Source organism: Astatotilapia calliptera, chromosome 1 (genome assembly GCF_964374335.1).
Source record: "Astatotilapia calliptera chromosome 1, fAstCal68.1, whole genome shotgun sequence".
NCBI classification, from domain to species: domain Eukaryota; kingdom Metazoa; phylum Chordata; class Actinopteri; order Cichliformes; family Cichlidae; genus Astatotilapia; species Astatotilapia calliptera.
This window is the reverse complement of record NC_137422.1, coordinates 36,722,447-36,866,625: the sequence shown is the minus strand read 5'-3', so window position 1 is coordinate 36,866,625 and position 144,179 is coordinate 36,722,447. Positions and strand designations below refer to the sequence as shown.

Genomic DNA, 144,179 nt, shown 5'->3' with positions numbered 1-144,179 from the left:
CTTGCCCTAATCTTAATTGATGGCACTGTGGCTCATCTGCTAAAAGCAGCCTATATTTATCTGCTCGGACTATATATGCGCACTAATAGCAATTGCTTTCTGCCGCCTGTCCTTGGGAAGCTGCCAGGAAGACTGTGAGAGGGCAAGGAGTATCATCCTAATGTCTCAGCGCTGTAGTGCACTCAATCATCCTGTTACTAATAAAGACACAAAAAGGCCACACGGGTACAAGCGCACATTCACAAGAGGTTAAAAAATGTATCGTTCAGTTAAGAACCACAGACAGAGATGATGGGAATGAGTGAAAGACCTCGGCTCCACCTGAGACTCAAAGCATCTCTCTGCTTGCAGAAGCATTTTCACCAAATATGACCAATTGCTTTTCATACTACAGGCATGGAATTGTTAGAAGAAGTAATGCAAACATTCTTGTGTCTGTAAATAGAGCCATCAGCTTTGTTTAAAATAATAACTGACGTGGTGTGTTGGTAAATTACAGACCCACAGACCAGACTGCTACCTTGTTTGGCTCATCATAGGATATAAAAACAGTTAAGAGTTTTAAATGCTGTAATTACCAAGCACATCTGAGGCAACCAAATAAAGACACATCAATCTTTCCTGTCATGCATTTTATAAGACTAAACTCTGGCCTGTCTAGCAAGCAGCAAACTGTTGAATAGTCTACCTCAGAATTTTATTTTATTTTTTTTGCGTAAAAAAATTTAAAATATTTAAGTGTGATAAAAAACAACAACTGATAAATCAATTATGCTACTTAAATAAAAGACGTAACAATAGAAACAGCAATAAAATTAGCAACAAAATGCTAACTCGTTAGCGAAAAAAACAAAAAAATGTATCTCTGTTCAGGTCAAAGAATATTTTTACTTTGTCCAAACAATGATCCATAGTCAAGTCTTTTCATCTTTTCAGCCCTTGTGGAGCATCAGTGGAGTGGTCAAGGTAAGGTGAATTTAATGCATAATAAGCTTTCATCTGCACCAAAGTGGGAACTATGAGTACAGAGTATTTGCTGATAGGACTTGTAGCTTTGATGCACAAACATTCAAGTTAAACTAGAAGTTAATCTTTTTTTTATCATTTGGGGGCTCGAATGTATTCAGCAGAGACAGGTTTAGCAAACAAAAGAAAACTTTGATAAAATATGTAGAGTAGATGGCATAACTGAAAGGGTTGGATAGTTTAGCCTGAGCATTTAACAGATGTCCAGTTTTTTTTGTAACCAAAAGGAAAAAAAAAAGAGCAACACACAAGGAAGAAAACAGGTGGAGGGTAAACAGACAGACTGGGAGAGACAGGAGAGCGTAAAAACGAATGTGCTAATGTGCTAATGTGCTACCAGAACACTGATGAAACTAACTGTAGCAGGGAAAGCAATTATGAAGGCTAAAAAATAAAGACAAAAAACAACCAAAAAAAGAAAAGGTTATAAAATAGAACAGGAAGGAACACAAAAAGCACAACCAGGTGACATACACAAGGAAACACAATAAACAAACAACTATGAAAAAATCCGATGCAGGAAGCAGGAAAGTGGCATGAATACAATATCATCTTTCAATTTGGCAAAATTGTTAAAAAAAATGTTAGAAAAATTTACAAAATAAAACAGTGAACTAAAACTTGAAATTAAACTCTTAATAAAGCCGAGGAAACTTTCACATTGTTTCTGAATTTCCATTTGTCTGTTTTTGTTTAACGATTAAAAGGTAAGAAAGTTAAAAAAAACACACCTGGCAATACCGCAGACCTTCCCAACACATTTTCCCTTCACTATTAAGTTATTTATTATCTTCAATAAATTGTCACTTCAAATCTGCAACAATTTGGTATTTGTTTAAAGGCTCACATTACTGTGTTACACTAAAACCGCTCAAATGGGACCTGATGTGCCCAATGGCAGAGATCTGACAGGCTGCGGGTGCCACAGCAGGTTTACAAAGACCTCCAATGAGAAATTGATCTGACAACCATTCAAGGGTAAATCATTTCCACAAGTTAATTACTTTGGAAGAGAAAAAAAAAAATACCACGGCTGAAAGTCTGAGGCATCTGTGCAGAGTGCAAGAGCCAGGTCTGTACCGAGGGAACACCACTACTTACCAACTGATGGATCACACAAACTGCTCAGTGTCTGCTGCTGTTTATTGATTAATCTAACTTTGCATAAGAACCCCAAAATCTGGAGGATACAACATTCATGGCCATTTCGTATTCATATAAAGAAATGATGAAAGTCAAAACTCATTTTTCTTTTTTGAATTTTTCCCATCTGTGTATTAAGCTGCATGATGTTTATTAATAAACTACTTGTTATTGATAGAAGACTAAACAAAATCATTATTATTTTTTTCCGCCCTATTCGATGTCTTTGCTTTTTAGTCGGCCAATTTACACATCGTCTCTGATTAGATTTGTGCATTTTATTAAAACCATGGGTGAACTCCAATCTCCTCTAAGTGACTTTAATCTGCTCATATTAGTCGATTTGTGCCATGTGTGAGTATAATGCTGCGAGAAGGGATGCATTTTTATGGATAAGTAGTCAATAACATCACCATATTACTGCCATAGTGCTCCTTGGCTGGGGTCCAACCTGTTAATACTATTACAACAATACTGGTAAAAGGCCTGTTGGCTTCACAAATTGAGCCACTGTAGGCTCGCTGGGATCTGATTGGATTTCCTCCAGTCCTGCGGCTGGGAACATGTGTTTCTGCGATCCCCAGAGCAGCTGTCAGTTTTCTGACGGCGATGTTTCTTTCCACCGGGGGAAAGAAAGAACAGAGAGAGAGAGAGACAGAGACAGAGAGAAGCACCCGTGGCTATTTACAAAACATTCATTGTTTTATCTGCACGAGGCAGTCAGAGGCCTTCCCAGTCCTCAACACCTCTCATTAATCAGTGACAAAGCCTTATTTAAGTGCTTGTTGTTTTGACCTATTCATGACTGACGTTGACATTTAAGAAATACCAGCAAAGAGCGCCGCGGTATCGGCAGGGTGGATGTGAAGGGAGGGTCTGCACGTAGCATTTTAGTGGGAAGCATAGCCATTAATATGTTTCTGCTCAGAAGAAGTTGTCAGCATGGCGACAGCCCCCTTCTCAGACTCATCAGTCAGCGGGTGAAGGGAGTTCACTCCGGGTTGATGAGCTCAATGGGTGATCACCTTTTGTAATGAGAACGACAGAGAGATAGCAAGGAGAGCAAAGCAGAGACAGCCAGACAGGGTGAATCACCTGTTTGGAGAGATAAAAGAAAAAATAGACAAGCTTAAAAAGAGACTAAATGAGAGGTGTGAAGAGGAGAGTGAGTAATCTGTTCAAAAACACACAGGAAGAAAAGTAATAGAAGAGTGAGAAAGCCGAACTGTTGCAGACAGGATGACATGGGGGCGGTGATGATGGCTATAATTATTTTGGTGATGATGTCGATGAGGTCGATATTCCAAAGGCAGCGGAGAAGTGGAAGTCCACGATGGATTCGGTTGACAAAAGGTCAGCCTCTCACAACTTCCCTTACTGACTTCTGTATGGCAGCACATCAGTCAGCATAGCTTCATCATTAACACGTTCCCTGTCAAGGCTTTATCACAGGTCAAGTTCAATGGCGCTCCTGGCAAATAAAAGTGCTTCATAACTCAGCTGCTTTATAAGCATGACTGGATGATTGACAGTGGCGTAAGTGATGAGGTGACAGCAGAGATAGATGGAAAGAAAAGCAGAAAGAATTGGGAGAGAGAGGCAGACAGGCTAATAGCACAGTAACCTATACACCTAAAGAAAGCTCATCCAAAAGCAACCTAAAAACACACTAATGCAAAGATGTGAGTACATGTGGAACAGGTGCATGTTACCATGCTGGTCATGCTGTTCACAAAACCTGGAGGTATGTGAGAAGAAAATGATGAATGTGGCTTTTGCACATCTTGTATGTAATGGTTTACTTATTAGAATTAAATAGTGTAAAATTATAATTTATGTATACAACATCTTAATAACAAAATGTAATAATGTTACCCATCCTAACTCAGTCTCTCCAACTAGGTGAGGAGTAAAACGTAGGAGATGTAACTATTTTATGTATAGATATTTAGATATTTGCATGTTTGTCGACTGGCTGTTAGGTTTTAATTCTTGCCATCCTGGTTTTAATAAGTCCTTTCTAACAGTGGAGTGTGAATTTAAACCGTACTGCCATGCTGGAGTCTTATGTCATTATCATTCTCTGCATTTTCCTTAGTGAGTTCCACTTCCTCTTGTTTTATGTTTGTTTTCCTTATCTGTCTTAGGACTTCTCTGGTCATGTGGTAAACGTGTCATCTTCATCTCCTCTCCAATTATTGTGCACACCTGTGGTTCATCAGTACATTACCATGGTGTTTATCTACTCCAGGTCCTTTGGAGTAGATATACACTAGTAGATATAACAAAGTAGTTAAAGATTTGTGCTTTGTTTTGTAGGACTGTACTCTCTCTGTGTTATGCTCTCCTATAACGCAACTCTTTTGTGATTTCTCCAGCCATCTAATTGTCTTTTCACCCAGTCAGGTTTGCATTCTCCAGCTCTAACCCTTCCCCCAGCCATCTTTGCCTGCATGCTTCAAAGACCCATCTTATTCAGCCCAATGACATGGTTACACACAATAAGGCTACTTTTAAATCGCTGCCAACCAGAATCTGTGTCCCAGTTTTGGTCAAAAATTCTTGTTGAATGTAACACTCTGGACATACACTTGGATAAACTCTTGAATCCTATTTTTTTCTATTGTTTTCAATTGTTGATTGTGGAAGAACTTTAATTTGCAAACAGCTTCAGGAAAGAAGTAAGCCACAAAAAGAACAACAGACTTATATTTCACAAGGAATAAAATAATACACATTTATAACTATGCGGTTGTGCTTTATACCATGATAGACTTTTGATTTAGAACAATACAAGTGAGGTGTTAAGTTCCTTAAATGTTGATTATATTTGTACACCAGTACAAATATAATGCAGTAGGTCACCAGGGAACACAAAAGTGATACATTACAGTAAAGTGTTCAATTTCTGGTGTTGGAAACATACTTAAAATAACTAATTACCTGGTTTACTATTGCAGATATAAGCTGATATTTACAGCACATTCCTGTATTTCATTGTGGGTTTGTTTCCATTAGGTTAGTCTGTATGTGCAGAAAAAAAGAGACAGAATCTAAACTGAAAAGTACAGATACAATTAGTCACAGCACACTGGCACATAACAGTATGTGAGAGCTTTTTTGTCTTCTCTCAAGTTTTTTTCCCCCCCTTATCTGCAGAGACCCTTCTGTGCTGCTGTTAAAGCTCTTTCCACCTACATGTGCATAGTACACAGAGTCCTTTTACTTAGAGCTGGTTAAAACGCTTCTCTATGGAAAAGTAGAGTTTCACAAACCTATGCAGAAAATAAAGACGGGAAAAGAAAGTGTTTCAAAACGGGTCAGGGCCACAATAACTCTGTTATTAGTCTTGACTCAATCACAGACATAACTTCAAGTATGCATGATAATTTTTTGATGTATGGTCTGCTCAAACAACAAGGCCTTTTCCTTGTTACACAAACTCATATAGCAATACCAATGCAAATGCCATGCCAAATGTCCAGACAATACATTTCTCAGCATACCGTCTGGATATTCAGGAAAATAAAGCTGATAAATGGACTCCATGATGACAGACAGATTGCTTCCGATAGGAAGCAAAGAGCTGGTATGTTTTGTTTCTATTCTAATTTTTACCATTTCTGGTCAAATATCATGCTTCACAACTTTCGTAGAATGATGAAAGTAGTAGTAAAAAATAAAATAAATAAATAAATACCCACGCTAATCACTTCATCCTCAGCTGAAATATTACCGACGTAATGCACCTTAGCTGAACCTTTCTGACCAACCCCAACCCCGATTCTATCCCATCCAAAAAACCCACTATTTTTCTGCTAAACCAATAATCCAGCGCCCTCCCCGTCGGGTCCACTCCTTTTAGTTTTTCCCACGGATCACTACATCCCACATGTTGGTATTTGGAAACCTTGCTTGTCATCCCAGACCTATCAGAACAAGTCAAGTCTTTCTGCTAGAAGTGAATATTAAAGATGTGGGATACATTGGGTGGGGTTGGGGGCTTCAGGAGCAGTGGGGGGTGGGCAGAAATAGTGCTACAAAAAGCAGAGACAGACAGGGAGAAGGAGAGAGAGCGAGAGAGAAGGCCCTGGCAGCATCAAGCAGGGCCGAGTCTCAAGATTCAAAGGGGGATTTTCACATTATGATTCTGCAACAGTGTATTGCATACTTCAAAGACCTTATTACAACGGCCTATTAGCATTCATGCTGCCATTCACATCACAAGTCCAACACCTGCATGGGAAACAGGGGCAAGATTTGCGGTGAGAAGAACTAGCTGAGGATCACAATGCTAGGGCAGAGGACTTGGGGAAATGGATACTTTCAGAGTGAGCAGTCACATGAAATGAATTCTAATTAATATCATTGTCTGAATGCTGAAGTGATGATGGCAGGGAAGGGCAAAAACCTCAAAAGAACCTTGCTTTAACCTTTCAACATGTTGTTAGTTTGTTTTTCAGAGTATTTAAATTGAGCTCATCTTCATGTTTCACATTGTTCGTTATTGCTTACAATCAAATAAATAACTAAACACATAAATATAAATGCATTTGTCATGCATTATTATTACCAGTAGAATCACTCTGCGTATCGCGCATTCATATCAGTTATTGCAACATTATAGCTACTTGGAGTCTTTTTAATAGGGTTATGCCATCCCAGTGCATCAGACTGGATAATGACATGCCCACTCCATGCGAAATACTGTTTCATGTGCTTTGGCTTGTTCAGTTTTGCCAATTTAAAATGACCCTAGCCTGCACAGAATGGATCACTAGCAATCAAAAGTAACAAAATAATAGCTGAAAAACAGACTTCATTGTAACAAGACTGTTAAATACCAAACTGGAACGCAATATTAACTCAATTAAAGCTTCAGTCTTTTCAAAAACTATTAAACTACATCAGGGAGACATACAGTTGAGCTGCCTGGCATTTTCCTTCATTATCATGAAGACACACACATACTAGTTTATTTGAACTTACTACAAATGTGCCACTTTACTTCATTTGTCATATTTTGTTTGTTACAGTGACTGGAGCCTTTTTTTAAAAACAACAGATCTCTTGTCAGTTGAAAACTATTGAACATTCAACATTGAAGTCTATCGGTATCGTACGGTCTCGTACAAAAGGTCTGGATCCGCAACGATTTATGGTTGTTGTTTTTTTTTCGTTTTTTGACATAAAATTAAATACAGGTTGCTAAGAACTTTCGTGACTTTTTGCACAGTCCTTTACTCACAAATTCATTTTCCGTTGCAAGGTTTTTATTTTTTTTATTTTTCATTACTTAATCAGTGACTTTTCAGTGAGTTTTTTGTGGTTCCTAGAAGATCAAAATTCGTCTGACAAAGCAATAAAAAGCACAAAATAAAATAAAATACAAAATGACATCATCTAGTTCTTTTTCTGGAAAAAAAAGTTTACTTCCCTTTTCACAATTTTAAAGAAAATATTTTGGATCAACACCAAAGAGAATGAATGAATGATTGCCCACAATCCACCTCTCAACAAAAAAGGGGGACATCTGCTATCCAAATATGGTTGGGTAATTTTTGCATATTCTTAATGACAACTAAGTGATAATCATTAATGATCACATTCTTCCATCTTGGTTCTTAATCTATTTGAATATTTATTCAGTTAAATCTCAACCACTTTCTTATTTTATTACATTGTTTAAAATACGACTTTGGATGCTGTTTAGTAGCTCACAATATGAACTTAATTATAGCTGAGTGACTTCATCATAATACACTTTGAATTGCATTCAGCATAAATACGGAGTCCTGTTGTGGAATAGGATCTGATCATCTTGATCAGAATAGGTTTATTTTTAAACTGCTGCCTTGGGTTTGCTTGTGCCTCTATAAGGTATTTAGGTTTGTCAAGCACAACCCTAAAGAACAGTCACTTTGTGTATCTAATCAGTTCTCACTCCAACTTGTCACATACTAATGCGTGCACAGGACCCAGAGGCAACACATTTGAACACACTGGGTATGCCTTTAGCTTCATTTTTCAGTTCGCAGGGTAGGCAAATAGACTTGAATAGCTCCCACAATGTCTAAAATAGATGCCACGAGACAGGAGGCAAATGTGCTCGGCTGGTGTTGTCACTTTGGCTCGATGTATATCTGTGTTACCAAGGAAGTAGTGAAAAAGCTTGCCTTGTAATATGTGTTTTGTATAGTGAGAGGGTGTATTTTCACCCAAACTGTGATCTTTTCATAGGCTTAGCCATGTAGATAGGGTACCTGATAACAACGCTCAAATAAAAGATTTATATAGAAGCTGCGTAACTACTTGAAGAATATTTTGGTGATTAATAAAGAAATGTAAACATGACACGATCATGTGCTCTGTAACATTAAATTATTAAGTTAAATTACTGTTGATTAAGGTTCACATTCATGTTTTACAGAGCCCCGCAGGGGACATGGGAGAGAAAAAAATTAAGATGGACTTTTGCGAGAAGTTAAATTCCAACAATGGTGGCAGCTACTTAGTTGTAATATTACTCTTTCTGGGTCACAAAATACACTTTTAAGATATTTTGAGGCGTGAATGTAGTTGTGTAAACGTCAGATATCTGCTCGGTTTACAAGACATCACATATTTGCAAAAGTGGTCTGACGTTTTCGGAGATCTGACACCCACCATCTTGAAGGGAGGTCGAGACCTACTACAGCCGGGAGGAACAACGCTCACTCGGCACATTGTGCCTCGACCTCCCGGTCGGCTTCGAGCTGCCGGCCTCCGAAGAATGCGGCTAAAACTTTTGCGAGATCTCGCACAAGTTTTGCGAGATCCCGAGTTTGTTTTACGAGATCTCGCAAAAGTCAGTCTTAATTTTTTTTCTCCCATGTCCCTTGCGGGGCTCCGTAATGTTTAAATATTTTTCAGTGCCCATTATTATTTTAACAGCTCAGATCGCTGTCTTTAACATAAACACTAACCATTTTCTGGAAGATCTATGCTGATCGTAGTTACCAGAAGTTACATGTGTGTTTGGCCCCATCTCATCTTAAAAAATGTTAAAAATTTAGGGTAGAGGAAAAAATAGCAGACAGATATAGGACTGGGTACTGCTAGAGTTGGTATTATAACAGGTTACTTGCTCTCTGCACACTTTTTTGAGGTGGGGCAAATATAATCGCAACATTGTAGGCGTGAGACTCCTGAAGGTGAAATAAATTAATATTTCATCCAAAGCATTCCATCAAAAAACACAAACAGGTTGAATTGAAATTGATTAGGTTTGAAACATTTTTACTGATGCAATATTTTATCTACACCTTTGCTAAAGGGATTTGAATTTTCCGAAACTGGAGTTATACTACTTTTGAAAACCTGTTAGATCCAGGCATTGCCATCATTCTCAAACAGCTTGTGTTCATTTTTATTGGAAGTGATAAGAAAGCCCAGAAACACGATACTAGTCTTTTGAAAAGTAAAGTCACCGTATAGAAGTCAGTGTGATTCATTTTCACAGCAATTTGAGTGGAATCTTTGTTATGTTGGGTGTCTGTTCTTTAGTGCAACGCTGTCTGCTATTTATTTTGCTTTCACTTGTGTACATGTCAATGGATTATGTCTGTTTTCCACAAGCCTTGGGATACAGTTTATTCACTTAGGCTTGCTCTAACTGCCGATGAAGGGCTTTTGATTCAACTGCACTCTCTTGCTACACCCCACAAGCTGTTTGCTATGGTTCATTAGCTTTCTGTTGAGTTGACTGCTAACAGTTGATATTGTTGCAGGCTCTTCATTCCACAAATTTCCTGCCCACTAGCAGAGAATGATTGGAAAAAGAGAGTGCCTGCCATTAAAATGGGACAAATGTTGTATATAAAGTGCCAACAGAGCCAACAGTTCATCATTATGAGTGTTTTTAGTTTGGCTGATTGAGTATTCTGGTTTAAGATGGTCCAAGAATCACAGATGAAACAGTACTAACCAGATGTTAGCAAAAGAATAGCTCTTGAAACATTATTTTAAAATAAACAAGTGTACCCTTACTGTATAATTATAGAAGAATACCCTTGTTAGATGTGATAAGCCACAGATCTTGATAAGTCTATTAGGACTCTCTCTTTGTTTTTTGTTTTTTAAAGCTCCACTGGCAGTAAGATGCATTGATTAACCTAAGTACAATATAGCTATGGATACTATTTTAGGAAGAAGACACTGCTAGCAGTGCTATAAGATGTTATTGTAGGATAATTTGGATGTAACAAAGAAAACTGCCTTGACCTCTGTTATATTAGGCTTAATATTTTATGAAAATTAAAATATCAAACCAGCGTGCCTTTCTTAGTTGCCACAAAGGGTGAATAAGAATGTATTGCAGTGTATGTAAGCTCAAACTGCTGATTTAACAACAGGAAATACCCAGAATACAACACGTCACCTTGTGAACTGTGGTTAGGCAGCGGTATATGGACATCAGCGGCACCAGGAACAGATATCTGACCTGGCACCAGACGTAAACACACACAGGGAGGACAGTTGGATGGATCAATACGGTTGCTCGGAATAAGAAGTCCTGGGCTTTTAAAACAGATTGCACTCCTAAATGGATGTGAATGCCTGCTCAAATGCCTCCCAGTGTTAGTCAGCTTAGTTGGAATCAGAGCTCGGAGGGTGTTTTTTTGTGATTTTTTTTCTATGCCATTATCTCTGACTTGTATTAAATCCTAACTACTATACTGCCCCTCAGGTGCATTAATATTTGGGATAAACAGATAAAATTGTCTCATTTTACTAATATGAGTTTAAAAACAAAACAAAATTGGAGTTTTAATTTTTGTTTTTAAGCCAAATCTCTTTGTTTTTTTCAGCCAAGTCTTTTGTTTGAAACACATTATACCCCTATATGTATCTGGATTTAACTGACTGCAGTTCAGCTGTGTGTGAGTCAGTGATGGGAGAGGTTGGAGTATCAGTATCCCTTTTTTTTCTGCAATTCCTGTGATCAGTTTCTCTGCAGACTTAGGAGCATTCACCTTAAAAAGAGAAAAGACAAACACCAGTCACAGTAGAATGAAAAGAGAGAAAAAAAACTGTAAAGTTAAAACAGGATGTATTGCAAATGTTTTAATGAGTCTGCTCTTAATTAGTGCCACACGAAATCAATGGTTAGCCCAAATGCTTGTCATTAACAAACCAGCAGACAGCTAACCCGTGGGACCTGTGCTGAATAACTTTTTCTGTCACGTGCTGCAGCTGAGGACGAGAAGGAAAGTGGAATTGTTGGTAAGTGTGTGCATGCTTGCGCTTATGTGCCGAATGCCTGCTGAGTGAAGCAGAGCATTGATGTTTCTAATAGCTTAAGGTGACAGAAGAATAGTTGATGTATTTTAGCCAAAGACCTATAGTGAATTTCTGGTTCAAGCTGAAATTTGTGTATCTCTGATTTCTTTTTTACTATCCGGTTACAATTTATCCCTAAACAAAAGAACAATGGATCCTTTGTTTTTAACCTCAGGCTATATCAAATCAAACACACCTAAAAATGAGGTGAACTAACTTTAGTTGTTTCAAAAATACTTTAGCTCCAAAAATGTGTCACTTACACTTCAACACATCATTCAGAGCAGAGGTTCATTCATTCATCATTCATTCAGAGGTTCATGAATTACAGTTTTACTTGTTAATTGCTGAGTTACATTTTTGTCCATTTGTATTTTTCACAACTTCTGTCCAGCTTTGTCCTGGCTGTTAATTCTCATTTGACAGGAAATTTCACATTTTTTAATACTTAATGTCTGAAATAATTACATGATGTTAAATGCTCATTCACAGTGCTCCTGGGTCTTTTCCATGCTGTGTTGCAAATCCATAGAACGCAGTGATTTTAAGCAGCCTTTGAATATGTAATGCGTTCACACTGGGCAAGTCACAAAATGAAATATACACTATGCATACTGAATACAATACATTTCTGAGTATGCAGTTCGTGTACCTACTGTCTGAAAGGTTTTAGACAAAGAAAATCGGTTTTCCACAGCTGGAAAACAAATAAAATAAAATGTATGAAATGAGTGATGAATCAGTTAGTAAAAAGTCAATTACTGATTAATTGTAGTTGTTCCCGAAACACGTTCAATCAAAATAGATAACGATAGGTTAATGGAAAGCATACTGGGGGATACTGCTTTAATAAATAATGAAGTATCTGAGATGACATACAGACTACTCTTTTTTTTTCCTGATGAAATCTGATTAAAGCAGCATACTGTTGCTGAGCAGTAATTTACTTTAGTATACAAAAAGTAACTAATCTAAAATAATTTGTTACTGTAAAAAAGAATGACATCACAGCATGCTTACAGAAACTGTGATATAATATTCAAACTGAACGACAGAAGATATTTGTTGTGCCTTAAATCAAAGCTCTTGAGACATGGAAAGCATCTTAACTTTTTTATTTAGGGATATTAAACCAGCAACGAAAACTGCATTACGCTATAGGAGCGCTTTGAAGATTAAACTTAACTGTCGTCTCATTCGACATTACAGTAGGTACTTCCATGCTCCGAGACAGCATAATATATTTTCATCAGGATATGTCAGCGTCAGTTGCAGGAGGAGTATGGCCTCTGTTTGTGATGGCTTTGACACGCTGAGTGTTTGATTGGAACACACAAGTTTTAAAAGGGGGACAGGACCTCTGACTTTGATGGATTTCCGGGCAATATTAGTCAGCGAGCATGTATCCCCCTAAGCTGTGGTGGAACTGATCGAGGTTGACCAAATAATCTGCCAATTCCCTCCCAAGAAATGCAGAGACGACAAAAAAAAACGTCTAAGTCTCTCAAGCTCTCATCCCCGAGAGCTGGATCAGCAGTTGTGTCAAAAACTCCCGTTAAGAGCACTACATTTCAACTTTAGAGAAGGTGGTGGGAGGACTTGCAATTTCATGGCTTCACTTTTAATCCGTGTTTAATCACACAATCATTTACGGTATCACAGAGTGAGTACTGATGGGGTGTGACAGTATCTTTAAAAGAATCGTGATCAAATGTCACAGCATCGGTATTGTTATGCAGCCTGAAATTAACTGTCACAACATTCCCTTAAACCTCTTATTTATTTCTCAGGTAATGAGTCAAAACGTGATAAGATTTCAGTGTTTGTCTGTTCGTGAGTCGTGTCAGGGGATGGCCTTGAAACTCCCAGCACTCTCTCATTCATCTCACTTCATAAAGCTTCAGGCTTCCGAGCCCCATAAGTGCTGGAATAGATTGTGTCAGTCTGTGTGTGTGTGTGTGTGTTTTCTTTTCTTTTTTTTCCAGGCAATATAGTCAGTATGGTTTATGAAGCTGAGGTCTCCCCAGGTCACATGAGAGCAGGACATGAAAGCCAAGCGCTCTGCCTCCACTTCACAAACAAGCTGTCCCTACTTCAAACGGGTGGCAAAGCTGCCCCACATTTCTTCTCTTTTCACTTCCAATAGCCAGCGCTGCTAATGGCCGGCGGCTCTCTCCATCTCCCCTTTCCACCTGGCAACAGGAATGTGCTCGCAGCCACGGCCAAAGGTAGCCTGAACCATGACAGCACATGGCAGAGCAAAGAGCATTTAATCCCAGCGCTGTGGACACCCACTTAAAAATTAGGGTTATTATTATTATTTCCTTATTTTTTGAGTGTTAAAAAATATTACAGGATGTTTTTTTTTCATGTTTTCTCACTCAATCATCTCTTTTTTCTCCCTGCTGATAAAGCACCGTATGCAACAAACCAGGTCAGAAGGCATTACACTAACAGAAAGTGAAGAGAGAGATTCAACTATAATTAAACCACTATTGATTTTTTTTTCTTTTTCACTCAGGCCCAAAATTGGTCATTCAGGTTTAAAAATAATGGAAAATAAAATCTGATAAGCCCTTGTTTTTCTATCTACTAATTCAGTACTTTTTACTGCATTTTCTATTCATCCTACCATTTTCCCATTACCTAGTGTCTCTCTCTCTCACCTTTTTTTTTGCATCTCAGGAATGTGTTTCATTTGGTCTTCAAACACATTTTCTTCATTTTCAAGGGAAATACACAAAAATGTCTCTGCGGAGAAAGGTGCCAAAAACATGTAGCATGGACCTGCACACGTATATACAGCACCCGACTGTTTCATGTAATACCTGGTTGTAAATTGTCCTTATATGAATTGACATTTAAGGCATATATTTCAGACTAGTGAAATCTTTGCTTATATGAAACTGAATTCCTAATTTTTCTCTTCTTCACACTGGGTTGAGTTATTTCACTGTCCTAATATTATCTTTGTTTACTTTATGTTGAGACTGCTAAATGTCATGCTGCCTCATTGTGCCATGTAGAGTTTAGTGTGGATAGAACATGAGAATAACACTTATTTTAACGGCTGTACATATGACATTATCTAATTCTATGCGGACCAGACATTTGTATTTTTGTTTTTTACTCCAGACTAACTAACACTACCAAATCTTCTTCTTTTTTTCCTGATTACAATTCCCCAGAAGAAACAAACAAGCACAGGAGAACAGGCTGTTTTTGCTCCTCTAGTCAACTGACAGTGTAGCTGGTCAGTGAGGACAGAAAGCACATTTGCCAGGTTCATCATTTTAAGAGTTAGTAAGTCACAATAGCAGGAAAATAGTAGAATTTTTAGAAGATAATGTGGCTGTTTGTACTTTCCCAGATTTCTTTTATTTTATTTTTATTTATTTTTATTATTATTTTTGAGTAAAAGACATTCAACTGTCATTAAACCATATTTTCTTGGATTTGTGACATTTGGGCCCGTAATCCTTAAACAGATTTCAAACTGATAACCCTGGATTATATACTCCTCCATAGCTAATAATCTAAATTATTAGCTAATGCACCTTCTTTCAGTGGTCTGTGTGTGTGAGAAAGAACAGGTAACATGTACCTAAAATATACTGTACTTGTTTGCCTTCACAACAGATTGACAGTTTGCTGCCTCACTAATGTGACACTGTCCACATCTATGTGTATGCAAAAACTATTTATGAATTGCTTTCTGCTCATTTTCCAGAGGAGCACACAGGCACCGTGTCTCCCCTGCTTGTCTGCAAGCCTAGTCATCTCCACTGACCCCCCCCTCACACCCAACTTCCCCACTTCAGCCCAGTGATTTGGACCCCTCCCTCCACCCCCACCTTGCTGCCAATTTGACTGGAACAGCGAGTGCGGGCTGGGCAGCCTTCCAGGAGCCTTTCTAAAGCAGCTGAATATTCATCTTCATTAGGGGGTATCACCACCCCCGCTCCGTCCAGGGTTGGATCCTTTTAACAAGGAGCAAGTGCTCTAAATGCACTTGGGGAAGGGTTGGGGGGTTAGGCGGCAAGGGGTTGGTGAGATGTGAAGACAAGTTTTTTCCTTCTTTATTTTTTGTCTGGAGGCTGTGTGGGCAGTCTGCCCTTGTCAACATATTTTTAATATTTTCCCAGTCTTGTTGTTTTGACACAGCAGGTAGAAGACTGGGAACAAGATGGCTGCAAATAGTTTTGGAGCTGGTGCCACTGATTTGTCACTGCCTGTTGAACATCAACAAGAGAACAGGACACAGAAACATCAAAGATCTGACAAATCCTCCATAGATGTTCCATTTAAATGACAAATTCCATGGTTTAGGTGCAGAATTCAAAATCCATGTTTGTCTCCAAAAAAAGCAGATTGCTTAGCATTCTGGTTAGGCACAATACTTTCTTTATTTTTCAGTTTGTTATTGGTTGATTTGTTTGTTTGTTTTTTCTCGGTAGGGGTTCTGATTTCAAATGGATATGGGAATCTGTTAGGAGGTGGTGGGTAGGTGTACTGTTGTTGTTTGGGTTTTGTTTTCCTTTTGGTTATAGGTAGGCGAGGCGGGGCTTGATGGCATTCCAACACACCTGCGACGCATCGGACGTCATCAGTGAGCGCTTTTAGGGAGCAGAGTCACGGACGTCTGGTGTCGGAGTATTATCGCTGTCACAAGTGGTAACGAGTTAGCACAGGCTGCATCTGTTGATTTTACGCTGTGGAGCTGTATGTTTTAAAGGATCCACGTTTCGCCTACTTTTCTTTGTCTTAGCCTGTTCCATCGCCTGCCCGCCTACCTAGGATTTTGTGTTGGCTATTCTGGATCCGCGACGGAGTGCTACGTACCATCAGGCGGCGATCACCGCAGCGGCTGTGGTTTGGGTGGTCAAGTAAGCTCTCCAACACTCTCCGTCCACTTGTGTTTAACGTTCGGCTATCAACGGTATGCCATAAACCCTGTTTTGTTCTCTGTTGTCAGGTAGCTCCGGTGCGTCTGCTACCTACCTGTATGCTTCGGCTCCATCTCATCGCCTCGGTGTTTTCCTGCTGGCACATTTTTATTTATCACTGTATATAGCCCCTTTCCCTTGTAAATATTCCCCCTTACTTGTGTATATATAAAACTTGCATCACCAACTATTCTGCGTCCGTGTGTGTTTCTGCCACGTAATCCATCTGTGTAATCCAGCTAACCCAACAGGAATCTATGTCAAAAGGGCAAAACACCACTTGGATTGCTGCACGTTACCTGCAGTCAACTAATTATCTTTTTAGTGCATACCTGCAGGAAGAGACATCGGACCTATTATTTATCATTTCCAGTTACTGCTATGGAAATGTCTGCCCTGTGAGCATGCATGGGTAAAATTTGCAACTATAAAAGCTTTGATTTTTTTTAATGTAAAGTTGGAGATGACATCTAAACTTTTATTTAACTTTTATTATACATTTTTGCAAGCTAGTTAAATCAGTTGTCATTTTGTCTAGTTTTTTAGTATAGTTTTTCTTTTTTATTGTATTGTTTTCTTCTCACTTCATAGCCTTCTATAAGTCCGGAATAGATCCCCAGAGTTCTTCACATGGTTCTGTGGTTTTCTGGAGATATGTGGAGATAAGACCGTGCAACCTTTTGTTGCATCATAAACAAATTGCTCCAGGTGTTGTGAAGTGCAAGTTTTATTTGTTTAAAAAAAGGTAACAGGTAACAAATATGTTCAGAGCTGCTCTCTATTATTTTAAAATATGGTCATTCTGATAACTTACAAGTATTAAAAGTGATATATTCAGCCACTAACAGGTCTGCAACTGATTGCTTGAAATGAATAATCTTGGGCTCTCGGGGGAATTCTAATAAATTACTTTTAGTTCTATCACACTGCCAGTTTGAGATGTGACATTTTTACTTCTGTCCCACCAAATCTGTAAGTTAGAGACGGTTACACACACATATAACAATCAGTAAAGTAAAAACTGCATTTTGACAACTCAGCCAAGTCAACAGAAAAGGGTGCACTTGCACAATGCCATGTCAATATGAGTCAAATTAGCGCATTAGTGCATCATTTTTTTTCCCCCAAGATGCAATGTTTTTTCTTTCTTTATTTCATTTCAAATGATTAAAATTTCAAGAAAACAAACACAGGAAAAGGAAAACATAAATAAAAAATGTCCAACAAAATGGTCGGTACAACAAAAACAAAAAGTGTTCCAAAGGGAGCAGGAAGAAGCCGTGGATTATCCAGTGCTGTTGCCTACAAATTCTTAATCCAACTGGTAACCATATATATATATATATATATATATATATATACACACCATATATATATATACACACACACATACAGTACTTACAGACAAATACTCTCTCATATTGCCAGCATAACGATATTCTCATTCTATACAATGGTGCATCTATATACTTCTAATGGGAATCAACAGACAAAAATAAACTATAAATCTTTAATTTTAATACCCATCAAATATGTATTGCTCATATTTATTTTTAAATTGTCCAGTATTTTCACTTTGTTTAATTTCTTCTTCTGGGCCATTCCACAAGGTCACTCCAAAAACTGATATGCACAAACACAAAACACGATTTTTTTTTTTTTTTTGCAAGATGTAGGTTGTTTGTTTGGATCTCTAATACTGATTCGGATCATATTGTATTTAATTATATTCAGTTCAGTTTTTCCTAATCAAAGCAGAATTAAAAAAAAGGATGTTTAAATACACTGCCCCTGTTTCCTGGAATAATCTGCAGATGGAACCGAAATTATCAGAATTGGTTACCTTGGGGAAGTTTAAGTCCACCTTAAAGGAATGAGAGAATAACTCTTTTACTCAGTGTGATTGTTTTTAATGTCACTCTTAATTGATCTGTTATTGTATATTCACATGTTTGTACGGGATATTGTATTTGTTTAAATGTTATATTTGGTACATATATTTTTGACTTTTGTTGCCATGATGCCGGGTCTCTCTTGAAAATGAGATTTTGAATCTCAATGAGATTTTTACCTCGATAAATAAAGGACTAATAAATAAAAGGTTGGTATATCTCACAATACCAGTCACCTCAAGGCACCTTATATTGCACTTGGCGACAGTGGGAAGAAAATCCTTTTAACAGGAATATACCTCCAGTAGAACTAGGCTCAAGCAGGCACAGCTGTCGGTTGGGGGTTAGGGGATAGAGACAAGACAAAATAGTTAAATTTTAAATTTGCACAAAGAAAGTTCATTCCATTTCAGTCCTTTTTTTTCCTTATCCATGTTGAAGATTAGCTTCCCTGAAGTAGAAAAAAAGGTGATGGCAAAGCAACATGTAATGTAAAGTTAATGTAAATGTATGTAGGGGTTAATTTCTGCCCTTTGGTGCAGTATAAATAGCTATGTATTACTATTATTATTATTATTATTATTAATATTTACCATCTTGCTTTATCTTTCAAAAAAATGGTTCAGAAAATCAAAAACTGGAGAACTTCAGTATGTTATTCATCCATCGTTAATTTTATCCAAACATCCATTCGCTTCCACTTGTTCTTTTCAGGGTCACGAGGGGCGCTGGAGCCTATCCCAGCTGTCTTAGAGTGAGAGGCAGTGTACACCCTGGACAGGCCGCCAGTCTGTCGCAGGGCTTAATTTTAATTATCAATAGCTCAAATTTAATTAGGAATGTTTTTTAATTACAAAAGATATTTAAAAGTATTAAATTTGATGTGCACACTCCTCCAAACTACCCAGTGATACCTGCTAAGTTTTGGATTTCATTTCTTGGGTGGGGTGATATAGTGTCTAAAGTTTGGAAGCTTGTAACTCTCTGTGCATCAAACTTTTCTGTTGTTTTCCCTTTTTTTACAATCAGAAGAAAGGTATTCGTCTATTTTCATACAGCTTGACAAGAAAAGAGAAAATAATGACAGAAGAGTAGCATTCTTTTCTACCGGGAGCACGTCAAGAGTTGGATCATTTTCAGCTCTGGGGTGCTTCCTCAAAACTGCCAGAAGCAGGTGAATGCACAGTGCCTGTGGTGCAAACCAGGATGCTATGTTTCAAATTCAATAGAAGAAAATATTACTGCACAAAAAAGGGTGCATAGCTCTACATAAAATGTCTCATGTGTGATCATGTCAATCCCTTTAAAATAATGCGACAATAGAGCATTTACAATAAGAGTGATGCACTGAATAACGTAAGCAGTGGGCTGCCACTAAGCTACCAGGCAAAAATGGTTAAAACATATAGGAGTAGTTGTCTTTACAGTATGGTATCTCGGAAGGCTCATCTTGGACCTGAGGGCAAAGAGCCTCATGCACATGGTAGAGTTCCAGAGTTAGGGTGATTTCTTAGTTATTGCAGTATGTGTATATATTTTACTTTTTGCCAACGTGAATGAAGAACTTCTGCAGAACACAAAGCTTCAGACCCAAGACATTTTCTGCCAATTACATCATTTATTTCTCCCAGTTCTGAATCTAAAAGGGATTTGCCAATTTTTGCTGCAATTCCCTGATGCTTGTCAGATTGTGCGTTGAGTCCCTGCCTAAACCCTTCCACCAAACACTAAAATATGCATTACTGCTTTGTTTAGGATTTGTTTTACCTACCTGCCAATTACGCACATGATATGCCTAGCTATGATGTTTTATTGATACTTCTAAGCTTTGTTTGTCTTCCTACTTCTGAATATGCTGCACGATTACAGGTGAAATGTAAAAATGATTTGGAATCACTTGCAGCTTATGACATTTATATGTCATATTTTAGTTTTATATAATGCAGGATGTATTTCTTTCTGTCCTCATGGGAGTAGCCACCTAACAATACATAAATCATAGAATTTAAGCAACATAAACAAGTTCAGAATAGCTGCAGGTTATTAAATCTTTTTCCCCTTCTTTTTTCATTCTAACACTGAAATAATTTGCTTTGATATTAAAAAAAGAAAAAAAAAGTTACCTGAGCACTGAAGACCTTTGGGAAATCTAGAATATTCATGCCTTTTACAATTACTTACAAAATAGATCAGCATTAGTTGTGCCAAATTTTCTTCCAACTAAGACTTTACCTCCTCAAAGGGAATTTTCTACTCCGTGGTAAACAGTCTTTTTCTATAAAAGTATGATAGAAATTGTCTGTGACAACCGCCACTCAAACTGAGCGGCCCATAACGACAAGAGAGCCAAGAACAGGCTTAATACTATTTATAAATCTCTGAAATGGCAGGGTTTGCAGAAAAGTGTGAAGGAATGAGGGATGGAGGGTAGGAGGTGGTATTTTTTTTTTTTTACCCCAAAGCTTCTTATGACCTTAGTGTTCCTCCAGTCTAAACATAGCCCCACTCTACACACAATAGAGCCTTCCAATCCAATGCACCCTTTAGACAAGCATGCATTTTAATCACCATCACTGCAACATTTCCGTTTTTGTTTATTGGGAATAATTTGAAATTGTTTTCTTTTCTATTTCAGTCCTTAATCATTTGGGGTTGTGATCATGTGTTAATCATCTGTACTCAGGCACAGACATTTTCTAGGTTTCTGAGGAGTATTAATTTTCCAAGTGAAATATTCTTAATACCAAAAATAGTTTTGTCCTGCACACCATAATTTCAACTCTTGACTCTAAGTCTCCTTACTTTTCCAAGAGCACAGCAAGTGTTCAGTCCTACAACATCCAGTTCTAAGAAGTCCCAAAGGATTAGCCAGATTATTGAATCACGGCTTTAGATAATACCATCAGTTACAGTTTACTTCTGAGAACAGATGCAAAAAGGGGCAATATGGCAATGTTGTGAATGTGCTAATGATAGCAGCAGACTTTTCCTCCAAATAAGCAGATGCAGTGAAGTTTGAACAGCTGTCAAACGTGATGAGCGTGACACAAGCGCCTGCAGTGGAAACTGTGGGACTTCCTATGATATAGCAGCCTACACACCAACAGAACATACCAGATGACAAATCACGCTATCTGTGAAACACCTGGCGCTTCTCTTTGAGAGAAGATTCAGAGTGCAGAGGAAATATAATTTAATCAAATGCAGCATGAACAGGTAAAGTAAGTATAACAACCCAAAGATTACTCAAAATGACACGACAAGAGCAAAGCATGTGCAGCTTTATGTCAGCTTACTATATTTTGAGTAAAGTGTAGAAATTCTGTTATCGTTAGAAGCAAATCTGCAGTGCTCTACTGTACTAGAATACATTCACTGGCCTTCAAACTTGACAAATTTTACGAGACTGCTTTCATCTGTTTATGTTATTGAAAACAACTGGTGCAATAATTAGTTTAACAAGTATCTCTTACCCTTTGTGGTGTCTACACATGCCAGTGTGTGTGTGTGTGTGTGTGTGTGTGGTACGACAGTGGTGCTTACACTGGCCAAAGTCATGGGAAATTACATTCTGTCCTCATAGCAACATTGTTCCGTTTACTCAAGGTAACCCATGGAGGACAGGTTTTCAGGTGGAACTAGTTCCCCCCTTCCAAGAAACTGCTCCTTTCACTTAACTTGAGCCTTACAAACTGTGTTATAAGAAAATGTTTTTGCATTTGCAATTTAAATGTACATATACATATGAGCTACTGTTCTAGCACATAAAAAATGCAGTTCGTTATTTCAGAAGACCATTCCACTGGATTTTTTCCAAGGTAGCCAAAAATCAGTGACTTTGAGGTCTGAAATCTGCAATATCATCTGTTGCAGAAGAAATGCTTCAAGCTTTTGGACATTAGTGTAGGAAATTTTGCTAAAAAAAATTGTAAGCAGCTAGACTCTATAATATTGTGATTTTTGCATCTGGCTTTCAAAAAATCAACATACTTAAGCATGTCATACTAACAAAACAATACCAGTTAGATGTCATCTGCAACCTTAGAATGTCAGTGCTGAAGCAAAAAAGAAAACAAAATCTCGTTAGAATGACAGAATGTTTGTTTTGTTTTCCCAAATCTTTTGAAGCTAATTTATTTTACATTTTGCCACTGTGAGAGGCCTGTGGCTTGCCTTGTGGAACAATAGGAAGTGTCAACATAACATCATGTAACACAAGAATACTTTTAGAATTAAATCTTGTTGGTGTTCATGAAGAATTGATTAATTCTATCTGTTTCTCCAGTGTGATTGCTACACACACCAGCCTCCTTTTAAATATAGAATAGGAACATTATGCTATCTCATAAAAATAAATAAGCACTCCAGGCATCTTTGCAATGAAATTTCACCTGTGGTAGTCATCCTCATGACAAATAGTTAAATAAATTATCATATAGGTCAGTGTTCATGATTTAACAATAAGAAGGATACCAGGTAAAGTTCCAAGGTATAAACCACAGCTGACTAAAATGAGCATAATGGCTCATTTCACATGTGCCAAAAAAAAAAATCTTGATGATCCCCAAGACTTTTGGGAAAATATTCTGTGGACTGACAAGATAAAAGGTGAACTCTCTGAAAGATTTGATTCCCATTATATCTGGCATAAAACTAACACAGCAATTCATAAAAAAGAACATCACACAAAGAGTCACACATGGTGGTCAGTGTGATGATCTGATGCTGCTTTCCTGCTTCAGGAAACCATGAGTTCTACTCTCTACTAAAAAACCCAACAGAGAATAGCATGAGTATGAATGTCATGGTAAGTATGTATTTCTTTTATTTTTCTCCGATCAGCACAAGCGATGCACCCCAACTAATACTTATATGTTCCTTAGCAAATCGCACCTTACCAGACACTTTTGTTACCCATCGACGAGAATCAGGCATAATTTTGGCTGGATGATTGAACACTGTTCTTGGTGGAATTAAAGTTCTACAAAGTTCATTTAAATTAACTGCTTTTCTTGCATAGACCCAGCTTTTAAGCATAGTTATCCAGTGTCCATGTATTCCAAAAAGAATTTTACATCTTTCATGTGGCCACTTTGGCTGAGAGAAAGTGATGGGATTTTTCAAACATATTCACATATGGCTTCTTCTTTGCATGATGGAGCTTATATCCAATTATGTAGCTTACCTGAACTAATTAGTCGCAAAAGGTTCCTATTTTTTTAGCCTTTTGTTGCCATCCCAACTTTCTTGTAAAATGTTGTTTTCATCAAATTTATATATATTTTTTTTTATGAAATAGTATATACCAATCTAGTACAACATTATGACTGACTGTCATATTTTGAGAGTCTCTAGCAAAACAACAAAACAGCTCTGAGGCACGGATTCATCTAGACCTGTCTAGAGGTATCTGGCACCAAGATGTAGACAAAAGATCCTTTACATCTTCTAAGTTGTGAGGTGTGATCTCCATGGATCAGGCTTGTTTATCCAGCACATCCCACAAATGCTTGATTGGACTGAGAATTTGGGAATGGAGGCCAAGTCAACACCTCAAACTTGGTGCTCCTAAACCATCATTAAACCATTGCTGCTTTGTGGTAGGGCACATCATCTTGCTGAAAGAGACCACAGCCATCAGGCAATACCATTTCTATGAAAGCTTTTACACAGCCTGCAACAAGCTTAGTTAGTTGGTAAATGTCAAAGTGACATCCACATTGTTGGCAGTACCCAAGATTTCACTGCAGAATATTGCCCATAGCATCGCACTGCCTCTGCCAATTTCCCTTCTTCCCATCCTGCCCCAGATGTTTCCCTGGCAAGTGATGCATTGTACCTGGCCATCCACTTGATGTAAACAAATGTGATTCATCAGGCCAGGCCACCTTCTTCCTTTGCTCTGTGGTCCAGTTCTAATCCTCACATGGGTGTACCTGCCTGTCATATAAGCTCGATAGTAATTGGCCATGTCCCTTCCTTTATAACCAAAGTGTACACATTTTCAGATAGTTCCTTTCAGCAGGATAGAAAATCATTTCACAAAGCTCAAATTATCTCAAACCCATTCACTGTACTTAAATGGCCTCACAATCATAAGATTTCCATGTAACAGAGCACCTTTGGGGTGTAGTCTAATGGGAGATTCACATAATGAATGTGCAACCAATAAATGTGCAACTGTATGACATTATCGTGTCAATACGAAACAAAATCTCTAAGCAATGTGTCAGCACTAAATCTGTCTTTTTTGACTATCTTGGAATTAAGTTAGTTCCAAAACCAAAAGTGGGTACCATATTTTTCGCACCGGATTATAAGGCACACTGTCGATGGACTGGGATGTTTTCACATACAAGGCGCACTGGATTATAAGGCGCATTAAGCAAAACAAAACAGTCAGAAAAGTGTAACTTTACTCAACTCATTCTTCTTGCTTCCTCCACTTCTGTACCATGGCTTCATTAATGTTGAATTCTCTCGCAGCTGCTCTATTCCCGTGTTGTTGCAGTATATTAATGACTAACCTCATATTTTGGATAGATTATCTCAGTTGTTCTCCTGACTGAAGTTTGGTCCGTTTACAGCATCCTGCATTGCCATTGCATTTGTCCCTAACCATTGGCAACCCTCCCGTTATCAGTAGAAAAAACTTAGCGTTCATTCTCCAGCTTCACTCTGTTTATGTTATGCTAACATAGCTGTGTTGCTAGCGATCACGTAGCACATCATTATATACCAGCTAGTCCAACTTCAGTAACCCTGCAAAAGGCACTGCTGTTCAGTTTTCTGTCTTTATTTATGTTGGAAGTGATAGCAGAGCTATACCTTTTATTTTTTTCAGAAATCCCTCAATCAGAACATGGTATATCATGTATATCATGTTTAGGTGGAAACTAGCCAGCTAACTTATGCTAACTCTAACTCCATTAAATTTAATAAATTGAGTTTTCATGGATGCCTGGATGTTAAACTTAATTGTTACACCTGGTAAAGCAGCAACACTGATCATTTTATTAAAGATGGTATGGTAGAGTAATGCTCCCACAATCAATCAAGCGGTCCGGCTTCGTAGCTTACCAAAGTCATACTCAAACATTTTTTGACAGATTTTTGAGCGCCGGGTATCATATAAAATCGGTTTGAGGTCAGTAAGCACAACTAGAATTCATATATAAGGCACACTGGATTATAAAGCGCACTGTCGATTTTTGAGAAAATTAAAGGATTTTAACTGCTCCTTATAGTGCAGAAAATACCATATAAAAATAGTGTCCATTGAGTGTATGTTTCTCTGGTCAAAATAAACCAATTCATGTTTTAAACCTGTGTAGGTAGAACTGGTTTGTGATGCTATGCACTACTTTTAGAAATTTTATGGACAAAGCATTTAGTTTAATACTGCATAACTGTCAGTTAAATGCAGTCTTATATATGAATATTTGATCAGTAATGTGTTAAATTCTTTGTGATCAATTTAGAGAATGATTAAATCTCCTTCACCTCACTCTCCCCACTTGACAAGCTGCCACCACTGCCTACACTTCTCTGTTCTGTTACAATTACAAGATTAATGGACAGGGTGGATTTTGGTTCACAGGAATTAATTGTGTCTCATTTTATTCCCATGCCCCGACAGACGAAACAATCAGGGCAGTAAACCTGGTGGTGATTCTTGTCAACACGAGCGCAGATGCAAATTAATAGATGCTCAACAGGCCATAACTTCCCACAGCAGTCTGGGCAGGTTCACGATATAGTGGATATACAAAAAACACTCTTGGCGTGACACCACTAAAACATTGTTTTGGTGGTTTTCTCCTTCAACTGTTCTCTCAGCTAGGGTCAAAATGTTGTGTACAACTCATGCATCAACTAAATATTTCTATTTATACTGTAACCTCTAAAAACTATTCTGGCCATTCATTTCAATAAAACATTTACTGCTGAATCTGTAAATGTTAACACATGTTTTGGATTAGACACCACACACTAGACACAAGCCTTTAATCCAGTGACTACTTATTTAAGTTACGTTGACTTTAACCTGGCAGATCATTTGAAATGTGATGCTTAGTAGTAGATTTCTTGTAAGTAATGATTATATTTTTTTCTTTCCTTCTTCTTCTTTTTTTCCCTTTTTACAAAGTCCCAAAAGAAAAATAAAAAATAAAACATAATCATATAGACAGACATGCACTTAAATATATAGTATAGTGAATGTTTTCCAGAGAAGAAAAAAAATATGGTGAAAGTCAGGCAGCCCACTGTTAAACATGCTCTGCATGGCTGTTTTTTCTCCCCCCAAAAGGAGGGAGTATGTTATTGGTTTGTTTGTCCATCTGCCTGTTTGTTAACAGCCTAGTGTCCACAGTTTTCAAGACATCATTTTCAAACGTTGCGCGATAGTGGATACCAATAAGAGCTTGAGCTCTTATTTTTTTGTCATAAATTGGTCAAGGTCAAACTCGCATCAAATGTGAAAAATCAGTAAAAACTATATTAGCCACAATTTTTTTATGGAACATTTTCAAACTTCACATTAGTTAATAAGCTGGCCTACGTATTTAAACCATGACTTTCATTGTTAGAGTTACATGTCAAAATTGACCTTGGAAAGAAAAATTCAAGAAACCATTCTATATATTGAGTTATATATCATATAAAAGGGCATGGAGAGAGCTGTAAAACATCCTGTTTTATTTCTCAATATGACACCCTATGATTTGAAAATTACACTGTGAAGTTTCACAAAGTCACACACTGGAAAAATACATCTTAGAGTCTTTAGTTTTTACAGCTTGCACAAGCCCTAGCTTTCAGTCAGTTCTGCTTCAATCATAAAGATAATCAAAAGCTCAATTTTAGTATGCATTCTTTCAAGGTTATAGGTCAAAGTTCAGGGTCACACAATGTTGGAAAAAGTTCTCTTTTCCATTGGATCATCTCCAAACTTTAAAGTGATCTATTAATAATTGGGGAAATTGTTTAGTGCTTTAAATTTTTTTTTAATATGTCTGCACAATGACACAAAGACACTAATATGATACACTAGACGGTAGGGATGGAAATAGACCCTGCACATGAGAAAATGCTAACTTTCTGTTTTAAGACCGGATGTAGAGTTGTCCAAAACACAAAAACGGAAAGATTGCGTTAAGTTACAAAGAGCAGAAGGTGGGAACACTCTCCATTACTGTGTCATAAAAGAATCAAATGATCAATTTTGACATTTGAAGAGTGTAGATCAATTGATTGTTTACATCACTCAACACAAGAAGAACTGCATTACAAAATTAGAAGACCATCGTCCACGTTCAGAAGCACATCTCTGTATAGTGATAGTTCTCATGATTTAAAAAGGCAAATGTTTAGCATTCAAACTACAGGTGAACAATAGTCAAAGCCAGATGTTTCCCTCGTTATGCCAATATCAGCTAGTCAACAAACAGTGAAATAAAAGCCAGAAAAAAAATGAATAAATGATTGCTGGTAAGGGTCTCGATATATAAAAGGTATATAAAGTATATAAAGGTTTGAACTTTGAGAGTGTTTAAACAAGAGAGTAAAGTGTGGAAATGTTCATGCCTGTCTGAGAAAAGTGTATAAAGTGTGTAGTGAGGGGTTTTACAGCCTTAAAACATATATAATAACTGTAAAAAATAAAGTTGGCTATTTAGTGCATTTTACCTATTGCTGGTTATTTTTAGAATGTAACTCCCGCAATAAACGAGGGACCACTGTATACGAATACTGAGAAATATATATTTTGAATCCTTTCTCTCTTTTGCTCTGAGGCGTGGGGGAAAAAATATCAACAAATCGATGAACATCATCTACAGATATATTTGGTAAATGCCCAAGACATCTTGAGAAATGTAAATCGCCACTTGATTCATCCATTTGGTTGACTTGTTTTGGAAAACCCGACTGTAAAGAAGGAGCGAAAATCACACCGGAAACGAAGCGCTATACAGTAGTTTCCCCACTGGAAGTAGCATATGCTAACGCACACATAGTCTATAGATTAGATTCTTTATTGATTCTCTTATCGATTGTTATTGGGTCCTCATTGGCTCTGTTTCAAGAGTCACCACCATTGCCAAGCAGCAATAAATTAGATTAATGCTAATTAATTGTATGCGGTGGGTCAAATGTTTGTGCATGTCTACTGAGATATTTCCCCACTTTGTTGTCATCAGTGTTGGAGTCATTACTCAAAAAAGTCATTATTACACATATTACACAAAGAACCTTTCTTAAAAGTAATGCAGTAATTTATTATACTACTCATTACATTATTTTAATGTTACTCTGTAAAATAGCTGAAAAACATTGTCTCATAATCAACATTTAACAAGGGCTACAACCCCACACACCATCACAAATCCCTAACGATCACTCACATCTCTAAGATCTTTCTCTTCGTAGAATACAAAGCTGACAGCACAAAGCAAAGACGAAAACCAGCACAAAAAAGCAATCACGGTGATTCTGCGTCCATAACATGAACAGGTAGAAAGGGAGGCTGCAGCCTGACTGCTCATCTGCTTGTTACCTGGTGAAGTTAAGGCTTTGGCTGCTAGGGTTGGCATTCACTCAGTTTTCAATCTGGGTTCTTGCTAGCTTAGCGTTAGCATGTCGTCTAGCAGCATAATACAGTTGTTTCTGTCCTGGATGCAGTTATCCGCTTTACCATTCATCTTGTCCTGTTGTCCAATAAAAATAAATGTCCATACCCATGCTCCAGACAACATAGGTTTTTTTTTTCTCCTCTGACACTCGAACTGAAATCAGCTGATTGTAGTGTGAGTTCAAGAACCAATAACCAGGATGGACAGGCAGGCAGACTAATAATTCCAAGGAATTGGGCTACTGAGAACCAGTTTTCCATAAGAACCGGTTCTTGATTCCCATCCCTACTACACTGCTTGCCCCCTTATAGGGGATTTATGGCTCAGCAGGAAATCTTTGTCACAACTACACTAACGTTTATGCTGTAACCTACAGCTATTGTGACTGGCCTGTTCAGTACCATCTATTCCTCCATTTCCGCGTCTTCTTTTTCATTTTATAAGTGAGATTATATTATATACAACCATACAGTAATTAACACATAACCTACATTGACCACCTATGGGGGTTATGTTGTAGATTCTACAAACATTCCCAGGAGTCTAAAGATCTAAGAAATCGAGTACTGGGCTGAACACTTGAAATATCAAATCTGTGGGATAAAACTTGTTGGCAGCAGGCGGGGCTTACAGGTAAGCTAAAACAAACAAACAAACAAAAAGAGAAAAACATGTAGGGTATATTTAATGGGGAACTGACTCTGGTCTCTGTTTTGTCTTCACAAAGAATGGTGTGCAGTCTTTCAGTCAGTGTGAAGTCTAAAACAATTCCTTTTCACACAGAGAATCTCAACTTGGCCTATTACCGGCTCTACAGTGTTGGAGAATGTCAAGGATCCTTTGAGCCATTGTGAGTTGCCAGTGATAGATATTGGCAAACAGCTTGCCTATGTGAGTAAGGATAACCTTCCATTTGATCAATTTTGCACCCGTCTCTAAGACTATACCCTCCAATAAATCAATAGCCTAGATGTGTTTGTCCTGGTGCTTTTCATTCTCCTCAAGCCCCTTCCATACGCTCCTGTCCTGAACTACCTTTCTTTCCCTTTGCTACTCTCAACACACTGCCTTTGATATCCGTTTCCCTTTGTTCTTTTGCATCTTGGTTTTAAGCTTATTTGTTAGATGTGATCTAGAAGCTGTTGCAAATTACATTTTCGTGATTTGCCATGATACAGTATTTCACAGTTTCCACTGTTTGTCATCAAACAGTACTTCAGACTTAGCTGCTTGTTTTGGTTATTTTTGTAGGGAACAAAGGAAACTTTCTGTAAGCTGCAGCAAAGGAGAAGGAGTTTTGGACTGAGAAAGCAACAAACAGAAGGAATTAGATTGAGAGTCAGGACAAGTGACAATTTATTATCAAACAATTAAGTAAGGCACTGAAAACAACAAGACTTGGGGTGTTAGTGTATTAATATGTTCCCATAAAGAACAATCCAGCCTGGGGGGGCAATAACATAAAGATATATATTTTGCTTTTAATTTTACATTACAACAGAGTCATTATTTTTGTAATAGTCAAAGGAACAAGTTTGTAGATGCTGCAATTACATTTCCCAAACAAAATACTCAGCCATGCAAATCCCCCAGGATGTCTCGTCCCTTTTTATCTCTACTGAGATTCCAAAGAAGGGGGTGTTTTCTAATGACTTCAAATAATCTCATAGAGCTTCAGCCACATATACCAATTATTAATTAGAAACTAGAAGCTCCACTGGGAGCTTTCCTTGGTGAAATTAAAGAAAACAAAAAAAGAAAAACAAGGCGTACATTGTCCCATAGTTCAAACTTCAAGTCATTTAAATGTAAGATGTACAAGAGGTGTATAGCTAGATAAATTAAGGCATCTTCACTCAGATTTTGTAGTGTCTTACACAGTGACACAATTTCATGAGATTCTTGTCCTGTGTTTCAGTAGCGTCTTATTTAAATGCTTATTACTGCATTTGTATATATATTAAAAATCCACTTTAAAAATGTAAGTGCTTTGAGAGTATGAATCAGTACGTAGATTAACAGGACATTTCCCAATAAAGTTAATAAACACACAAACAGTACTAAGTAACGTACAAAACATTTTTTTTCAATATATCTTGTGTTTTGGCATTTATTGTTGCAGATTAGCAATTTGGGAGATCGGTGTGGGGGGGGGGGGGGGGGGGGGTCCGACATGCCCTAAAAACCCAATAGTTGCCCTTATCAGATGACTAAATAGCCTCCTGGCACCTTTCAATGTGCAGGAATAGTGGTTTTACTCTGAGTCCCTCTGTATGACCAACTCTTCCCCCTAAACCAAAAGGCGGGTCCAGTTAACCTTCACAGGAAGCTAATTTCCACTGTTTGTATCAGCAGTTTCATTCTTTTGGTTACTACCCAGAGCTTGTGGCCATATAGATCAAATATTGGATGAACTTGTCAATTGTTCTTTTTTTCTCCATAGGGTTTTTCTGAATTACTCTTTGTCTGGCCCCTTACCCAGTACCAATTTGTCTCTAGAGTCCCTACCAGGAGCAAACCCCTTAACTACAGTCGCTTGCAAAAGTACTTTTGCACATTTTGTCACATAACAGCCACAAACATGAATCAATTTTATTGGAATTCCACGTGAAAGACCAATACAAAGTGGAGTACACTTGAGAAGTGGAATGAAAATCATACATGATTCCAAAACTTTTTTACAAATAAATAACTGCAAAGTGGGGTGTGCGTAATTATTCAGCCCCCTTTGGTCTGAGTGCAGTCAGTTGCCCATAGACATTGCCTGATGAGTGCTAATGACTACATACAGTGCACCTGTGTGTAATCTAATGTCAGTACAAATACAGCTGCTCTGTGACGGCCTCAGAGGTTGTCTAAGAGAATATTGGGAGCAACAACACCATGAAGTCCAAAGAACACACCAGACAGGTCAGGGATAAAGTTATTGAGAAATTTAAAGCAGGCTTAGCACTGTTCAAGCAATCATTCAGAAATGGAAGGAGTATGGCACAACTGTAAACCTACCAAGACAAGGCCGTCCACCTAAACTCACAGGCCGAACAAGGAGAGCGCTGATCAGAAATGCAGCCAAGAGGCCCATGGTGACTCTGGACAAGCTGCAGAGATCTACAGCTCAGGTGGGGGAATCTGTCCATAGGACAACTATTAATCGTGCACTGCACAAAGTTGGCCTTTATGGAAGAGTGGCAAGAAGAAAGCCATTGTTAACAGAAAACCATAAGAAGGGGCGTTTGCAGTTTGCCACAAGCCATGTGGGGGACACAGCAAACATGTGGAAGAAGGTGCTCTGGTCAGATGAGACCAAAATGGAACTTTTTGGCCAAAATGCAAAACGCTATGTGTGGCGGAAAACTAACACTGCACATCACTCTGAACGCACCATCCCCACTGTCAAATATGGTGGTGGCAGCATCATGCTCTGGGGGTGCTTCTCTTCAGCAGGGACAGGGAAGCTGGTCAGAGTTGATGGGAAGATGGATGGAGCCAAATACAGGGCAATCTTGGAAGCTCTTGGAGTCTGCAAAAGACTTGAGACTGGGGCGGAGGTTCACTTTCCTGCAGGACAACGACCCTAAACATAAAGCCAGGGCAACAATGGAATGGTTTAAAACAAAACATATCCATGTGTTAGAATGGCCCAATCAAAGTCCAGATCTAAATCCAATCAAGAATCTGTGGCAAGATCTGAAAACTGCTGTTCACAAACGCTGTCCATCTAATCTGACTGAGCTGGAGCTGTTTTGCAAAGAAGAATGGGCAAAGATTTCAGTCTCATAACCTAAAAGACTGGCAGCTGTAATTGCAGCAAAAGGTGGTTCTACAAAGTACTACATAGGGTTTAATGTGGTGTTGACTCACCCTTTGCAGCTATAACAGCTTTAAGTCTTATGGGAAGCCTTTCCACAATATTTACAAGTGTTTACAGGATTTTTTGACCATTCTTTCAGAACTATATTTGTGAGGTCAGACACTGATGTTAATGGCAAGACCTGGCTCACAGCTCATTAGTAAGTGAAAGTTGGCGACCTCTTCTTAGTATTTGCCCAAGCAACCAGTGACTCCACTTTGTGATTTTGGCTGAGTGGCTGTCATTCCCAGTCACTTCCACTTTTTAATACTACCATTAACAGTCTGCTTGCCCAGGTGCTTAACTTTCTGTATCTGAAATCTTTAACTATGGAAGCGATTAAAACACCTGAATTCAATGATTTGGGTGGGTGAGTGAATACTTTTGGCAATATGTTGTATTTCGAGTGACAGATGATGTTTTCTAAACTTGCAGATCAACAAAAAATGAATAGATGTTTTTTGTATACAACAGTGCAAATAGATGGAGTCCAAAAGCGTGAACAGAGTTTTTTCACAGGTTCCTATGCAGTTATGTGAAAGACTAAGTACACCCCTTGAGGTTTTAGCAGCAATTACTTAAAGTAATAATTTTCTTTATGATTTTATTAGTCTGTGGGGGATTTTTGGCAGAGTGGATTTTGGAACCATTTTTTGTAGGAGAATTTTGGAAGAGTGGACTCTTCTTGCAACATTGTTTCAGTTTATTGTGGTTTGCAGGCACTTGTCTATGCACAGCCTCATAGGGGGGTGAAGGTTCATTGCAACACCTTGATTCCTTTGTTTTTCGGACAGTCTATTGTGGATTTGCTTGTGTGCTTCACCCCGTTGTCCTTTTACATGAACTACAGCCAAGTTTTAGATGTCAGAAAATGGCCCCAGATTTGACTCTAGAATACTGTGATAATAAGAAGAGTTTGTGGTCAAACCAAAAACTGCAAGGTTTTCAGTGTTTACTTATTTAAAAAAAAAAAAAAGTTATTGTTTGTTCAGTCTCAGACTTTGATTCACATTCTGTGAAGAACCTATAATCTAATGCATGTTTAATGATGTCACACTGTACCCTCCCTACACATTTACATTACATGTTTTTCCATCCATATCTTGGTTTTTGATTTTTCTTTTTTGTCATAAAAAATTAATAGCTTTTAGTCATAAATGCGCTCTAACCGAAGTAAATACCAAATATAAACCAAGGGTGGGGAATCAATACAGCATAGTACTGAACATCTTTGTGGAAACGTTATTTTTCTCATGAAAGTATACTCAGTACAGGAAAGCTTTACTGGTACTTGGTAAAATGATCTTCAAAGCCCTATGTGTTAACATATGCAAGGAATTTGCATATTTTACTGAAAAAGTGGGTGGAACAAGTAATATAGACAAACTTTCGATGAATAGAAAATACTGTCATGGTTCTGGGTAAGGTTCGACCCAGCATTTTGAGTTCTTATGTTTTGGTTTATTTTTGAATGATTGTTTTGTTTCTCTGATGCTATGATGATTATTATTATTAGAGTTCCATGTTTCTGTTTATCCGTGTTTAAGGATTTGTTGTTTCATGTATTGTTTGAGTTGCATGTGTTATATTCTGTCTGCCTCTCTGCATCTTTGTTTAGTGGTTTCTGGTTTCCTGTTTTAATGTGAAGGTCTGTGTCTCATGTGAGTGTGTTCAGTCTCGTTAGTCCAATTTCTCCCAGCTGTGTCTCCCTCCTCTTGCCCATTCCCTGATTACCACCCTGTGTATATTAGCCCTGTGTTTTCCTGTGCTCAGTGTCGCGTCGTACCATCAGATTATGCCTGTGTGTTTCTGTTCTCAGTATTCAGTGTTCACTTCATGTTTTGTTTTCGTGCCAGCAATAAAGTTGAGGTTTTGAGTTGTATTCAGTGTCCGAGTCTCGCATTTGGGTCCTCCTCTCCATCCGCCTGCACACAGAGCCCTGACAAATACACAATGCATAGCTTTATAAAGATGAAGTGAAGCTATGCAGTTCTGTCGATATTTTATCTATATATACTTGAAATTGGACAGCGGTTGCTGTAATTTATTATTTTATTTTTAATCGTTGTTGATCTCATATCAGTTTTGTACAAAAAGAATCAGGTTCAGGTATGTATACTGCTGAAAAGAGAATTCAAATCATTACTGCTACCATTAAGAGAAAATTAAAGAAAAAAATCTGGGTTGCAAGAACTATTTACTAACGGCTGCACCAGCAATAGACACAGGCAGAAGCAGGAAAGCCAGGCTGCAGGAAAGGGACGGAGATCTGAAGAAGTTCCCAATTTATCATTCACTACGACTGCCAAAAGTTCATAAACAAAAAGTGCATATTTCAAAATATGAACCAAATATGTAGAATAGTAGATTTAAAATTACAAAGGAATAAATGGTTAAGATTGTGTTTAATAAATGATATAGCCGCTGGTGAGGAAAGTAAGTTGTTTCAAAGGACTTCATAAATTTGGATTTGTTTATTCAAGATGTGGACATAACTGCACAGCAGGCTATCTCTGACTGAGTATTGTTGTTTAATGAGAAGGAATGAAATAAGCATATATAGCTCTCATGAAACAGCATAAAATCTAAATCATTTGTATTTGTGCTACAGCCACATATGAGACACTATTACTATGTTGTAAATAGTGCAAATATAGTATAGTCAGACAAAAGCCTGCTGTACTGTGATCACATGCAGACTAAGTTGGACAACAGTTCCAGTTTTTCAGAAGAAAGAATGTGATTTCTAACATTTCTTACATTTATTTTTTTCCTAAGTTTGGCTAAGTATAGATGTTTGAGTGTATACCACAGCCTAGTATGTGTAGAATCTCAGTCATCCAGCTCATGGTAGTCTGAGCATATGAAATGAAAAACCTGCATTTCATTTCAGTTTATGAAGATGTTTCACCTCTCATCCAATAGGTTTCTTCAGTTTTGCACAAAGAAGTACAGTTGCTGTCATTTCAGCTGCTTAAAACCACAAACTGGGCCCTATTGAAATTTTTCTAGACCAGAAAATGCTTGCATTTGGCTACAAGGGCCTTCTCATCTCTGTTATTATCCTTCAAAAAATTCATAGTACCTGTGTCCATGATCTTCTTCTGTACAGGGCCTGCATCTCTCATTCTTGTTAACCAAGTGGCTAGTGCTCTTAATGAGAACTATAAAAGGTAAAGTGTCATTACTGGATTACTGTGTCTATTCATTACAGCCATCAATGTCTATTGATGTCTTTCTTCATCTAATCATAGAACTTGTCTGTGAGCACTTGTCTTCATCTATAACCTCTGCCTCACATAACGCCAGATTAATGTCAAATGACTTCCTTTTTCTGCATTTAGTTTTGCACTGTGCTCGCAAAACATGGCTGTTAGACGAGCTAGACAAATGGAAAGATACTCATGTTAATAACCTGAGATGGTTTACATGAAGTTCTGATACAACTTTCTCTTGAAAGTTCTGTCGCTAAAGTCTCTAAGGTCAACTGAGAAAAGAGGTAGTTAGAACTCAAAAGGTTAATACAACTATACACATGCTCTGTATGCTCATATTGAGTGTGAATACACACATTAGCCAGACCACTGAAACCACAGCAACACTAAATGATGAAATGAGCATCTTATAACAAAGTAAGTGTGTATAACAATGCAATGTTCTCTTGGAAAACTTGGTAGTGGCATTCATGTGAATGTTACCTTGACAATCCCAATTATGTAAAGATTTCTTGCAAACAGAGCACACTGAAGAAGTCACTTGGATGAGTGACGAAACATTTCTCCAACTAAAAACACTAATCCCAGATGAACAGAATCAACTTTTTGGGAAAGCACACCATAGCAACACTCATGTTGTCAGTTGCAGCTTGGCTTCATCAGTGCCCCCCAATCAGTCAACTCAAACATCCACATAGACACCAAACTGTAACATGCAAGACACAAAAAACTCCACTGCCAACCTGGTGCCATATACTGCTTGTATGATAAACCACAGAGCACAAGAAGGACCTATGCAATATTAGACAAGTGGTTTTAATGTTGTTGCAGAACTAGTTTGAAATAAAACCAATTTCCTAGACATGCTTTAAGCCTAGACCAGCAGAAACATGTATGGCATTATGTCCATCTATTCATCCATCCATTTTCTTAAATGAAACTCAAGTTACAGTGGAGCTGGAAGGGTTCCAGCTACATCTTCAACCATTTTAGATAGCAAGGCGATTGCACAGATCAACTGGTGGGAGATTACCTGCCTCCAAACAAGAATCCTTACAGAGACTGGTGAAGGTTTTCTCTCTCTGTCTCTCTCTCTGTCTCTCTCTCTCTCTCTCTCTCTGTCTCTCTCTCTCTCTCTCTCTCTCTCTCTCTCTCTCTCTCTCTCTCTCTCTCTCTCTCTCTCTCTCTCTCTCTCTCTCTCTCTCTCTCTCTCTCTCTCTCTCTCTCTCTCTCTCTCTCTGATTCCAAGGGGTATTCCCCAGTGCAGAAATGTTTGAGGATACTTGCATAGCTCTAACTGTCTACCTGTGCATGCCCCTCTCTAAACTCGACAAAATACTTCCCGGAGAACGCTTGCAGGTTAAGTGCAATTTGTCAGCCACACCCCTTAACAGCAGTTCTCCTCAATATGCTTGCTGTTGGTAATTTGGATGGTTACTACTTCATTGGCCAGGAAAAGAATAGGCCCCAAGAGATCTGCTAATTTTTAAGGGCTTGAGTGACTGGTAACAACCATGGAAGGCACAAACTATTACCTTTAGTGTTACACAAAGAGTTAGATTCTTCAGCTGTAGTTCTCCACTCATACATGGGAAACTAGAGGAAGAACCCCAAACCTTCTTTTCTATCCTTTTCATGGGCCCATGCCATACTCTGTCCCTCTCTTAAGTAAGTGGAAGATATAGCCTACTTCCTATGAGGAGGTTACTATGCCAGTGCCCACTCCTATATGTTGTTAATGAATTAAATCAGATTTTTCTATCAAGGTATGTTTAAAGTTGAAATTACTCAGTAATCAATGTATATTTATGAGTACAACATTAATTTTTCTGATTAATAATCTAAAAAAAAATTACTTACTGTACCTTTAAAAAAAGAAAAATAAATAAGTAGCATGTTCTTGAGCACCACAGGCTTTTTATGGTTGTTTTCAATGTTCTTTTCTGTGTAATCATAGTTCATTTCATTTATGTTAATCTGTTTGGCAAGGACCTTGGGCAAGATTTAGAAACCATAAAAGTGTGGCACTGTCATGAGTAACACATCTGTGCTGTTTCACCCTGAATAATGATGAATACTAATGACTTCAGAGACTAATGTCTTTTTATTTTGGCTAATGTAATGATATGGTGCCGTCAAAAAGTGATTCACAATGCTGCATGGACCATACGGCAGCAACAGTATATTAGGAGCCCCTCAAGAGAAAATAAACTTATTGCCTTTGTTCACAGTAAAATATAAAACACGGTGACCTCATTAGTGATTTCATAGAATGCAGCGAAGCCACTGAGTTATTTGTTATTAAGATGGCTAAAATGAATTGCAGGTCATTGTCTGTTAAAGAATAAATATTTACAACTTAAAAATAAAATTCCAGTTTAATCTGGACTTTCCCACAGTTGTATAGTGGCAAATGATAGGTAGTTGTTAATAGGAAAATTGTACTTAGTAGTCAACATAATCTTTTAATGATATAAGTTTGCATATGGTAGAATGCTGCATGTAATTATTTGTGTGTAGAAGTATATAGTTGGTGGCATATTGAAAGAATGTCTCATCCTAGGAGGACTGTAACATTCTAGGGTGTTCACCCCCACATCCTAGGAGCATGAGAGAGGTCGTACCTTGTCTTATTGTTTTACGGTAGGATTAACGTAGCTATGTCAGTTTTAGTTTAAGTGCTTCTTTACATATAGATGAACTGTTGGATTTTCCAGACCAGCAGGTTAAGGGAAGTCGTTTATGGGGCCACACTCTGACCCCCCCCCCCCCCCCCCACCCCACACACACACACACACACACACGTACGTACACCTCCACATTCCAATGTAAGGAACAAACGCTCACTGAAGTATGAATAAAGACTGGGGCAGTTTCTCAGTGCGACTCTCAGTTCTGGAGACTGCCCTTGCTAGCAAGAAGTTCTGTGTGTTTCTCTTCTCTGAGTCTTTACTGAAGAAGTGTTTTAGAGTATATTTCTTAACAGTAGTATAGTGGAAAACAGCTATGTACTACTGATTGAATCACCTTGCGATTTTAATGATTTATAAAGTTGCAGTATGGGCAGGCTGTTGGATGATGTGGAGTTAATTTATTTGCATTAGTAGAGATAAAAGTTGAGCCTCCTCCTTACACATTTCATTACCCCCTCCAGTAGGCGCAATATATATAGATATGTGACTATTAAGGCAATCTATCAGTCATTGCAGATGCTTTGGATTCTTGTTGTCTACTGCTTTTCAACCTTGGATGCTCATTTGTCCCTCCATCCCCTCGGCGTCCTATTACATGCATCCTCTAATGAAGCAGGAATGGAATCACTGTTTGTTATATCAGCGGGGGTCTGAGGACTGTCCTGCATAATTGGGAAGTAAGTGGAATAGATATGTGAATATGAATAAATAAGCCCAATGTAATTAATGAGGACCAATGATTCGACCGGTGATAATTAAATCTGCCGTGTTTTTCAATTTGCATGATTAAGATGTTAGTTAACGTTATGTTGTACCCACACGTTACAGGTTGTTCATTCTCAAAATGTCAACATATCAGAATTCTCAGCACTGCACTTAATTATCTTCAGGAGCTTTAAAACTATCAGCTAAATCAATTAACTTTAATCTGTAACCAATTAAAGTGTGACTTTTAGGAATGCTAATGTGCCACATGTTGTACTTACAGTATATATCGGTTTGCTCAAGCACATACATCGCCAACAAATTTTTCAGTGACTTGAAGCATGGGGGACTGGTTGCTTACTGCTCACTGAGTGTTTAAGCAAGAGCCGTATTTTTTCAGAATTTTTTCTCATACTCAAATTTAAGTTGGATTTTTATGCTGTGTTTCATGATTCAAAAGAGGTCAGAAGTGATTTGCATATTTTGACATTTTAAACAATTCACAGTAGCTCTAAAAAGGATTTTAAAAAACTGCCTGAAATGAGCCAGAGTGGTTTTGAAGGAGCCGAATGGAAGGAACCAGCCTGAGTACTCAATTGTGCTGTTAATATCATACTGTCAAATGGAGAGGGCAGCACTTGACAATGAAGAACAATGAGTATTTCCAAGCCTTTCATGTCTACCCGCCACATGCCTATTGAGTAGAGCTCTTTTACTGATATGCTATTTTAATGTTCCATTGACCAAGACAGCAAGAGAAGGTGAAGAGGAGGAAGAAGAGGAAGAAATAAAGGAGAAGAAAATGTTGTCACTTTTAATGCAGAGTTCTTCCACCCACTGCCATTTTGCAGACCAGCCCAGCTTCCAGAGTGCATTGTAACAACTGATATCCTATTGTAACCCTTCTATTGGCCTACAGGTTGTGTAAATAGCACAAAGATTAGCTAGAGAAGTTTGTGACTGAAGGAAAACCATGGTACTTTTGATCTTTCAATCATTTGGGAAATCCTGGGAGGAGAGTGATTAAGCACTGGTCCCAATAGTCCCACTTCCTTTAAAGCTTTTTTATTTATTTTATTTTTTTACAGTAAAATAGTACTGTGTCTTTTTCACTGTTCACAAACTGAACATGACCATTGCAGTGTTGATACCTTAGTAACTGAAGTGACAGTGACTTACAGGGTTCACTTTAAACTTTATTTATATAAGAACTACAAAAACATGACCTAATCTGATAATCAGTTAATAGTAGGAATAATTTTCTAAGCTAAATGCCTTAAATTGTTTCACTCTAGTTTCTGTATTGTGTGGATTTACTGCCTTTCTCTGTTGTATATAGTTAAAATGAAAATCACACATACACAAACTCCTAGACCCACACAGGTACACACGCACATTTCCAGATGGACATTTTTGGTACAGTATATAAGTACAAAAGCAGAGTTTATACAGTGCTAATAAGTTTGAAAGTACATTTATTTGAGTGTCTTCATAAGTTTATTTTAAGATACATACATTTTTAAAAACTGCAGCAAAAACAAAAATAGATATTATTGTGCACAATTTGCAAAAAAAACCCCAGCATGTGCTACAAAATAAACTATTTTCAAAAGTATAATCAAAGTTCTAAGTGTCCCAGGAACTATATAGAAAGGCACAAAGTCAAACATGACTTTCAATAGCACCAGTGGAGCTTTGAAAGGTCCCAGAGAAAACTACATTTCCAGCGAAAATGGCATCACTTCTGGTTTCCGCAGGTAATGGCGCACATTAAACCATGTGATAGTTTGTGTTGATAAGGTGATGACATTTATTCCAACACAGGAAGTCCTATGAAATTGAATGCATGATATATAAGTAAAGCTCCTCCCTTTTCATATGCAAAAATAATTATTGCTCTAACTTATTTGGTTGCCATTTAAAAAATATATGCAAATGGGATTGTGGGGGCTCCCTTCAACTTTTACGGGTTAAGCAAGCTTTCTTTAAGTAGTTTCTTTTAGTAGTCTTCAGGAATAGTCCATGGCCAGGCTTCTTGAAGGTCATTTAAAAGGTCTTCTTTGGCTTCCCTTTGTTCCATTTTTTTCAAGATGATCTCACATTGATTCAGTACTGATGAGGTCCTAGATCTTAGGAGGCCAATCGATAATTAAAAGTGTTCCATGATTGCTAGGATTTTCTTTTTGCCCCTTTGTTTCCTTTGTTTGTTTGTTTTTAATACAGGTGTGTTTTACTGCATTGGCAATGTGTTTTGGATTACAGTAATGCTTCAAAATGAGGCTGTTATCAGTCAGAGACTTTCCACATGGTATTGCGTAATGGATTAGAATCAGACTCTACTTTTCTATGTTAATAATTCAATTAATTCCCCAACACTGTTGGCTGAAATGTAGCCACAAACTATGGCAGAGCCTCCACTGTGTTTTATTATTGGCTGTGAGCACTCACTGTTGTCTCCTGGCTGCATAGAGAGGAGCTAGAAACGATGTGGAAGGAGAAAACAACAATGGTTCCCATGGTAATCAGAGAACTCAGTGCACTGACCCTCAAATTTGATGAGTAGCTCCAACAGACCCCAGAAATGACATCAGATATCGCTATCCAGAAAAAACCCAGTCCTAGGGACTGCACAGATATTACAGAGGAACCTCAAGCTCCCAGGCCTCTGGTAGAGGACCCAAACTTGAAGGATAAAGACTGCCAACAGAGCAAGTGGGGACGTGTGTTTGAGTCATCATTGCAAGGCACAACAATAGTGATCAAAGTACTAAGTAAAATGTATGATGATCAGGTGATCAGGATCATATTATTATCAAGAAGATTACAATTTTCAAGAGATAACACAGCAGGGAAGATAGAGGTACACTTAGAAGCTATTAGCAATAACACCAATAAAGTCAAGCAGAGCACAGGAGGGATGTCAAGCTAATGGGCTAGTTTGAAGTTTCTAGTTATCTCAACCTTAGCCCAGTGCTGTTTCAAGGCTCACTGCTTATTAAAATGAGTTCTAGGTGTTGGGTTGGAGACTCTGTGAAATTAGTGGGGGCAGCAAAATTATCCCTACTCATGAACTCCTAAACAGAGGATACCCTGGAGTGACTATCTATAAGTGTGGACAAGCTTGTGCTTTAGATGTCGAACAGTCAAGAAATAGCAGAAGAAAACCAACAACAAACTTTATATATGCTAACAATCCCTGTGGTGATGACTTGTTATGTGGAGTCTGAGACGTGGAAATGTGGCACACGCTGCAACAGCTCTGTGATTAATAGTACTGACAAAGCAGTAACTAATGATCGATTGAGGATGCTTGGGTTCCAAAGACCATTTCCCCTTCACTTACTTTGCCTTTTTCGAAGCCATCTGATATTTTGATCACTGGCAGGGGCCATGTCAGTGGAATTAATCACTAATTTAAAGTTGAAACCTTCTAATTTGCACAAAACGCTGCTCACAGAAGGAGATTTTTGAATGATTAGTTAGTTTCAGATTCACCTGATGTCAGTGGAGCTGTTACCCTACCTTTGAAAGAACGTGCAATGAATAACGACAATGCAAGTTTTATGAAAGTGTATATTCTTGTATTAAACATGAATTAGGGCTTGCGCTTTGAAGTTTGACATCTTGTGTTAGGCAGTGTTTATGTGTGTGTGTGTGTGTGTGCGTGTGTGTGACAGAGAGAGGAAGATTAGACTGCATCTAAGAAATATTAGCTTCAGCTACTGTAATATGCCTTTTGGCTGTTTTATTTACTTTAAAGTTTGGAGTATTTTCTGTTTTTTAAATGCACAGCCCCTCCCAAGCAGTCATTCTTATACATTTATCTCTGTCCACACATATCTGCTACGCTTCAAGTGTCAGTCGGTGAAATCTTCATTCATATCGAGAAAGAGTAACATAGCTCAAGATTTACAGCCTTATGCATTATGCAGTAGGAGCTTTTAAAAAAGATGATTGGAGAATTCCCATCTGAAATGCAGCTGCAACATCAAAGCACGAGTGGGAGGAAAATTAAATGGTACAAAAAATATATAATGGTAGACTTGATGTCTTTGCTAATTGGGATGTCTGGCACTTGGGTCAAAAGGGCTCCACCAGGAAAAACCTAAGAGGAACAACTCTGTGTGTTAAGGTAGTAAGGTGTAACAACTTCTTGTGTTGAAGTGATGGGAACGTGACTTATCATTGCAACAAAGAGGAGGCAAATAAGTGCTCAGTGGAAGGAAGTGAGTTTCACAAAGAGATTCGGGGAAAAAGACAGCAATACGACAGTATACTGACATTCTTTTCCCGCTGCGCTAATGAAGCCCCCCCATCCCCCGTGACTGCTGCTAAGTAGCTATACAAACACTAGAGGGCTCTCTATGTGGACAGCAGCACGGGCCTCTGTTGTCACTCATGCACTTTTCTGTACTCACACACACGCACATTCAGGCATGCAATGATGAGCTTGACCTTTTCACTAACAGTCTTAATGAAGACCTGTTTAACCTTTTCCTTTCTCCTTGTTTTCAAAAACTCTGGGATTTACGCCCTTTTTTTATGCTTTTCGTTTCCTTTCTTTTTTTTACACCAACTTTAGTTTCGAAAAATGTAAATAAATGTGACCATTGTATTCTGTGTTCTTTGCTTACCATTGCTTTCCATGGTAGCCCCGCAGTGTGTGTGTCCATCTGTTTATTGTTTAACCATATCAAATGGCATTGTAAATGAGCAACTTGGCTTCGTTTCACCGGTCGTCTGGCCTATTTAATTTCATTATTAACCCGGAGAACCGAAGGCCAACGCATGCGTCACTTACTAAAAGAAGAAAAAAAAGAGAGAGTAGAGAAAACACACACACTGCGATAAGAACCGTTTTACCTGCACACATCTAGATAATACCTACAGCTGCAGCCGGCAATGTGAGACGATAACCTTTGCGCGTCCGTGCCTGGGCAGAGCGGCATGCATTCATTTGTGCGCCTGTTGACCCGACTCCTCATCAACCCAATGAGCGCAGTGGAGGGGAGGCTCTCTTCGCCACCGTGCATCTCTCCTCCATCTCTTCCTCACTTTTCCAGTCGGCCAGCAAGCCTGTAGGAGCTCTTAACTACAACACCAACACTGTCACTCCGCACTGACAAACTGCGGGAAGGATTTCTAGCCGTTTGACTCTCCGGCTTTTGCTTATTTATCCACCGCCTCGAATGAAACGCATTGGAGTTGCTGGCGTTTTAAGGGGAGAAATAATGCAGCACTGGAAAAGGATGCAAGTCTCACTGGTAAGTACAGCCCACCACCATAATATATAAACCTAACAGGTATTATTGAGGTAAATTGGTGTTTTGTGGAGAGGTTGAACAGGACTTCTTATAACCCCTTTCTCCAACGCGTGGCTTCAGCGCATTTTGCCGGGCTCGTTTACAGGAGCGAGGTGACTCGGAGCGACAGAGCAAGTCTACAGAGAGCTCAGCAACTTAGGCTACATCTTTTGTAATTCATGCTTCCGTCACCAGTATAAGCCGGTCGTGTATGTCTGAATGCTTTTTTTGTTTTGTTTTTTTGAATTCTTATGCACGTTTAATGCGATGACACGGAGTGACTGTCTCCTCAAAGGGTAAAACTTCAGATAGAGAGCAAATTTGGGTAATCGGGATACTGCCTCAGACTATTTTAAAGCCATGAAAGGCGAGTAGTAAGCTCAAACTTTGGGGGTTTATCCTTTCATTTTGCTCGTTGACTAGCAATTAAAATCTCCCTGTGTGGGAATTTCCTACCTTGGACAGCTCTTCTTCTTCTTCGCCGCTCTGTTCGCGGCTGAGCTGTCTGGACCGGCTGCTTTCTGGCGGGGAGCTGTTCTGTCTTCTTGGTGCTGAAATCGCTTGCTCTGTCACGCACCACAGAGACTTAAAATGCCGAAGAAATTATGTCAGTGATTTAATGTGACTGATTTTTAAGTTGGCTACGATTTGGCATTTTACCAGTTTCACTTACTCTCTCATCTGTATACAATTCCGTTTTCCTTCTTCTTCTTCTTTAATCTTTTTTTTTTCTTAACCTGTTCCAGGATCTCTTAGTCTCCGGGTCGGTGTCACAGTAATTCGGATCTCTTCACACTTTGTTATAGTGCAGCTTCAGGTGGAATTCATCGTTACTGTCCTTCGGAATGGGACGCTGTAATCACACAGCATATGACCACAGTGAGATTCGGTGCATAGTAAAAGTTACCAAAACTAAGATTAAACCGCGCTGAAAGTAAGCCGTTCTGTGCTCCGGTAGCATCTCCACCTCCATCAGTTTTAGCTGAGGACAACTCAAAGCCAACCCTTTGTACCTGTGCCTGTTTTACCCTCTGATTTTGCATTCAGCTGAACACTGCCCGTCAGACTGAGCGAAGCATTTAAGGAGCCGAAACTGTTCTTGATTGAAGGGCAAAATTTACATTAATTTACTCACTTCTTCTATTATGTGTTCCTGTAACATCAGTCTGTTGTATCCAATTTTGTGTGTTTGTGTTTCTGTGTTTACGGAAACAACTTTATGTTCACGCTTATCAGAAAACAGCAGTTCAAGTGTAATATTGCACATTTGTTTCAGTGAGTAAACATGGCTTTAAATACCACAGCAATTATTTCATCTGGATTACTTGGATATCAGTGAGCTGCAGTGCTGTTGACATGGCTCACCTGCTGCCAGCTTCTCTATTTAAACCTGGTGCTATTGCATGCATGCACGCACCAATATCTAAGGAATATGACCGCAGGCTTTAACAATGCTTAACCCGAAATGTATTGTCAAAACATTAATCACAAGGAACGTGTAATTTCTCAAAATCTATCAGGATAATCCCCAGAACAACAGATTAAAGCAAAGCAATCTGATATTTCAGGATGAATAGCCTCAGAGTGGAGACATAACCATTTGTTCTGTTGTAGCAGAATAATATGAAAACAAGATTGGAGCAAAGGGTCAGGCTGCTACAGATAGATCATTTGTAAAGATGAAGTGACATCCAGACTTCTTATCCTAAAATGAGAATTTATTTTCTTATTAAAAACATCTTTGTTGTATCATTTTGCTACTCTAGAAACCTTTTTTCTTGCCTCTCATGCTATCTGTGTCATCTGATTTCTTCAAATGTTAATTTGACTCTGTTTTTTAGTTTGCTTTTGTTTTGTTTTTTTTCTGCCTCTCTCTGTCTTCATCATCTTCTGACAGCTCCCCACAAAACCAAGAGACAACTAACAAACTGTGATTTCTTCGTTGCAGGTCCCCCCCTCGGAATAATGCCAAATGGATGCTGTGCTAAGAGAGTTACCCCCTCACCAAATGCTATGGAGGTATGCCAAGGTGTGCAAGTGACCTTTACCACACCATGAATGCAAGCACTGCTGTTAAAGGAGGACACAAGTAACCTTTTCTTGTTATCTAACAAGGAGCGGTTGATCTGAAGAGAGGAGGGGGCAAACAACGCGGAGAGAAGAATCCCGTATAACAAACAAACAAACAAACAAACAAAACACACAGCGACAGGATGCCAAAGCGGTCTGAGGAGATGCTCATGGATCTGTGGCTGTCCTTGCTGCTGGTGTGGATTACTTGTGTTCTGTCCGTGTCTATGACTCCTATCATAGGCCAGTCCAAAAGTACACAAACTGGTGGGTCCGCAGTGGTGGCGAGCGGTGTTGGCGAAGGACAAAGATTACTAAGCCGCGCCAAGAGAGGATGGGTTTGGAATCAAATGTTTGTGCTGGAGGAATTTTCTGGACCAGATCCAATTCTAGTTGGCAGGGTGAGTGCTGTGATTGTCAGCATTATATTAAGCTCGCTTATCGTGTGGAAACATTAATTCGGCCATTTGAATGCTCCCTCCATTTTTTTGTTCTTCCCATGGGCAGTGGGAGGGTTGTGGTTGTCAAGGGGAAACAGAGATATGGGGACGAGAGCGGAAGGCAGCGAGAGAGGGTCAGAAAATGCTCATAGAAATAATTAAGCTCCCATCAAATAATGGTGGCACATTTCTTGCTGTTACATTTGGATGTTTTTGCAATCCAAGTTAGTCAGAAACAGAGAAACAAACACAACTGTTAGTTCTTAACTTTTACTTTTTTTGCAAAAAGTAAAGGTACACGATGAGACTGCAGTCCCTGATTTTTTTTTCTTTTCATTTTAAAATGTTAGTGTTGTATTTTGACATGTAAATGCATTCTTTAGACACAGTTTATAGCATCGATAAAATCCTTTGAAATATTAGGTCTATTTTAGCACTGGTTACATTTTCCATTGCGGCTGTGTGATGGACAGAATTGCAGGCTAATCCTGCAGCTAAAGGCCACCTGCTCCCTGGCCTGTGTGGAAGTGTCAGGCAGGTTTCAGGGGAGGGGAAGGCTGCTGGCCAGCCCAGCCAAAGCAGCTTGTTCACAGCTCATTGCTGGGATTCACCTGGGGAGAGTAAGGCTGGCAGCCACGCTCACATCCCTCCCTCAGAATATCACCCAGCCACTCTGGCATGGGCAGGGATTCAGGCCATCAAGCATAATATTTGATCTTGTTCAGTCGTAGTTTTTGCAAACAGTTTATCACAGCTAATATTTGATAATTGGTTAGTATGTCTTTTTTGTTTGACTTTTTGCCGTTGCAGTGAGTTTAATTCTTTATTTCACTCCCTCTGTTATAACTGATGGCTGGACTGATGCAAAAAAGTTGTTTCTATTTTTTTGTTTAAAAAAACAAAACAAAACAAAAAAACAAGGCAAGTGCATCATTTTATTCTCACTTTCCGTCTTTTTTTGTTCTTCGTTTATGCTGAGCGTAGTCATATGGCTGCATCAATTAAACATTTACCACCATGTGGGATTTGCACCTGTGTTTTCTAAATGCCATGCTAACACAAAAATGCTGTTAAGTGATGCATTAATCTTTCAACCGTATCAATTAGGCAGCCACTGCTGAATTTAACAATGGCTGCTCATCGGAATTCTGAAACAAACAAACAGTAACGGATCCACATTTTCCATTCTTGAGCCTGGATTTCACAGGCTAGATGTTCAGTAGCTCACAGCTGCAACTGAACATTTCACACATCATCACCCAGACAGTTATATATCCACAGATATTTAGCCACATAAAACAAGTTTCTAAAAACAGAATAAAGTCAGCACCCTTTAATAAAGATAAATATGTGGATAACACGGTTGTGATTTCAGTTCCAAGCTTACACACACTTTTGCTTTGAATACTGTGCTGTGTGCCCCTGGCCAGAGTGTCAAATGTTCTGCACATTGTCAGCAGAGAATTGGTGGCACAAAATCAAGTTATGTTCTCGGTCATGAAGGATGTGTTCTCTCAAGGCCTCAGTTAATGCTTTGCAAAGTTGACTGTAGGATAGGTTAGTCATAGATATAAGCATCTTCCTGTTGAAGGACAGTGCAAGGATTGGGGTAGGGTTGGGGGGCAGCTCTGGGCAGAGAAAAAGGCAGCTAGCCTTTTTTTTTGTAAAGCGATGATGATGGGTAGCGTTCACTGCAAGGTTAAGTGCTCATGAGTATGCCTGGCAGAGCTAAGATAAGTCCTGTGTTAGACCAAGATGGCACTGCATCCCTTTAAGACTATAAATCTCTCTTCCTTTCTGTCTCCTTTTCTTCCCCTTTCCCAGTGTTTCTCGTGCTTAATTAAAAAATGAATCAAATGGGTGGGAGGTGTGATTCAAATGGGTCACAAAGCTCTCTGTGTATTTTGCACAATTTTCTCTGCTGTGTGAGGCCGCCTGTGTCTGCAGTTGCGGGATGGTTGTCAGCGAAGTCCAGGCCAAGACTGGACTCTTTCCATCCTATAGCTTTTTTTTTTTTTTTTTGCTGGTGCACTCTGATGACTATACAAATACTGGTAACAAGAGTAAGAGATTGTATTTGAGAGAAATTGTGCCATTGATTTTTAACTGTGTGTCAGCCACGGTGCTCTCTCCCAGCAGAGACTATTAGCATAAATGCAGGAAAGGAGGGGGAGGACAGGGAGGTGTGGAAGAGTGAGAAGGACGGCCATAAGGCGTGACAGCCCCCTTCCCTTTTGGTGTTCTTCTTCAGCGCATCGTTTCTCGACATTGTGATTCACTGAGCGGCGTGCTCGTCAACCCCCGTCAGTCCTGCTTGTGTCGCGGAAGCAGACATGCAGTACCTGTTAAAGTGAAGTCAGGGAGACAGCTGTGAAATCTTGTTGCTGTAGCTTAAAACGAACAGCGTTGGAAGGGATTTTAGGATTACTCATCATCAGCTAGGATGGTTCAGAAATATCCCATCATTAAGAACAGAGAGCTAGTTCATATGGACACATGTTTGCTCATCGATGACAATGAGTGGGAGATACCAATACCACTTGAGCGCGTAAAGACTCTTATGGAGACCACTGGAAACCAGGCAGAGGGTAATTTTGGGCAAAGCAGCTCTCGATTTACCATTGCATTATCACAATGGTGAAAAATAGCTTTTATTTTAGTATAAAAAAGAGTATTGTAGTCGAATTTCGGACTTTTTTTTTCTGCGTTTCTGTACAATGCCTGGCAAGGCATTAGCCATGTTTACCAACCATTTTGCATCTTTAATCAGAGCAATTTCAATTATTCAAACATACAACAAAGAAACTCAATTACACCAGGCCATTAAAGGCAAAACATTGCCTTAGAACAGAAGACAAACACTGAACAAATTGCTGTGTTTGCACCAAAGAGATATCAGAATGTGTTTTCTTTGTAGTGCAAGGCAGATTGATGGCAGTTTATGAAGGAACAATCTCACAGTCTCAGATTTAACTCTTAGCTTTACTTCCAGGCAATCATTTAGCATATGGTGTAGTATTGCTAATGATGGATTCCAGGGCTGAGTTGTACTCAAAATGTGTTAAACTGAGTGATCCCTCATCCTATTGTCTAGCACTTTTATTCACCACAGGACTGAATGCGCTTTGTGTTTTTTTCACAAAGAGAATAATGGACCATTAATATTCATCAATTCAGGTGAAACTATAAGATTGCCAAGAGTGACAGTGATGCAGAAAGAAAAATCTGGCTTTGATTACCGATTCAGCAAAGACAACAGATGAATCTCTACAAAAAAAAGAAGAAAAGAAAATGCTTTGTCTTTCTTCACATAGGTTCTTGGGGTAGAAAATGCAAGCTTTATTCTTCCAAACAAGCTGTTTGACAGAACTCCCAACGAGAAGAGCCAGAGCACTATCAGATTGGTGGTGTAATATAAGTCTGCTGGGTGTTTTGCTGGAAGCTAAGGTGATATTCTGTAGCTCTGTTCCCCCCTAAAATTGAAGACCTTTTTTCTTGTACTGACTTGTGTGAAATGGTTCAATCTTCCGTTCTTGTTTTCCCCTTCAGATGTACGTTCAGGTGAAACTGAAAGATCACAGCTTGAACCCATCCGCGTGTTCCTTGGAAAAAATGTGTCCCCAGTATGTGTTTATTTATTTATTGAATTTTGTATTTGAAAAGGTAAAATTCCCATCACTTCACATGATATCAGAAGAGAATGTTATTTTTTTCAGTCTGTTTATTGTCTCAGTCTGGACCTGAATAGATTACGATTAGCTAGCACAGTTTTTCGAATTCGGTTCAGATCTTTTTGTTACTTTCTGTGCTTTGGACTGCTATTACAAGATGTGGCATATCACTCTATAAATACTGATGCAAGCTACTTTTGCTCAGCTGGATTGCCTCTCTCAGTCTCTGTCCCCCACTTCTACCTCCACCTCTTTCTCCTTCTTTCTCTCTGTGAAGGGGTGATTATGGAGAGAGTGGCTCTTGAGCCCAAGTAAGCTTGCCTCTGGGGCTGATGGGGTGTGGTACAATGACATTGTTAAAATTTCTCAGAGTGTTTGGCTTTGGCGATGTGAAGCAGTGAGGCAAAGCTAAGGCGAGATTGAGTCCTGAATACAGCTGCCAGAGAAGCCTCAGACTCCCTGGTCCCGCTAAAGGCGCCACTGTTGCCGCTCGAGCAGATCAAAGGTTGAGCTTGCTCCTTGACTCAGTAGTGCCGATTTGGCCTGACGTTAATGAGGATCGCCCACCTTTATCTGAATTTACTCTGGCTCCAACTGTTGAACGGATATCTGGCTATGTCCTTGATTGATGGATGAGGAGTGGGAGTTAATGAGAATATTAGCCGATTTATTGCCAGTGATTGATAGCCATTATGACACATAAATTATAAGCATTGGCTCAGATATAATTAATTCTGAAATATAGCCCAAATTAGACACAGGTTCCAGTGCCATAGTGAGAGGGTTGAATAAAAAAAGCTGTCACCAAATCCAGAAAAGGAAAGCCCATCAATGTTTGTTGGACTTCTTTCCATTCCATTTGGTTTCTCACTCCCACAACAGCTCCTGGAATACAGCTCTGTAATCTCTCTTCAGGCAGCACCACACAGATCCACATTGAGCTACAGCTCCTCTGTCTTCCAGCTCTTAGATCTCCATTCCCTCTTCATTTGCAGTTTAGAGAAAAAAGCAACCCCCCCCCCCCCCATTCCCTTAAAAAACAAACAAACAAACAAACATTAAAAACACTCTAACATATCCCTGTCCACTACTTCCTGCACCTTCCCCTGCCCTGTTACCACACTCTCCTCTTTCCCTGTGTGCCTCACCTGTACAGTACATCACTAATGCCAGCAGGGCCATTATATCAATGGGCCATGGTCACCCCCCCCCCCCCCCCCTTCCTTTTTTCCAATTTCTCTCTCTGTCTGTCCCTCCCAGTCTGTAATAAAATACTGGGCCCAGTGATGGCTCTGATAGAGCTGTGGGATCACATTAGTGTTGCCCTCGAAGAGCTTGACAGGTTGTCTATGGCTTTGTATTGTCATCCTGGTTCCCATTAACAAGCTGCATATGTGTATGTGCATGCGTGTGTTGTACTCCAGTCCATTCAGGAGTGTTGAGACAGACTAAAATGAGATGAGCGGACACCAGCTTGGATGGAGTATATTTAGACATTAGGGTTATGTGTGCAAGAGTAAATACAGTGTGTCCACGAAGCTTTATAGCTGGTCTATCTTAGCAAACATTTGCTGGGTTTTCACTGTGGTCATATTTCTGAAAGATTTCTCTCTAAACTGCACGATATGTGCTTTGAGCAGAAATTGCAGGTTGAAATCTACAGTGTTTCAAATTTCCAGGTGATCTCATCCTCACTGGCCTGATTACCTTTCCAGTGTACTGACAGTGCTTGTAGCTTAAATGTTATTGCCAAGAATTTTATTTTTACCAGCATGTCATTTAGTATAAGTATGATATGCCATATTTAAAAATATCACTGATTTCATTTCCCCCTTTATGTGTTTTTAAACACACACACACTCACACACACCTCACAACCAGACTTCCACAGATCACAATTTCCTGCTTCTCCTCTCACATACAGCCACTGCTTACATACAATTACACACTATATTTCCTCCTTGTGTATTTTCTTATGGGAGCTGAAATAATGTTTCAGTTCAGTGTATCATAGGGGATGCACCTCGTCCGCCATCCCTGGAAGCTCTCTTGTGTACATGCATCAGCTGCAATAATAATTTAACAGGAAAGCACATCCATTCACATGGCTTCAGAGTCCCTGAGCAAAGTAACAAGCTTGCTGCTATCACTCACATCTGTGGCTCAGCATGATTAAATCCATGTTGTACAGTGAGTAGCTCATGTGGGGGCCACTTTTCCGAGTTTCTGCATCAGTACTAATTCATAACAAATGGTCCCTTTATGGTTTCACCTTGGACTGCATTGCTGCGATTAGCTTGCTCCCATGTCACTGTTTGTCAGTCAACAGTGTCGAACTCTTCCAGCTATAATCCAGAGAAACACTATCCTCTCATTAAGTCCGAATCTTAACTACCCCAGCCCTCTCTTAACTGCCTTCCCTCCCCTCAGCTCTCATCTCCTCCTGCTTCCCTCACTCTCCCTGGCTCACCGGGCTTGGCCTGTGCTGGCTGTGCGGAGGTGGAGCGCTTAGTGGGCTAAATCATCTGGCACTCTGCCTTGAACTTTGCTCTAACTAATTTATAGGAATTAAAGCGGTTCACCTCACAGGCTTGGCTGATGCATTGTTTTGTCTAAATTAGCCATGTTTCTTTTAAAAATGGGCTCAATTTTGCTTTGTTTGATTACATCTTTTTTTTCATCAAGAGTTAAATTTAACAGACTCGAGTTTTGTCTTTGCTGAAAAGTTTGTTGATTTCTTAGGCAAAATATTATGCGCAGCTAAATTAGGCAACAAGTTATCTGAATGATGTTGGACATTCTGCATACTTATAAATATGGATTGTGTTTTCAAGTCAAATCGCTGGCCAAGCATTAGTAGCAGTAAATGAGGTTACAATTATTCAAATCTGATTTTTCAGATGAACAGATTATGAATATCTGAAACCTGCTAATTGGCCCTTGCCTCTGCCATAGTCTTTTGTGGGCATGAGGCACAGAACCAGCAGTAGTAGCTAAAGATGCTTGCTTCCATGCCAGTGTGCTCTTGTGGGCTGGATGTTTGGCTCAACTCCCCAGGAAGCTCCTCTCCTATGGACAGATCCCAGCGTATGTGAAACGCTGCAGGCAGCTGCAGGCGGCTTATCCCTGCGCCTCTGCTCCCATGCACGTCCCATCAGCCAAACTGGGACTGCCGGAGTAATCTTGTTAAGAATGGATGTTGTTATTGTGTGACTGGCTGTGCATTTGGCTTCACGGTTAGCTGGGAGCACACGTGGGCTGGAGCAGGAGAGACAATGGGGAAGGAGTTCTGGATCAGTTGGAGGGTGAGTGCCTATTTCTGGCACTTAAAAGATGACAGTCCTCAACATTTTTCCTCTGCTTCCTTACTGGCACACCTTGGCTTCCCTCCTATTTCTTCCCTAGCTAGTCCCTAGCCCCCTCCTCACCTGCCTCATGCAATATAAAAACAAAGTGGCCTTAGTAAACAGTGGGTGTGACATTTACTTGAAGATTGGTGTCTTCACCTATAACGGGTGTTAAAGATGATGATTATCATTACTGCTGAGTTGAAGGCTCGGGGTTGCTCACCTCAATCACGAATGTGACAATAAAAGAAAACACACACACATACATAAGGAGAATTGGCGGCGCCATCCTTTGTGCTTGCTTCTGCCTTAATGCAACCACTCCTGACTCGGGTATCTGGGTGCCAACAGACTGTGGCTTTGACCTTTCTCACAAATGAATTATTTTGGTTTAATGATCCTTTCTGCAGAAAGAACAAAAAGATAGCTGAAATAATAGCCAAGGGAGGCGACAGAGAACGTAAAAGGGCAGCACCCACACACCCGCCATACTTTACTACCCAACCTTACTTGCATTCTACCTGTGAATACACCTGTATCCCTTCAATAAACCTTCTTCCTAGTGTTTGTGTCTCCAAGGTGCATGCGATACAGCTAGCCTGTGTCTTATAAATCAACTAACTTCAAGAAAAAAAAGTATATGTATATGTAAGAAGCAGGTGGCGATGATGGAAACACATGCGTCTTTGTGTGTGTGAAAGTGACACTTTGGATAGTTCCCCCTCCTCCGATGTTTGATTAAGTCTTCTTTTTTCTGTCAGATCAGAAAAGGGGGTGGGATGTGAAGAGGAAGGGGGGATGGAGTGTGTGTGTGTGTGTGTGTGGGGGGGCTGCATGAAAAATTCAAAACGTTATAATATAAAATCCAGATGAATCATGAATGCTTAATGGGAATCAGGGCCGAGCATGCAGGATGTTGAAAGTGTTCTCAAAGATTCCTGGTGTATGTGTGTCTACTAGTGGAGCATGCACAACGAGGGACACGGCATGTTACGTTGCCTCTCTCAGCTGCTCTCTGCTCTCGATGGCAACAAAATGATGTGCTGAGGGACACCGAATAGAGGATGCCAGAAACATGTGAAAAGCTTTTAGGGGCTATAGGCCGTCTGTTACTGAAGTCTGGCTAATTGCCTTTATCCTAGCGGTAAATGCTTGTTGTTCTGCTTGTGGAGCGGACATGCACCAATGGTCTATCTGATGAAATATTAAAAAATCTTCACCAATGCGTGGTCTTCTCTATTGTGGTTTAATGAAATGCAAAGTTCCAAGAAAAACTGCTGCTATTATGAATAATAGAACATCCAATTAGTGTAACATCATCGTAAATGAGTTTGATGAAAGACTGGACTTATGTAATGTTGGAGGAGGGTGAACATTTAGTTAAGTTATCAAAGCGTTTAAATGTAGTATCATTGCAGAGGTTGATTACTTATGGCTTAATGGTGATGTCATACATGAATAAACACGAGTATTTCTTTTGGTTAAAGCTAATAAGGATGATTTCACAGACAAACTGATGTTTGAATTCTTTACTTTTATTTTGTTGTTTGTTTTTTGGTTTTACACAAAAAGGTTGGAACCATTTTTGTACATAAATGTAGAAACAGCACTGAGAGCCCAAGCACTCAAGTGATATCTGAAAGCCAGAGTTATTTTCTATGGTAAGCTAGTGATTGAAAAATGTTGTGTTACATGAATGTTGACACAAGACTCTCAAGAAGCTCTCAAAAGCCAGTTATCTAATATTGCCCCGAAGGCTGGACTACCAACTGGGTTATTGCCCTCAGCCTCCAGACCCAGAGCCCTGGGTTTAGTCTACTTCATTTATGTTCGTGTAATTTCTTTAACTGCAAATTTGTTACAAATTTGTAACTTTGATGAAGAGTATGAACTATTACATCATCACAGACCTCACGGCACCACTTGTGCAATCTTGTTCAGAGACCTTATTTACTTTATTTAGTAATGAACTCATTTGTCCTAATGATGTTTCAAATCAAATTGCTTTATTTTTTTTCCTGTTTCTGCAATTAACACACAGAAAACATCTCACAAGGTTACATTATTTCTTTAGTGATGCATTGTATGTGTCTTGTACTTCTATGATGACATTAATCATTTTTAAAAATGCATTGTTCACTGTGTAAAATTAGTAATAAATGGCCTAATTTACATATTCAAGAAATCTGGCAAATGTTCACAATTTGTGGCATTTTTAATTACTTGAAGTGGATGGATTACTTACCAAGTTGTTTCTTTGTCAGATCAAGAGTGCCGGTTGGTTTCTGGGTAACAAAGAAAAAAGATAAAGTGAAATAATTAGTAGTTTCAGCATAAGCCAACAAGAATCTTTATGCCCTTGGGCACCTTAAGAGGTTAATTCAGCCATAGTTCCTTCTCATTCAGCATTACAGTAATATCATAAAGAAGATTGATTGTTTCACTCACTTCTTGATTAGATTTAGGCATCATGAGATACTTGAGAACAAAAATCATGGTTTTGGTAAATATTCACAATGTCAGTTGTCATGTTAAAAGGGAACTTCTGATTTAATGCCCAAGTGTGAGCATGTGATGAGCTCAAAGTAAGAGCAGCATTGTCTATCCCACATTATGCAAAGGGGGTGTCTTTAATTTTTTGTCCTGTTACCTCAGTCGTACTGGCTGCATCAAAGGAGTTGGTGCTTTGATTTCTGCTTCCTGTGGCCTGCATGTCAGAGTCCTCGGATAAGATACATGATAAGGAAAGTGCTGCATGTATACAGTAAAATTATTGTGTGTGTGTGTGTGTGTGTGTCCGTGTGTGTGTGAACAGATGAATGGAGCTTGTAGTGTAAAGCAATTTGAGTAATCAATAAAGCCCTATATAGATGCAGTTATTTTTATTTGTATGTTACCCTGTAATTGAATCCTTACACAGAGGAACAAATGAAGTGTTCAAATGTCAAATAGCAGATGGGACTGAGAACTGGTAACAATTTCAGCCCACTAGCAGGGTTAGCAGACTGTGTGGTCAGTGAAACTGAAGCAAAATTAGCTTTACTGGTCACCCACACAGAATTTGTACATATCAAATGACTGAATATTACAAAGCACAACCAACAGTGTATGCACTCTGGAGACTTTGTTTGTCTGTAGGCAACAAAAGCATGCTATATTATCTAAATATAGCATGCTATATCTAAAATATCTAAAAGTAAAATTAAGGAATTTAATATTTTATACTGAGTTCTTATTTACATATGGCACTTTAAATGTTGGTAATTGTATACCAATGCAGAACCAATATGTCTTACAAACAGCTTGGAGCCATATGGGGCTTGGAGCCTGCCCCAGTACGCATTGGGCAAGAGGTGATAGTTTGGCACCATTACAGGTTGCCAATCCATCACAGTCGAACACACAAACTCTCTCACACACATAACACATTCACACCTACAGGCAATTTAGAATTTCCAGTTCACCCAACATACATCTGTGAGTGGAGCAAAGTCAAAGATGCATAGCAATTCAACTTCTGATGCTATCTTTTAGAATTACATTTTGGAAATTATAATTTACAACAAAAGAAAACAAAGAAGAAAAGAAAAGTAGAGAAGCTTTTTTCACATTTGTCATTAATAATTGTATTTGAGTAATACATTGAACCAAATGCATCCAAAAAATGTAGCAGCGTCAATAACATAGTATGCTTTGTGGAAATTCTTTGCAAGCATTGAAGAGTGAGACTAGAAAGTGCAAAGATGCTTTAAAGGTAACAAAATCAAAGAGCTGTGTCTTAGAGGGAACCCCCCCCTCCTCCTGAGATGTCTCTCCTCGACACCAAGAAAAAGAACCCTTTGCCAAATGGCACAGTGCCCTTTTTATGTTACTTTCTCTGCTTTATTCACGTCACGAAACCGCATTTCTGCTGTTAGCTGATGAAGACAATGAACAGCTGTGGTGAAGCAGCAATATTTTAATGCCTCCACAGATCTTTGAATGGTTTGTCATTGGGGGAAACGACCTGGGCCAACCCCAAAATCATTGTAGCCTCCATCTGGATGGAAGCAGTCACACAGGTCCTCGTTTCTCTCCATCTCAATCTGTGCAGCCCTCTCAATGTTTACAGAAGCTGGGCCTGCTTGAACCACCACTTGCCAAGATGTGGCATGTTTATCAGCGTCACTCTCTGCACACAGTTACACGCAGACACATAAACACAGATGCACATGCAAACACAAACACAAACACACATTGTCTATGTGTCTCGTTGAGTGGCCAGATAAGAAAAACATGACATTATCTTTTTGGTGTGCCCGTGTACCAATGCATGCCCACTCACACAAGCACGTTTCTGTCCATGTGTGAACACACTTAATGTGTATACTGTCAAAATGCTAATGCCATATCTGCCTTGATGACCTTCTCTTCTTTGTTGATGCCCAGTGTTTTTATAAATACTGTGCTGATATCCTGGGATGTGTAATTACCGCACTGCAGCAACACACTGCCTCTTTATTAGTTTTCTGACAATGGCCTTCCTCATCACTGCTGAGCACTCTGTGTATGTGTGTGTTTTAGTGTGTGACAGGGTATTCTGTTGTCCTGTTTGCACAGCTGAATCCTATAGTACACTAGCAGTTCTCATGCTGCTGCTCTGTGGTTTAAGTGTGTGATGTTGCTTCTATTTATATGTCAGTGTAGCTCAACAATAGTCATAATATCCATAATATCCCATTTCTTATCCAGTTATTCATCTACAGGAGCTTCTTAGAAATTATCTCTGGGGATTCATAAATGGATCATATCCAGTCCAACACACAGATGAAAATAGGATGGAGGGATTTAACTGAGCAGATGTGTGAGTGTGCGGCATTGCTTCAACAAATACCACATCGGATCAAGATAGGATTCGGATCAGGTTTTATCAACACAAAATGTGTGCTAACATTTACAATGCAAAAATAGAAGTGGGTTTCCTGTCTTTGTTGCATCACTGGTGCGTAGGGAAAATGCATGTCAAAAAGGTCTATGTGAATACGTAATGGGATCTTGGTCTGCACTGGCTCGGCATTTGTCGATAAGGATCACACTCCCCAGGTTCGACCCAGGGGATTAGGGCAGAGGCCGTTTGATCTTAGCGGTTTTGCATAAAAATCACAAGTCTCCAGAATCCTGTAGCAAAGGAGCTGAGTTAGCTAATTGGGGGGGAGTGGGGTGCTGCTACATGCCGGGTTGGACTTCATGTGGTGTCCTCAAGATGCCTTTGACAATGCTGCAATTACTGTAAACTCAGAGTGCTGTGTTAATGACGATTTCAAAGTAGAGGAGACTAGGGGGTATTTTGGGTCATGAGGCAATTTACACATTGTAACAATGCTTTTAAATAAAGCTAACAAACTATCTCAATATTGCAGATGTGTAAGGACAAATAACAACTTGTCCCAATCAGACAGGAAACTAAACATATCCATCATCAAATAAAAGCTGTGGTCAGCCGCAGCGTATCAGAGCGTATCCTGCTCTAAAACTGCATTCAGGGTCCCCTGCGTCCACATCGGATCCACATGTGCCTAAGCAGCCAACACAGCAAAAGCAGAGGGGGTGTGCCAGTTACGGAACATAATTGCTACTAATGACCATTAAGAGTTTGGTTTTCATCCTCCGGGGACTGCAGAAAAGGCCTTCTGTCTTATCAGTTGATTAGAAACAAATAGAGGGGGCCGGATCCTGCATATTAAGTAAACAGGGGGCTAAAATGGTGTTACTCTATCAGGAGAAAGCCTAATGGAGTTGCTGGTAGCTCATCCTCTGCTAATGTGTCAGCAAATGGACAGCTACTCAGAAACCCCCGATCCACTTGTCAAATATTGGTAGCAGTTTGGAGTTTTTTTTCTCCTGCCAGTTGAAACTGTATCTGAAAATAACTAAACAGCAACAAAAAAATAATTCCATCAGCTGCGTCTTAGAGTTTAGTTTCCTGCTTCTAACAGTGAAATGCTGTAGACCTTTGCGCTGCTCTGTAGTAAAGACACTTATGTTTTTCCAGCAGCAGTGCTGGTATCCAACTGTCAGCGATGGCAGCAAAGTTGTTTTTTCCTCTCAGAGGATTCATTTGCATTATGCAAATGAACAATTGATATGGATCTTCTCCCCTCCGATGAACATTTTGCACAGCAATTTGCCAAGCAAGTAATTACTTATTGACAGAATGATATTACACAGGAAATTGTTGTATAAAATGGCAAACTCATCTCATTGAAATGGTGGCAAAAATAATAAGAATAAGAATAATAAAATTAGAAGTCATCAGTTAAATGGACATGAGTTATGGGGGCTTGCACTCATCACAGCTCTTAGTGCGCTCACTTCACTGCCACCTGTGGTTGCACTCTGGGCTCGTGGCTTTGCATTTTAATTAATTCCAAACATTATTAAGGATACAAATTCACTGTCTCACTCGACTGCACTACGCAATGTAGTTGAGCTGCAGGAATATCAGCAATTATCCATATAGTGATGGAATATTTATGCTGTGTTTGTGTACCCTGCATGTCATATTGTGTTCTACCTGCTGATAACACTTTCTTTTTTACTTGTTGTAACATGCTAAAACTGGAGAAATGCAAAATATTTGAAAGTGAATAACAACTCTCAGAATGTGCATATGAAAAAGTTAAAATGAGACTTTTCAACTCTTAGTCACACCTACCTCTTTTTTTGGCAGGGGGCATTTTCTCCTGTTAAAATATAAATCAAAGACTGGCTTCAAAAACTATGAATATGTCCATATATCTGATATTGTTTTTTAAGGTTAGTGTAATATCAGCTCTGAGGGAACGTCGAAGCATTCATCAACAGAGAGCATTTGAACACTGTGACCTTTGATAACCTTGGTTGGAAAAAAACGCTTCACAAAGCGAGTAAGGAGAGCTCTCTGGTCAGCAGGACAAACTCAGACTTCTTTTTAATCACCTAATTCATAAGGACCATTTATATTTCCTTTTTTCTGTTTCCACCTTTGCCGCAGAAAGAAATTATTTTTTCAATGCGCTTGTGTCAGCGCCATTCCAGCTCTAATATCGAGCATCCCGAGAGATTGGCACCTGGAGGAAAACAGAGAGGGAAAAAGAAAAAAAGAGGGCCAGTGTGCAGCTGCATTTTCTTCCTCAGTAATCAAATCCCTCAAAAGGGGTCCATTTTTCTTCATCTCCCCAGGTCCATAGGACCTTTAAACAGAGCAAGGCACCAAAAGAAGGCGCCATAGAACACAATTATAATTCCAATATAGTCTTGTAAAGAAAATGTAAACAGATAGCCAGGCTGCAAAGCTGCCCCCATTTTCCCAGAAGACTGGTAATAAAGTAGAAAAGATGTAATACTGGAAGAGGCTTTTTACCCCCTGTCCTTTTCTCACTCCAGAAATTGAAAAGTGTGGCTCTCTGCAGTGGTGCTAGTAGAAGAAGGGATGCTCCGAGATTTATGAGAGATTTAAAGGGGAGACAGAACCGGGGTAGATTTTACCAGAGGCGTTAATGTGGTTTTGCAAATGAACTTTAATGCATGAGTATTGATAAGAATAAATGCTGCTATGCAGCACTAGCAGAATGGTTTTTTCTAGTACAGTAACTGCATGTTTTGTCACAAGCTTAATTTCAGAACCCTCCAGACTCTGACAGGGGACACAAACAAGCCAACATCCCCTCCAGAAGTCTGAACAAGAGCAAATTGGTGGCAAATTTTGATTTGTAAGAGTGTGCAGCTTTCCTATTGGCAAATCTTGAATTCTCAGAGCGAGACATTTTTATCCCTTCCTATACAGTAGTTTCCCCCACTCGTGAATATGCTGTTTGTTGTGTGATGTCTTGGGGGTAGTGTTTGTTTTATGCCTGGTTTTGTTTTTTCTCCAGTTTATTCTCCAATCATTGGAATGCAGAGAAAAACAGCAATAGGCTACTTATGATAATTTCCTGGCAGCGGTTGCAACTGTTCTAATAATTATTACTGGTACTGGAAGCTGCTGGGGCACACAGCTCAGGGGTTTGTACATGTGTGTGCACGTACCAGGGACCAGTGTCTTTGTGTTGGACTCGTTCAGAGCAGTCCTCAAACTTGAAATCATCCATCATTTATACTTCAGTAACAGTCATGTAAGGTCAGGAATGTTCAGTCAGTAAAACAAGCTGGATGCTTAGACAGTGTTGCTGGATTTTCAGCTGTTTTAGGAAAAGTCTATTCTTATTATGCAAAAGAGGTGATGGCCGACATCTGCTGCCGCTCTTTGCCATATGGGCTGTTTGGTAAGATCCAGTGACGTGACCTTTAGCATTTCAGTGTGAATCCAGTCTTTTAGAGTTACTCACTTTGCCTGAGAGAAAATAGGCTCCAAGAGTTGTTTAGTGGGATGAATGTGTGGCTATGCAGTTTCCCACCAAGTGTAAATCACAGAGAGAAAGAGAAAGGCATGGATGCTTGTTCTTGTGAGAGTGTGTATGTATGAATATCCATGTACTTTCCTGTGTGTGTGTGTGTGTGTGTGTGTGTGTGTGTGTGTGTGTGTGTGTGTGTGTGTGTGTGTGTGTGTGTGTGTGTGTGTCTGTGCCGATCTCAGTCCGGGCCAAGAAACAGTAAGGCCCGGCAGGCTGGGAATGAGTGGAGAAGGGGGGTGTGACAGTTTTGTGTGAGAAGGGGAAATGGCATGGTGCTAGTGAAGCTAGTCATCCGTCTGCTGTGACACCCAGCATGCATGGGAGATGTCCCCAGGACTCGGCAAAGGCAGAGGAAGTGTGGTCTTACAGAAGAGTAGGAAGTGTCATTCTCTCTGTAAGTGTCAATGTCTCTGGTTCGTTGTCTTTCTGTTACACATGGCCACCATATTCCTGATTAAGATTTTCTGTCACATTCTAAATGTCCAGCCACTTTATTGTAAAAACATTTATAACCTGCTGCACCCTGGACTACTCCCCAGGCCTATGAAATACATATCCATGAAATATATCGTCAGCCATGACACTAAGTCTTATGAATGAAAGGACTGAAGGGTCCAGTTTGCTGCTTATTCTTAGATGTTAGGAACTATCACCACTTTTGCCACACCAGTTTTTCTTGCTGTGGGGAAATATACATATTTCTGCTTATAATATGTCCAAAATTCTGATTCCTGTCTCCTGAGGACCCAACCAATTCTTTTAAGTGTTCTATTTCATTGGATTAAGGAAAATATATTCCACAACAAATTAGCTCTTCATGACATACAAAGTTTAATATATCTCAATTCACATTTTCAGTAAATATAACTTTTAATGGACTTTTATTTTTAATGATGGCAGCATTTTGAAGGGAGTATTCAATTGCTTGTGAATCCTTGTGAGGCAGTAAACACTACACAAACATGATCATTCTAACTATTGAAGAGTGAAGGATAGCTCACATTGAGAACACTTGTATAGATTAGTTTTTCAGATGAGAAACATAGGAAAGGAACAGAAGGATGAAGGTCCATGCTGGAAAAGCGTTGAGGATGTTGCCATGTGTATCTGAGGACACTGCTCATAGAAATAAAGGTTTTACACTAATTGAATGTGCTTTTTATAAAGGGGGGTATTTGTATTTGGTTTTTGTTCACTCATACGTCCGTGGGCTTCCAAAACACACTATATATGTATCACTAACAGAACAAATAAGGCAACAAAAGATTAGAAGAAAATAGTCTTAGGCCTTAGTACAAAGAATAACTCACATGGTCCGTAATAGGTCTTAAAATTAAGTACAACCTAATTTTTACCTTATAAGCACAACCTCGGATGACCAACACCATATGACATGTTACACTGTGCCATTATTTACTTAACAAAAATGACTTTCACTTCCATAGAAGGGAAGTGGCAGGCAGGTGCTGATAATCACATGCACTTCATTAACGAATTATCAGAGTGACCGCCTCTAGAAAAGCAGTAGTAGTTTGGAAAGATGGGAAATGATGTCAGCAATGATCTCAAAAAAGCAACTGTTGCTTCTCATCAATCTGGGAAGGGTTATAACACCATTTCCAAGTCCTTCATTCTACAGAGAGATTATTCACAAGTAGAAAATGTTTAGGACAGCTATCAATCTTCCCAGGAGTGGATAACGCAGCAAATTGACCCCATGGTCTGAGCATGCAACCTCCAAAAAACCACAAGAGCTAAATCTCAGGGTCTACAGGCCTCAATTAGCATGTTAAATATTAATGTCCATGATAGTAAAAATCGAAATTAAATGAAGAATAATAGCTTATTTGGAAAAGTTGCCAGGATAAATTCTCTTTTCTCTGAAAAGAACATGGCAGCACAGGTTAGCTTTGCAAAATTTCATCTAAACAAACAAAGACTTGTGATGTTCTTTGGACAGATCAGAGCAGAGTGGTGATGTTTGGCTGTAATGCACAGTGTCATGACATATCAGCACAAACACAAACACCTCATTGCAGCTGTAAGCACAGTGGTGGGGGATGATGATTTGGGCTTGTTTTGTAGCCACGGGACCTTTGCACCTTGCAGTCATTGAGTTGACCATGAACTGCTCTGTGTATCAAAGTATTCTAGAGTCAGATGTGAAACCAAATCAACAACAGAATGACTGGATGAAAAAAAGAAAAGAATCGTGGTTTTGGAATGACCCCTTCAAAGTCCAGACCTCGAACTGATTGAAATGCTGTGCCAGGAGAGAGAGCCGTGCATAGATTAATACACATAAACTCCAATGAACTGAAGTAATGTAAAGAAGAGTGGGTCAAAGTTCTTTAAAATGTGAGAGGCCGATAAAGTCATACAGAAAATCATTACTTGACCTTACTACTTTTAAAGGTGTTTCTACAGGCTACTAAATCACGAGGTGTACTTTTAACACCACTAACTGCTAACGACAAGATTATTTGCATTTACTTTATTTATTTACTTTTAGTTCCTCTTTTTAGACTTTATGTGTGCTTTCTTCTTACCTTCATTGCATATATTTGGAAATCAATACTTGTTTATTTATGCACTTTACCATTGAAGTCATGGATATATCTTTTTTTGCTGAGACAAAAGTCTTTAAAAATCATGAGAGACCAGTGTCAGGTACAAAACAAAATCTTAAAAATAGAAGTCCTGCCTTTAAAAAATACACCAGTAATGGTGGAAAAATGCAGTTGAGGAATTAAAATATTTAAATTTAAATATATCTGGTATATACATATACACACACATATTATATATACTCAAATATTTAAATAGTAATACTGAATACAATAGAATCTATCAGAAGAGATACAAGTTGCACTTGTTCTTTCAGTAATGATCTGCTTGGTTCAAGATAAATAATTCTTCTTCTATGAATAATTTTAACTCATTTAATGTTTTTAGAAGAACAACCTATTACCTTCAGTATCACGTTTCTCGCAGGGCTGACCCAGTTGGGAGAGCGAGGGAGACAAAGAGAGACGGTGGGATTGAGAGGGGGGCCAAGGTTGCTGGGATTTTAATGGCTCCTGTCTGCCAAGTGTGGTCATGAGCCTCCAGTGTACAGACAAGTCCTAATCAAAAGTCTCATACCGTGTGAGTGACAGCATCAAAGTGCATCTGCACACTGAAGTGAATTCTCCCAACTTTCTGATTTCTTCACAATTAAAGTGTATACACGAATGGAAATGCACGCTGTGATGATTTCCTCCGCCTTATTTTTTTCAACCCTCTCTTTCTATTTCCTCTATCGCATCGTAAACAACTCAAGCGCTTCTCCCGTTTGCCTGCTATGTTTGTGTACATTATTTCCCAACCCTCAGGAGGCCCAGGGGAGGAGATGGAGAATTAAAAAGGGAGAGGAAGAGCTGAGGGGTGAAAATGCAGAAAAGACACACAGAGAAACTGAGAGGAAGACGAAGAGAGGCAGTCAAAGCTAAGAGAATGTGAGAGGGCTGTATTTTCACACTATTACTGTTTGAAGAACATTTTAGCACCCTGAGAAACTACGCTACCTCCCAAAAAAAGATGTGCTACTGCATAAAAACATCTTTCTGGAAGACAACAGTGTGACCACAGCAACAACAGTTGACCAACAAACTATAAACAGAACTTGAATAATTTCCCATCTCAAAGACACGACACAGTAGCTTGTCTTTGTTCAGTCATGTTCAAATTTTCCTCTGCTATTGCACAGTTTTCCATAAATATTTCAGGCAATACAAGTTCATCTAAAACATTTCTTTGAGTGGTAGGAAGCAAAAACTTCAACAGGATAAAATTTAGTTGTCAGGTTTATAGTTTCTATCTCTATTTCCCAACCTCCCATTAGTGGATTGGCTACTTAAGTGCTGCTTCCTATCAAGGGAACAACAAAACCGCACAAACTAGAATGATGAAAATGACTTTCCTGGCTTCTATTTTTCTCTATGGCAACCGTAACATGCCTGGAGTGTATTTCAAATGTAATTGAGTTTGGTTCGTTCACAAAGGCGTAATAGTGTGCTAGTGAAAATCTGCACATTATTTCACTTTTGGATATGCTGCCAAACTTTTTACCCAAGTATATTTGCCTCCTTCCAAAATCCACCTGGGACTCGACACTGTCATGTGGCTGGTTTTGTTTCATACCTGTGTCCTTTAGACCTTTCAGTCCACCGTAATCTCTTCTTCCAAAGTGACTCTAAAGCTCTTCCGGTTGGCTTTGATGTCATTACATGAAAAGACCTCAGGTAACAGTGGTTATGCTGGCTCTTGCTCACAGCATCACACTTGACAGCAGCCTTTGGGAACACACCAAATTCAATTTCTTTTACTGCCAGCCTAATGACAATGACGACCTCACAGAGTAAATGCAAAGTTAAACTTTTATTTATTACAGACTCTTAGAGATTATCCCTGATGCTGTGACATCCTTTGTTTTTTCATCCACCCGTACTGAGAGTGCAGGTCAATAGGTTTGGCCACCCGGTTTCTGTGTATGTAAGCATTTTTGCCAGCATCTGGAGCGACTAAATGGATATTGGAAGCTGTTGCCGGAGCCGAAAGAATGTTGGACAATGGTTGAGATTGATGAGTGTTTGGGCGCTTTCCCTGTGACCCCACCGCATCTGGCAGGAACAAAGTCAGGCAGGTGTGACAGCCAGCATCCATCTACTAGTCAGCTGTAATAGGGAGGGGGCATTTGTACAGGGACACACACATACAAATACACACAAACTAATATGCACACTACAGGCTGTGTTTTCCACACAGTTTAGCAAGCAAGGATGCACACACTTATGTCTCTGTCTCTCTCACTCACGCACGCACACACGCATAAAAAAACAGAAAACAAACAAAAAGAAAGAACGGTAAATTGTACACACATTTATTTAAGCACACATGCACACTCACTGTGACTCACTGAGGAAAAAAAAGCCTTCCTGGCAAGCTTCACTGTGTGTCTTTCCAGGAAGGAGTCGTTTTGCAGTGCTGAGTTTCTTCAAATGTCTGCGAGCTCTCATGTCTTATTACGGGAGACAAATGGCATGTCGTACCAACGGCGCATCCCAACTGGTTAGCTCCGGACATGACAACCATCGCAACACATTTCACTTCACTGTGTGCGCTCTTCTGTTGGTTAAACATCTGAAGCAGTCAGACAGAACACATGTTGGGATTCGACATGTAATCACTGAAATATATGCAGCTTATTTGGAGTTTCAGTTAATTAATAGACAATAGCATGTAGGATAGTATTGCAGAGGTCTTGAACCCAAGTTGCATTACATAAAATGTGACTGAAATGTACACCATTCAGTTATATATTTTTTTTCCTGGAAATAAGGAGGAATAGATCATATTTATTCTGAAGTTCACATAACAGTCATCAATTCTGATATTTTTTAGTACAATGTACACATTCTTTTAATATATACATTTTTGTAGTTATTAGAATGATAGGTTCAAAAGGTTATCCTAGTGATAGCAACTGAAATATAAGTCCCTTACAGCTTAAATGGCACTATTATTTAGCTGTATTAAAATTAGGAAATGTGGCTGCACACTGCTGTATTCTACACATTTTCCTAATAAGGAAAAGAGCCCCAGTTTGATCCTGGGAGGAGACACAAATCCCGTGAGTGTTGTGTCAGGAAGGGCATCTAGCGTAAAAATCTGCCAAATCACATATGTGGCGCTACCTGCTGTGACAACCCCTCGTGAACAAGGGAGCAGCTGAAAGTAGCTCATTAAGAGTAGGAAAACATTTTGAAAGAGATAGCATTCTCTAATCCTTTGCCTAAAGTCATATTATGCCACTGCAAGAGTTTGGGGTAGCACTCACTTATGGATCCTAGTCTATTATACATGTCATGATTTCCCTCAAAAAATGCTAGAAAAAAAAAAGAATATAGCGGTATAGCAAAATTAAAATTCCTGCCAGTGGTTCTGGTGGGCCAACAGAAATAAATTCAGAAATGACTTACAGATGCAGTCCACAGATAAGGTCCATTATGATTTTCTTTTTACAGAGCTTACTCCATGTAATAGGATGTAACATTCAGTTTCAGGCTAGCTGTCTTAGCACACAAAAGCAGAATCAACTCCCCACCAGCACTAGCAGTAAAACTAGGCATCTGTGTAAAGAGGTTACTTTTTGCTCATAAAACACAACATTATGTAAGCCTTTCTTAATATTGGAATCAAAGTAATATGACTTTCCAATTTTGTTATATTTTCATGATTCAATTAAGACCTGGAAAAAACTGACATAAACAATTTTGTAAAGCCTTATGGCAAAAGCAAGAAAGTGTAAATAGAATACAATGAGAAAATAGGCAGAACTATGTGAGACAGTGCTACACTTAGTTAGTGAAACCCCTAACAACCACCTTGGATGCATCGGTTTGCACATGATGCAGTTACTCTTACAGGCATGACAGTGGGTGCAGTAAATGGAGTATCGAGACTCGTCTAGCATGGGGCCCAGATTTAGTGCGGCGCCACTTCGTTGATAGATATGATTACAGGTGTTCTACAAAATGTTTTTTCCATCTTTTTATTGAAGTTCTGAGACGTAACAATCAAACTATAATCCAGTTCCTCATCTTACCCAATTTAACAGACACAAAAACGCAGCAGGCATGAAACCACAACACACAGTTAATTTCATCCCAGAGGATCCACAGTGTCTGTGACTGGCTGGTGTGAGTTAGTATTCTGCTCACCTTATACCAAGTCTTTCACTGAAGGGGCATGTTTGGAAATCCAAAACTGTGCTCAGTATATAATCACTACTGTCTACCTCAGTTTTTAATTTACATATTAATTGCTAAATAATCGCAGTATTATTGGTTTGGTGGAGTGTTTACCATGCCACCATATGGCTAAAACCATTAAAAAAATTGCTGTGCAGATTTTTTTGTTTTGTCTTTTGAATATATCTAAAAAAATGGTCTACATATGAGGTAAAAACATAAATTTAAGCCATCGGAAACACAGTATATACTGATTATATGCTGGAAATAACTCAGTCAGCCCTGTGTGCTGTATAGGGAGAATGGTGACATTTAAGGAGGAAGGCCTGAATGCAGTCATGCTGGTTCCCTTTGCAGTAAAAGCATCTCTCAGCCGGGTGGTCGACGCCACTATTGTTAGAGTGCCTTACTGCGTCAAGCCCCAGGGTACTGGCTCCATTCACCCCCACCTCCTACTTACCCTCCACCACCATCACCGTCACAACTCCCATCTCTCTGCTGGCATGGAAAATCCCCCATGAGCCTCTTCTCTGATGTAAATCACAGGTAGGGGAAATGTGAGCCTGGCTGATGCACCGGCACTGTGCCGTGAAATCTCTGTTGACATTACCGACGGGCGATTCCAGAAAAAGACACAGTGCGAGAGCAGGAGAGGAGGAAGAGAGTGATAAAGACGGGGAAGGAGCGAAGGAGAGAGAGATGTGAGGAGACGTGAGCATTTCAGAGAGTCACTTTTGACTTTCTTACTTTTTGACTCACTGTCTTGCCCACGTCTCCAAGATGATGGACTGAACTCAGTAGGCTGCGTGCTGTCAACCCCAATCTTGCATTGTGATTTGGCATCTTTAATGATTTTTACCTTACTCTTTATAAGCTGACAGAGAGAAACTGCCATTTTTTTGGCTCTTAAAAAAGCTTCTTTAATTCAACTGCATCTTACTGTTATAATACCCTTAAGGCCTAACCTGCTTTCTTACTTTTTGCTAGGCAACCTTTTAACAGACAAAGATTGATTCTTTTTTTCTTTTTTTTTCCAGAGATGGTATCTTTGTTATATGATAGCAAGTAGTAAAAAGATGAGGATAACTTGGAAATGAAGTGAAGGCAACAAGGGAATCAGGGAAATGGGTTATGAGAGGCAATTTTCATGCCCACTCCCATCCTGTGTGCAGCGAAGGGAAGAGTAATTGACTTTTACTTTACTGTATAAAAATATTTAGTTGTACTTCAATGCAAGTGCAGCATTCTAGGAGAACCTTTGATATAATTTTTCTTTCTAGTTTGTGTTTTTGGCATGTTGCAACTAGAAGCAAAAGTTGCCCCCTTTTTAGCCAAAAGATTTTATTATGTAAGTGAAAGTCCTTAGCTGTTTGTTGTGGCAGATTAAGTTCGGGGATTTTGTCCCTGAGCGATGTGGCAATGCACTCGATGGTTGTTCGTGTTAGGTGAGTTAAGGCATAAAAAGAATGTCATTGCAATCAGCCATGTAAGACAACAGAAATGACTCTGTCTCCTTTCTCTTGTCTACTTTTTCTCTGTTCCTTGTGCCTTTGTTCTTCTTTCTCTCCCTCCCTCCCCACTCTATGTCTCTGGGTCTGTGTTCCAGACAGAGTGTGAAACACGTATAGTGGCATCATGACACACAGAAGGAGTGCTTGTTCTTGTAGCAGCCGTCCACTCCAAGGTGATCTGACATCTTAAAGCAATGCTCTGTGCAATTGCACATTCACTCAGACAAGCGTGTTGACATTGCTGCCTAGCCAAAAGACCCCTCCTGTCCTCCCTTACCAATCTGAAGCTGGCTGCCAAGTGCTTCCGCGAAGAGGATGGCTTAATTGTTTCTGCCACAGCCATGCCTCTTCTTCATTTTTCTCTCTTTCCTTCCTAATCCCATGGACGGGAAAATGGAGCTGTTATTTGCATGTCTAATGATACTCGATATCACAGGCCTCTCAAAGGAGAAGGCACAGATGATTATTAATATAGCCAACGAAGCCCTCATTTATACTGCCTTTTGTTCTTAGGTCTGTGCAAATACTGCTTTCCAGTACCTGCAGTTTTAAAGCCGTATCCCATAGAGAGATACGCTAGCTTTGAATACGGTAAAACTACAGCTGATAAGTGCAAAGCCTTTTTGTGACTCTATGAGTTTGGACTTTGTGGATCTCTTGGTAAATCTGGCATAGATTACTGATATGAAAAAAAAAGTTGCAGCTGCGATATTGATCCTGCTGGACATGAGATCGATGTTCCTATCCTTAGATGTTTTTTACACATGCATGATATGGTTTTTCTTTTTTTGGCAACAGTTACTTGTAAAAGCTATTCTGACTTTATGGGAAGATTTTTGGCATTCAAAGAAGATTAGAGTAATTTCTTGCATTTATCATCATTAACAAATAATAAATCCATAGTCTGTGTCTGTTTTAAGAAAGAATAAAGATGAAATGAAATATAGCAGAATTTTGCTCCAAGTCAAAAAGGTGGTTAGCCAAGGCTGTCAGAACCCATTATTCAAAGTTACATAAAGAAAATGTATTGTATACGATACCTGCAGGAATATTCAACACCAGCAATGCATGCCTTTCCAGCAGTGGCAGCTGGCATTGAAACTGGCTAATTTGCAAGACTTCTCAGGTTGAGAACAATGACTTTGACAGCTCGAACAGGCACTGTGGAGCACATCTGCATTTTTCCACAGGAATAAGCCCAAAAGAATGGCTCCGACTCTGCGTGCCTTCCAATTATGGAAATCTGAGCATATCTACATATGCTATACATGAAACACATTTGAAACTATGTTTTCAAAATTAAAACTTTGATAATTGCACATTGCAGGTTTGTCCACTAATTTATCTAGCAATTTGTGGCTTTATTTATTTCTTTATTTATCAAATATTCATAATCACGCTTATACAATCCTTAATCTGAATATGACTTGCCACCGTTAGGAGAGGTAAGTTTGTTTTAGTGTTTTTGGTTAAAGGATTGTACGAAAATGTTGAGGTTTTTCTTTTTTAAACCATCTTGTTATTTGAGTTATTTACCTGAAATGATGGATATCCGAACACTGTTACATTTGAACTGTTTCTACAGGGTTAGAAACAATTCTATAGAAATCTTTTTGAATAGTTTACCACATAACATAATTCTATACGAAGGCTATATTTTCAGTTTATACAGATCGCTTTTTCCTGCTTTGCTTTCCAACAATTGAGCTCCAAGATCTCTTCCATAAAACTCACCAGCCGGCATGTGTTGTTTGTGACATTTAACAAGATCAGAGGATCGCAAGCTTGACAGATGAGTTTATGATACTTATCCACATCAGTACACATTTACTTGGTTGTTAAACGACGAGCAAAAATCAGAAAAAAAGAGAGTGAAAGAGAGAGGGTGGAAGGAAGAAAGAGAGAGGGAGGAAGGGGGAGTAAAATGTTGAAATATGAATTACAAACCCGAGCAGCACCATCTGGACCGAGAAAACACACATCATAGTGGAGAGCCGGCACATTGAATTAGACTTGCTACGGGATCCATCTGCACCTCGTGAAATCAATCTCATTCCTTGATTTGATTAGGTCGGCCACACAGAAGAAAGAGAAAACTGTTGTGGTCCTTGATTAAGCTTGTTTCGTTTAGCACCTCTCCACACCCACCCATTTTCGGCATGCTGTGTATACCGATAAGTTTGTGGCCCACAGGTAGGGTAATGGCAGCAGTTGAGGTTAATGTTAAAAAATCTCCCTCTATTTAACACTCGGCATGTGTGCCGTAGCCCTGTAGCTGAGCTCATTTACACTTTTTCACACACTGTCTCTTTATTGTTCACAATATTTCTTCCTCGTTTTTTGTTTGTTTGCTTTTTTGCAAATCACAGGTTTTTCTCACAAAGGCTTAAATCTGACTGCTGAGCTCTTCAGGGGCCACATGTGGAGCAGCCATGAATTGGACAAATGTGTTATATCAGAAGTCGTGTTGCTTTAATTTACCTTTGTTTTCTGGTTATATCAAGCACACACCAACCAACAAAGTGATTGTCCAGTTCTCTCTTGTTCTAACACCAGGATATAATGAGCAGGCGGTAAAAATCTATACTGAAGATTACTTGCATACAACAGGTCTTTCTTGAACTGAGAGCCAATATTGCCGACAGCCTGAATGCATAATGCGCCATTGTTTTTATTTTCCTGTTTCCCATTCTCATTGCGGTGACACTGTACCCCGCTATGATTAAAATGCATCCTCCAATGTATCAACATTCACAAACAAAAGGCTTTTCATGGGTGGCTTAATCTAATTGTGTTGCCCTCTTTTACTAAAGGTAGCTGCTTTGACTTTGACTTATTCTCCAGAAGCAATAAAGTGCCAGTGGCAGTGAATGGAACACATGTGCCATTGCTCAAAGTGCATGGATAGACATGAAACACATTAGCCCTGATTGACCTTGGTACAGACTGCGCACAAATGCAGTACAAATTGTTGCCTTTTTTGTTTGTCTCATTAATTCATTGTTGTCTGGGAAAAAAAACGAAAGCAGAACGAAAGCAAAAGGTGATAGCTTGCTGACAATTCAGTTCTGTGCATGTGTGTGAAGGGGGTATAACACTGGGAGACTCTTTACTGATTGTAATTACTCTACCTTTTCTGTGTGGAGTTGGCTTCAATTACAGACCATCACCTTTCCCTGTATATGGGTCATGACACCATCTCTCTCTCATTGTCTCAATAAAGCACGAGTGTCAGCAGTAATAATAAATGAAGAGGAAAATATGTGAGGCTCTCTTCTCTCTTTTTGGCCTCCGTGAATACTGTGATTGACCTCTGAAAAAAAGCAATATTGATTATTGTTATATAGCAACCAATGGCTACAAATCCCAAAGGAATCAGTTCCTTTGTGTCATGTGCAAGGGAGCAGCAGTAGATAACGGATCCTTTAAAACAGTTTATCTTGATTGGGGGTATGTAAAAAAATCTATATTTGCTCACCACAGAAGTAAAAAATGACTGAGTCACATAGCATCTGAACGCATTTACTTAACGCCTTTAAATTTGGCCTCATTTGTGGTGTAAAGAATTGAAGAGCTGACAGCATTTCACGTTATGATATTTCTGAATTAAACTTTCTATTTCCAATGCCCCAGCATCACAGAGCTTCACTATATGATTTCCTCCAATAAAGTCTTTTGTGGTTCACACCAGAAGGGAACTTTTCTGTCCAATTTGATAAACCGCTACGTGCCATGAGACAGACTGGAGGGAAAATGTTTCCAAGAATAGCTAAGTGTATCATATATCATGCATCGCACCATCTGTTCCGTACATTCAAAATGTTATTGCAATATTTAGAATTACAGATTATTCATGTAGGTGTAATTAACAGAGTCAAAATCCAACAAATGGGAGGAAGCTACAATTAATTCCCGACATGTTTGAGTAGAATCTATCTGGAGTAACTATTTAGGCTACAGTTGCCTGAGGGTGTACAGATGGAACAAAAAAGCTCTAATTTTATCAGTGGCAATGAATTACCCTCTATTGATCCCTCATTGCAGTATGGGGCCCTCTCAAATTAATTCTTTGGATTTCTTCTGTGAGATGGCATTACACTGAACAGATGAGGAGAACTGGGCCATATTAACTGACTGAGCTGAATAGAAAAAGGTCAACATCTGGCTCTTACAAAAGGTGCTATGCGAACTAGTTCATGCAGTGCACGGCCTTGAGGGGTTCGTATACATTTTACATAACAACATGCCGTCGTCTCCATATTTAATGGTTAACATGGCATTTCTACTCCACATTATCGGCCAGTCAGACCTCGCATCCTCAGCTAAACAAACCCACATCGGGATTGTGCTAAACATGACATTTAGAGTCAACACAGTGATGCATTATACAGCACTTCTTCATGCTGTCCTGCACTTTTGGCAGTGTGCTACATTAAATGTGTTCAGAATGCTTGTATTATGTAATAACAGTGGAAAGAATCTAAGTGCTTTTCCTGAGTTAGTGGGCAATTTGGGGTAGTAGTACTGTATTGGTACCTCTTTCTGATTCTTGGAGTTTCCACTCTTTGATATTTTAGAAAGGAATGTGTAGTTTTAAATAGCACAGTATTTGAACTGTTACTATATATCTTATTACTTTTCAGCTTTTCAGCAAACTGTAGCTACATACATTTGTTTTTCAGCAGCGGCAAAACATGAATCTTCTGTTCAGATTGTTTGCAACTGTTTAATGGCTGTAAGGAATAAAATTATATATTTATAAATATATATATTTTTTAAACTACCCAGTATAATAAGACAAAATTGTGTGTTTGTCAGTAACAGAATGTAGTTAGTATTTGTATCATATGATAATTTGTTAAATATCATTCATTCTTTTTTTGGCGGAAAAAATTATTTTACTTTTCCTGCTTTTGTGATCACTGTGATTCCATGTATAATATTAACTGCAGACCTGGAACATTTTTACATTTTTGTACATTTCCGTAAACAAAAGTAATGGATCTGACTTCTTCCACCACTGATAAAAAACCAACACAGTTGCAGATCGAATTCATCAACCTCTGACCCTTACTCCAACTGAAGTAGACTTTGCAGAAAGCAATCCGACGTACTGTGTGAAGTCTGTTCTTGCAGACGGTAGCTGACAAGCATCACAGTGACAGTATCTCCTCCCTTTCCCTCTTTGCGTCAGTCTTTCTCTCTCCCTCTACAGTCCTACTGGTACATACATAGGAGGAGAACATGTCCTATCTACCATTTGGCCTGACAACTAGGGAAATCATTAGTTCCTTCTGTAGGGCTACACTTAAGCATCAGGAGCCCAGGCCCATGGCGGGGGTGGAGGATATGTGGGAGTAGAATCTGTAGAATCTTCCTCATTAGGACACAGTGATTGTTCAAGTGATTGCCATAAAAGCTCATCTTCAGCAGGGACTGACATGTTTCCTCCTCCGCTGACAGGATAAGCAGTCCCATGCAGCCCCTGATTGGGAGTTGCGGTTGGCAAATGGAGGTGTGCAGTACTCTATGTTTATGTGTGTGTGTGTGTGTATACTGGCAGACATCAGAGCACACAAGTATTGCCACAGGAAAATATCTTCTGTCACCCAAGTCTTTTTTTCTGAACTGGAGCTTCAAAACATATGGATGTCTGTCTTTTCAACAACCTGACCTACAGCGGCTAGAGCGAGAGATATAATAACTTCCAGAGCCTGGATGCACTTGCTGCACATACAGACAACGTTATTTCTTCTTTGTGATAGATTTAGTTGACGTTCATGGAATAATGCAGTCGATGCTCACTTTAGTTATGAGAAGACTGGACATACACATGAGAGCAGTAGTATGTTTGCGTATTATTTGAGTTTTAGCAACGCGTTGACTCGATGCCAAGACAGATGCGAATATCGTCAATGCCATTCTTACTAAGCCAATACATAATCAACACAGACACAACAGACATTGTGGTGTAAGCTTTCCTCACCCTGTGCTCAGAATACTTGTTGTTTTCTGACACCAGTGTAGCACATAATCATCACAACTACAGTGTTGTTATCCATTATCTGTTAGTTTCCTGAATGCCACAGTCAATGTCACTGATTGTTGGTGCTGTTTTAGTTGCCCAGGCAACTCAGTTAATGACAGGGACCTGTGACAGACTTTTTTTTTTCACGTAATTGTACTCTTTGATGAGAATTTGTGCACTCTAGTGTGAAGGCTGTGTACGAAGTGGGTTCCCAGGGCATTTAGAGGAGACAGTTTTGAGGATTGTTGTTGGTTATAGCTAGCTCAACTCAACCCTTCGTGAATTTAAAGTCAAAAGTGGCAGCTTCTGGGAAAATGACTGAATGTGTGACTTTTCTTTTTCAAAAGAAACACAGCATGCCTTTCTATCAAGCTTTTATTCATCTTCTGAATTTTTGTTAGGTTTCTGTGACAAGGCAACATTGCTCTACCTTGAATCTATACAATGGTTTAATGTCATTTTTTTAAAAAAAGAAGAGAAAAAAATGCTTGTAGAAGCTAAGAGACAAAAGATTTAACCCCATCTTAGCTCAAAATGTGTTTTAATCAGTGGTACTCATCTTTAGTGGGCATTAATTTTTTTCTAAATGTTTTTTTTTCTTTTTAGATTATTCAGCTTCAAAACTGTCTTTGCTATCTTATGTTTGCTGGGTGAGAAACAGGGGTTAGGTGTTTGACGCAGTCTATTTAATTTAGCAACTTAATTTTAATATTTTTCATTATGTTTGGTTTCTTGGTTAATTAATGAGGAAAAACAATCTGACATGCCATGTCTCAAGCATCCATGTGTACAAGGTGTTGTACAAGGTGTTGTACAAGGCGCATCCTGACCAGTACGTGAGAAACACAGACAGGCACCAATATCCATACATCTAAAATCTAATTTAAAATCAGCTTTTATGATTTAACTGTATGTGAGAAAACCACAGCATCTTATTTCGTCACATGATAATACTGTAGGTCGTTTCCAGCATGCGATGAGTTTATAGCATACAACCATGGATAAGCATTTCAGAGAGCAAGAATTAATCTCCACACTCCTCACATATTAAGCCAGTACTGGGACCATAATACAATACAAACTTGTTTATTTTTAAATAAATATTTATTTATTTAAATATTTATTTATTTTTACTTAGGTTCTATTCACTTGTTTATTCAAACTATTTAAGTGTCATGAGGTTGTAGTAATTATAGCACTTCGCAGTGTGATTTTTATGGTGTGGTTTTTTTATTAAAATATTTTGATTGCTTTATAAGTTGCATGTTTTGTTGTTGTTCTTTAGAGTAGATTTTTAGACACTTTTTATTGCATTTTTGTTTTTGAAAATGTTTAAAATTTCTTAAATACAACTCCACAAAATTATCTACACCTGTGCAAGTCCCCTGGGTTTAATAGGAGAACAGGCACAGCACAGATGTACATGGCAGTGTGACTCAGTGGAGCAACCTCCAGCTTGGAATAAACATGGGCCGTAATTTTATTTGAATTTTATTTGGGGCAAGCAGGCAACAGTGGGCTTTATTTTTAAGACTCTCAGACACTGAGATGGAGGCAGGGGAAGACAGACATGAAAAGTGGTCCAGTCCTCAAGACAAAACTAGCAGACAAGCAGGATTCAGCTTGCCTCAAGGCCAAATTATGGTTCAGCGGTGGTAGCACATTTGAAGTCCCTAAGCAGTGTGTGAGCAGCTATTGCCAGCTTTCTATCTGGAGAGAGCAGGTAGTGGGGCAAATGGGGTATTATTAAAATATGTGGGGGAAGTGTCAAAAATATACAACCAGTCTTTGGGCTACTCTTCTTTAAACTGTTTTTGGTCCATCAGCCAGCCGCAGAGAAGAGTGGGATTATAGCAGACACAGTACTGAAGTGAAACAGAGTGTTAACAACAATAAAACAGTGTCCACTGCAGCCCCTGCCTGTACTTTTATATAGAGCAAAGTGCAGTTGGATGACAGCACAGAAGCACGTTTGCGTTGGTTGAAAATGTCTCTCTGTAAGCTCTCTGTGGGCATTACATATGGAAACAGACACAATCACAGTACTATAAAATCGCAGTATTGCTCTGCAGCTGATCAAAAAGGTTTTCTTTTTCTCTTTTTTTTCTTTACATAAGTACAGAGTGAAGAAGTGGCGCGTCACATTGAAACAAACCAGGATTAAATCCAGGATGCTTACCTAAAAATATTTATGATTAATGAATAAACCAAAACCAATATGCTGCTAAAATAGTCAGTTTGCCTCCCGTTGTGGGAAGCACCAACATGCAGTCATATATGCTGAGCTGCAGGCTTTAGACTTCACATAAGTAGTCATGCATGGGATTTAAAAAAACAAAAAAAACAATGACAGACCATCATTAATTTGAGCTCATTTAAAGAGTTTCTCAGTGTGCAGGATGTTGCGAGGCATTTGTGTTAATGAGCTACATCATTCATGTGAAATGATGGCACAATTAGGAAAACAAAAGTGCAAGGTGTGACAATTTAAGCGAATGTGCTTTGTCAGTGTCTGCAAACAACACCTCGGAGACAGTATATGCATAAAAGCCAGGTTCTGAAAACATTGCAGGGGGTTTAGGGGTCTGTAGTCACCAACACATTTCTACCTTGCTATTCTATACCCTAAGCGTGCTCCCACAGGAACCTCTGTTGAAACGCCGTGGCAGGGAATGAAATTAAAGCTGCTGAATACAGATGTTTTGATGTATGACTGTGTACTTGGTCACGTGTGTGTGTGTGTGTGTGTGTGTGTGTGTGTGTGTGTGTGTGTGTGTGTGTGTGTGTGTGTGTGTGTGCATGTGTGTTTTTAAGAGACGCATAAGTTGACAAAAATACAAACTGAAAAGAAGAGTGCTGCCAGCCATGTCCCAGCTATATTGTTGGATTTGTAAATGTTGCTTCTCCTCCCTTCTGAAACTCACTCACTTTAGGATTCAAGAGGCTTATATGAAAGGTGACTTTCAAGTACAGGAAATGCTCTGTCTCTTTATAGGAGCAAAAATTTAATTCTTTGCTTCTTTTGAGTCAAAAGGTGGCTCTTTCTCTTTTTCCCTGACCTCTTTGTGTCCATACCATTGTATCCTGTGCCCTTTCAGTTGACCCTTTTAACTTGAAACAGCAGAATATTTTGCCTGCTCTTCTCAGCGCAGATATTTGAACAGCTTCATGCCGCATCGTCAAATTCATTAGTTATACTCAGCCCGTGCAATGAGTGGGATCCAACCACTCAGCCGGGCATGCAGTTCTAGTGAACTAATGAAACGGTAATTACAAAAATAATGAGAAATATGAACCATCGTCCAGTATCTTTGGGGCTAGTTTGAGAGAATGCATCATTGTGTGTAGAGTTTCCTGTTGAATTTTTAATGGATTTCTTATTTTTCCAGTGTAGTACGATGAACATTGAAAGGACATCTAACGTCTTTGTCCGGTAAATTTCATACTGTAGGGAGCAATATACCCCATAACACATGTTTGTGTGATGTATTTGTGATGTATAACGAGGAACAACCTAGACTAAGGTCCATTTCCTGTGCAACTTATAAAGTTATTGTCCCCAGCGGGCCTCATTTAGCAAAGTGTAGGCTATGCTGAGCCACGTTTAGTATCTAGTTTCCACAGAGTACAGCAGTGCAAACAGCGCATTATGGTCATACTGTATACTTAACTGCATTTATGTGGTGAGAACTTGTAGAATCTGCTGAGCATATCAGCTTGTATTCATTAAAAGCTCTTCACACCCGGCTCCCTAAGTTTGTCTTTACACTCTGGGAAAAAAACTGAGAACTTTGTAACAAAATTGAACTTATCCTTTATTTTTCTTCTCTTTTTAATTGCAGCTTCACACAGACAAGGTGGACAATGACACAGCCAGATACAGCCTTGCAGGTGAGGGGGCAGGCACCATCTTTGCCATCAATGAGAAGACAGGTGACATCCACGCGATGAAGAGGTTGGACCGCGAGGAGAAGGCTGAATACACACTAACCGCCAAAGTCACTAATGGTATTACAGGCCAGCTTCTGGAGCCCATGACTGAGTTCATCATCAAAGTCCAGGACATAAATGACAATGCACCAAAGTTCACCGAAGGCCCGTATCATGCCGCTGTTGAAGAAATGTCTGCTGTTGGTAAGTCACAATACAGACAGAGCTCATTTCTGCTCCCTGCCTCACACAGCAGCCTAATCAGTCTGTGAGATTTCCGAGACGGCTGATCTCTAATGGGCTATTGCATAAAAATAATGAGTGAATAAGAACAAGAGGAAATGAGTATGCCTATTTACACGCTTGCCTGCTATGAGTATTTTTCCACAAATGAAAATACAAGAATGATAAATCAAATCAAATCACTAGGACTTCACCCACAGCTCAGTGCTGTGACTGAACATCGAGCGTCAATGTCGACACACACTTAGGGAAGGCTCTCAACAAACAGCTCACTTAAAAAGAACTAACAATATGGAAACATGAGCCAGATATTAGATTGTAAAATTAAATAACTCACCACATGTGGCAAGCATGTGGTGAGTTCTTAAAATTTTCATACACAATCAAAATTCTGCACAAGCTGAAAGGCACCAGTGGTACATTTCGGACAGGCTACAGCAGCATATGTAAATATTGCCTTAGGGCATAAATCTGCTATTCTCCACTTTGTGTAGGTCAGGGGCCATTTTTGGGTTAGTTTTTTTTTTGTGGGGGGCGGGGGTATTGCACTTTCTGTCAGTTACTGTAAAATTATTATAGCACACTATAATAGATGTTTATCCAAGGATTTAAAAGTGCAGAATATAATACTGATTGATGTTGAAAGCAATGGCAAGGAGATTAAGAGGGTGAACCTCTGTGGACTGCATTATTTTGTGTCAAAAGCATTTACAATTAGTCTTTTTTTCCCATCTTTCACAACAGTAAAGCCTAACAGTCCTCAAAGTAGGAAAGGCTTGATATGGATGGCTGTTACTTCAAGATTTAAGCATTATAATAATATCATGGTTGAGAAACATGTTTGCATGTGCACCCATAAACTGTCAGTTAGCGCGACAATACTGACGGACGCCAATTGCAAGCTACTATTCCTCAAGCCCCCTCAAACTGGTACGCAAAACTTTTGCCCTTGCACTGTATGCTAATATATTCATATATTCTCCTTCTCATTTCATCCATGTATTTAAATGACCACTGCATGATGATAATGCAGCTCATCTAGGACAGACAGAAGCCTGTAAGTGGATTGTTACACTGTTTTGAGACCCTCACTACTAACCCCGGCGCAGCTGAGTCTTGTAGAAAAAAATGCTTCCATCAGTAGCAGGAAGGAGATCAGAGTGTGTCTTTATGCTGTGTTGACATTGCAGGAGTTCAGCAAGGATGCTGGGGTCCGTTGTTGGGTGGTATACACTTGTTATTGTGTTTCCTCAGTGAGCTTCCTCTTGTTACCTGTCACAAAGCTGACATAACTCGCCAGGACATACGGTGTTAGGAGTGTAATGGAGTCTATTTGGTACATCCCATAGGATGCAGTCTTTGCATCGGTTCTCAGAGGGAAAGCTATATAAATATATATTTCTGTGCAGCTTCTCATGATAACTGTATCTGACTCTTATTAGCTGCTGCTGTGGAAGCAAAAAGGAACAAAACACAATGCAAAAGTATCCATGTAAACACAAAGTAACAGTGAACTGTTCTTGTCTGAACTCTGTTACTTGATCCCTGCTGCTCAGCTTTGGATCTCAAATGAAATGTACTGTAGCTCTCCAAGGGTTTTGTCAGTGGAGTGCGGTAACAACCATAGTGATAGGGTAGAGCGCAAAGTGGTAGTTGACAGCACTCTGTGATTTGCCAGTGGGAATAATGCATAAGAAATGGAAATCGGCATCTCTTTGTTGATTGTTGTTCCCTTTTGTCACTACTGATTAATTAAACATTCATGAAGGCTCAGTTGTTAGCTTGAAAGGCTTTTCTTTTAGCAACTGGTTTCCTTCTTGTTAAGTTTTCATGTGCTGTGGTGTTATGGGGAGAATTAAGCTCTCTGGACAAACAAACAATAAGTCGTTCATCTTGCTCGCCTCATATTCATAAATCATCAGTAAATTAGAATTTGCACAGGACTCGGTGGATTCCTGCGTTTTGAGTGGCGCATAACTAATAAAGTCCACGGGAAAGAGAGCTGAACAGAGATGAAGATGGTGAAGTCGTATGAGCAAATCTTCACAGTGACAAGAAACTGGGAAACATTAAAATGCAATATTGCACATGCTAAAAAACGTTGCATTACATTTGGTACTAAGCTGAGACAATGCTGAGTATGCTGATGAATTTCTGCTTAGCGTGAACCCACCTGTGTCAAATAATCAAAATCTAATCCAGACCGTAACAGCCTGCTTCTCCTGACGATGTTATCCACTTACAGAGCTTGTCAGTTCCACTTCAGACTTCATCAATGTCTTCGCAGCTCCTTGCTTATCGGGAGTGTATCCACACAGTATCAGCGAGACCAGGGACAAATATCAACACCTACCTTTTATCTGTCAAGGACTATGGCTAGATAGAGAATCCTCATACTGAATGTCACCATCCCCCATAGGAAACGGTCCCCACAGCCGCATGAGATATGTGACACGGGTCACCGAGGTCGCCATGTATCCTGTGTGCGCAGGAGCATAGAGGTTAATGGGAAATGAAGGAGAAATACCTTTTGTTCTTCCTTTAAAAAGGGCCAGTCGGATAAGATGTGTGGCTTTCTATGACTTTTGTCTGACTTTCATTTTCCTGAATAGCTGAAAATGGAGGTGACTCACATTTTAATTGTTTAGTGAATTGTCTCTGTAGGTGCAGTGGAACAATAAGATGAAGGGGAAAGCAAAGGTTTTAACTTCACTAAATCTGCCAAATCTGTCAGAACACATTTGAAACCATTAGCATAAGCTGCTAGAACTTCTGTGAGTGCATTACATTGAATTGTTTTCTAGGGGTAAAATGCTTCTACAAAATTTCTTCAAAACTGTGTTAACTGATTTTTTATTTTTTATTTTTCTGGGCTGCTCAAACCCTTTATGAATAATTCCACTTCATTTCCCATTACTGTGGCTCATGCTAGCTATGAACTCTCCACCTAAAATTGATAGATTTATGATTAAGCACAATAAAAAGTGAATATCTGAGCAAATCACGTACAGCTTTCTGAAAATTAGATTTTTCCTAAACTCATGGTAAAGTTGGCAGATCACAAAAATGGGCCACTTTCAAAACTCAATTTGCTTTCGGTATCATCTTTTCTTTTCTTTTGTTCGTTCCTCTGCGTTCTGGTTTGAATGGGATCGGTTGTCAACAATAAAACGACTGCACCTGAAAACCCCCCTCCCTCAAATTTCACCTCTACCTACTGTGAACATTGTCTTATGTGGTGTCCCCTGAAAACTTTATTGTAATTCAGTTGTCTTGCGCATGACTTGTAGTCTTCCTATATTTTTGCATTTTTATTTACTTCGACACATGTGCCATATGTTACAAAATTGTTGTTTATTTCTTGATACTGTATCTTGTTGCTTGTAATTCCTTTAGGGACTATTGCTTTAACATTGTGAGCAATCTCAGTTCATCACTATGAGAAACCATACCCAGAATACTCATGCTAATAAATTATTTTATAGATTTAAAAAATGTTAATAATTGCCGTTTTAATAATGGATACTAAATATAATCTGGATAATTCTGTTTTTTATGTTTTTATAATATCCTCTAATCCTCAGACAAATAGGGTGCAAATTATTATCCATTCATTTGATCCAATGAACAATATACGTAGGTATACTACTTCAGTTTCTTCATTACATTGTAACTTTTTTAGTGCCACTTGAGGGAGTTAGCTGCTTATTGTTGCAAGCCGGTCCATGATTAGAATTTTAATTCTTTCACATGGATTGCAAAGAGCTCACAAGATTAACAGATTTTGTTCTCCTGTTAATGGGGTCTTCAACTTTAAGGCCAGTACAAGCTGACAAATTCCCTTGTATGTCTGTCGACCATATGCTGGAATTATGAGGCTCTGCCACCCGTCTGCAGCTAACAAGGGGGTTGTGATGTATTTGGAAATTACAAAATCTGCTTGAAGTGACACAACAGGTAATTAGGAGGAGGTTGCTAGACCCTCCTTCCTGTGCTAAGGGGGGTGCAAATGACAATAATTGCCACATTGCGAAACAAACTTGCTGAAAGTTGTTTTGCCGGTTGGAACTCATGTGAGAGTTGCCCCAGGAGTGTTGGGCTGTGAGTTCGCTTCATTATCAGGGCGATTAATAAACGGGCACGTAGACAGATGGCCCATCTCCTCTTTGCGTGGGCCATGCTCTGTGAAACCTCAGCAAAATGAATACCTGTATGAGAGCACAGATCCCTGCCAAATGTGTCAAGATCTGCTAAATTGGAGTGTAGACATAAAATTGAAGTGACATTAATAGATTACCTGGAGTTGATTTGCATTTTCAGAGTTATTATGGGTGCGGATAAAAGGACTAACAGGCACAGCCATCTATGTAGGACCTAATGATGTTTCTGATTACGCTCTCATCACCATCGACAGCTGGGAAAATAAGTAAAGGCTTGTCATCTCAGATTTGGACGATAAATGAGCAGACTTGATCAAGGGGAGACGTATGGAAATGAGCAGTATGCAGACCTTTATCAGAGCTGATCGTCTCATGCTTCCAACATACAGGAGTACACTGTGATCACAGCTGATTTAATATGCTTGCAGTTTTCAAAGTGATCCACAGATACATAACCTCAACGAAGCGTAACGATATTAAATACTGCTGTATATTTTGTCATAGCTTGTGCCTTTCTGTGTGTTCGAGCATATCTATCTATCTATCTATCTATCTATCTATCTATCTATCTATCTATCTATCTATCTATCTATCTATCTATCTATCTATCTATCTATCTATCTATCTATCTATCTATCTATCTATCTATCTATCTATCTATTCTTTCGTCTCATGAATTTTTCTGCACATTGCAGTTGGTCAGATCAATACAGGGACAGCTGAGATATTTTCAGACCATTTCATGCTTCACTTGGGCCAGATGTTCTATAAAAATCCTCTTTCTCGATATACCAAAAATATCATTGTTCTGTGCTGATCTTGCAGTAAATCTTGAACATATCTTGCTCTTGGAAAGTATGGCTCTGAATGCATTAAAAACAGCTTAACTTGAATAAACCCTAACAGTATTTCAGGGTCACAGCAACCCACATAAGCAAAAGAAGCCCATTTATAGTGCATCTTTTATCTGGCATTTCTCAGTTGAGCTTTGAGCTGAGAGCTGAGAAAGAGGGTGTCTGGTGTTTGTGTCTCTCTTCTCTGATCCTAGGCTCTGGTCTGCAGCTTGGCAGATGGGCTGAGTGGCAGGGGGCCCCTGGCCCTTTAACATAGTGGGCAGCTGGGCCAGAGCTAGGCCAGGGCCGGGCTGGGGCACATCTGACGAGCAGGCTCCTGGGCTGGACAGGGATGCGGCAGACCGGGACCATGATGATGGTGGTGGGTGGCTCACAGGCTGAACTGGGGTGAGAAGGGGTCAGAGCAGTGAACCTGGCCAAGGCTCTGACTCTCTCAGGCCTGTCTAACTGCCAGGAAGCGTCCATGCCAGCCTGCCCTTTTTGTGGCCGTGCTAAATGGGAATAGGACAGGCCTCTGAGGCAGAAAGGATTTAACTGACATGGAGGAGTTTGTCTGTAAATAACCTGCTACGACTATTTATCTCACCTCATTTGGCACTAACATTCTGCATATCTGAGTGTATTTACATGCTTGATTTGGTTACTTGTGATACCAGTTAATTGCCCAGTCACTTCTTTTTTCCTTTTACTGCTACATTCTTTTTACATTCGCTTGTATGTTATTAACTTAGATTTCTTTGTTTCAGACTAAGCTGGAAATCACATGGTATTCAAGAGTTAAAAAAAAACAAAACATATAGCTGTTCAATATTACCTACAAATGTGTATTACTAATTCATCAAATATTGTTTATTATCCAATGCACCTCTGAATTATGCATGTAACATCATCAGTCATTGGTCCAGATACAGTAATATGAGCCTTTTAAAGCCCCCTGGGGTATGTTCTCTTTTTGAGAATGCACAAAGGCATCCACGCACATACACACATACTAAACTGTGTGTTTCACACGCACATACATCTCTAACATGCATCTCTGTTAGCATGAACCCACAGTGCAGATGTAAAGATGGTGTTGTTCAGGTGTAATTTGTCCCTTCTCCCCTGTGTAGCCTGCAGAGATGCACTCTATTTGCAACCCTCCGCACATATTTTTCCTCCTGTTCTGTACCTCTGCCACCCTCGCACTCTCTCCCTTTTGCTCACCATTGCTTTCCTTTGCTAAGCTAATGCTCTCCTTCACTCTTCCCTCGAGGGAGAACAAAAAGTAGCTGGCTTCTAGGTAATGAAGCCCTTCAATGTGATCTGCATAAGATTGCCTCCCTTGCTGGACTGGCTGCCTTGCCCCAATGAATAGCAAGAGGCTCTCAATGAGAATAAGGACAAAAAGCTGCCTTCTCTTTAGCCACAGCATCATTCCTCAAACAAAGTCTGACTTCTTTTTTTTTCTTTTTCCTATGGAGTAGAAAGAGAAGAAAAATGAAAGGCAAGGAGGATAAATAACCAACAAAGTTCATGAAAGGGAAGGTAAATGAGAGAGAGAGTGCATGTTTATTTATGTGTGAGAGCATGTGCAGTGGCTCTTGTGTGCATCTTTTTGTAATGATGGGGAGACGGATGTGAATAACTGAGGCTGTCATGAGTGTCACCGTCTGTGTTGTCGCACTGAGTGGATGTGATTAAATGAATTTCATGCAACAGGGTCAACAGTAGTACAATGGGACATGAGAAAATCAAAGGTTAAATTTTAAATTTGTTTGTCTGAATGCTCTTTTTTAAAATATTTATAAGGCTGCGGTAAAGTTTAATCACATACAACTAACCTGTCGCATTTCCAGGTTTCTTGCTTTTCAATTACCGGTAAGTATTAGTCATGAAAGTTTTGTTGCTTTGAAATTGGATGATTTGTGGTTGTCATACTATCACACACTGCTGTTCATTATTTCAAGGTCAGCTAATTATTCTGAGAACAGAAACAAGGATGCAGCATCCTCAATTCAGCATCAGTGCAGAGTAGGAGAGGGGCTGATTCAGTTCAGTGTGTCATCTAAAGATAGTGTAATGCCTTCCAATGGCCACTGGTGGGCATGCAGACTAACTGTGAATATTGCATTGTACAGATTAATGCAATAAAATTTACACAAACTGATGCACCAGTAACTAAGGGTCAAAAATATTAGTTAATTATTCAATGAGAAGAAAATGAATCAGTAACTAATCTGGTAGTCGTAGTTTTTATTATTGTTTAAGCCATTCCTTATTCTACGAACAAATTTTTAATCGATTAATGGATTTTTTAGGAGAATAAACAGATGATGAATCAGTGATGAAATTGCTAGCTGCAGTAGTAACTCTAACCATCGCTGTCCTTTACTTGGATGGTTAAGCCTTTGTCATGCATCAGCTTTGAATTGGCATGCTTCTGATGCCAGCATTAGAGACGGCTTATGCACAATGAAAGACTCATTTAATACTGTGAATGAAACACTTATTGAGATGGGTACTTCTCATTATAAAAGGCTACTACAGCCATGTAGTTGGCCTTCCTGTCATTTCCCTGGAGTTGGAAATTTAAAGACAGCAAAATAATAAAAAAATAATCAGAAGGAGGGCGAAATATCCTAAATACTGTCTAAAGAGAAACAAAAACCCCAGATCCTAAAACTCCCATAATCTCACTCCATAGAATGCATACATTTTTATTAGTTTTGAGCATGATCAGCACTTACAGTACACAAGGCTAATCATGTGTAGCCCACAGTGCATCCTGTTGCGAGCATGTCCAGAAATGTAAGAAGATGTGTGCAAGACTGTGTGCAGACTTCAACAGGCTGCCTGGATAAAATCCCAAATCAGTATTACATGACATATTCATTTAATTTAACAAAACTATATCTTTCATGTAAAAAAAAAAGAAAAAAGACCATATCCAATAGGGTGTGATGGTCGAATAATGCTAAAACAGTAGCTTTAGTCTGTCATATTCACAGCTATGCCAATCCATGTACATACTTTCCAAGGTCATTCTCCCTGTTGTCATCATTTTGTTAGAGTAATTTTGGTAAAACAGCGCTTAAGTTCAACATTTATTAGCTGTAAATCCCACGCGATTCATCCAGTTCATTTGAAAGGCATCTGAAACACTCTTAAGTCTAACACTGTATTATAAAACCATCACTGCCTCCTAGCCTTTTGGAGGTTTAATTACGAAACACATTAATGTATATCTGTGGGGAAAATGACAATTTCCTTGCAAATGACTTGTAATTTCACATAAGTCATGTAAACACTCAGTCACATACACCTAAAGACCAGTTGGCAACCCCCTGGCAACTTCTGGTCGCTAGGGAAAAATGTGTATTCCCTGTCCAGTTGTAAATGGGCTTGCAACCTTCACCTGGCAGCAGCCAGCTGGAGGCTGCTGGATGCTGCCAGGTTAAATCAGTCATCAAGAGGGTGTTTATACAAAAACCTCAGTGTGATTGCTTTGCTAGCAGATTGCCACAGTTGTCAGAAGCTTATATGGGAGATGTCAACTGGTGCTCTGCAAGCACACACTGTTTACTCTGTCAGCTGTACTAAAATTTGAAAAAGTATGACACAAAATATAAATGGTAGTGATGGATACACCTTTTCCCCTCACAACCACTAATTGCCAGATGCCAACAAAAAGTGTTTCGGCCTGTGTGACCAGGGCCCAGTCATTGTTTTATTCGGCACATACATTAAAACATTAATTAGAGCAATGTTTAAAAACACATCTGATCAAATATTCTTAGAAAGAAAATATAACTGTCCCAAAAAGAGGAAAATTTGAATCGGCCAAGTAAGCCTTCAGTTAGTGCATGTGCCTGTTTTTTTTGTAGACTTTTGGTAGAGTAACACTTTAAATAACACTATAATTACTGTTAATGTAAAGGGGAATAGTTCCATTGTTTAGATCAATCAACTACTTACTGTATCAGCTTATATTCAATCTGTTGTCACTGATGCTGCATTGAAAGCAATAGATGTGATTGTCGAGGAAGATTTGTAGCATGGCGATCAATCTTTAATTACTCTTTAATGGACGTGACCTATTTAATGTAAGGGGTCTTTGTGTATGTGTTTTACAAGTTTGTTACAACACATCTGCAGAGGGTGGCCTTCTGCTATTGTGCATATCAACTCTAGCGATGCCACACAGGACTTTGGCACAGCCTTGAGTGTGTTATTTCTTTACACAGTACTCAAGCACTTGTAGCCACAGACATGGAACCTCTACAATACTGAATATTATATTTATCCTTTTGTACCACAATATTGCAGTGTATTTAAAACTATGGAGGTTTTTTTTTTTTTTTTTGGCCATTTTAGCCTCTTACAAAATACACTAATGCCTCATACTCAGTAACAGGGAACCAACTAATATTAAGCTAAAAAAAATATACCTTCAAAAAGTAGTACTGCAAAATAGTGCTTTTTACAGCAACAAATCTTCAAGAAAGCAATAGCATCTTTTGTGTGTGAAAGAGAGAGCGAAAAATAGGGAGATCTGATTAATGATTGATAACTTGATGAGTGTATTTCAGAGAAAGACCTGAATAAATTGTAAAACTCAAAATGAGTCCTGTAAGCACCTTGAATGAATTCTGTGTATGGGAGAGATAGCAGGAGTATGATAAATGACTGATCAGATAATCAGCGTCTTCTAGATAAAGATAGAATTGAAAACTGTACAGCCACACAAAAAGCTGACTGCCCCATTTTGGGTTTTTCTTTTTGGGATTTTTTTGCTAGACTCCCACAGAGAGCTGTAGCATAATCAATGAACAAATCAACTAATAATTCAAACAGAAAATGCTGCTATCTGACTTACTAGTAATGCCGGAGGTGATTTCAAATGGGAAATGGTATCAGAAAGGAAAGCTCCTTCATTAGGGGGCTTTTCCCCTCAGCTTCTGCAAATTTGTGCAACAATAAACATAGAAAAACAATTTTTACATTAAAACAGACAATTTTCAAGTGTCATTTTGCACCCATTTGTGGTAAATGTTTCATTAAACACAGTTTCTCTGGTTCTCTTTTGGACTATGTCTACTTTGTTACTGGGTCTTTTTGCTGTTAAAATATGGGCCAAATGTGCAGGGGTTTAGAGAAATAATTGGGCACACAACATGTTAAGTTATCCATCCATCCAACCAGATTCTTCAGCTTATTTAGAGTTTTGGTGGTCTAGGCAGCCTATCCCAGCTGTAATGGGAAAAGAGACAGGGTACAACCCAGACAGGTTGCAAATCTATTACAGGGCTAACACAGAGAGACACGGACAACTTTTCACACTCACTGTCACATTCACACCCACAACCAATTTAGAATCATCAATAAACCTAACATGCTTGTGCTTGGACTGTGGAAGGAAGCCTGAAGTACCTGAAGAAAAATCACCCAGACATGAGGAAAACATACAGTCCTAGCCACTGCACTACTGTGGTACTGATGTAAAGCAAATTTCTTAAAAGAATCATTGCACTACGCTAACTGTTTTTGGATGTAGTTTGGCCCTACCTCACTGGCTATTCCAGCCCCGAAAATAGAAAGAAACTCAGTGGCATCACCCTTGAATCAACAGGTGTAGCTGACAGTACTAGAATTCATATCTTCATCCGAGATCTGTGAAGTTTGCTGTGGATACCATCAGCTACATTTATTAAGCAGGTCACATCTTACTGGAAATAGATCTGGTATAGCTCAGCTGAAACAGTCATTGTCTTACACAGCCAATCCTATACTTGCTCACTAATTGCCTACAGGCCCCCTGCTCTGCAGATAACAGACTGAGATGTGACCATTTGCTGCACATTCTCTGCTATGCTGAACTGTACAATATGTTCTTTTTTATAATTTTACACAGATTACACGTTCATTTTGGTTTTGATATCTCTTCACTTATAAAAGCATAAACACAGTGGGGAAAAGTTGATTATTAGCATGTAGATGTAGATTTTCTTCCCTTTTTAAAGTTTAGATCTGTTATTTCTTCAATATCACACTTCAAAAGTTAATTTTCAGATATTTTTGATGAAATTTAAACACTTTGTGAATGTGTGTATGGGTGTGTGTGCATGTACCATTTTTACATATCTTTGTGGGGACCAGCAGTCCTTATGGGGACAAATCCCCGTCCCCAAGAGGTTGAAGGCATATTTTAGGCTCAAATGCAGTTTTAGTGCCAGAGTTACAATTAGGTTGTGGTTAAGTTTAGGCTAAGGGTTAGAGTTAGGCATTCATTTTTTATTGTTAGTGTTAGGGTAAGCAGCTAGGGAAAGCATTATGTCAGTTAGATGTCCTCACTAAGATATTAAAAAAAAAGTGTGTGTGTGTGTGTGTACTATCACCTGTGATACATAGCAGCTGATATAGACTGTTTGAAGTCATGCTGGTGAGTGGAAGGTCTTTTCTACAATACTGCTATAGCATGCAAACTGAGGATGGTTCCAGATCGCACCTTAAACTTGGCGCATGCTTACTCATATCTGCTGAGATGCCAGAAAGGTTTCTACTTCAGTACACAGCCATGGCTCACCTTTTAATTATTCAAGAAGAATGTTGTGGATTTTTAATGTATTGTTGTAGGGCCTTTTTTTGGTGCAATTTTCCTGTGGTGTGTTCAGTCCTCTTTGCTCCTTTGTGTCTATTTCCTGCTGCATCTGGCACTGTGTCCGTCAATCCCACTTACTTTTGTTGCTTCAAAAACAGCAAGGATTTTGCTCCTTGGTTTTCCACTCAACATAGCGTGTGCAGGTGTGCGTGTGTGAGTGTGTGAGTTAGATGTTGTGTGTGCATGTTTTTTTTTTGCATCTAATTTTACAGTGATGAAAAGAAAGAAAAGAATCCCCACACTCTCATCCCTCCATGTCTGCATTATTAATTGTCTGAGCTATCAACTATAGCTATTTGGACCCCGCAGGCACCCAACAGTCAGTACCTAAAATTAAAAGCAGCAATTGCTTCCCAATGAATGCCATAATAACACTCTTTAAAGTTACATTTTGCTCCCACAAAAGAGCGTAGACTTAATTTAACTGCAGAAGAAATAAAGCAGAAACTGCATAAAGAAAGACAAAAAGGAAGTCTTAACAAAAATCTTTATTAGCTGTTTGTGTGTGTGTGAGTGTTCATGTGTGTGTGTGTGGCTGCATTAAGATTTGTGCAGCCTACTGTAGCTTGTAGTGGAGAGGGATTGGTCAATGCAACATAAATGAGGGTGGAACACATTCATCAAGGTGGCAGAGATTTGAGACTAGAGAGTCCCATCCAATCACTGGTAGAGAATAAAGGGGAGAGGCATAAAAGTCTGTACAGCAAGGTCATTTGAAAAAGAAGCTGATAAGACGAAAGGATCAAATCTCCAGTGCGGGCGAGGCCTTACTCTTGATGTCTTTCCCCATTAACTAAAGCCCTGGCTTGGCACATACAGTCGTTGCCACGGCTCAGCTGTCTGATACAATGACGAGAAAGTAGAACATTAAATAAATCAAGTAAGTCTTTGCAGTGTTTGTCATCAAAACATATGTCCCTGAAAATTCATATTTCAGTTTTTATTTTAGATTTTTGTTCACGGATGACTTTAAATGATGAATCTTTATTGTGGTTTTTTGCAAAGTGATACAAATTTCCACTTGTGTTACTGTGTGTTTTACCCTCCTGTCTTACTATCACACGGGCTGCTGATTTTTGGCATCAGGCAACCTTGTTGAGCTCTACCTTTTTGTGTTTTGGAGCATTGGCAGCTGTATTGCTCTCAACACTGCAGTATGGATTTAGTCAGTTTGTAGTTTTACCACAGTCACAGTCTGGTGTACACATGAGTATGCACACGCACACGCACACACACACACACACGCACAACCAAATACACAGTCAATCCTACAGCAGGTTTGCTATGTCACACTGGGGGCTGCTGTGTAATTGGGTGAATCTGCTCTCCAGCACGCAACAGAGATAGCCCTTTAAAATTTCACTTCACTTCTGGGAGTGTAAACAAACCTTGGGATTACTGGGGTTGTAAATCCACATTGTACCTTCTTTTCTTCAGTCACCCCCCCCCCCCCCCCCCCCCCTTTTTGTTTGTTGGCCACGTCCTTTTGAGAGTTTATTGCTGTGCTGGATGTTTGCTCAGTATTTGGAAAGGGTTTCTGTGTGTCACTGTGACTTGTGACATGTTAACAAGCATGATAACAAGTGCACATCTGTGTGCCTATACGTTCATTATAGATCTGCATGCGCATCTTTGTCGGCACGAATCAGTAGGCGTACACTCTAGGCATGTATTTTAGCATGTCTTATGTGCGGACACTTTATGTGGCTGCGTGCAGCTTTCTGTCTGTGTGTTCTCTGTGATGGATTACTTGTCAGATGCCAGCATAGCACCGCTCTTACCGGCTGATGGAGACATTAAGTCACCAGTCACGTAGATGTAGTACGTTTCAAGATTCCTCAGGGAAAATGCTTTAACCCTTCCCGCTCCAGCACGGCTGTCAGACGACAGTGTATGTTACTTAGAAGGTGCTCCCTGCAAAGACCCACAGTATGGCTGGATTCAGTTAAGTTTGGTGTCTTAATGCAGTTGTGTGTACTTTTAGATGGGCCAATTGCTTATGGGCTGCAAACTGGGTACTATGACTGTCTCTGAGAGGCTTGAATTTTTATTTTATTTTATTTACCTCTGCAAGCTATACGAATAGAAAATATGTAATCGACAGAGAACATCCTCTAGTAGTGGCAGCCTGAGGGAGTCGTTGCGGAGGGAGGGATTTTAATGCCCCCCCCCCCCCCCCCCCAGTTCTGTCCTTTGTTTTTAATGCTATATTATTATCACTGCTGCTGCTCTCCCTAGAATATTAAAATAACACACTCTGAATGAATGTCAATGTTCACGCTGGCAACTAAGGCAAATCAATTTTTTTTCATTAGAAAAATCTAAACTAAGTCTATTCATTTGCAAAGGCTATTGTCGATCAGTATACTATCCAGTTTTACAAGAACTTGAGTGTCTTTATAAAATGTATTAATGCATATAAAAATCTACTTTTTGAAATATTTATTTTTTGCTTTTAGATTAAATTTAGCCTTTTACTTACTTTTAAGAACATTTGAAAGATTCACCATCATGTGATTGACGGAGGCCTGGTAAGATAATCAAACACCTGTGAACTGTCATCCCAGTCACATTTAAATAAATAAATCTGTTGTAATTCTGATCATTATAACTGACCCCCACTTGCTTCAAAACACAGATAAGAGGACAGAAACACACACACACACACACACACACACACAGACACACGCACACAAACCCACACTCAGAAATATCTCAGTGAAAATAACCCAAACAGTCAGACTTCTTTATGTTTATCTAGACTAGGACTTGAAAACCCGTGATAAAAAGCTTGCAAGAAAATGGTTAAAGAGCCTTTAAGCATAACCACAACTGAACATTAAGAGACATAACTCATTGAAGGAAAAAAAATCTCATTTTCAAGTTCCTCTGGCTTGGTAGTGCTTTTTCCTTATATTGAATCAGCAAGTCTTCTTCATGTCTGCACAGTACTGTCTATTTTCTTGTCTGGGTTTCAAGGGAACCTTGCTGAGTTATCTGCTGCTCTTTTTCTCCCCACTGATGTGGCCTGATGTTTTTCTGGAAGATTTGATCCTGAGGACATTTGCTGTTAATGCACTGTGAGGAGCTTGAACTTGATCAGTAGGGAAACCGCACAGTTTGTGTTTGTGTTTAAACAAGGATTTTGAAATAGGATGTTAGACTGTGCAATATCATGCATAGATATATATATATATAAATATACCATATTCCAATAACTGTGTTATTCTACTGTGGCTTTCAATTGATAGGATGCTTATAATACTGTCCGTGGGAGCATGTACAGAATAAATCAGCGTACACACAGGGATTTGTCTTCCCTGGTGTTCTCATGACCACTGAGCAGCTCCGCTGGAACAGTACAGGGCTACATACACTGTTAAGGGTATTTTAGGCACAATGTACACAAGCAATTCATTTCTGATATTAAGTAATAACTTTGATCTTTGGTTTCCGCACTCAGGAGCTGGTGGTAAAAATATTAACCGCAAGTTCATTTCCTACCTCAGTTTTGCATTGTGCTGAAACATGTTTTTTTTTTATTCTTCCATTGAGGAAGAATAATTCACATTAAACACCCTCGCCCCTGTGGCAGAGTTCCCAAATTAAGCAACATTTTGTTCATTTACCCATGATAAAGTTGTTCATTAGACAATATACTTTGCCTTATTCTTTGTTATTACCTTGCCATTGTAAATGCCTTGGGAGCAATTAAATATGTGAAGTGCCCAATTTTCCGTCCTCGACTTCCAGTCCTGAACTCTATCTGCATGTTGCACACATTTCCTATGAACTAATTAAAGTGAATCAATGACACAACCCTTTAAAATGGCGGCATATGTCAGGGCCATCAGTGGGGAACAAAAGACCCTCTTAATTATTTTGTTCCTGCCGTTCCTGTAAATGGCTTGTCAAGGCAGCAGACTCAGTAGCCGACTACTTGAAAAGGAGATGTCATGTACACACAGAGACACACGTACCAGCACATAAACACATACACAAACACTGGCTCCGGTTTCTCTGTGACGGCTCCCTCTCTGTCTTATAAAAGACTAGTAATTGTACTACAACAATGACAATGTAAGTGCTTAAGTGTAACGGTCCCCATACTCTTCAAAGGTGCAGCATCCCTTATCCATCATTGGCTCTGGGGAACTATTTCTTGGATGCTGACAACCATATCTTATCTAGAAAAAAAAAGAAACAAAAAAACAATCTCACCCCTCAAGGGGAATCTGCTGAAGCCACTCTTCCAGTTTCAGGATACCCAGGTACTTCTAGCTGTCCCGTATATCTGCTATTCTGCCTTCTGGAAACTCCACTCGTTCAGTCCCAATCGCTTTCCCCTGTGTTTGTAATCGTTCAGCCAAACCAGAGTGATATCATGATTTCCTCATCATGGATCACTGTGAGATGATATCTCGTTCACTCTTGGCATACAGGTTGATGATCACTCCATTTCTAAATCTATATCTGTATTCACTCTTAGTGATAAGATGGCGACTTGTGTCATTGCCTTGGAGTTGGCCTCCAGTGTTGCCTTCCACAGTCCTGCTGAGTTTATGATGATACAGCTGGAAACTGTAGTGGCAGCATCACTGTTTTTGCAACATTAGGTCAGGGTTTGAATCCCAGTCAGGTCATGCACACTAGATACCCAATGCTACCCAAGCCTACCGCGGAACATGAGCGAGAGACAAATAATTATAGCCATTACATTTTTTTAAAGAAAAAATCTGGTGCAAGTTGTTCCTTGCTGTTCCTCATTCGTTTAACCCGTTCTTCACCTGCATGCTGAAGCCCTGCCTAAATATGCAGCTTACCATGAGTATGCATTAATTCTGTTATAAACACTGATGTGTTACAGGAGACTTTGTTTTTTCCCTTTTTCCCCTGCTTTGCAATTATTAACCTCACCATCCTGCCTTGTAAAATACTTACATCTGCCTCATATTAATGTAAATCATCTTAGTGAAGATGTCTGGGCTGTAGATGAGTGAAAATGGTGACAAATGAAAGCACGGGAGTTGTGAGGCTGCACTGGTAAATGAGAAAAATTCTCACATGCCAGGTGTTTATGAGCATGCTTATTTGTTTAAGGGTTTTTCTTAATGCCCATCTGCATTGTTGCCATAAATGCCCATCTGTAGCCCAGGAATCTCAAAGTGGCTTTGACTACTGTCAGAAAATCAACTGGCAGTGCTCCAAGTATGTCATCTTCTCCTCTGAGAGAATAAATGGACGGGGATGGTTGGATGGATGAAAGGATGCCTCGACACGCTTGTTTTCTCCACCTCGTTACAACCGTTTTCTGTGTTATCAAGAGCTTTGGCCTGCCACACTACAGCACCGCGCTACACTTTGTGTTTGACAATACTCTGCCTCACAGTGCTAATCGCCTCTTAATTCTTGCATTACTCCCCATCCGTGAACATGAATTTCAATTGCATAGGTGGTACTGTCCAAAAATAGTGCTTGCAGCACTGCCTGGAGAGATGGGCTGTCAGTCTACCTGTCTGATCATGAGCTATTATCCTCTCTGCCCACAGACAGGAGGGAGAGCTACACCAGTGTCTATGTGATCATGATCAATACATAATCACTTTCCTGTCACTGCAATGGTGCTATCGGGGGACAGTCCAGCCTCATAGACAAGCCATTTCACAAAAAGGGATTTGGCAGACCATCGTTTTTGACCTAGAAAAAAGGTTCGGTTGTTTTGTGTGTGTGTGATGGTGGTGGGGGTCACAGTGGTTGAGGCTAGGTCGGATGGCTAAGTGAGGGCTGGATTCATTTAATCAGTAAATACTATGTAGTAAATACCAGTAAGATTATTACATGGTCAGTATGCTTGGATAAATTGCACAAGTTTCATGCTTATAAGACTTTAAACATAGTTTCTGAAAAAGACAGCGTCAATAAAGATATTTACAGCTACAGTAAACATGCAGTTGACAATTGTCACCAGTTACTCCATTTGTTGCTTCCCTATTTCATAATAGATTTTAATTCATTTAATCTGCACTCCATAGCTGAAAGTGTATTGCTGATAGTAATGAAATAATTCCTGGCAGCAAGCTGGAAAAAAAAGAAATTTCTGTGAAGAGTTTTCCAATACACTGTCAAATTGTCTGAAATCCAGAGGGACTTTTGAGTCCCTCTGGATTTCAGACAGATTATTTAAAACTATTATAATGTTGCAATTTATGAAAAATTAGCACATCGTCATATAGCTGAGGGAAACAAAGGGATTTAAAACATGATGTAAGATTCAGAAAATATTTTGTAAACAGTATCTTATTCTTGTTTGGAAACACACACACACACACACACACACACACATATATATATATATATATATATATCTGTACACATACTGATTTAGTTACGTGATTACATTACTTTTTACATTACAATTTTACTTTCGCACTGTCCAGAGCAGCACATTGATTCAATTCTGTGCTGGTACAGCTGGCATCAATCTGCTGATGTAAGTATACGGGGTGTAATGATAAATACAACAGCACTTCAATGAATTGAAGTATCCCTTTCACATTTTTCTTAATCGTGTACACTGAAGTGACTGATAGTTTTGCTTGCTGCAAACATATAATACAGTAAAATATAGACAAAAACCACACATCAACAGTTGTGTTTCAGATGAGAAGATGAATGCATGTCCAGTATTCAATCTTGTTTAAGCTCTACTTTGCTCCACTATGGTCACCACCTGATTGGTAGCTTTGAGTTTGTGCTTTTTGGTGCTGGGCAAGATTTATTTATTCATTGATTGATTTAGTTTCATTTTGATAAAATTAGTTAGTTGAGCAGATAGCTAAAGAAAATCAGACAGCTTTATAGCAAACACACTATAGCCATTGGGAGTTAAAATCGTATTAAGATATTCAAATATTTAAATTTTCAAATACGACTTTTTAATTTTTCTCCTCAGAAAAAGGTTGTTTTAATAGAATTAAATTTTGTTTTATCAATTTTTTTCCTCAAAGAAAATATTGTAATATCAGTGTCTAATCTGCATATTAAGCAACAAGCTATTTAATCTTCTGTGCACCTATGTGTACGCCCATCTTCTTTTCTGTCTATCCATCCTGGTTTCTCTCTCTCTCTTTCAACACCCACAGTGTAAAGCCAGTCAGACATAAACAGTATTGTTTTACCCGGGTAGGGCTCACAGCAGGGCACTGTTAGCACCACGCCTCATGCAGCCCACAGCTCTCCCCATGCCTCAGTGATATCCCTTCTCCATGGCTCAGTGCTTGCATACATATGAATGCCCCCTGTCTTCTACCCTTCACGGTTCTGAGCTGGTCCAAGCTGAGAAGAGCTGAGGTGTTACACAGCTGCCATGCTTGTTGGACAGACAGATGTGGAGGAGAATTGTAGCATTCCAGTGTTAGTAAATGAACTGTAATGACACATTCTTTGGAGTGATTATAGGTGTGATGGTACTTGAACTCAGGAGTGCTTTCCTGCGGTGCGATTTGCTGAATTGTACTAAGCATGCTGAGGGTGAATTTGGGGCAATAAAGGAAAAAGAGGAGTTTATCAGTTAGAAAATGCAACCAGTATGTGTATGCAGTTAACATTATAACGAAGACTTAGTGCAGTGTCAGAAACTGGGCAAAGGTTTTTGTACAGCAGCTGATCCTACAGTATATCCTAGTTGTGGAAAATGAGCATAATAATGGAACTTAATAATGCTTTCTTTTTGACAGAAATCTTGTGGTTTAAAAGTGAAGATTCTGCTGACAGGTGAAATAAAATCTTGATTCAAAGATAAAGCTTCAGAAGATTTTAATGCTAAAACTTTGTCTTTTTTCCTTGTTCTGCACAGCAAGTTTTACTACTTTGGTCTGTTTGATTATACTTATATTTCTTCTAAGGAAATAAGCAAACTATACAGATCAAGCTGTGTTACAGTACAATGTGTTATTGAAAATAAGCCGCAGCGTCCTTCCACAGCCATTGTGTGTCACACTGGGCTGCATCTCCCAATTTATCCCCTCTCTGGTTCAAGAAAGATTCCTATTGATTTCCTATCACCGAGCCAGTGTACAGAGTAAATAGGAAGTGTGAGCCCTATTATTTCTGTCGCTTGGTAAAACATAAGGATAGACCCCCGTGTCTTTATCACGAGGAACCTTTTAGCCACCACATGCCCTTCAACCAAAACACTACGGCTGTAAATTTTCACACACTGTACAGTAATGATGTCCTTTGAGAATGAGTTTGTGTTTAAATTATTGGTGTGGTATTAAATCCTGTGAACTTCAGAACATGATTAATGAGATTACACTTAATGTGGGAAAACACCCGTAAACGCAGGCTGTATTTTCATACAGGCTTAATGTGCTTTCCCCTGCGGGCCACTGCCCAAACCAATAGAGGGAGATTTGCTTTCCCGGGAGAAGCTTCTGTGCACTCTTTCTGAGTCTTTGCATGTGCTAAGCAGTAGGAAACAGGTGAGACAAATCCCTTTAGACACCAAATAGCGCAATTACACGTTTCTTCCATGTATGTAACAGGTCTGACCAAGAATATGCAACACTTTTGAGGAAGAAAGATGTGTGCAAGACATTCTACTGAATAGTTTTCATATTCCATTGTAGGCTTTTTACATCCTTAATCCGTTCCTGCATGTTTTTTGTTTTTAGCAACCATTCATATTTTTCATCCCTGGACATTTATACTGTAGGTGTTGTGTTGCTATTATTGTAGTCGCCACAATGCTACAGGCTTCAAATAAAAGCCAGAGACAATATTCCTCCTACAATTGAGTTTCTGCGCCCATTGCCTGGCCTACAGCTGCATCCATTTCTGCAGTGTCCCTGAATTCTCTGCATTATCAAGGGGAAGGACGAGCTAATCTGCACTGATTTGAAACAGGACCAAAACACTGGCTTTCCTAATCCCTCATTTTTTTTTATCAGGGGTAGTGAGGAGCATTTTACCCCTGTGGGAGGGAAAGAAAGAGGGAGCTATTTCATGCCTCACTGGTTCCACTGTTTTTATGAAGATTTTTTTCCTACCCCTACTTCCCTACTTCAATCCATAGTGTAACTGAATTTCTAAAGCCTGTTTGCAATAGTCAGACACCTTTTAGAAGTACGAAGGTACTTTTCATAATTAGGGATGTGTAGATGGCTGCCTCCTCCCTCTGCAGTAGTAGTAATTTAACTTTAAGGCAGATAAGGCTCTGTATCTCTGAAAAAGGGAGGTGCAATTTCCTTGCTGTCTTTCATTTTATTCATTTGACAATTGGCAAACACCTATGGCATGCAGGATATAATTTGCTTCCTGAAAATACAGTACGAGCGCTCCAATTTGGATTAATGCACACATCTGTGAGATATAATTCAAATAATTATGTTTCCTTAAATTCTGTCAACCAATTTATGTAATACTTCATTCACTTATGTAGCACGTTTGTTGGAAATTTCCACTTTACATCAGGTGCTCTGGCAGGGCTGTCACATAGAGGCCCTCATACTGATTTTTCTTCAGTGCACATGCAGTTTCTGTTGAGTAGAGTTTGAAACATTAATAGATACTGAAATGTGAAAAATTTCTATTTAATGTAGACTGAGAACAGTTCATGTGAATGACAGTTTCAGCAGATAAAAGCAATGCATCTATTTAAGTGTATTAGCAGCTGAAACTCAAGTTGCGCTGGGTGTTGTTGTTTTTTTGTTTTGGTTCTTTTCTTCTTCTGTTTTTTTTTTTTGTCAGTGCTAGTGCAGTGAGCAGAAACAGAGAAAAAGAGCTCATTGATCTGCTATGATCTAAACACTGCAAAAGGCATGGGGTGTAACAAGCTCAGGAAATTTACAAGGTAAGCCTTGGCAACACAACAGCACGGGTCATCATAAGACTATGAATTACTGGAACACCTCAGTCTCAGAGGACCACTTGAGGTTCTCTCCCTGTGAAATAATTGGGTTGCAACAGTGAAACTGCTACACCAGTTAGAGTGCAAAGGGGCTTTTGCTTTGTTTTGCTGTTACAAGACCGCAGACACGGCTGTGACTATTAATCAGCAGGTGACACGTGTAGCTGACGGCATAAAATGGGAGATAAGATCAAAAACTGCACCACATGGATGCGAAAGTCATCTTATTTGCAATTTTTTAACCCATTTTATTTTGCAGTTGGTAAACACTACTGAAGCTATTTGATGTGAATATTAAACATGTATTTTCAGATTGTTTGAGTCCTTATTGGTTAGAAGTAGTAAGTCATTACTGTGGTGCACACTGGTGAGCAGGCTTGATGAAAATTGTTTCGGTGCTTGTAGAAATAGCAGAAGATGATACACCAACAGAATACAGATGTCTGATTTGCGGGTTACACTTTGTAAACTATGGAACAACTGCTCATATTACATCTGGCAAATTTATTTTATTTTTTTATTTATTTTTCGTTATTTAATCCATAGCCGAACATCTGAATCAGAGTTCTGGAGCCAGAGCACTTAACTTGTCACAGGTCTTTGCGCAACAAGCATTTTCAGTTGCAGCGGACAGATTTAGGTGCCTGTGGCAGGACCTCCGCCGTCTGTGACTGGGGACATCTCACTTTGTTGTCAGAACACCTCTAAACATCTTTCACAGAAACAATTACCATACCATCTGTAGCTTTCTGCCAGCTTGTTGCTCACTGTCAGCACGTCGGGTTCTTTTCTCTTTTTTCTTCTCAAATGCTCTCCCACACCCTGAGACTCATGAGGAGTTAGGTCACTTTGGATTAAAATGGATGATTTTAATTACGCGAATTGCCTCTTTATATCAATATTTTCAGTGCTCGTTTTGTCCCGATACCTTTTGATGGACAGGTGAATGGTGGATTGAATTGCCACTAATGTATTTCCTGATTTGAGCATTTGACTGACTTGGAATATTGATGAAAGTCCTTGGATACATTTTACTTATAAAGACCTTATAAAGCTGGTGTAAAAAAGAAGTTTATTTATGTTTGAATACTGATGGTGTGAAGGTAATTCTTAATTGCTGTAATTGATAAAGAATGCTTGATATCCCATAAGAATTAAAAAATACATGAGCCAACACTTACACCAACACAGCCTTTAATTTTAAACTTAAAAACTTTTATTTGACAAACTAAACTTAATAAACACGCTACTTTAATGGAAGGAGAAGTGTTTTCTTTGTGGTTACATCCAAATATCAAATAACCATCAACAGAGTAATACTTATGCTGTCTGCTGTTCTGAAAGATCAAAAGCTGTGAAAAAAGTAGTCTAATTTGCCCATACATGTCTGCAATTGCTTTGCCTGCTATATTAATATCTAACACACAAATATATGTCACTGACACACTAGATACCACAGAAAGGACAGTTAATTAACAATTAAATAACTTCTTTGCACACTTAACTGAAACTTTCATTATAAAATCTTCAGATCCATTTTTCATGCCATATTTGAGATCGCTGCAAAAAGTGCAGCCTTACCTAATGTCCACCCTACTGTTACTCATTTTATATTAAGATTTAAAAATCTAGTTGGTATTGATATGGTGAATAACCTTCAGTAAAAATAATAAATCATACAGCAATAGTACATTCATGTAGTTGTAAAAAGCATGATAATGTATTAAGTAATCCAAAGTATTCAGAATACGTTACTATCATTGAGTAACGTAACGGAATACGTTACGAAATACATTTTGGGGCATGTATTCTGTATTCTGTAGTGGACTACATTTTAAAAGTAACCTTCCCAACACTGCCCACTGGCAACCTCTGGTCAAAACAGAAAAATGTTTCTGTTCGGCAAGTAGTTACTGGAGGTTCCTGGTTGTTGCCATGTGAAATCGCCCACAATTGGGTGCTGCACCAAACACTTCCTTGTGATTGCTTTTACTGCTAACAGATTGCTACGGTTACCCATAGTTTGAATGGAATACACTGACATGTCTGCACACACTCATCCAATCCGGCAAGAGAATGTTTGCTTCCAAAGCAGAAATTTCACACTTTAAAATGTATTGCTCGCAGTAGTAAGACAGAACAAATGTTATTTCCAGTTTGTATTGCAGTTTTCAATACTTGGCCAGTAGTGTCTGCAGACTAGTCAGTGTTTTTCATGTAAATTTTTCATGTAAATGACCACTTCAGAAACCAGCTACAATGACCAATTTTATGACAACAAGCAACCTCAACTAGGCTCAACTAGGCTAATGGTTGCAGAATACACACTTATATCTTGCAAAAGGTGGTTACTAGGATTGTTCTCCAGGCCTCCACGAATGGGCCTTTAGCAACTGATTTTAAAGCAACCACTGGCAACCACTTGCATTCACTAGGCTGGTCTCTAGGCCTGTGTGATTGGGGCCTTACGTGGAACAAGATGGGATAAATGGGACTAGAGTCTCATTTGGATTCACTCAGCACTTAGAATTTTAGTTTACAGAGACATGGAGATCATTTCCTGTAGGGATGTTTATACATTTGTCTTTCTGCACCACAGGTACCTCAGTTATCACAGTAACAGCTACAGATGCCGATGATCCGGTGTACGGAAACAGCGCTAAGCTAGTCTACAGCATACTGGAGGGACAACCATATTTCTCTGTTGACCCCAACTCAGGTAAGTCTAATTTCTTGATAATTGCTGAATTTTAGGCTTAAGCTAAAGTATTAGTTTGATCAAATACTCCATTGCGTTCATGAAGGAAAAGCTGATTAAACCTCAGATTCCAAGTCTTGTGTGAGTTAACAATCATGTGGGTTTAAAAATTCATGCATTTAAAATATTTGCACATGCAAACTAGGGAATTTATTTTATTTTAATTACATTTCCTTTGTTTTTAGGAGCCATCTGTGCAGGATGACATTTAGTTGCATATTAAGTAAAAAACAAAAGAAAAAAAAAGGAAACATGCAATAGTTTATAGGTCTCGTGTAATCAGAGTGATTTTAAATAAGGAGAAAAAAATGGAGGGCACCTTTATGGAGCAGGCAAAGCCCTTTGTGCTGTTATTCATTGTTTGCTTGACAAAGCCTGACGAAGATTTCTGTGAGATCAAAACGTTGCTTCATTAAATTTAATGGGAGCTAATACAATGTGCAAGTCCTTTGTCTGCTTCTAACCAGTGGAGAGCATAATGTATTACAAAATGCAATGAATGAACACGGCGTTCATAACGGGACAAAAAGGAAAGAAATAGGTTTTACAGAGAGATGGTGATTCCATCTAAGGATTATTTCATAAGGCTTTTTCTTCTAGACAGGGCCATGCACATCAGGCCAGAACCTTTTAGTATTTAAACACTGTCCTTTTTCATTACCTGCTTTGAGCTAGATAAATGAGCTTACAATGTCATCTCAGGTCAAGTTGTGGTATATCACTATGTGGACAAGTCTCTGGTTAAGTATGTCCAAATGACAGGAATAACTTTACCAAGGTCAAGCTTATGCATAAATCTAAGTATTTTAAGGACACACCTGAACTATAGGGACTGCTTTAAGCTTTATGGACCCAACTCTGTATCTGATCAGCTATCAAAAAGATTGAAAGTTTAAACAGTAACTGAAACATTTTGAAAGTTATCTCACTAAATAGCTGATAATATTTTAGAGGTTTTAGGGTTACGCAGCACAAATTGCATTAATACTTGACTGGATTTTTTAAGCCCTTTATAGTCACAAGGCTTAATTGTTTTCCCATTTAAAATCACTATAATAAAACACTGATGCATACTATGAGTTGATCCTGAACCCACTGCAAACCGGTGGCTGACTTGAAGTGGAGTTTTTTGCAGTAAGGTCCATTCATGATATGAAATACTGTGAGGAAGCTCCCCTTTATTGTGTTATTTAGGCTGTATACTTATCCACTCTAAAATATATTTTAATGGAAGTTTAGTTTAGTTTGGAACCGCTCATTTCTAATGTAGTCGACTTTCTGGTACCTCATATCTATAAGATAAGATAAGATAAGATAACCTTTATTAGTCCCACACGTGGGAAATTTGTTTTGTCACAGCAGGAAGTGGACAGTGCAAAAGTTATGAGGCAAAAATTAGAATACAATAAGAATAAATACAGTACACAACTGTACAGAATAGAATAAAATAAAATACTATATACAGTAGAATAAAATAAAATAAATATACAATAAGATAAAAATAGAATACAAATACAAATACTATATACAACTGAGTAAAAATACAACGATGACAGAAAGGATTATTGCACTTAGTATTATTGCATATGTATGGATGTGTGTGCTTGATCAGTTAAAGTCTTTATTATGGAGTCTGACAGCAGTGGGGAGGAAAGACCTGCGAAATCTCTCCGTCCCACACCGTGGGTGCCGCAGTCTCCCACTGAAGGAGCTGCTCAGTGCTGTCACAGTCTGCTGCATGGGGTGGGAGATGTTGTCCATCAGGGATGACAGCTTAGCCGCCATTCTCCTGTCACTCACCACCTCCACTGGGTCCAGAGGGCATCCTAGAACAGAGCTGGCCCTTCGGATCACCCTGTTCAGTCTCTTCCTGTCCCCAGCAGAGATGCTGCCGCCCCAGCAGACCACGCCATAAAAGATAGCAGAAGCCACCACAGAGTCATAGAATTTCTTCAGGAGTGGGCCCTCCACTCCAAACGACCTGAGTCTCCGCAGCAGGTACAGCCTGCTCTGCCCTTTCCTGTAGAGGGCGTCTGAGTTATGAGTCCAGTCCAGTCTATTGTTCAGATGAACATCAAGGTACCTGTAGCTGTCCACAGCCTCAATGTGCTGCCAATACTTGGGATTCAAATACAAAATAAATACTAACAGAAGAGCTGAGAGTGATATCCTGCTTTTAACATGTGCACTGCTAGCAGGTGCTACAGGTTGAACTAATTCCAACAGGTGGAGATGCAACAGCTTCCCCACCTGCTTGCCCACCTGAGGTGATAGCAGTCTGTTGCATTGCATTTATGCATAAAGTGCAAACACCTTCTGTAAGGACTAAAAGAGGATATAGTCTGACACTTAACTATTATAACAAATGCTGTATGTCTCCATTATCATGCAACTTCAACTCTATTCAACAAAGCTGTAAGAGACAAAATTACATGTCTGTAAAAAGGCAGCCTGACAATGTAATAGTTTGAAAAGTTGTGTAAAAACATCAGTTCTGCAGGTAACTCAGACCATCTGTTTTTTTTATGCTTGTAGGTTATTGCTGCATGGGGGTGCTGTTAAATGTGGCTTCCTGGCTCACTCCCTTTTGCTACAATTCCCCTCTACAGCTGTTCATTCGTGTACATTTATGTTTCAATATTTATACCATACGCAGTGGCAAACAAGTTTTTTTCCTGGGAGCATTGTAACTGTTCCAAGGGGTGTACAGATTTGATTGAAACAACAGATATGAATGTAATGGAGCAACTTGATAGAAATGAATGAAACACAAATATAGTCCACACACACTGGTTCATAATATATTGCATAACATATCATTTTGATTTAACAAAAAGACTATCTAAGTATGCAAAAATATTTTCATGAAATAAAAATAAAATATTGTATATTGGCAGTATTAATTAAGGGGGATCTTTATAATAAATTAACTAACCATGGCTTTTGTACTCAGTCACTCGGGATGGCACTGAACAATACTAAATGGACCTTATACATTCATAACCTTTTATAAAAGGAAGGATAGAATTTGCATGAATTTTCAATTCAATTCAGTTTCATTTCATTTATACAGCACCAAATCACAACAACATTTCCCTCAAGGTGCTTAATGTTGGAAGGTACAGATCCTACAATATTATAAAGAAAACAGAGAAAACCCCAACAATCATATGACCCGCTATCAGCAAGTGCTTTGGCCACAGTGGGAATGTATGTGGCTAAAGATACAATTCCAACTTTTTTCAGTGGATAAATCAAGCAATGAAGTGTAACTTGGATAAGTAACGTCAACACATTTGAACAGTGAACGGTACTGTACAGTTCCCCACGAGTTGCGTGGAATTCATTATTGAAACCCAAATGAGATTTATATGAGAGCTTTGCATCAGTGAGTTGCATGTTTTGCTCAGCTGACTTCAAGTCCTAAGTCCTAATGGGGCAGCACTCCTATGATGCTGTGGTCCATAACATCACTGGGTTATGAATTCCAAATAATGGCAATGATAATAATTACTTCTTCCTTTCACAAGGCAGACTCTTCAGCAGCGTCATGGTGCATAAAGTTATCTCAAAACATATTCTAGATTGGATCTTTAATTGCTTTTTCAGCTGACTTTTTAACATGTGTCTGTAAGCAATATGATTAAATAATGGTGAAATTACATTAATAAGAAATGAGATGGAAATTGACGGCTCACAATTTGGAAAACAACACACAATAAACAAGCTTCAAGAAAGGAGGACTCAAAATTTATGTACATAATTAGAATGAACTTTCATAATTTCAACACATAAAAACCGGGCTTGTCCTCACTGGTATAGGTGTCGTAATCTCGAAGCCTCTACAGCTGGACCTTGGGCTGTCGAGAAGGGGCTGAATGGACAGTTTAAGGATTAACATTCATGCTTTGTGTGATCGCTGTGCACATGCAGATGGCTCATTCAAGTGAGTCAGATGTTTTAATGAATGTTAATGAAAAATAAAAGGTAAGGGGAAAACAACCATTAGAATGCATTTGACACTTACAACACCACACTGGAAATGAAAAGCATTCAATAAATAAATAAACATCATGCCCCAATTCATCACTTGGTTAATGGTCGATGAAAAAAAAAAAGTTGAAACAAATATCTATGGAAATGAGTGTTTGTCTATCTTCCCTTTTCAGTGATTAGGAATTAATTTGAATAATTAACGATGATCAACAGAGATGACGGTGTTGCTTGTAGCAGGATGACGGAAGAGTGTGTGTGTGTGTGTGTGTGTGTGTGTGTGTGTGTGGAGGAGGAAAAGTAACTTGTTTGTGTAGCTCTTTTTCCTTATTGATTTGTTTGTTTGCATTTCAGATGGTAGGTCTACCTTGTTATTGCACATCAGAGCTCAGAGCTAAAATTAGAGAGAAGTAATTTAAAATCCTATTTCTCTATATAATATCTGCCTATTCATTAAAACTGCAATGACTTGGTGATGCTGATGAAATGCTGGTTTTACACACTTCATCTTTGAGGCCATCTAAGGGTGTCCCATGTAAGAGAGAGTATATACATGTAACACAAGAGCTGTGTTGTTGTGTTACTTTTTTAAAAACAATTTCAAATAGATTTTCTGTAATTATTCTTTCAAATAATATCACAAGTGTGTCCTTGGTGTAATCATCTATAGCTCTATTCATATCATTCTACTTCACTGATTTAAAAAAAAGAAAAAAAAAGATTCTCGAATGTTTTCAAGCTTATTTTGTTGACGTGACAATACATGCGGTTCACTAAATGTACAAACATGTAGAAGTTTGGTTTTACCCAAGATACTTCCTCAATAATTTTATACATAGCATGTTTGTAACCAGTGTGTAACAAAAATAATAGACGATGGCCAAATCAGAAGACTTCAGGAATGTCAGGAGCCAAGAGGACGCCACAATGAAAACACAACCATATAAACGATGAAGCAATGCTTAAGTTGTATTAGAAATTTTTGTGCACTGTATTACAACTAACAACAATAACCAAAATAGTGTGCGGACACAGAGACCCCCAACAAATAAAGAAAAGAAAGTTAGACCCGGATCTTTTAAATTGTCAGTGTGATCCAGTTCAGGCCTGTTAGGTGATCTGGGCAGTTTATTGGTGTGAGCTCAATCCGATGATCGATGTATGATTTGCACAGTTTGTCCTACCACAATTCAGGCAACCAGACTGCAAGATTCAGTTCCATATGGGCTGTGGCTTGCCATCCATTGTAATGGAAGATCATTCTTCTTCTATGGATTTTCCAGAAGGTCTGTAATTCGAAGCTCTCTGTAGAGTCTCAGCTCCTTGATCTCCAAATCAAAAAACCTGACCTAAGAGTGAGGTCAGAGTTACTCCAAATGAACATTGTACATACTTAACTAACAATTATCCATAAACATTTCTGCTTCAGGGAAAAAGCATGAACAAAATCAGTTTCAAATTTCTTTTTCTAACGTGTTGTACAACTATCAAATTCAAATTTTTTTGCGTTACGTGGCAATGTAGTTATCACCAATCATAAAACTAAAATTAATCAGGTCCATAGATCTAATCCACACTGCTCCTAGCAGAAGAATCAATATACTCTCCTCCTTGTTAATTAACAGCAATGGTGAATAAAAATAACACAACAAAACATTTCAATGCAACAGGTATGCATGCTGTTTTTCTTAACCTACAATAGCTAATAAGTTCTCAGATAACAGTGAACAAACAGGATTGTGAGTTTAGATAGTACCCGCTAGCTACTTGCGCAGGACCTTCACCGTTAGCGTTTGTTTCCCAAGCGAACAACATCAACATTTCAGCAAGCCGATCAGCGGCTATAACAGTTCAGTTACTCACCAGTGCAAAGCACTGTGTATTCATAAAAACAGCTTCGGGTCTCCAAATCAGCAACCACGTTCCTCTTACAGGTGCAGCTATGGCGGGTGTGGGCTAAGCAGCCTTACTAGCATAACCAAACAGGAACAGTCAAGGCGAGAAAAACAATCCCATTGGTTAAGGACTGACATTGTGCATCCAGGTCAGAAAATAACCTTTGTTAAACAAAAATAAATAAATAACAAAAATAAAGTACATTGAACCCTGTGGAGTATACCAGGCCCAAGCACACACACGCAGATCCGTATTGCCAAGGACCACATTTATTGTTATTAACACAGCAGATAATATGACGCACAGACTGACAGCTCTCGATCCCAGCTGATGTGTGTCTCTTTTCCCTTAGCGCCCTCCACTCCTCTCCGCCTCACTATATAAAGGGAAGGAAAACCACCATCAGTCCAAAATCGCCATGAGCTGTTCTTACCAGCACCGCCCCGTCGAGCTCACTGCACCACTCCTCCCGTGCAGCCGCGCCCCGGACCACACCTCCGCCACAAACCCTTCAACACAAAATAACTAAATTTTATACAATTGTTTAATTAGAAAATGAGTTAATTTGAAATGTAAGTTTTATACTTTCAGCTGTTTGTAGAAGCAGGAAAAAAAGTCAAGCAGAATTACTGCTAATAAAACACGAGCAAAAATCAAGACATCATATTTGGTGGACAGAAAAATCCCATTCAAGGTTAGAACATGGGAGTAGTAATCAATTACCCCAGTGTTATCAACTGGTCCAAGTCACATTGGTCTTTCCACCCCACAGTCACTAAATGTATATTTTTCTTGTGAAAATAATAATAACATATTTGAAAAAGACTTCCTTTAATAAATTACTCGAACAACAAGGGCATTGTTTTTTTTTCAGTACAGTCTTACTGAAGAGGTGTCCAACTATTGTCCTTCATTTTCTCTTTTTGTTTAAATCGTCTGTGTCGTGTGTGACCTCCAAAAGCACAACTGACCCTGAAATTTCTCTGAGGAAAAATCTATCTGTAGAATAAAATGCAGACACAGACAACATTCTAACCCCTCCCATGTTTCCCATCATAGCCAAGCATATTATCATTGTCTGAGGCAGCTCAGGACCAAGGCAGGGTGTCATGCCAAAGCCTGGCTTTTATGAGGGGTTTTATATTCATTTGATGATCCTGCGGGCCTCTGTTTCCTGAGTGGATTATCCGTATATGCCGGTGCTGAGCCCTTTTTATATTCAGTGCTGCGGCAGAGTCAATAAGGTCCATTCTGCATACAATATTCAAGATTATACAAGACAGACAGCATAATTCACACTCAATCAGAATACAAATGACTTCAGACGGTGGAACAACACATTCAAAAACAAACACAGCTGATTCTCAGTGCTGCGACTGGCTCAGTCGTGGGCACCTTACTACATTCACTCAGACTGTGCTTTTTCTGAGACTAAGCCTGCAGGGAAATCTTTAACCCTGCTCGGTATGGGGTTCATGTTTGGTAAGGTCATGGTCTAAAATAATGCATGTTATAAACTGGGGAATAATGTGAGCATGAAGGTGACTGCATGCCTTTTTTTCCTTGCGCTTCCTTACGTTTACTCACATGAGCATCATTACAATTATGTGCAGAGTATATCAGTCAAATTTATAATTGGGTGAATGTGTTATGAACTGTTTCCACCTCCAGCAACCATAAGAATTGCTCTGCATGGGATGGATCGTGAGATGAGAGAGGATTATCAGGTGGTCATTCAAGCTAAAGACATGGGAGGTCACATGGGTGGTTTGTCTGGAACTACTACTGTCAGCATCACACTACAAGACATCAATGACAATCCACCAAAGTTCTCTAAAAGTAAGTAACTTCATAACCTTACCCATCCCAAATTGAATAAAGAGGGAAAAGAAATTACTGCTGCTCTAAATGAGCATTTCTCTGATTGGTAATAATTAGGAAAAATAAATGTTATTTTGTAAATGTCATCATACATGCTCCTCAGAAACTAATTCCTCTAACTGTGAAATGTCTAATGATGATGCAGTAGTGTAATATGCTTCGGTAATTGTGCTTAATTTGATCAACGTTTATAGAAACCAAAAAGCTGTGTCTGTTCATCCTCAGGTTTGTATGAGTTTGTGATCCCTGAAGACCTACCATTAGGGAAAGAGGGTGGCAAGGTGAAAGCAAATGACCGCGACATCGGTGAGAATGCCAAGTCGACGTACAGCATCATCGAAGGAGACGACCAAGGCGTGTTTGAGATTATTACGAACGCAACGACACAGGAAGGGATTCTACAGCTCAGAAAAGTAAGACCTAGATGATGTCAGGATAAGAGCTGATTGGCTTTTTTTCTGTCTCTTTCTTTTCTGTTTCTATAATCAATTTAAGTAAATCAGTTATTTTACTTCCCATACATATAAGTCAATACAGTATAAAGATTGATGTTTAAATCCCCTTCTCAGTAGGTCTCGTTCTTCTGTACTTCTTCTAGCGATTTTTTTTCATATGCTTTTAGAGAAGGCAGTACTCAACAGTACACCATCAAATATTAAACACTGAAAGCCTTCCCCCTGAGTAGCTTGGAGGCTAAAGGAGCATTTTTTTTAATACATTTCTAAAACCTACTTTTCTTTTATTCAGAAAAATCTATGAAAGAAGATAAATAGTAGGAATAAGTTTAAAGGTAATTTTTAACAATATTCTTTTTGCCAGAAGTAATGCAGACTGTGTGTGAATTGACATTAAGTTGGAGAATACGTTGGACTAAGAGTTGAGAGAAGACACTTTTATTTTGCATTACAGTCCATTCAGTTGTATTTCTCTTAGCTCAAGGTAAACTGGTACATATTGTAAATTTGTTCTCCCCACATTCAAAGTTTGCTCAAATTCAGTTTTGCTGGCATCATCACCATAAGAGCAGATGGACTGAACACAAAACTGCAGTGCGAAAGTTTGGCCCTAAAGTAACTTTAGTAAAACAGTTGCTTGTTAATCGCCTTGTTCAAAGGTACAGTTGCAATATTTTAGAGAAGAAAAGGCAATGCTCATTGTTCATCAAGATGTTTTCAGATGTATGGTTTTGAGAAAAATCAAAGAATATTATTTCTGTCACAAAATGTAACCTTTCACCTCGAGGCAGTACATCAGGCCAACAGTACAGCATATAAGACTCATCCCGTGCTGCTAGTAGAACAAGTATCCAAGAATCCCAGCAATTTTCATACATTATTATACATTATTATACATTTTTAGCCACGGAATATCAATATTTCCTCCAGGTTCAGAGCTTGAGAAGTTTAGATGTCATCACTTGCCAGTAAACACTTAGAGCACCCCCTCCCATACCGTGCTTAATACCAAAGTATAATAAATTCAAATTTGAAAAGTACAATGCATTTTAATAACCTGCAGGAAAATCTGGATGCACCTGTATCACAAGGACATCTGTAGAAAATCAAACTGAGATTTCAACAATATCAAACATACCACTGCACATGCTATTTATAAATCTATTATATATGTATGTATTCTATATATTCAAAGTCCACAGAAGCTCAGCTTGGTAGAAGATATTTACATAGACTGAATCATACACATGATTGATGGAGGAGGGTTTTAAGTCTTAAGTCATGGTTGGTTCAGTGTCTGTTGAGGACTACGTATCATTCAAATGCACAATGCTTTTGCATTGTGATGTAAAATGACATTACCCCAAGGACATGTGGTGTGACTTTGTCAAAGTGTGAACAATGAACTGTGTGGGGGTGGAATGTATAAGAGCTAAGGCAATCTGCTGGGACTACAATTCATTGCCACTAAAGAAAACATCAGCGCTGCAGAACAAACTTGACACAAAGTCATAAAATCTCTAACTGTTGACAAAGCAAATGTCAAATGTGTTAGTCTTTTAGGCAACCTCCACTTCCATGTCCCACAGAGACACTCAGTCTTCCCATGTCTACTCAGTTTTCTCTCTGTGGCCCTGAGTTTGCTGCCTACATAACTGAAGCAAGATAGATGATAATGCACTGGGAAAGTAGCAAGACATTTGCACACTCACTGTTTTCTCATCCCTCCAGATGACAGTGTCTCAAGTTGAAAGGAATTTACGAAGCAGTTGTTTCACTTTTCTTCTTCTATTCTGTACCTTCACCACTTATCCACCATCCAGTGTGACAGATTAAACCTTTAACATAACGTTTTTTCCCAAACACGCCTAGTCTCTGTCAACAAGGGAACACGTCTATGAACTCCCATCTAATGCAGAATTAAAATTATTAAAGATACTTTGCGGCAAGGTTAAATCATATTGATCTGAGGCTGGAGAGGCACAAACCAGGGGAGAGATTCTTTTCTGTTTGAGTTTTAAGCTTTTTATCTACTAGCCCCCAGGCCTGTCGAGAGATGTTAGTGGGATGCTGAGCTTTCACCCCTGCAGCCAGTGCTGAACTTTGAAGTCTCTAAATGGCCTGTGTGTACATACTGATTTGATGCTAACGCTTGAGTGAGAAAGAAGAATGACACGGTGGGGTGGGACACGACAGCAAAGATAGTGTTAACACTGAAAAAACAGGAACGGTTCTTCTTTTGCTGTTTGTGCCTTTTCTTTATCTGTTTTAAATACTTGCAGATGTTCAATTAAGCTATGTTGTTTGGTGGGAACATTGGAGAATATAGCATGACTATGCAAAGTTTGCTGCGTAATGTCTCGTAGTTCTACTCATTTGATTTTGCACTCATGAATCTCTCAACACTAGCTCCATAACAGTGCCGCCATGCATGCTAATAAAAATCAAAGTGGCTCTCCCTGGACTATTCAGTGAAAGCACTCTGTTTGTTTATTGAATTAATAATTTGAACTGGTCATAATATGACTTGTATTCTGTTTTCATGCTATTAAATAGTTTTAAAATAGAAGTTTGAATAGATGCTTTATTTGATTTTGCAATTTGTATCAAAAAATAATTAAAATTACTTAGTAACAATGGTAATTAAAGAAGCTGTTTACAACTATGTTTTCCTTAAAGTGGATTTGGTATAATTAAATATGCCTCAAAGCCTCTCTCTTCCCCTTTGCTGTTAGGACACTGGAAACAAATGTAATGAGTTCTTTCTACATAATATCACATGGGAGTTATACTGAAATATGTTAACAAGAGAAAAGCAAACCCATGTGAGTAGTAAGCAAGCAAGCAAGCAAGCAATTTATTTATATAGCGCTTTCAGATCAGCCACGAGCTGAACACAAAGTGCTGTACACTTGACATGCCAAACATGATACATTGAGCATGTTAAAAAAAATGAGAAAAATAGTAATAATAATATAAGATAAGTAATATATATATAAACACATTTAAAACAATAAAATCAGCACATTAGATTAAAACAATAAAATCAGGGTCAGACTGTGTCATAAGCCAAAGAGTAAAAATGAGTTTTAAGACGTGTTTTAAAAGTGGACAGTGAAGGGGCCTCTCTAATGTGCTGGGAAAGATTGTTCCACAGATTAGGAGCAGCAATAGAGAAGGCCCTGTCCCCTCTGAGCTTCCTCTTGGACCTGGGTACCTCCAGGAGCAGCTTGTCAGCTGACCTGAGAGACCTGGGGGGTGAGTAAGGATGCAGAAGCTCAGAGAGGTAAGTTGGGGCAAGACCATTTAAACATTTAAACACAAACATGAGAATTTTAAAGTGAACTCTAAGATATACAGGCAGCCAATGGAGTGAAGCCAGGACGGGAGTTATGTGCTCTCTTTTACGAGTTCTGGTTAAAAGTCGTGCAGCAGAATTTTGGACCAGCTGCAGACGAGAGAGAAGATGCTGACTAACTCCACAATATAGTGCATTACAGTAATCTAAACGACATGAAATAAAAGCATGGATTACCGTTTCAAGATGCGGCTGAGATAAAATAGGTCTTATCTTTGCCAAGCGCCTTAGATGATAAAAACTGGACTTGACAGTACCCCTAATTTGACTATCTAATTTAAAATCACTGTCCATCTTAAAACCCAGGTTTGTAACAACAGATTTAAAATACTCTGCCAGGGGTCCCAAATCAATAGCGGAGGGTTCACAAGGTCCACTAGGACCAAACAGAATGACCTCAGTTTTGCTGGAATTGCATCTTAGAAAGTTTAGGGACATCCAAGATTTAATGTCTTCTAGACATGCTAAAAGTGGCTTAATAGAGAAGGCATCGTTCTGCTTCAGAGGCAGATAGATCTGACAGTCGTCAGCATAGCAGTGGAAGGATATTCCATGCCTTCTGAGGATGGTTCCCAGGGGCTGTAAATATAATGAAAAAAGCAGAGGCCCTAAAATTGAGCCCTGCGGGACCCCAGACTGAAAAGTGGCAGAGGAAGACTCATACCCTAAAAAGTTAACACTAAAAGTTCTGTCGCAAAGATAAGACCTAAACCATTTCAAAGCAGTACCACGAATGCCTGCAAGATGGTGCAAGCGAGACAGTAAAATGTTGTGATCTACAGTGTCAAAGGCAGCTGTTAGGTCAAGGAGGACAAGAACAACATGATTGCCAGAGTCACAGGAAAGGAGGATATCATTAAAAACCTTTAAGAGTGCTGACTCCGTGCTATGCAAGTTTTTAAAACCTGATTGAAAGACCTCCAGGATACCATTCTCATTTAAAAAATCCATCAATTGGCAATGTACAATTTTCTCTAAGATTTTAGACATAAAAGACAACTTGGAGATAGGTCTGTAGTTAGCCAATACAGTGTGGTCCAGGGCAGGTTTCTTAAGCAAGGGTTGTACTACCGCATGCTTAAAATTAGCAGGGACTACACCAGATATTAAACTGCTGTTTATAACACTAAGAACAGCCTGGCCTATGCTAGGAAAAATCTCCTTAAAAAATTGTGGTGGGACAGGATCATTTGGGGAACCAGAGGGCCTCAGGTGGCCAACCACATCCTCTAAATAAGAAAGAGACACAGGCTCAAACTGGTTAAAAACAGCAGAGCAAGGGATCAAGACAGAGGGGTCAGACTCAGGAGAAGAAATGAGAGCCCACGTGGTTGCAACCTTCTCAATGAAAAAACACATAAAATCATTAGACAGTTTATGAGAGGCCTCCAAACAGTCACTTTGTGGAGCATTTAAGACTAAGTCAATAGATTTAAATAACACACGTGGATTGTGACTGTTGGAGGAAATGATCTTTGAGAAGTATTTTCTTTTAGCCTCTTTGATTGCATCCTGATAGAGGCGCCAGCAGTCCTTTAGGATTTGAAGAGACACCTGCAGTTTGTCCCTCTTCCATCTGCGTTCAGCTCTACGACACTCCCTCCTCACAGTCCGAGTGGCGTCATTAAACCAAGGATCGGTTTCAGCCTTGGGCTTCCTGGTTTTTAATGGTGCCACAGAGTCCAGAATGGTTAGGCAAGAAGATTGAAACCAGGAGCTGAGGTTCTCTGTGTCCAAGGGAGTACGATCGGCGGGGATAGACAGCTGGTTAAAAGCAGTTGAGAACTGGGCAGCAGTGAAAGGGTTAATAATCCGACAGCGGCGAACAGGAGCACCGGTTTGAGCTGTAGTGCGTGAAAACACAGCATCAAATAATACAGCCATATGGTCAGAGAAAGCAGTGTCAGTCACTTCCACATTAGACACAGGTAGACTGTGTGACAAGACCAGGTCTAGTGTGTGTCCGTGTTCATGTGTGGGACCAGGTACGGACTGGACCAGATTAAAAGAGTCAATGAGGCTTAAAAACTCCTTCACCAGAGGTTTATCAGGACAGCAGACATGGATATTAAAATCTCCCACAATAAGAACATGATCGTAGTTGGGCATAATCCCAGCTAGAAATTCTGAAAAGTCATTTATGAAATTCTTATTGTATTTAGGGGGACGATAAATAACAGCAAAGAGCACAGAGTTAGAGCGATTAACTTCAAAACACGTGAGCTCAAAGCTGGAAAACGAGGGCTGTAAAACACACTGTTTACATTTAAAATCCTTTTTAAAAACAACCGCCGTACCTCCTCCTCTCCCTGATGTCCTTGGTGTGTTAAAATAGGAACAACCCGCTGGTAAGAGTTCAGATAAAGTACTGGACTCACCAGTATTAAGCCAAGTCTCCGTGACACACATGAAGTCTAGTTTCCAGGAGGTGAATAACTCATTCAGAATAAAAGATTTGTTCACCAGCGATCTGGCGTTTACCAGCCCAATCCTGACAGGAGCCGGGGATGAGGTAAAAACCCCAGCGGCACAGGGGGTCCGACACAGCGGCCTCAGATTGCGGAGGTTCGCCCGGCGCACGTTGAGCCGAGGGGGACAGGGGTCACGGAGGAGCGGCGCATCATCCTGGCAGACCACGGGGATGAGGCAGGAACCCACGGGGTCCAGGAAACGTCGGTGCACAAAAACTCCAGGAAATAATCTCTGTATTCCTTTGACGGTAGTGGGATGGTGTGCTAAAGAGATCTTGAGTTTAACCAGCCGACCACTGCGCCTACCCCGACGTCTACGCTGGGGAGGTAGCATGACTGCACGGCATGGGCAAGTTGGGATATGTGACAGCAACGGACACCATGAATTCTGACCTCCGTTAGAAAATGGAGCTGTATTTTGTCCAGAACTTCGGAGGTTCAGAAGCGATTGGCGATCGTACACCAGTAATGACCCGATTTCTTGAGTGACACACGACAGGAGCAATATAAAAATAAACAAAACTGACAGCGACAGACGAGAAGCCACGTACACCGGCGCCATCTTTACTTTTAGAGTAGTAGTAGTAGTGAGTAACTATATTGTAAAGAAAGAAAATTGCTGTACTTATACCAAGTTCACTTTAATCTCAGACTGCAGCCTTATTTTTTGTTTCCTAGCAAAATTAAAAGTAGAATGAGAGGCAGACACATAAACTGTCAGGCCCTTATGCTGTGGAACCAGCTTCCAGTTTGGATTCAGGAGGCAGACACCCTCTGTATTATTAAGATTAGTCTGAAAACTGGTAACCCTGAACTCTCCCTTAGTTATGCTAATTATGCTTATGTCCCAGAATGCACTGGATGTTTCCTTTTCACACATTTTTTCTTTCTTTTTCTTTTTTTTAAACATTAGCAATTGCTAAACTCTCTCTCCTAAATTTGCCTCTTGTCCTGTCTCTCTCTCTCTGCCACCTCCTCTTTCCCCTCACCCCCAATTGTTTACAATAATGTGGCAGATACAGTGGGGCAAAAAAGTATTTAGTCAGCCACCGATTGTGCAAGTTCCCCCACTTAAAATGATGACAGAGGTCAGTAATTTGCACCAGAGGTACACTTCAACTGTGAGAGACAGAATGTGAAAAAAAAATCCATGAATTCACATGTTAGGATTTGTAAAGAATTTATCCGTAAATTAGGGTGGAAAATAAGTTTTTGGTCACCTCAAACAAGGAAAATCTCTGGCTCTCACAGACCTGTAACGTCTTCTGTAAGAAGCTTTTCTGTCCCCCACTCGTTACCTGTATGAATGGCACCTGTTTGAACTCATCATCTGTATAAAAGACACCTGTCCACAGCCTCAAACAGTCAGACTCCAAACTCTGCCATGGCCAAGACCAAAGAGCTTTCGAAGGACACCAGGAAAAGTATTGTAGACCTGCACCAGACTGGGAAGAGTGAATCTACAATAGGCAAGTAGCTTGGTGTGAAAAAATCAACTGTGGGAGCAATCATCAGAAAATGGAAGACATACAAGACCACTGATAATCTCCCTCGATCTGGGGCTCCACGCAAGATCTCATCCCGTGGGGTCAAAATGATCATGAGAACGGTGAGCAAAGATCCCAGAACCACACGGGGGGACCTGGTGAATGACCTGCAGAGAGCTGGGACCAAAGTAACAAAGGTCACCATCAGTAACACACTACAACGGCAGGGAATCAAATCCCGCAGTGCCAGACGTGTTCCGCTGCTGAAGCCAGTGCATGTCCAGGCCCGTCTGAAGTTTGCCAGAGAGCACATGGATGATACAGCAGAGGATTGGGAGAATGTCATGTGGTCAGATGAAACCAAAGTAGAACTTTTTAGTATAAACTCAACTCGTCGTGTTTGGAGGAAGAAGAATACTGAGTTGCATCCCAAGAACACCATACCTACTGTGAAGCATGGGGGTGGAAACATCATGCTATGGGGCTGTTTTTCTGCCAAGGGGACAGGACGACTGATCCATGTTAAGGACAGAATGAATGGGGCCATGTATCGTGAGATTTTGAGCCAAAACCTCCTTCCATCAGTGAGAACTTTGAAGATGAAACGAGGCTGGGTCTTCCAACATGACAATGATCCAAAACACACCGCCCGGGCAACAAAGGAGTGGCTCCGTAAGAAGCATTTGAAAGTCCCGGAGTGGCCTAGCCAGTCTCCAGACCTCAACCCCATAGAAAATCTGTGGCGGGAGTTGAAAGTCGGTGTTGCTCAGCGACAGCCCCAAAACATCACTGCTCTCGAGAAGATCTGCATGGAGGAATGGGCCAAAATACCAGCTACTGTGTGTGCAAACCTGGTAAAGACCTATAGTAAACGTTTGACCTCTGTTATTGCCAACAAAGGTTATGTTACAAAGTATTGAGTTGTATTTTTGTTATTGACCAAATACTTATTTTTCACCCTGATTTACGAATAAATTCTTTACAAATTCTACCATGTGGATTCATGGATTTTTTTTTTTTCACATTCTGTCTCTCACAGTTGAAGTGTACCTCTGGTGCAAATTACTGACCTCTGTCATCATTTTAAGTGGGGGAACTTGCACAATCGGTGACTGACTAAATACTTTTTTGCCCCACTGTAACAGCCTCTCCTTGTGCCTGTTTCTGCTGGACGTTTCGTCTTTTTAAAAGGGAGTTTTTCCTTCCCACTATCACTAAGTCCTTGCTCATAGAGAGTTGTGTGATTTTTGGGATCTCTTTGTAAGCTTGTTGGATCATAAGCTTGTAATATTAAGTGCCACTGGTGCTATATAAATAAGAAGCAGCTCAGAAAAGTACTTTTAAGCCTGCAATAATCACCATCTTTATAATATGGAATTGGTTTCTCAAAGTTAGACTCATATCATTTTTTTAACCTCAACAAAATTCTAAAATTATATTAACTAAACACCTGCTAAAGCATAGAATAGCCATTTGCTGAAACATAATTTAATTACATATATCTGTGTTAAATTTAAAAAAGCAAAATGAAACCACAGCTTTAATGGGCCAAAATGTTTGCTGAGATGATAATGATATACAGATGAAATGCCATTCCAAAAATAATTCATATTAAAATTTAGGTCTTCCCCATTTCTCCATTTCCATAGAATATTTTTCAAGTGTCCAGCCAAACATTATAAAAGCTCTTACTCTCCACTACCTCTGAATTAAAGCGTAATCCATTGGCTCAAGATCCAGCCACACTCTGTACTTTCTCAGCACAGAAGGCAGGATCAGTGAGAGAGAAAAAGAAGGGATGGCAGAAGAGGGTGGGTGTCAAGTGAGGAGGAGGGTGAGGAGGAAAAGAAGAGGAGGTTAATAATGAGTGTTCCAAAGAGCTCCTCCGACCGTGGAGAGGCCTCAGAGCCTTTGGTCTACTAGTGGCCTGATGACAGAAATGTAGAAGTGTTGAAGTCAGAGCCTCAGGTCACTTCCAGCGTCCCTCCGGCTCTTGCTGGTGTCTCAAAGCTGGGCCCCAAGACACTCCTCCACCCACCTGCACATTCTGGCCCCTGATCTCTCAGCACTGGCCCTCTAGGAGCTCAGGGGCAATTCCTCTTTCGCACTCCTACCTTCTCTAACTGAATACATTTCTCGTTTTGTTCATCTCTCTCTTCCAAGTCCTTCTCTCTCCCCCAAGCCAGCTCTTGTCCCCTCAAGCGGCAAGGCCCAGTTTTGATTTCCCTATAAATCCTGGTTATGGAGCGTGGAAGTGACTTGATCCCATTATTCTAGTAGTATGAGAGCGACCAGAGGTGATTCAGAATGAAATTGTGACAGTCTGGGGTGCCCTCAGAGATGCCAAGAGAGTAAAATTGTTACTATCCTCTTTCTTTGAAATATTAATGATGGGCCATCAATTGAGAAAAAAAAAAAGATTAAATAGATATTCGAGTCACACAATGAGATGTTCCTGTACAAAGTGTTTTTATTTCCCTCTGTAAAATTACTCCTTTCATTGGTAGTCTTCTATAAACACCTGTCTCATTTACGTTCTGTGAGCTGGTTGTGATAGCAGTATGAAAGTGCCAATAATCTACTCTAACTGAAAGCTTTAGCGATGAGATTTCGGTTCTTTCATGTTGATAATGGTTGAAAAATATTTTCAGGTTATATAACTCTGAAAATTGCACAGTGACTAATTGATGTGTTGTGATGTTGAAATAAATTCTGGCCAAATAAAATGGCTTGCTAGAATATACGAATAGCTTAGACATTATCATAGGCAGTCACAATCTCTTCAAAAATAATGTCTGTGTGCAATATGAATATGCTTAGAGCCGGTTAAAGCAAGTGTCGTTAAGAGTACGGTAAGTTTTTACACGCTGAGACTTTGAGTGTGATTTGCTGGTCTTGGCACCGATGCTGCCAGGGGTTTGGGGACACGTAAAAAACAAATATATTGGTTCTCGCCACTTTAATGCTAGATAAATAGTTTTTTTTTTTTGATATTGTGTGTGATTGATGAGATATGTGCGAGCCATGTTATTTACATTTTAACAATTTAATGATAACATTATTAGATTTTTGATTGATTGATTGGTACCTTACACCAAATACATTATTATTAATTATAATAATATTATTAATTTTAACAGATTTTTTAAAATAATGTATTATTATAAAATTATTTAATTATTTAAAATTTTACATTTAGGAACATTAATAATAATGTTGTAGCCACAGCTGTCCTGGGACAGACTGACAGAGCGACGCTGCCATATCGCGCTATCGGTCCCTCTGGCCATCACCAGTAGGCGGTAGGTGAAGCGTCTTGCCCAAGGAACCGGCAACCGGCAACCTTCCGGTTACATGACGAACTGCCAACTCTTTGAGCCACGATCACCCCATTAGAGAAATATACCTAATTATCAAACATAAAAAGTTGTAGTAAACACTTTTAGACTCTTTTTATGTTTTTATAACCTGGCCGAGTTCGAGGTAATATTAATTGGATTGTATATAGTTAATTAGATTAAAAGGGTAAATGTAGGTTCCCTATACTCCAGCTCCAAAAACACAGGCTCTTACATGTCACCTAATAAAACCCACCATTGTCTTTCATTGGACCCTTACTGCATAGTGAACATCCATACCTTTCAAACACCAGCTGCAATTAAAAAATTTTTTCAAAAGCTTAAAACATTATCTGAATACATAATATAACACCACATGTCTTCATCATATGTCAAGGGTGTTCAGTTTTGCGTTGAATGACAATCAGTATTAAAGTTATCAATGCCGAGGATATACAATCCTTAAACACTTGCACTCCACTCTACTTTTTACCCCTGGACTGGTGCAGGGTTAGTTAATTAAAATAAAACTTCTGTTTCATCTTCTCATTACAGCCTTTAGACTATGAGAGCAAGAGAAACTACACACTCAAAGTTGAAGCTACCAACATCCGCTCAGAACCCAGGAGTAATGGGCCCTTTAAGGACACAGCTACAGTGAAAATTGTGGTTGAAGACTCAGATGAGCCTCCTGTTTTCTCCAAACCTATGTACTTATTAGAAGTGGATGAGAACGCGCCCATCAACAAGATCATAGGCACAGTCACTGCCAGGGACCCGGATGCTACTGGGAGCCCTATCAGGTAAGATGCAGTTAACATTAAGCCTGTGACAGAATTTCCACCTTTGCCTCAAAACTATTTGCTGTTAACTGACCACAGCAGAATGGTAGCAAAATCTGCACACACACACAAAAAGTACGTTGACTTCAAACAGTGGAGAGAAGGTTAACAAAATGAACCTTTTCAGGCTATAATGACTTGTTTTAATAAAATGGTTGACAGTGAGCCATGCAATTAAACCGCCTCATGTCTTTGACCTTTGGAGAATGTGGTAGTGTCTTCTGCAGTGAGGAAGGGACTCAATGATTGTTCTCATTTCCACAAATGTACAGAAAAAAAGTAGATTATGAGTTGAAGGCCGCACAACTTTATCTTTCATTGTATGACCAGGCCTGCTGTACTCTCTTCTAGTGTGACTTAGTCTTGGAAATACCACAAGGGCACCTTGAGGATAGGTTATACAGGCAATTTCTCTCCCTCCATCTTGGCATTTCATTAATTCTCCAGTGACTTGCTGACCGCATTCCCGGGACAACACTCAACAGGTTGTGTGTAATTGCATGGTAGAGAGCAGGCTGGGTTTCATAGATTGGCTGAGGTTATAGAGCAGTGGCCGTTCGTTCTATTTTTTTTTCTTTTCTGGTGTCATCCTCATGTTTAGTGATGAGATTGCCAGGAGGAATTGAACCCCACAGATGCATGTTGCTTCCCTGGTAAATAGAGAAGGATATTTCATATATAATGACATCCTTGGCCTTAAAACTCAGTTTTACGTCACGGTGCTCTTATGTTTTTTAGTGAAAGTCTGTGTTGGGGAGAGTGACAAGGTAGTCTATAAATTAGTGAAATTATATTCTAAGTGTGTGAAAGTCCACTTCATAATTAAATACAATAATCTCATAATTGCATTTTACTCTGAAGTGGGTGTAGCTTTAATAGCTAGTTGTGTTCACATACTTTTGCTATTTGCTCTCTTCAGTGGATCATTATTGAAAGAAAAAGTAATTAAATAATGAATGAGTGTGGCTGCAGATGGCAGAACCCTGCTGACATGATCTCTTTGGCCATTTGTTGCAATGGAACTGTCCACATATCAACACATTCTTGGCACAGTCTTGGCACATTTGAACTATTTTGAACATGAGACAGTGAAAATTGAGTGATTGACTAGATCATTTCTATATTTGCAATTTATATTTATTTCTCTTTCTTTATTAGTTGAACTTATTGCAGAAAAAATCTCTAAGCTCTTAATCACTAATTTAATATTTTGCAGTGAAACGGTTGCATTGCTTCAAGATTATTTTTTTTAATTAAGCTAATTTTAATCTAAAATAGAAAGCAGAAGAAATGGTGACCAGGTCATAGAATGCAGTAAAAAAAAACTTTATGTGCCATTCTTCATGGGAAACAAAATACAAACAAACACCAGGTTGCATTTTGCCAGAACAATTTGCTTTAAACTAGCACATTAAGGTGATCTGTCTGGTGAGATGGAGCAAATTATTGTCATGGGGGTCTCAGTATGTTGCACCACTCTTACTAAAGACCACTGGATTTCACTTCCAGCTCTGGAGTTTGGTGTTAGCATGTATTGTGACTCTGAGCATTTTTCTGAGAAAATAATTCAGTGAGTTTTTGGTCCTTGTAAATATATTGGCTGACAGAAGGTTATAGCTTCATGCCTCATAAGAGATCCCAAGTCTTTTCTACAGTACAGAAAATCTAAACAAAGACTTATCATACAACAAGTCAAACATTGAGTCGTCATTTGGTCTCAAGAATATCATATAAATCATATTTTCTTTCTCAAATGATTTACTTTGTCCAATAAAACCAAATGAAAGCTCAGTGACTCACAATGATAGAAAACTGAACCAAAGTAGAACATTTACACACCACAGAAGCCATGTTTTGAAACTGGAATGATTGATAAACATTAAATGTGCAGTATGCAATTTCTTCACAGTATCCAATTTCTTCTGCTGGGGTCCTCTCAATCAAAATAATAAAATAGATAATTTAATGATGTTTTCAAGTAGTGTGAGAATATTGCCAATTAAAATCTGTCATACCTCAGGCAGAAATCATGTTCATGAACAGGGTAATATATTGGTTTAACACACATTGTGTTTGGTGACACATACACCCACACATTTTTAGTTGGGGCAGCTGAGTGGTCAAAGCAATAAAAAAAGAACTAAAAATGAAAATTGAATGAACTAAATCTTAATGAACATGTTGAACATTGTTGTACAACCAGAAAGTGACAACCATTGTTTCCATGAAAGTCAAAAGTTATATATACAGCATGTTTTAAACAACCTCTCTTGACCAAAGTGCTGTACAAGTTATACAAAATATACACTAAATAGAAACAGTCACTAAATACAAAACAAATATATGCTAAGTAAATATTCATAAATGTGGCTTCAGCCCAACTGTAAGTAGACTGCAATCAAACACACTATTCTTATTGGTGAAAATGTAAGTTAATTTCTTTTTTTTTTGAAAATTCTAAAAGTTCAGGATAATCTAAATTCCAAAGTCACCCTGATTATTTCAAAGTCTAAGCTCATCTTCTCAAAGAAATGGCATTGACACAGAAACCCTCTCTACTTGCAAGATTAGGTTTAAAACGTTTCTTTTTGACAAAGCATATAGTTAGGTCTGGATCACGTGATTCCAAATCTTCCCTTAGTAATGCTGCAATAGGCATAACATGCTGGGGGCCTCCCATGATGCATGGAGTGTTTCTGCTTCAGTCACATTTTTTCACTCATTACGCCCAGTTAATCATTAGTTCTGTCCTGTCTTTTGGCCTGTCTTCTTCCTCTCACCCCAACCACTCGTGACAGATAGCCGCCCCTCCCTGAGTCTGGTTCTGCCAGAAGCTTTTTCCTGTCAAAACAGAGTTTTTCCTTCCCACTGTTGCCAAGTTCTTGCTCATAGGGGCTCATCTTCTTGTTGGTGTTTTCTCTGTATTATTGTAGGGTGTTTATCTTACGATATAAAGTGGCTTGAGGCAACAGTTGTTTTGATTTGGGGCTATCCATCCATTCATATCCGCTTATCAGGCTTGTCACAACTTGTCAGGATGGTGGGTGTGCTGGAGACTGTCCCAGCTGTCTTAGGGCAAGAGGCTGGACAGGTTGCCAGTCTAACACATAGGGACAGACAACCATCCACACTCATATTCACACCTATGGACAATTTAGACTTACCTATTAACCTATCCCCACTAACTGCATGTCTTTAGAATGTGGGAGGAAGCCATAGTACCTGGAAAGAACCCACACAAACACAGGGAGAACATGCAAAATCCACACAGAAAGACCCCAGCCTGATGGTGGAACTGAATTCAGGACCTTCTTGCTGTGAGGCAACAGTGCTGACCACTGTGTTACTGTGCCACTGTGATTTGGGGCAATATAAATAAAACTGAAGTGAATTGAACTGAATCCACAGCAGTCAACTCTGATAACAAATGAGGCTTTATGCCATCCATTGACGATGGCCTATTCAAGTAGATTTTGGTGCTTTCTTTATAACATGAGAAACTGAGAGGTCATCCTTCCATCTTACAGTGAGGTCCAGCTGGCGAGATGTTTTTAGTAAACATGTCCTGACTGCCACACTTCTGGAAAGAGAGGCTTTCTTCTAAGACTGACTTGAACGCCTCAGTCAAAGGTTTGGTGCAGTGTAGAGGAAAAATACTTGGCTGTTGTTCTTGCCTTTGCAGTCTTGTTTACTTTCCTTTGAAACGTAATATTTTCGATTGGTAGGGCTTAATGTTTATTACCTTTGACCCTGTGGAAGTCTGTATATTTGGGGATTACTGCAAGGACCTTATTGTGACCCCACCTGTAACAGCCGTCTCCCAGAGCTTTGAGGCAGCCAGTTAATATATGATTAAAACACTGGTTTAAAATATACACTTTATTAATCTGTGTTTTCCTTTGTTCTTATCTCTCTGTTTTTCTCTTCTTAGTCTCTTAATTTCTTCGGTTTTCTAAAAGAACAGGTTCCTACAAAAGAAAGCTGTCGTTAGTAAAGTCGGATCTATGTCTTTGGAGTGGCAGCAGTAATAGCAGCTTTAGTTAGACGCTCTCCCGCCATCATCTGAACAAGCTCCTGATTCGACCCCTCTGATTAGAATCACTTTCTGTCTTAATCCCCCCCTGCCAGACCAGACCAAACCAGTTTGAGTCAAAACCACTCGAGGCGAGTGCTCTGGTGGGCTGCCATGTCCTCTGCACTCAGGAGACAAACTACCCCTTAGCTGTACTTAATGCATCCAACCAATAACATTTCAGGTGCACTCCATGAAATACTTCCTTAGTACAGCTTTTCTCTGGAGCCTGTGCTCTGTCGTTTTCTACCTGACTGATCACAAATAAAAAGCAATGTGACATCTGGCAGTCACTAAGGTTGTCTGACACAAACTGTTTGATTTCATATAATATGTGTAGTTTATATCGGAAATATTGATACAGTGACAAGCATTGGCAAAAGATTTTAAACATGTTGGATTTTCATCTTTTTGTTCATTCTTGTTTTGTTTTTTTTACTTTTACTTTCACTTTGAAGTAATTTACAGGAGCATAATGAAATTCTAAAGAATGTTTGTTTATGCCGGCTCAATATGTTACGGCACAGCTGACAGCTGGCATACTATGTATGGTAATACAAGTAGTCAAGCAAAGGAGATGGTTTTGAAACAAATGGAAATGTAATGTCACTAAAGAAAACACCTTCTACTTCACAGGGATATTTTCCTATATTTTTAATATTTTGTTATTTATACTATATATTATTTCTAACTCTCAAGCAAATCACCATCTCCATTAAAAGAACTTGGAAATGAAACTAAATAAGATGTTGTGTTCAAACATAAATGGTCAGCATTTAAGAGTCGGGGAAACTAATTTTACCCCTGTGATCCTCCCAGGGGAATAACTGACGTAATAGCAAGCAGGATTATCAGGGGCATTTTGTTTGCTGCCAACAAAAATATATATATATATTCTCAATCTTTTCACCTTATAGTCTTCCAACTTGTACAGGCGCTCAGTCACTCACATTCACACTGTAATGGAGATAAAACCCCAGCCAGTCAGGGGTGTGAAAAAACACAAATGGACATAGAAACCTTTGCATGGCTGCTTAGCCTATAATAGATAACCACAGGTAGACATACATATCTGCAGCACATGTTGTGTAGCATGCTTATATGATATATCGGACACTTCCATAATGATACATCAAACAATTAGCGGTAACAGTTAAGTGGGAGGCATCACTATCATGCCTAGTTTGGCCACAGTAAACCATTCATGTATGTCTTTCATTTTGAAATAAGAGTAATAAGAATTCTTCCATAACGACTAAATAACTTTTTTGAACTTTTAACTCTAACCGATTTGAACTAATGAAAACTTTACAAATGTTTCATTTATTATTATCATAACATTTTCTCTTGGTTTTTCATTGTATTTGAATATTTTAATTCATCGTACTTTATAAAACTCCCTCCAACATTGCCAAAGCCATATGTAAAATTGTTTAATTTAAATTTTTTAGGAAATGCTTCTGTTTTATGTGTACATTTTTTTCCACACACATATAAAATTGGTTATAGAGAAACTGAATTAGAGCCTAATTTTGGGAAAGGAAAAAAACATAATATACTCATTTTATAATAGAATCCTTAGTGTCATCTTAATGATTCATTTTGCACTTTATGAGTAGGCCCACTGCACAGCAATGTGAACAAAAGCAAACTTAACTTTTTTGTTCCTTTAACACATAAAGAATTTTTTTTAATAATATATAATATGTAATTAGGTTTTGTTCCTAGTCTATGTTATTGACTGAAGAAAATTTTGTGACAGAAAAGAGACATCACTGTGCATAGTAAGCATGACCAATGATAGCTAGCATGGCAAAAAGGGGCCATCCTCATAAACTGCAACAGAGAAGTCCCACCCTGGCCACACTGTTTGATAGATGACACTCTGTGAAAAATGCAGTGCATCAAAGTTCTAATTACAAAAAAACAAACAAAAACAGTCTAATTATAGCTTGTAGCTATTTTGCTATTTGAGCTTATGTTCCACTAATGTATGATGATGATGTTTATAGTGATTCTGAATATTTTTGGATGTCAGCTGCAGCACTTATAAAATATTTGGCACAAACAACCTCAACATGATGGATAACTGTTTGACCTAGGCCCGTCCAGAGCCTTGGAAAAAAAAATCTTCTGAAACATAAAGCAAAGCTGAAATGATGTGATAGAAATACACGGACGCGTGAATACATTTGCACCTGTTCTCACATCACACTCGGGAAAGCTGCGAACGTATAATGTTGGAGATCATTTTTTTTATTTGCTTTTAATTCTTTTCACATCACATTGTCAGTTTGAGTGACAGGTGGCAGAACATTTCAGGGTCTGTCTCCTCTCTTCCACGTGAGGCTGTCAGACTTTGACTGGGATCCACTCAGTCTGCAGGAGAGAGGCTGCTCCCAGGTGGGTTGCTGCTGTCTGCCTGTCTTGAAAGTGCTTTGCGTCTGCAGGCCAAGAGAGAAAGAGAAGGAGCGGTGGGGTGTTGGTAGTGGGGGGTGGGGTCCTTATGGACCTCTTCCAGCCTGGCGTCTAGAGGATTTTACACCATTTCATCTCAAAAATGGAAATGTCACGGCTCGGTACATCTCCCCAACAATTGGAATCTGGGCCAGTGGTTTATTTATTTCATTCCCTACCATTCTTGTATAAGCAGCAACCTTCTTCATATAAATAGTTATTGTGACTTTGTCTTTGCCATTTTCTGGTGCTCTTTTTCTGTTTTTTCTTTCCTTTCCTCTGCATTCCTTTCCATTCTGTCTTTTCATTCATTCTCTCACATAAATACTATAGACTCCCTGCCAACAGGTCTACAGTGATAGGGATGAGCAGTTCCAGTGTGAGACAGAATGAGACCCAGGGTGAGGAAGGAGGAGAGACAGGGTGAGCAGTGTGCCTGATGGCCGGGATGTCTGTGTGGGGAAGGGGGTTTGCTCAGAATTGGATAGGGGGATTGGATTAGTAAGAGCTTGTGACCCAGCTGGATAGAAAAGGAAGAAAAAAAAATACTTTTGCAATATTGTGGGTGGGTAGGTGGGGTACTGTGAGGAAACAGAGAGAAAGTAACAGGGACAATGTGTCCTGGAGGTATGGAAACCCTTGTGCTGTGCAGTACATGTAATTAGTTCACGTGAATCACTGCAGCCTTGTGTTTTGGGTGAGTAGGATGTTTATGACAGTCACACATAATGGCAAATGAAATGTGTGAAACCAAAGATGACCCATAATGACAGATTCTTTTTTAGTCAGTTTTGTGTGGGCTTGTCCCAAGAATTGGCGCTGTGCGTGCTGCAACATGAAAGAGCGATTTCACAGCTTCAAGTGGCATCAGAAAATTCTCTTTTATGTGCATTCCAGTGCTTCTGCTTTTTTTTTTATTTTTTGGGGTGGGGAGTTTTATGTGTTGCACTATTTTTTTTTAAACTGGAAGACTATACAAGTCTCAGTCAGTGTGTCACGGGCAGGGTCATAGATTAATTTCAATCTGAAAAAGGACAGCTTGACAAAAATACGTAAATAAAAAATGAATAAAGCATCTCCTTCTACTAGTTTAAAAAGAAAAAAAAATTGCTGAAATCGGACAAGGGTTCTTAATAGGCAGGTCACTGTTTAACTCCTGTAATATTCATTACCTCCCCACCCCCATGCCCCTCTGTTGTTGGTGTTGTATGTGACACAATGCTGTCCTAACTCATTAATGCAAAGCCTTTGGGAGCCATTGAGTATTGACAGATCCCAAACAGGGTTAACAGCACCACATCTCTTACCCTGACATAACATGTACTAATGGTCTTTTTTGCAGGAAGGAGGCATCGCCTAGATGGGGGGGAGGGCTTCTAGGGTGTAATGCCCCCTGCTGTTCATGGGGAGGCAATAATTATCCCTCAGATGATAATTATTGATTTCCAATTGTTTTTAAATGAATATTGATCTACAGGTTTCTCCTGTTAGGCACAACACCCCAAGGATTAGAAAAGATGCTTCAGTGGTGCTGCCGCAACAGTGTTTTGGCTCAAATTTCTGGTGTTTGTTTATCTTGGTAGGTACTTCATTGATCGACACACAGATCTGGAGAGGCAGTTCAACATCAATGTGGACAATGGCAGGATCACGCTGGCCAAACCATTGGACAGAGAGACAGACATGTGGCACAATATTACAGTAACAGCCACAGAAGTCAGTAAGTAACATTTGCTGGCTCTGTTCTCCCCTGCTGTGCACACTGTCCGTAATGATTTACCCCCAAAGCTTTAGAAAATAAAGCTTTGGGTTTTTTTGTTTTTTAATGGGTAACAGCAGAAACACATGTATGCTATCTTACTCCTTTGAACAACTTTATGGGTGTTCTCAGTCAAAGGAATCACTGACCTGCTTCACAAAGTTCTCCATTCAACAGTATAGAGCTGCTTTCTAAACCAGCACTTTTAATCGCTCCAAGAGTATGGCACAAACAATTAGCATTTGAATCCACAGAGGCATTAAATACGTTAATTTGCTGAGTTTTGATTGAATTAAACAGCTCAGTAGTCAATTTGTGAAAGTGCAAGAACATTAAGACGTATCAAATAAACAGTTTTAAAGACATGCTCCAGAGTGGATTGCTCCAACGCCAGCATCCATTACAGATTAGAGAACATCTGCGAACCGCAAAACTCACTGACTATGTAGAAAATCTTGCCGGCAGAGCTACAAACAGCTCCAACCATATGTAAGGCTTTATTTGCATACAGATTGTTTCAGGGGGGCTGTATGTTGTGATAAAGCTTAATGTACCCCTTTAAGCTATTGGAATAGAAATTTACACAGCTTGTAACTTTTTTCTGTCCGATTCGTCTCTTCTATCTCTTCCTCCTCTCTATGTCTCATCATCTATCTGTCGCTTTCTTTCTTTAATCAAAGAAAACACATATTAATTGTCAGAAAATAGAAAGAAAAAAAAGTCCGTACACTGTCACAATGTTTTGGCCATGCGGTAAAGACAAATCCCACCGTCGCAGCAGCCTATTGGAGAAACTGAATGTGTCTCATTTGATAAGCTGGTTCCCTTGTCATGTCGTGCACCCTTACATTGAAAGCACATTTTCATGCCTCTTGGCAAAGTAACTGTGGCTTGAGATAGTGGCATCTCTGAGAACACCTAATAGGAATTTGCCAAAATAAATACAGCAGTTTTGCTATTCTTCACGGATGGGGAGGAGAAGCCGGTGTCTTCTCTGGCGTGAAAAGCAATAGATGTGTTCCCAGTTCTATCCCGATGCCATTTGCCACCCAAACTGAGGAACGTTCTGCTGCCTCGCACCAGTTGACATCTGACTAATCAGATTCTATTCCCTGTCTGCTACTAGGGGGAAATCGCTTGCGAGGGGAGGGCACACTGTCTCCCCTCCCTCTGCTCTAATCCATCTATCACTGTCTATCAGACTGTCAATTTCCACTCACCTCACTGCTTACCTCTTTTTCAATTCATCTCCTGGAAAGGCTGAAGGCCCTGAGTTTCTACTGCGTCTACTGCTTCATTTTAAGGTTTTACTGAAATTATGAAAGAGAAAAAAACCTAATGCTTTTATGCAAATAATTTGGTATTCCATGCTCAGAAATGTATATTAATGTAATCCTCTGTGACAGTGGTTTAATTTCTTCATAGAAATGTGACAGTGTAACTTTTAAAGACAACAGCTGTTGGAATGGCGGGACTTATCCCATTCCAGTGGCTGCCCACTGCTTCACTGAGTGAATGGATCAAATGCAGAGAAAAACAAGTAATTTCCCCATGGGGATCAATAAAGTATCCATTATTATTATTATTATCATTATTATTATTATCCTAGAACATAAGCAGTGAAAGGCAGTCTGGCACTTTTCACGGCACTCAGGATTTCTGCTGCTGCAGCTTCACTCTGTCTGGTATGGCCCGATGTTTTTAGCAGATAAAATCTGAGAACTCTGGGAAAATGCGATCACATATGCTGACTTTATGATGTGGTACCTGGTATACAGCATAAAGTATGTTGTATATAAGCATGTCCTCAGTGTAGCTAATCTGTAAAAATGAAAGGAAATTACAAAAACACACACACGGTTCAAGAAAAATGTAGTGTACGTCTAAAATAACATTGCAAAGCATTCTCTTAAATTGATAATTTTCCAAATCAATAAAAATAATTTAAACAAAAATCACTATTGTCACTGGCCATGGTGACACAACCCTCTTGGGTCCACATTAATAGATAATTGCTTTTAAAGTTGGCATTTGCACCACTGATTAATAAATACACCATTCACAGAGACTCTCGAAAGCGACTGTCAATTACCAGTGATGAATAATTCCAATCAAAATCTAATCTAATTAAACTGCCTTTTATTGTCTTTTTAGACTTCAGTTACCAATGACTCATTAATATGCATGTTTTAACCCTCATGTTTTAAACATTACAGTGTACAGGGGATTTTCAAAAGCACTTTGAATAGAATTTTTTTTCCATTTCTGTTGCCTAGAATCCTGTTTTGCATCGTTGATACTGGCTGAAATTTAGATTGATGTGGCTTATCATCTGTCCTCCCATCAGCCCAGGAAATGAAGGGAGAATAAAGATGGAAAATAAAGGAAATTAAAACTAGGTCACAGAATTTACCTGGGATTTCAAGTATAACATTTTTTCTATCACTGGCTCTTCTTATTTATTAATCTCCACTTTTCCTCTACATCTTTTGATTCCTTATGATTCTATCTATCTATCTATCTATCTATCTATCTATCTATCTATCTATCTATCTATCTATCTATCGATCGATCGATCGATCGATCTATCTATCTATCTATCTATCTATCTATCTATCTATCTATCTATCTATCTATCTATCTATCTATCTATCTATCTATCTATCTATCTATCTATCTATCTATCTAATCAGGAAATCACAGTCAGATATCAAGGGCAGTTGTGGCCATCAGAGTAATGGACATTAACGACAATGCACCCGAATTTGCCACCGAATACGAGGCCTTTTTATGTGAAAATGGAAAGCCTGGACAGGTAAGGAAAGAAGACGCTCATTCATCAAAGCAGTTATCTATCAATTTCTTACTCTCTGTCCTTTTCTTTCTCTTTCTCCTCCTTTGTAATGATTGGCCACAGTGAATTATAGGCTATTTATTTCAGTGGGAAACTACAGAGGTGGGAGTACGGTCTTTTTTCTCCACAAAAGTCCTCCTTCCACACAGTGTGCGCTGAGCAAAGGGGAAATGAGAGCAGTCAGGATTGATCAGAGTGGATCATAATTCAAGACTGTCTTTCATGTCCTCCTCCAGATGGCACAATGCTTCCCCCAGCCAAAAATCGTGGACAAGTACTTAGCATTCTCCTTTTCATCAATCGACCTCATTCACGGGACCTGTGTATATACCATAGGGAGTTTTATTGAAAGGAGGAGAGAGAAAAAAAAGTAAACAGAGAAAAGATGAAACTGTCCTGCCGGGCCTGAATTCTAATTTCCAATAAATCATAAAGACATACAGTGTGATAAGACCTATGATGACAGATTAACAGATAGAGCCAGGAGCCTGAAAGTGTGCCAGACTAGACAGGACCTCATTGATAATAATCTCAAACTCCAGGAATGAATAGGGCACATATTTCATCAGGTATGATCCAGCCACTATTACACTGAGGCAATCTGCGGTGGCAAAAACAGAGTAATGAATAGGCTGCCTCCTCTAATGGCTTTGAGCCCTCCTCTGTAAATCTGCTTTTCTATCTGTTTTCAACACAGGTGATCCAGACTGTCAGTGCGGTGGACAAAGATGACCCAATCCAGGGCCATTACTTTGACTATCGTTTAGTCCCTGAGATGCTAAACAACCCCAATTTTACCATCAAAAACAACCAAGGTGAGAAGCAGGTGACATCAGAGAAAAATAAGTCTTTTGTGGCAGAATGACTGAAGTTTCTGCAAATTTTTTCAATGGCTTTCCAGTCTAATCTCCAACCCGCGGCACGTTAGCCATACTGGAGATGAAATCTGGTGGATCAGTGTAGCTCACAATTAGCAGATGTGAAATTGTCTGGACACCAGCTTCTTTTTACTCCCCAGCGCGTTTTGAGGGAAACTAAATGAATGGGATCCAAATGGCTTTTCCTGGTATTCTTTCAGCTAAATGTAGGGTGACTTCCTAGGAGCTGTTGCAGTGTGGCAGATGGTACTAAATTTATTTGCTAAATACTCTGAATGGTTTATTTGCCATTTTCTCATGTTTTTTATTCCATTCCTCTTCTCTTGCCTTTCCTTCATTACCGACTCTGAACCGACTGTGTTCACCATGAGTTGTGTAATAGTTTCAGCTTGGGGCAGAAAGATCTTCATATGGTACTACCCTTCTGTTCCGATGTGGAAGCTGTAGGCAAAGTTACTGCTACCTCTCTTTGATGCAAGATGAGTTTGTATAAATCAGGTCAAGTGGGCTACCATTTTTTTTATTATAATATTTTTAACAAACCTTGCGCTTCTGAGCAGCACTGGCAGGATATGTGCATAACATCCCAACGTGTTATGAATAAAAGGCTGCATCAGCACAGACTTGCTTCAGATTATTTAGTCTTAACTCTGGATCAACTTCAAAGTTTATAAAACATGCATGCTCCTGAATCCTGTCCTTTTGTGCAGAGGAGATTTATTAGTTTCTTAAGATGATGTAACAGATAAAACCTCCACTAGAAATGATTCACCTCTAAAAGCACAGCTCTGTGTTTGACCAGTGAACAAAAAGCCTCCTCTCTTCCTCAAATGCCTGAAACAAAAGTAAATATGTGTTGTGGTTTGGTTCCATATATTACATACCACACCACAGCAGCCACTTGTCTATGGTAATGTTAATTCTAAACAGAAAAAAGCACCATTGCACCATATTCCTCTGCACTTGAGTGACTATTTCTATCTGAGGCGGCAGCTGTGGGAGACACTTCAGTGAAGAGCGCCGGGCTCCTGTGAGCCTCTGTGTGCTGCTTTTGTTTGTGATGATGAGTCTAATTGTAGGGAATGCACAGTGAAGAGGTTAGGGGTAGCCTGCCATGGGGAAAATGGCGAAGGTTCTGACCAGCTATATAGAAGATACTGAGCGTCCTCACAACTGAGTATTCAGTAGGCGGGATGCAACAGAGCAGGGCTTCCCATCCTTGGTAGCTGAGACAACATACTCACCATGATGCAAAAAATGTAATTCTGCTGATAGACATTATTTTCACACTAACATTTGTATGAGGAAATAACACAATGTTACTTTTACAAATGCAATGTTCAACACATTAGGAATAAAATGTACTGTTGCTAAATTCATTATGCTCAAGGGTTTTACCGCTACAGTTTCTGGTGGCTAATGTCAAATAGTCTTTGACAGGTACTACTTTATCGTCATTAATAGAACAGAATCATCTCCTTTCAATTCTACATCACCTTTTAGCATTATCTTTATACTTGCGACTATTCAGAGTGATCCTTGTTTATTAAAAAAATTAAAGGGTCCATCAAAAATTTAATTCCTACTTGGCAACACTTTTTTTCCTGGGTGCCTCCAATATTTGAGGTTCATCTCTAGGTGCCCTCCTATTTCCATGACCATCAAGATATATTATGAATAAATGTCATACATACATGCACCGTACATGTGTTTATCTGCTTTTGATTGCCAGAGTGCCTGCTGCACACACTCTACATATGCAATCCACACAGTATATCCAAATTTAAACTGCAACCTTGTAATCCAGGACCTAATACAGTTAGACAGACAGTTAGATGCTGAATAATTTTCTCTAAAATTGCTCCTTCACTTTACCTCTACTTTTTTTTAGCATCATTGTGAGCGGGACAAGTAGCACTGTCCAGTAACTGCAACAGTCCATATCGCAGTTACTGGTTATGATACATTGCTGATAAATCGTCTCTTAAAAATTTAAATATAAACAGACTTTTCAAATAAGAGTGTAACTATTCAGACTGCCCAAAGTTTTGTCATTATGCCCCCTCTTTCCTCCTACAACACCAAAGAATTGTGTCTTTCACCCCGACTTGCTGAACCAGCTACAAGACAAAGGTTAGCAAAGGAAAAATGCTTGCTAATGTAATTTTGCAGGCTAATTAGCCAATTAGCTGTACACCGAACAGCTTCAAACTTTACCTGCAAGTGTCAGTCAGTTTAAATATTAATTGTTGTAGTCCTTATTCTTCATCACCACTGCTGAATGAGCCTTTACTGCATGTTAACACAAAATTGTCTCCGGCTCTATAAACAACATTTACTGCTGCATGTTAATTTTGTTAATGTTGTGATGCTGAAAGATTGTCAGTGAAACATGTAGTCTTACACTCAGATTTAAGGAAAGGCTTTTTTAGGGACTAATTATTAGTGTCTGTGATTATACAGCATACAATGACATGCCAATAATGAGGACACAATACAACTGTGACACAAACTGACACCCTAACCATTTTGTATATTTATTTCTAGGCAAATTTGGTCCTACCAATATGACCTCTTTCACTTCTTAGATCCTTTCATGTTAGGTTATAAAACATTTAATTTATGTAGGTTGTGAAACTTCAGAGGCATCGGGAATTTGAAAGTGTTTAGACTGTTGGTGTCACTTTTGCTGTCACTGCTGTCATTTGTAGCCTCCCACATAATACGTTATTTATAGCAAATCTTAATTTAAATAAGGCTTTGCTTTTGTCATAGTGACAATTAATATTTCAATGTACACAGTGTTCATCAGAACGCTAACAGTCAGTAGATGAAACACTGTTCAAGTGGCCTAATATATAAAAGGTAATAAAAACAGCATTGTTGTAAACCTAGTGAGTTCAGTCTGTTTGAAGGTTATGTGCACAGCTGTCTTTCTCTTTGAGTAGAAACTCCGTATGTCGATTGGCAATTCTATTTTTTACCATCAATAGTTGCTAGGAAAATGCAAATCATCTGCATATCAGAACATGCCCCAATGGTTTACTTCACTATAGTTTATACTTCTTACTATGCAGTGCTCAATGATCTAAATAAAAAGGGACATGTCGGTGCTCACAAAGCAGAGTGTATCACTTTGTGGCAGCACTCATAAGAAAATAAATCTGAGCATATGTTCACATCAATTACAGATTGTGCAAAGCAAATAATTCTATCATGAAGTCTTCCATCTTATGATTAAGTTTGCTCTGTCAACACGAATGTTTCAACTTGGCCCTTCTCTCTGTATCACCCTCAAGCTGCGAGGCAAAGGTTAGACTATCAGAAATCTTGTATGTTTTCCATAAGATCAGCAGGAGTAGGTTCTTATGGGACTGCAAGTGTTTGATAATGTGAGGAGGCTAAGGAGTGCCAGCTAATGAGCAGACAGCTTCACAGAAGTGCCATCAAAGAGCAGCTGGCACCTTTCTGGGTCGACATGTGCCATCTTCTTAGCCAGTGTCGCCTGCCGTGGTCCCTTCATTTCCTTCACTTTCAAAGAGGGACGGCGAATTCAGATTCACCTTTCTTCAGAATCCTCAAATTGGACTGTAGAGAAACGAAGGAAGGTGGTTGGAATCTATCTACAGCATTGGAATGTGAGAATGCTAAAAAGCCTAATGGCGATTGATGTGAAATTAGTTTACCCTCATGCTGCACTGATCTTCACACAATTTAATAATAGAACTTCAGTCTGTCACCACCATGAATAATAATGGGTTTTTCTCACGCCCTTGCAAAAATTCATCTCTGGCTTTACATCTCTCTGACAGACAATTCAATCAGTGTCCTAGCCAAGCATGATACCTTCCGACGACAGAAACAGGAGATGTACTTCCTGCCAATCATTGTGACGGACAATGGGAATCCGCCGATGAGCAGCACCAACACCTTGACGATCAGAGTCTGTGGGTGCAGTAAGGATGGCATTGTCCAGTCTTGCAACGTGGAGGCGTATGTCTTACCCATTGGACTTAGTATGGGGGCTTTAATTGCCATCCTTGCCTGCATTATACTACTGCTAGGTGAGGTATCCGTTCTGTTGTGCATCATTCCATTGAAGTGGTTTTAATGGATGTTGTAGACATCATAGATTTTTTTCCTCCATAAAAGATGTACTTGTACTAACACAAAAATCCACTTGACCAATCCTAACCTAGTTTCCCGTGTATTTTTCTACCTATTTTTCAATCTTTCTTTCTGACAGTAATAGTAGTACTATTCGTGACCTTGAGGAGACACAAGAATGAGCCTCTGATTATCAAGGATGACGAAGATGTGAGGGAGAATATTATCCGTTATGATGATGAAGGAGGAGGTGAGGAGGACACCGAAGCATTTGACATTGCCACGCTGCAGAACCCGGATGGCATCAATGGGTACCTGCCACGCAAGGATATCAAGCCTGACCTGCAGTTTATGCCACGGGCAGGTCAACATTCGGGTCCAAATGGTGTGGATGTAGATGAATTCATCAACGTACGGCTCCACGAGGCAGACAATGATCCAACAGCACCACCTTACGACTCCATCCAGATCTATGGATACGAGGGCCGGGGATCCATTGCTGGCTCCCTCAGCTCACTGGAGACAGCGTCATCAGACTCTGACCAGAACTATGACTATCTCAGAGAATGGGGTCCACGCTTCAGAAGACTTGGGGAGCTCTACTCTGTGGGTGAGAGTGACCGTGAGACCTGACCTTTGATTTCTTAAAAACAAACAAACAAAAAAAAAGACTTAAGATTTTTTTTTCTGTCCACATACTTGTGTATTGAACGCTAGGGGGTTTGTTGGCTTTTAGAAACTGGTGTTTAAAAAGAAAAAAAAACAGTTAATAACAAGGGAGGCCACCTTTTTGTAATCTTTTTAGAGTGAGGTATAGCAGTTGTCATCTACTATGTCAAGCGCATTATAATTGTTCAGCCAAACAATGTCTTTATTAGGAGATCTATGATTCTTGTGGAGTGTAACTTAGATTCCGTTGTGGATTGTCTAGCAGTATTTTGGGTGTTAGTCATTTACTGTGACTACCAGTAGCAGAAAAACCCTGGCATTGCTGGTAGTTGCTCAGTGAACAGATATTTGTGGGTTCTCTGAAGCTTGAGCGGACACCATGCTCGATGCTCCATGGACAACAAGCTGGACTACAGAAGGTGGAGAGGGTTTCCTGTCTCCCTAAGCCACGCAGCTGATGGTGATTGCAAGGAACAAGACAATGACAAAGCAATATATGGTCTTCATTACAATGATGAATGTATGTATGATTTGAAAAAAAGCAAAAAGACAAACCAGTATTGGCTTTAAGGTGAATTTGTTATCATTTGATATGTTCTCTGGTGGCCACATTTATAAACTATCTAAAGCCCAGAAAGGCTTGCTTTATACAACTCTTTGTATTTACATGCTACAGGTGTGGGTTGCAAGCGTTACTAGCCTATAAAAGACTGAAGTGAAGACAAAAAAGAGAAATGTAGAAACTCTGAGGCCTTCTTTTTACAGAAGCAACATTAAATACAATTGTAATCTACTGTTTTTGACAAGAGATGTGTTGATTCTTCATTATTGTTCTGAGTTTTTGTATATCTGCTCCTAAGTCTTTTTTTTCTGTGCTGACTATTTGAAGTGAGTGTGTTCAGATTATTTCACATTCAACAGTTTTTTTCTAACCACTCAAACACTATTTCATAACAGCCAAACCATATCATAAACCTATTGCAGTTGATGATGTAGATTAGATTTAAGCAGGCAAACAAGACCTCTAGGTTACTGTAGCAATGCAGATGAATTCATTAATTGGGACTTCAGAAATGGGATCTTTCTGACACATGCTAATTCTGTGTAAAATATATTTCGTAATATATTCCGAGGTGCAGCGTCTGAGCACAATAGTCCAATTGAGAACTAAGTGACTCTTTTTAAACATCAAATCTCATTTAGGAAACACAGATTGTGTTAGCCCAAGAAAAATGAATTTGCAGATCAGGACCATGTGCATATTGTGCTTACACTGTATGATATCAATAAAAAGACTTGTACTGTACATAGAGTTACTGCTAACGTCATTAGCTTTCAATGAGGTGGTAGGTTTTGTCTCTGCACGTTAGCTCTTGCACATTATGAGAATTTCAATGGCACTACAGCTGCGTGCATACTCAGTTTGTACTGATACAGTATTATGGCAGTTCTCGGTAGACTAAACAATATATATGGAATAGTCCTACATGCAGATCATATTTTCTACTGTGCTTTAATGCTTATAAATGTGTATGTTCAATTATTTACTCCCTGTACTGTAATCTAAGATACCCTGTATTGTTTCCTACTTTGTGAAATATATTTTTATAAATATTGCCGAATGAGTGTGCTTTTCTTATACAGGCTAGAGGTCAACACTACAAAACGTTGAAGACAGTGCTACACAGCAAAATCTCCAGTGTTAAATTAACACTAGAGAGTGTCTACATGGGTCCACACCTCTGAGTGTTAAATACAATACTGTTGAGTGTTAAATTAACACTTTTGACAGTGTTATATGTTTAAAAGTAACCTGGTCAGTTTTGAAGATTAACAATGGCTAACACTGAGCAGTGCTGATTTTCTAACACTGGAATATTTCTAACATTTTGAGTTATTTTCCAGTGTTAGAAAATCAGCACTGCTCAGTGTTAGCCATTGTTAATCTTCAAAACTGACCAGGTTACTTTTAAACATATAACACTGTCAAAAGTGTTAATTTAACACTCAACAGTATTGTATTTAACACTCAGAGGTGTGGACCCATGTAGACACTCTCTAGTGTTAATTTAACACTGGAGATTTTGCTGTGTATGAAGATAATTTTCAGGTCAGCTCAGTGACACAAAGCACAGAGTCATCCTTGGGCAAATATTTGAAAAAGTAACCC

The 144,179-nt window shown here is 39.2% G+C and overlaps 1 protein-coding gene and 1 long non-coding RNA gene across 3 annotated transcripts; both read left to right on the top strand.

Moving 5' to 3' along the window:
* Positions 1–16,024: 16,024 nt before the first annotated feature.
* Positions 16,025–16,624, top strand: LOC113024516 (uncharacterized). The gene is made up of 3 exons (XR_003272671.2): positions 16,025–16,164; positions 16,259–16,376; positions 16,466–16,624. It is a non-coding gene; the product is annotated as an uncharacterized LOC113024516 (long non-coding RNA).
* A 27,114-nt stretch (positions 16,625–43,738) lies between these two features.
* cdh8 (cadherin 8) lies at positions 43,739–143,623 on the top strand. 2 transcript variants are annotated; one of them, XM_026175553.2, is made up of 12 exons: positions 43,739–44,689; positions 46,677–47,199; positions 80,840–81,131; positions 105,334–105,453; positions 113,053–113,220; positions 113,488–113,675; positions 124,927–125,174; positions 133,326–133,462; positions 136,195–136,316; positions 137,053–137,170; positions 141,046–141,297; positions 141,486–143,623. In XM_026175553.2, exons 2-12 carry the CDS (start codon positions 46,942–46,944, stop codon positions 141,971–141,973), a joined length of 2,391 nt encoding a protein of 796 aa, XP_026031338.1. In that variant the 5' UTR covers positions 43,739–44,689; positions 46,677–46,941; the 3' UTR covers positions 141,974–143,623. The 2 variants fall into 2 exon arrangements, with proteins under 2 accessions (XP_026031338.1, XP_026031319.1); XM_026175534.2 differs by having other exon boundaries at positions 43,748–44,689; positions 141,480–143,623.
* Positions 143,624–144,179: the final 556 nt, after the last annotated feature.

What these genes read in the sequence shown, in the direction of transcription:
- cdh8 (XM_026175534.2), top strand. Translation starts at nt 46,942, where the DNA reads ATGCCAAAGCGGTCTGAGGAGATGCTCATGGATCTGTGGCTGTCCTTG. An exon ending in TGAAGAAATGTCTGCTGTTG is followed by an intron (nt 81,132 to 105,333) that starts GTAAGTCACAAT and finishes TCTGCACCACAG; the next exon opens with GTACCTCAGTTATCACAGTA. An exon ending in CTGCATTATACTACTGCTAG is followed by an intron (nt 141,298 to 141,479) that starts GTGAGGTATCCG and finishes TCTTTCTGACAG; the next exon opens with TAATAGTAGTACTATTCGTG.